The sequence below is a fragment of the Cupressus sempervirens genome, chromosome 1 (genome assembly GCF_028749045.1).
Source record: "Cupressus sempervirens isolate cs-2001-9-10 chromosome 1, ASM2874904v1, whole genome shotgun sequence".
In the NCBI taxonomy this organism is placed as follows: Eukaryota; Viridiplantae; Streptophyta; class Pinopsida; order Cupressales; family Cupressaceae; genus Cupressus; species Cupressus sempervirens.
In genome coordinates, this window is record NC_143118.1 from 762,316,913 (window position 1) to 762,443,517 (window position 126,605).

General features: G+C 36.0%; 1 protein-coding gene across 1 annotated transcript; it reads left to right on the plus strand.

Moving 5' to 3' along the window:
* Positions 1–16,969: 16,969 nt before the first annotated feature.
* LOC149580130 (COP9 signalosome complex subunit 6a-like) lies at positions 16,970–91,099 on the plus strand. The gene is made up of 9 exons (XM_089789647.1): positions 16,970–17,469; positions 58,558–58,646; positions 88,597–88,690; positions 88,926–88,987; positions 89,087–89,165; positions 89,262–89,354; positions 89,499–89,599; positions 90,353–90,408; positions 90,500–91,099. Exons 1-9 carry the CDS (start codon positions 17,226–17,228, stop codon positions 90,582–90,584), a joined length of 903 nt encoding a protein of 300 aa, XP_089645773.1. The 5' UTR covers positions 16,970–17,225; the 3' UTR covers positions 90,585–91,099.
* Positions 91,100–126,605: the final 35,506 nt, after the last annotated feature.

The window sequence follows — 126,605 nt, forward strand, 5'->3', positions numbered from 1 at the left end:
TGGCATTTAATTTATGTATGGGTATTTAATTTGTGTTGTGGCCGACTTGTGGCTCAACATATAATTAATGTGAGGGATTTAATTTATTTGTAATGCACTGAGCTGACTTGTGGCTTAGTTGGGTATAAATAAAGGGTTTTGTGGAGTCTATAGCATCGTAGGAATAACTCATTCATTCAGAGGATTGAAGGGGATTGTGTAGATGTGAATTTTTAAGAGCTAGGGCTGCGACTTGAGAACTGGAGGATTTGCTTGGTGGACCTGAGGTACAAGTGTGGATTTTCTTGGTGTTCTTATCTAGTTGTGGATCTGGACTAGCTGGAATTGAGTTTGTAAGTGGATCTCATTAGATCTTGCAGAATTGATATTGTAATTTCTGTTTGTATTTGGCCCTAACCCAAAAGATCTTACAATTGGGCATATTGCATGCAATCAATTATATCTATGAATAAAGAGTTGTGATTTGGTATTAGATTTTGCATTATTGTTGTTTTGTTGTTGTATTTTCATTTTGTGGTTGTTTGTTAGGGCTGTGGACATCTCCTACCTTGTACTGCATCATACCTCTTCAAAGGTAAACAACTATGTATAATAGGTAGATCTATGTGGGAAAATATTATCATGGAATTGCATAGTGGTAGAATAACGAGACACTTTGGCAAGGACAATACAATAAACTTAGTTGAAGATAATAATTATTAGCCTAGGATAAAGTGTGACATCACCAAATATGTGGCAAGGTGCAGAGTTTATCAAGTGGCTAAAGGACATTCACAAAATACAGGACTATACATGCCTTTACCAATACCCACTAAACCATGGATTGATTTAAGCATGGAATTTGAATTAGGTCTTCCACATACTCAATGAGGTAATGATTCTATTTTTGTAGTTTTAAATCAATTTTCAAAGATAGTTCATTTTATTACATGTAAAAAGACCAATGATGCAACTAGGATAGTAGAAGTATTCTTCTCAAAAGTTGTTTGTTTACATGGTCTTCCAAAGACCAATACATCTAGTAGAGACACTAAGTTCTTGAGTTATTTTTGGAGGACTATATGGAGGAAATTGAGAACCAAGTTATAGTTTAGTTGTGTTTATCATCTTCAAACAAATGGGCAAATAGAGGTCATCAATCAGAGCTTGTGAAACTTGTTACTCTACATTGTTGGTGAGAAGCCCAAAAAATGGGACTTGGCATTGCCCTAGGCAGAATTCACATACAATAGTTCTATTAACAGATCAATAGGAAATTCTTCTTTTCAAATTATCTATGGTAGGAAGCCTCAAGGTGTTCTAGATCTTGTGTTACTTCCATTGGTGACAATTTTAGTGATGACAAAGTAGCTTTTGTTTAACATCTTCATTAGCTCCAACAAGATGCAAGACAAAAATTACAAGACACTAATGCGAGCTACAAGATCATTGTAGATGCTAATCGGAGACAACAAATATTTGTTGAAGGTGATTTGGTGATGGTTTACTTGAGGCGTGAATAGTTCTCTAGAGGCACATACCACAAATCAAGGTATTAAAATATTAGGCCTTGCAAAATTATTAAAGAGCTCAATAATAATACTTATAAGGTTAGCCTACCAAAAAATCTTGACATCTCTCCTGTATTTAATGTTTCTAATTTCTATGCATTCCATGGAGATGTTCCAGAGACAAAGGATGAACATGACGTGGATTGGCAACACCACCTTCCCAATAAGAAGGAAAAGATTGCCAAAATTCTTGACAAACAGACTACATCCACAAGACATAACAAGCATAATAGATACTCGATACAATGGGATGGGTTACATGAAACACAGAGTACATGGTTATTTGATTGAGCAGTGATGCAGTTACATCCAACAAAGTTACAACAATTCACATCTAGTCACTTGCAAGAGTTGTATTTCTTTTAGGAAGGGGAGAATGATGCATCAACTTCTAGGAGTCATAATTTTTGACTTGAACTTGGGTTTTCTCTCAAATTCTTATAGTGGTTGCGTTAGGAGGAGTTTGGCGATTTTAACAATTGAGGATTACTCGATTGTGTCCAAAAAAAATTAAAAAATTCAAGTCCTAGAAAATCCATTTAGACCCCTAAAACTCTGTTTTTGTATTATTTGTGCCTTTTTTAGAATTTGTGTTTTGTAATAACTTTGAATGGGTATTTCCAAATTCGAATATTAGTTGGCAGGTCTAGTTTTCATAGTTCAAGGATAGTCTAGTTTTATTTTTAGCTTTCTAGGAGTAATTTTGAAAGTTACCAAAAAATGAAAAATTTCAAGATTTGTAAAAATTTGCCAAAAAAACTAATTTTTTTCTTTTTTTCAAATTGAGGGTGTTTTTGTTTATTTAAGAAGTTGTAGAAGGATGTAGAAGGAGGATGGTGAATGAAAAAATATGGAGTTTTGAAAATTACGTATTGCATCTGTATTTCTCTCTTTTATGTTTTATTTCTACCAAATGAAATGTTGTGAGTGAATACTTGGTACTACATAAGTGTATTGGTGCTTATAAAGTATAAAGCCTATTTTGAGAACCAACAAGATCCATTAGCTATAAATAAAAATACAAAGCACAGTAACACAAAGATAAAAATACAAATTGAAATTTAATTATAAATTATTACAATATGATGCAATGATATTATTCATAAAGTCTTCTAATGATCAATATCTAAGTTAGGGAGTGCAAAAATATAATGTAAAGATAATGAAGCAAAAAATATATTTGTATTTGTTTCTTTGTTCTCCTTTGCAAATTAGAGAGAATATACACAATGCATGATGTTGATACACAAATCTTCTGTGTATCAAGTTCCATGTGGGAATTTGGATATTTTAAGATTTATTGAGTAAATCTCAAAGAGACAAACATCATCAAATATAGTTAATATGATTGCATACATAAATATACATTGATTGGATGTTAAGGAATCTTTCAATAAAAATATAATTGTTTTGACATAACCCATAACAAATCTGAGATAAATAAGCACTTAAAATCCACGTGCAAGAGAATAGACAACATACCCTCAAAAATGTGACAAAAGATATACCCTGGGAAACCCTTGTTGAGAAAAAAAACCTAGCCTCCAAAAACATTCATCACCATGTATTATTCATCAAAATACCATTGCAATACAACCATGTGGAAGCCTTCAAATTCATGCCACAACCAAGCAATCCATGTGAACAAGCATGAATCCATACATCCCATGCCATGCTTCCAACCTTCACAAATGCTCACTTGTCTAACCTATCAAACTTTGTCCCGCTCAACTCTTGCCTTTTTGCCCTTTTCCTTTTTTTTGCCTTCTTGCCTTTTTTTCTTTCTCATACAACAACTACTCTTGTGGTTGCTTATATAATAGCAAGTCCCAGAAAACCATTAAGTGGTATTACATAAATCATGTGCTAAAACAATGTGCTACCTAACTCATTGACCCCACATTTAATATTGGACATTTAATTCTTTTTTCCAATAATAAATAATTACATCAAGTATTATCACAATGTTATAATACAACTCATCAAGAATACTCCATTGGAATCTCTACATATTGCACGTCCATCTAGGTGCTCCTAGGTGTAACATTACATGATAAAATAATATAAAAATATTATACAATATGTGCAACAACCATTATCTCAACAATCTCCCACTTGTTGTATACATTGCATGGGGTCAATCTATAGCCACATAAATGAACAAGGAAGCAATCTCTCCTAGCATATCCACCATCATTGATCAAAGTACACCATGTGCTCCATCTTGGTACTCACAACAAAATCAAAGTATCCAACATCTCAAATATGAATGATCCCACCTTCTATTATGCCATTGCCTCTGGACATACATAGAAGCCATCCAAAGAGAAAGACACCCAACTTGTCACATAAGAATTATAAGATCTTATACCAACTAAAATGCCAAGCACAAAACTTGATCCAAAGGTAATTTCATATATCTATAGTTCTCAAAATCCTTAGCTGAAATATCACCCACAACAAGTGCTAAACCCATTCAACTATCCATACCTCAAAGGTATACCAAGTGAATCTCACATCAATAATATATTCAATCTATAGCCTACAATCACAAGCCTCAAGAGCAATACCTACCACATAAATACCAAGAAGCTTCTACTGCAAAATATAATGTCAAATTTGTGAGCAATCCACCCACAACATCTCAAAGAAGTGAATCCATGTAGTGTCGAGGACATTCACAACACATAAACCAATAACCTGTAAGAACAACTCTCATAGAAAGTCTCCAACACTCTCCCAAGTTCTCCACAACCAACAAAGGAAGGAGATAAATTAATAATCATGCCATCTCTCACACGACATACATGAATGCAAACCAATGGTCACAAGTCTCCAACCAATCCCAAGTCTAATGTGAGTGAAACTGAACATCTAGGAAGATAACCAAGACCAAAGAGAAACCATGCAAATCATAGCTTGTATCATGTCCTTTTACACACACCTCTAGATGTAAACTATGCCAAGTAATATCTCCTCCATAAAACCCCAATAAGAAGCCACAATAACAACCAAACCATACCATATAACTAATCATGGGTGTAAGCCTCTCACAAGAAGATCAAACTCATAAACCATTCATAAACCAAGAAATAAGCATTCCTAATCCAAGGAATATGCCCAATATAAACCATCTCCCAAACACAATTAGCATAACAAAATATGCACGTGGAGATAACCAATGCTAAACCATCTCTGAAAAGAACCCTCCAGAACTAGCTCATGTGTACCATAGCTCAAGATCTATATCTATGAAAGACAACCATAAATATAATGCACCTAAGAGAAGCAATAGGCTATACCTCTCAAGTAGTAAACTGCTTAGCAGACCAAGAGTAGGGAATGAGAATGCTTGTCAAGATATCAAAGTCTCCATTCAAGACTCGTTTAAGAACAATCTCCTCTCAAGTCCATATTAGGTGAATGCCTTAAGACTTCATGTTGAAACCATCAATTATCCCAACAAATAATTCTATAATCACAAGAGAAATCAACATCGCCACCATCTCGAAGTATCGATGAGCACCTATAACCAATCAATCCATGCCAACTCTAAATGCAACATAACAATATCATGAAGTATATAACAAATGATCAATGTACTCAATACCAAGAAACTAAACCAAGATCAATGTCAAAGTTCCAACCATGTCCTCATGAATATAAACATGACAACATGATCTAAACATCTCAACCAAAGAGATAACATGACCCATACGAGCATAACATGTCACAACTCTAAGCATGTATCAAGAGTATACTATGACATAACAATAAAACCATCCTAACACCAAGGATAACATGTTAAATGAAAGCATAAACCATATTTTTACCAAGAACCCCATGAGTCTTCAAGACGTAACCTTCTTTAGACACCATGCAAAGCCATCTCCACACACCATTAAGAACTAAGTGCACCATGTAAATGTCAAATATGCTTATGCAACAACATGATCTAAGATAAACCTCCAATATCTACAAATACTCAATAAATATGTCAATGACAACAACTCCCACTCAACTGTGGTACCAAGTCACCTGTGACACCATAACATCCATCTCCTTTATGGATATCCTTTATGTCTACACAGATAACCAAAGTGTTAGATACCAAGTCAGACCAAGATCTCCAAACCCAAGAAGATACAAACCAAACCATGAACTAATCATGCATTACCACCTCATCACTATCAAAAGCTCCCACTAAATAGTGTATCCAAGCTATCCATGACATTATGATGAGAAAACCATCCTCTAACCATGAGAATCAACCAAGGCATCAAACTATCAAAGAACTCAAAAGTGCACATCTTTGGCTACTTAAAAGAAACCAAATAACCATGATCCTCAACAAATGAGATATATGTCACCATAACCAAATTAAGAATCCAAACCAATGAGCACCAATAGAGTAACTGTATATCTAACCATGTCATTCCAAAATCTATGACACCATGATCACATCCATGAATTGGGTGACTAACTCTAAAAGTTTCCAACCTATCAACATTAAATAGTCAACCATGATCCTCCACCACGACTTTACCTGGTAACAACACCTCACCTCTTCTACATGAAGACATGTCAGTAAATCATGCGACTTAAGGTATATACAACTCAGATCCAAGCCATAAATATGAATACACATCTATAATTAAAGATCAGTGGGCAAAGACAATCCATATCCAAGACATAAATGCAACTTGTAAGTATAGACCACTTACAACACTACACAACTTGTAGACCCACCAATTCATCATACATACTCAACTCAAATAATGATAACCATATAAGCATGAGACCAATATGAAATATAACCTAAGCATACAATGTCATCAAATCTCCAAAATATACAATGCCATAAATTGACAATGTTACCGTATTCAATATATATCATAAACCATTTAGATAAATATACCACCACTGCACCAAATCTGAATCAATGCATAGAGGTCTTCAATAACTTTCCATTGGCTACTTGAAGTCCATAATTCGACTCCATATGCCCAAGTTTTGCCCAAATCTATGCTCAAAATAAATAACATCTAACTTTTGGGCTCTTAAAACCTAACCAAATATTCAAATTACTAAATCAAACCTACACTAAGTTGTAGTGCTTTGGATTAGCTTTCCAACAACTATAAGAAGTCCAAAATTCATTATCCTAAGAGAAAGTTATGGATATTTACCAAGACAATGTTTTTACCACTTTCCACACAATTTATTTTTGGTGACAAAAACTCCAATAGGATTAAATTTGACAGGTGTCACAAGTTGAAACTATAAATCATTTGCATTTTCTATCAACATAGCCAAACTAGGGCATATTATATATATATATCAAAATTTACCTGGATCTAATGGCGAGGTCTGTTTTTTCCTAGGAAGTCATTTCTACAAGCTCCCCTTTAAAATCCTCATTTAAATGAAGCATCCAAAAGATCCTTTTGACCCACAATTTTGCATGCCCAGAATCTGCCAACATCCCATCACAATAGCAAACCTAAAACCCTTAGAATTACAATAAACAATCTATGACACCCATACATCTTACCCTTCCTTTTATTCTTTCATGCATTGCCATGGATTCAATCTAGGGTTACAACATTTAAACCACAGCTCTGATACCACTTGTAAGGAAACTTACAACAAAAATATAACTCTTTCTACATAACCCACAATAGATCTAAAATAAATAAGCACATAAAATCCACATGTAGGAGAATAGATAACATACGCACAAAAATGCGGCACAAGATATACCTTGGGAAACTCTCATCGAGGGGAAAAATCTAGCCTCCAAAAACATCCATCACTGTGTATAATTCAACAAAACACCATTGCAATACAACCATGGAAGCTGTCAAATCCATAGCCACAACCAAACAACCCACATGAATAAGCATGAATCCACACATCCCATGCCATGCTTCCAACCTTCACAAATGTCCCTTGGTTAACCTGTCAAGCCTTATCCTGCTCAACACTTACCTTTTTGCCTTTTTTAGCCTTCTTGCCTTTTTGTCTTTCTCATACAACAACTACCCTTGTGGTTTCTTACACAATAGAAAGTCCCACAAAACCACCAAGTGGTATTACATAAACCATGTGCTACCTAACCCATTGACCCCACATCTAATATTAGACATTTAATTCTTTTCCACAATATTAAATAATTACATCAAATATTATCACAATATTATAATACAACTCATCAAGAATATTCCATGGGAGTCTCTACATGTTGCACGTCCATCTAGGTGCTCTCAGGTGCAACATTACATAATAAAATAAAATAATACAATATACCAATATTATGCAATGCACGCAACACCCATTATCTCAACACATATAAGTATAAATATAAATTAATACACTGAAAAATAATTAATACACTAATAGTTAACCAGTTTAATAAAATGGAACAAGAAGCATTTAATGTTGGCTACATCACCCCCCAAAAGAAAAAGCCATGACAATAGTATAGATAATGACTTGCACTACATAAATTGAATGTTATAGTGTACTTCAAAACAAAATGGTGGTTTGGGGACAACACCCCAATGAGGTCAAGGGATAGCTCCCTGCGAGGGTCTGGGGGGAAATGTCCTAATGGGGTCAAGGGATAGGGCCCTGGGGGGGGGTGTGTGGGGTTGATGAGGGCAATACCTCCAATGGGGTTGAGGGGTAACAACTTAGGTGTGCTCCTTGTTGTAGTATATGGTGGAGTTGAGGGGCAATGCCCCTTGTCACCAAGAACAAATTAGTACTTTCAAAACCACATAAAATCCCATAATGTGGATCACATTCTTTTTTTTTTAGATGTCAAATATAGTACTGATAAAACCTAAAAACTTAATTTCTAAATCTCTTCCTTCCAAATCTTGTACTTGTTAAATGAAGCACTAACTCAAGGAATTGTAGTTGTCGTAGAGAAGGGTGGCATTCATGTAGCTTATATTGAATGATGTTATTGAAACTCAGTGAGCTACTCTAATTATAGACATGACTTTTGCATCTCAAATTAAATGTTTTTAGCACTGCAAGAAAGAAATAAGTAAAAAAAAGGTTTAAAAAACTTATAATTTTTTTATTGCCTAACTCAAGCTTCCCACTAGTTGAGTCAACTGCCATAGATTCGATGATTCAAGCTATGCCTTGTGGATAGGTAAGCCACAATAAGTCATATGCCTAACTTGGCCAAATCTGAGTTAGGGTCATTTTAACACGACATACACAACTCAACTCACGACATGCCTAAAACTAACAATCCCTTGTGAGGTTGGGAACTCTAGTATATACCAAAGGGAATGGATCTCTAAGTATAGTGTCATAGGAGATAATATATCTTCAATATATATATTTTTAAATATGAAAATATCAAACATAATAATTTGTGTTAGTCCTTATAAAACACCACTACAACATTTACAATAAAATATCACATAAATAATATTGTCATTAACTATGTTCTTCAATATGAATTCAACCATAATAGCATGAAAGATGGGAACGGTGAGAGAGAGGGATGGAGCGGGCGGGAACTGCAATTCGAATCACGTTGTTTCGAATCTGGAGAAAGGCGACAGACAGGAGAGCACGTCTGCAGGAGGGCATGCAGCAAGCGCAGGGCAGGAAACGGAGGGGAAAGATGAGGAGGCCTCAAAAGATGGGGACCCACGGGTTATGATGCCCCATCCAGGTGAGAAGATTCCCCCTCCCCCCCATGTGGGCAGTGGGCCGTCTGGGGCATGGGGACGCTGGTCGAATCTATTCGGGATAAAACCATCAGGTAAATCGTCTTTCCCAAAAGTCATTGACAAATCTAATAAGGAGAAAGGTATTTTTGCTCTGGAAATCCCTAGGGAAATTATTGACCACAATATCCTAAGCATGGCGAACACTCTGGTAGGAAAATTTGTAGGGCCAAGACCTAATATTGATGTAGTGAGGACATTTACCAGGAGAAAATGGGACCTTAAAGGGCATGTAGAAGTGACTGCTATGGCCAAAGGCTTCATGTCTTTCGAGTTCTCTTGCTCAGAAGATTTTTCCTGTATACTATGTGCTGGGAACTGGTCTTTGGGAAGATCCAACCTAATATTGCAAAAATGGACATCCAACTTGGATTTGAACAATGATTTCCAATCTCAGGTTCCAATTTGGTTAAGACTTCCGGAACTTCCTTTGGAATATTGGCATGAGGATGTCTTTGATGGCATAGCCAGGACCTTTGGAGAGCTCCTCTCCATTGACCCTGTCACAGCAGCTAAGAAAAGATTGAACTACGCAAGAATCTGTGTAGGAGTCATCGAAGGCCAGGACATGCCTCAAGTTTTAGAACTACAATCTCGTCTGGGAAACAGATCTCAAAAGATTGACTATGAAAGTGTGCCTTTTGCTTGTTTCCATTGTAAGAAGGCTGGCCACAAGGCTGGATCATGCCCACTTTTCAAAGGGAAGAGTACGGTGGGAAAGGCTCATCCACAAGGGGGGATAAAAGATTCTCTAGATCCCAAAAAAGAATGGAGGAAAAAAGCATCGCAAGTCAAGGCAAATGGAGAGGCAGAAGGAAAAACAAATACTGCTCCTAATGCGCCCCAAGAGGAATCAGGGCCTCCTCGGGCGACTGGAAACATAGGAGGGGGAGAAGAGAAAGGAGTGAAAGACGATTCAACACCTCTCCCCAATGCGAAGGAATCTGAGAAGAAACCTGAGGAGACAGGTGAAAATATGACTCTTCCCCCTCTGGATTCTCAGGAGGATGACTTGAAACTATCCTTTGTCCCGAACTCCATGGAAGAACTAAAGGAGGGGGAACCCATGTCCCAGGACCCTAACCCGGTGTGTTGTCCCCCCGCTTCAACAGTAAACAGAATCATAGAGAGGCTGTCTGCATCGACAATGGAAGATTTGGCGAGAATTGATGCTTGGCTGGACAAAGGACTAGAGGGAGAAGAGAATCCCTGGACATAAGTCAGGAGTAGAAAGAAGAAGAATAGCAGGGACCCTTCTCCGGTATCTCCCCCTTCTACTAGAAGCATGGCCAAGGTTGATCTCGGCCACAAATCTAACCTAGTGGGAAGGAAAAACAAGAATGAAATCAGGAAAGAGGAAGCCAGAAGAAACATTAAGGATGGTACGCAGCGCACCATCCAGGAAGCATGTTCAGTAGTTAAATCATGAAGATCTTATCTTGGAATATTCGTGGACTCAATGGAATCCACAAGCAAGAAGTTATTAGAAATATGATAAGGGACCAAAGGCCTTATGTGTTTCTAATCCAGGAAACTAAAATGAAGAAGGAAAGGATGGAAAATATTAAGTTCAACAATAGCATGAAGGGCATAGCCTCTAACTCTGAAGGAGCGTCTGGAGGACTGCTGTTACTTTTCAATGATAAGTATTTCAATATAGTAGCTGAGTATGATGAAGATAACATTCTTTTCTGCAGAGTTCAACATTTGCACACCAATGATTCCTGGTTTTTAGTGAATATTTACGCCCCCAATAATAAGAGAGATAGAAAAAACTTCTGGACCAAAGTTGGTAATATGGTGCAAGATTGTGACATTAAGAAAGGTATAATCATGGGAGACTTTAACACACCGCTAGAAGATAAAGAGAAAAAGGGAGGTATGCCCCCGGATTGGGAAAGTAAACAGGATCTTTCTAACTTCATAAATAATCTGGCCCTTATGGACGTAGAGCTTAAGGGCGGATCCTTTACCTGGTCAAACAAGAGAAAAGGCCATGATTGCATTCAGGTTAGGCTGGATAGAGCTCTTATATCTTCGGACTGGCTTCAATCCTTCAGCTGCAGACTATCTCTGCTTCCCAGAATTGGTTCGGACCACTCTTCCATTTCTCTTTTAGTTTCCCCTCTGGTACACAGGAGATACCATCCTTTCAGGTTTGAGAAAATGTGGACCTCTCACCCTGACCTCCTGGATAATATCAAGAAATGGTGGGGGATAGAGGTGGAGGGCTCAGCCATGTTCAGAGTCACCAGAAAACTTAGCAATGTGAAGAGGATGATTAAAATTTGGAACAAGTCTGATTTTGGTCATATCTTCCATGAAAAGAAAGAGTTATTTGATAATCTAACTATTATCCAAGATTGCATTCAGAAGGAAGGTTACACTGAGACCAACAGGGTTTCGGAGCTCAAGACCCTGTTTGAAATTCATAACATTATCAATAAGAAAGAAAAATTTTGGAGGCAAAGATCGAGGATCACCTGGCTAAAGGAAGGAGATCGGAACACTAAGTTTTTTCATCTAACCACCCTCAAGCACCGTGCTAGTAACAGGATCTATGGTCTCAGAAAGGGGCAGGAGCTGTTAACTGAAGAATCTGCCATCTCAAAAGAAGCTGTTTCCTTTTTCTCTAGCCTTCTCTCTGTGGACCCAATGCTTTCCAATTTGGACCAGGAGGATTTGTTACACTGTATTCCTCAGCTCATTCAACCTATCCATAATAAATAGCTTTGTGCTATTCCTAATGCTTCGGAAGTTAGAGAGGCTCTCTTTTCTCTGCCTGCTGACAAGGCTCCAGGCCTGGACGGTTTTCCCACTTTTTTCTTCCAAGGGTTCTGGCCGGTGATCATGGGAGAGGTTGTTCAGGCTGTCCAGGAATTCTTTGGAGCCAAATCTATTCTCAAAGAGCTAAACTCGACTTTTGTGGTTCTCATTCCTAAATCCCCTGGGGCGGACTCGTTGGACAACTTTAGACCTATTAGTCTGTGCAACTCACTCTACAAGATCATCTCTAAAGTTCTCACTTTAAGAATGCTCAAGATCTTGCCCATGATAATCTCGCAGCATCAATCGGGTTTTGTTCTAGGGAGACAAATTTTGGATTCTGTCCAGATGGTGCACGAAGTCATCTACTCTCTTGAGGCATCCAAACGGGAAGGTATGTTTCTCAAACTGGATCTTTCTAAAGCTTATGACAGGGTGGACTGGTCTCTCCTTGGGAAGGTCCTCTCGACTTTTGGCTTTGACAGTAAAGTTTGCAAAATTATCTCTCAATTGGTGTCCACCTCCTCCTTGGCTGTTCTGGTTAATGGAGTCCCTTCTAATTTTTTCAAACCTTCCAGAGGCCTCAGACAAGGAGACCCCCTTTCGCCCATTTTGTTCATCATTTTAGCTGAATGCTTAGGAAGGATTATAGACTGTAGAAAGCGTGAGGCTTGTATCAAAGGGATCCTTCCCTCCTCTAAATGCGTTCCCTTCACTCATCAGCAATTTGTTGACGATACTATCTTGGGGGGGGGAAGCTTCTGTCAAAGAGGCCAGAGCCCTGAAGAAGATTCTTGATACTTACTCCAGTGGGACCGGTCAGTTGATTAATTGGAACAAAAGCTCGCTCTTTTTCATCAACACCTCTGAGTTTAGACAAAGAAAAATCGCCAGGATTCTGGGTTGTGGGGTAGGCTCTTTCCCCTCTACCTATCTTGGTCTCCCTTTGGGATCCTCACCCCCGGAGTCTTTTTGGAATGGTATTTTGGACAAATTCAACAGGAACATGGCTGGTTGGAAAGGGGTCTCTCTTAGTCAAGCGGGGAAATGCCTCTTAGTCAAATCTTCTCTTCAAAATCTGCCAATCTACGCCCTAAGCCTCTTTGGAATTCCGGGAAAAATAGCTGAAAGAATGGAGAAAATCCAGAGAGACTTCCTTTGGAATGGTAATGAAGGGAAGAAAAGATACTCTCTTGTTGCTTGGGAGAAGGTTTGCCTCCCTAAGAGGTACGGAGGTCTGGGCATTAGAAAGATCACCCACCTCAATAAGGCTCTCCTAGCTAAACAAATATGGCGGATCTTCAGTAGCACCGGTGAATGGAGGGACACCCTGGTAAACAAGTACCTTAGAAGACCCACTCTTCTTTTCACCCTTTTTAATGAAGATATCCCAAAAGGATCGAACATTTGGAATGGGATCATGAAAGCCAGGGACCTGGCTAAGGCCAGGATATCATGGAAATTGGGAAATGGGAAGGACATCCAGTTCTGGTCGGATAGATGGCTTTCCCAAGATCCACTTATCAATAACCCTATTTTTGAGAGATGGATGCAAGCTTGTACTGATCAAATTGGGTCCAAAGTTTGTGATTATTGGAATGGCCAGGAATGGAGTGACCTATCCCTCATCTCTGAGGACTTGACTCCTATAATGCTTATGCTCAATTCCATGATTCCTATCAATTTGGGGGATGAGCTGGTCTGGAGGGATAATCCCAATGGAAGATACTCTGTTGCCTCAGGCTATAATTCCCTTTGGAGCTTAAAAGAGAAGGCCCCTTGGGCGGAGGCTTGGATTCCGGGTCTCACTCCAAAGATCAACATTTTTTACTGGCTGGCTCTTCAGAACAAAATCCTTACTCATGACAATCTCATGAAGCGAGGACATGTTATGCCCAGTAGATGTCCCTTGTGTAAGAATCAGGCTGAGACCGGAAATCACATTTTCATCTTATGTGACTATGCCAGGGAGGTGTGGAATGTCATCACACATGATAATGAAACCCTCTGGTGCAAACCGGATAATCTCATGGATTTTTTCCATCAGTGGAAAGGTCTTTGTAAGATTGCTGGTCGGCAGGATCACTCGGACTGGATTTTACCCCATTTTTGCTGGGGAATTTGGAAGGAAAGGAATAATAGAATATTTAGAGACAGAGAGGAGCCGGCTATAATCCTTGGCAGGAAGGTCTCGAAGAATATAAAGGAAAATCTCCAAGTGCTGAAGGAGGAAGAAGAAGAAGAAGGGGACATAAAGATAGCTAAAGAAAAAGACAGGAACCTCAAAAGGCAGGATGCTAGCTGGCTTCTCCCCCCAGATGGTTGGTCAAAAGCCAACTTTGATGGGGCTTCTAAGGGTAACCCAGGCCCTTCAGGTTGCGGTGGAATCATAAGAAATAGCTATGGGGAGGGAATAGCTGCCTTTGCTTCCCCGCTGGGAATCCAGACTATTCATCTGGCTGAAGCAAGAGCTGCGAGCAAGGTGGTCAAGTTGGCTTTTGAAGCCGGGATTACTAAACTCTGGCTTGAGGGGGACTCCAAAAACATTATTAATACCATTAATGGTATTTCCCCTCCCTCGTGGACGATTGCGAACATAATTGCTGAGACTTGCGCCACTCTCACAAAGTTCGATAAGGTCCACGTCACTCATGTTTACAGAGAGGCAAACCCAGTCGCTGATTGGTTTGCTAATAAAGGGGTTAACGCCACCAATAATCTGACCTGGCATGCCGGAAAAGATTTTTCGGCGGAGGCAAAGTTGCTTATCGACCAAGATAAAATCTTGGGAAGGACGGCTCAAATCCAATGCAATTATGGATAAAATGGAAAAAATCAAGAGCAAGACAGGTGCAGAAAGCCAAGGCGACCGGAACATCTGGGAGACTCTGATGGAGAGGAGAGTAAAAAATATTGAGAACTACAATCACAACCTGGCAAGTCAAATGATCTCCCTCCTCGCTTCGATCAACGACAACATCCTCTCTCTCTTGGAAAATCTCAAAGACAGGAACCAGATGGAGGAAGATGATAAACAGAACAGAGACAAAGATAGGCTGGATGTGGATAAAGCCAAGGACAGCACTATGGAGCAGGATTTGACGAACGCCCAGGATCATAAGGCAGAAGAGCAACAAGAGTGCGCTGAAGCTACCCAGACCATGCTCGAGATGGAGAAGTAGTCTGCTAGGTTGGGTCTCTGTCCTTTGGTTTTTGTTTCTCCTGGCTTTGGCTTTTTGTCTGGTCTCTGTTTTTCTGGTTGGTTCTCTGGCCTTTTTAGTGGGCAGTTGTTTCGGGCTGGGCCTTTGGGCTTATTTTCAGCCGTAAGGCTTATGTTTTGGCTGGGCATTTTTCGCTTATTTTCAGCCTTTCTTGTTGTTAAACTTATGGGTTTCAGGACCCCTTAAAACCTGTTTACCTTATCAAAAACTATGTTCTTCAATACATCACAAATGTAAGACATTAGTTGATATAATCATTTGCCAATATCATTTGGTGATACACAAATTTTCGAATGTGATAATGGTTTGGGTATAATAAGTCTTGCAATTGATGCTAGTGTTAGGAACCCTATAGACAGATATTATCTGTCGAGATAAAATGAGTTATGCTCATTGGGGAGAGATGGCCGAGTGGTTGATGGCTCTGGTCTTGAAAACTGGTATAGTTAAAAACTATTGAGGGTTCGAATCCCTCTTTCTTCTTTTGTTGATAAAAAATATAGTTTTTCTTTTAATGAAGAATTCACAAAATTTTGTAAATGAGCACACTAGGGTGGCCCCTAACCACCAAAACTACAATTGCTAGAATGGGGAGAGTCTCACACCTCCAAAACTACAACACCAAGAACTCATTTCCAATTGGAATTTTAAATGCAATACTGAAATAGATGTCTGATTGATAATGAACACAATGTCCAACTACCCTTTATAAAGGGCTCCAAGAAATGTTTAGAAAATTACAATAAACTAGGTCAATGTTATTTTATTATTTCATAACTTTATTTCTCTATAATTAATTAATGTAGTCCTATATTATTTAAAATTTAGGGCAACTTAATCAACTAACTTTAGTCACATCCAAATATTCAGGGACATGACAATGACAAACAGTACAATAGTATTTGTCCATATTAAGTGTAAACTCTCAACCAAACAGAGTTTTTAATGCGAAAGATAAACACAAAATATGACACATTAAAAGAAAATTTTAAGAAGTTTACATAGATCAAATCCAAACATCAAAATCAAATCTACCCATGGATAGATTTAGTTAAGAGATGTTTGACCAATTACATAGTTACAAAAATTACCTACAATAACATAAATTTTTTTCAAAGCAAAAGTATTTGTTGAAAACACAATTAAATTTCTTACATATTAACGAATCATTTGGAAAAATCTATTATCCAAAATTTCAACTAATTATAATTGTCCTAACTTAATAATAACCAATCTAACATATTTGTTGCTCCCAACACATTAATTCAAGGAAGAATCTAAATATCTTTTATTCTTTTTATTCTTAGAATTTTTTATATCAAATCAACATTAACTGCACAAGACCTAGACTAAAACCTCTTCTATTAAGCGTCAAGAATTGACAACTATCTATTATACTAAAATTACTTAGACTACAACAACATATGAAAATACAAATATTAAACTAAAATTTAGCTAAGAATTACAAGAAATCTATTATACACCATTATAATCTCATTCCTTAACATACCAAGCACAACAAAACTTAATTTTCCATTAATTTTATTAAAACTATTTATAATTATTAATTTATTCCCAAATTTGTATAAAAGAGATTTCCAATAGAAAACTGCGAATGATGGAATATTTTCTTTTTTTCACCCTATTTAATCCATAAAGCATACTTTTGTGAAATGATTTCCCTACGATTCTGAACTTCCTATCGTCACTTCCACAAACTCGCAACTACCGCAACGGAAGGAACTCCCAGAAGATCTTTTGTATACCAGTTTTTCTCTTTCCGTGCTGCGTATTCAAAATTCTTGAATCCTTATAATCCTTCAATTGTTCACTTAATCCCTTTTAGGCCGCAGTTCAATCCTCTCCGACCTCGTCTTTACTGCTTTTTTGAACTCTGCATATTTGAAACATTCGGGCTATTGGATAAAAACATGTCTTCAAGCAGCGGGCTGACCTTCAAGCTGCATCCGCTAGTTATAGTGAACATCTCAGACCACCACACGAGGATGAAGGCGCAGAGCGCAGCGCAGGGCGGGAGTGTGTCCAGGGTGTTCGGTTGCGTCATCGGCGTCCAGAGGGGTCGTACGGTCGAAATATTTAACAGCTTCGAGCTCATGTACGAAGCCAGGACGCACTCTCTCAACAGGGACTTCCTCAACAAGAAAACCGAGCAATGTATGTGCCCATTTCTCTTTGCTTTTTGCGTATAAACGTTATTGCAATTTGCTTCCGAAATCTATTAGTTAGGTTTATTTCTAATTCTCTTTGCTTTTCATGTAAAACTGATTTTGCAATTGCTTTTCTTGTGTATAATAGTGATCATTATTTTTTATTTATTTTTAAATTTAATTATATGGCATCTGAAAGCTGGCTGGCACCCGTTTATTTTTTCTCTTGAAGTCCACTGGTGTATGAGAAATTAGACCCTTGCCAAACCCTAGCGTTTCAGGCATATAAACCTGTTTTCTTTTTTGTTAAATTGATAAAGTCCATTCGTGGGTAGGTGTCGGCTTAGTAGATACGATGCCATTACCAAGGGGTACCTCTTCTCCGAAATTCACTCATTTAAGCAACGCCTAGCAAGTTCAATGCACCTTAGGCCCTGCTTTAACACTAGGGTACGTGTGCTGATTGCGTGTCCCATACGCTGTTGTGGTCGTGGACGTTATTAAAATCTTTCGTTTCATTGCATACTTGTAGGGTTTTTTCACCGGTGAAACATTTTTTCTTACTCCTGAGTTTTTTTGGAGACCTAAACTTCGATGTTTTAATCACACGGGCTCATCATATTTTATGTGACCAATGCATTGTTTCATTATAACTAAATATTTGGACTTTGGAAACCGTAAGTGTCTGCGGCGTATCAAAATTGGAAGATTTAAAAAAATTCTTTCTAAACAAATTTAGTAAATTCCCCTCGTGAATGCCAAATATCAACACTCAAAACATCTTCCGATTTAAACTAGGCCTCTGCAATTAGTTTTTGTTATCACTTGACCTCATTCCATTTTTTGGGATTATGCAAACCGATTTAATAGATTTCAAACCCCACTAATTGCTTCAAAATAGTAAGTTTTTTTTAAAAATATATAAATATTGGTAAATTCTCTTATGGTAGATATACTATTATTTCCCTGATTTTAACATTTAAGCATATCTCGATGGCATTTAATAGCAGGGATTTGCAAAGAAAATCCAAATGCCTTAACTCATGAGCCAATCTTGTTGAAAAATAATAGAACATCATCAATTTGGACCATAGTTTCACGTGATATTTATTTTTTCTTTTTACGGCAGGTCCTAGTAGAAATGTTTAACAGCTCTGAGTTAAATTACAAATTAATCATTCTTTCAGCTGCAAATTTCCCAACAAAAATAATGAAGAATTATATAGAAAAATCCTTCTTTCTTTCATTTTAGAACTTGTATTTCTCTGATTCTCTCAAGCAAGAATCAACTGAAATATTCATGAAATTGCAGAGAAACTCTAGCTTTACACTATGTTACTGTTTCTGGTATGGATCCTGGTTTGTGCTTCTTGATCTGAAAAAAAACTCAGGCTAGAATCATCTGTACAGAAAAACTATACAGTACATATTTATATGCTCTTTAATACGTGAGTTAAGTTTAGAATACCACGTAGTATTTTTTTAACATAATCAGCGAAACCACCATAGAATCTTGTGTCATTTAAAAAACTTAATAAAATTAAATATTTATTGTTCAAACTTTAACATCAAGTTGAATATTAGAAATTAATATGAAGACCAGCAATCAATTTCCAGCTTCATAAGAATTTTCTAAATCATTGACACTAGCATCATTACTGACATTAGATGATATAGGAACCTTTGAAGGACCACAAGCAGTGCCACTGCCATTTGCACTAAAAATATGCACACATTTGGACCCAAGTGTAACATGTTGGAAAGTGGAATCATCTAAGTCAAGTTTGCTCTGGTCCTTATTCCACACCATTGTGGGGTTATGGGGCAGTGCCCCTAGCAGGTATGAGGGCAGCCTGCTTGGTGTTTTCTCTCTTTCATTATTTTTGAAGAGGCAAAGTAAAAGGCATAATTATTTTTCCAAAAGGGGAAAAAAGAGTTAGAATCATGGATGGATTGACCCCATGCTTGCCTGGGTTCGCCTAGATGATATAAGTAGCCAAATCGGGTACGAGTCTGTGGGGGTACGGCAGGATTTTTTTTAGGGGGTTGGGTGCATTTTGGGTAATTTATAATATATAAACTAATATGTGTGTGCAACTAAAAAACAAAGTTTAAAATGCCACATACCAATACATGTATATGGCAGGTTGTTATTGTTATGGTAAATTGATGTTGTTGTAGTTGTATTAAATAGAGGAGATGAAAACTCCTTGTATAGATTTACAAAGACGATGTTTCTAAAAGAAACAATTGTGAACTGAAGTTGAACTTAGAAACTACCTAATAAATTCAAGGCTAACTAAGATGACCATTAAAGAAGTATTATAATATTCTAATACCCTCCCTTAATGGTCATTGTCTAAATGCCGTTTTTTGGTCACAAATTTTTCAAAACATTTTGTTGCTGCTAAGACCCTCGCTGGATCTGCAAAATGTTAATAACAAAGAAGCCAAAATCCATTAAAAAACAAACAAAGAAGGGTGTCCCCTTCTTCATAATGCTTTGCAACAAGAGACAAGGACTTGCCACTGACTGTGCTACTCAGATAAGTTTGCCATTAACCCTCCTAGAATCAGCAAAACATTTGACAAAAAAAAAATTCACAAAATATCCAACTTGATGTTGGATAATGGAATTGCTCTTCCCTGTAGACAGACACAACCATCAAGAACGACTAGCATGATTTTGAGCAAAAATCTGTAAACCCTCCAAGCTTTGTAGGTGAGCATGATGCTCTAAAACAAACTGCAAAAAGCGACAATTTTTGAGGAGAAAAATCGACAAAAACTCAATACAATATTTGAAGCGAAAAATATCAAAACCCAGCATGATTCTTGAGGTGAAAAATCAACCAAAACCAATTAGAACCTGAGACACGGATAATAGAATAAAAAATTCGTATTTAGGTAAAATGGTAAAACCCAACAGATAATTTTGAGAAAAAAGTTATAAACCCACAAAGGAATCCCACAAAACTTTGCAAATTATAGAATCAAAATTTTTTTCGAGGGAAAAATTATGAAAACGCATCATTTTTTTAAAGGGAGGCAAAACACTAGACTTTGCATGGTAAACCAACACATAAAAGCAACCCTAAAAAATCAGAGTTTTGCTGCAGCCAAGAAATGGCGGGATCAAAACCCTTGACCAGGCTTGCAATTTCCAGCAAAAATCCTTGAAGATGAACCACAAAAGTTTCTTTAAATACCTCTAATGATTTTTATTGCTAAAAATTGAAAAGTAGATTTCTAGAAAAAATTCCAGATAGGAAGAGACTCAAATTTTCCTTGAAAAATCTGCCAACTTTTATGAAATCCCATTGACTTGCTCTGATACCATGTTATGGTAAGTCGATGTTGTTGTAGTTGTATTAATCAGAGAAGATGACAGCTCTTTGTATAGATTTACAAAAATGATGTTTCTAAAAGAAACAATTGTGAACTAAAGATGAAAATTGAATCTACTTATAAACTAAAGACTGACTAAGATGGCCATTAAAGAAACATTATAGTTATATCTCAAATTTCAGATTTTGAAAGATAACATACTAATATAAATTCAGTTTTAGATATCAAAAAGATTGAATTAGAGTCTCATGATATATGGTCATTGTTTAACATAGAAATAATACTAGGAATCAATTCACTAATCAGAACCATATGGGTCATCGATATCATCAATATCAACATTGTGATCAACATTGACTCTAGATGATTGAACCCCATTGTTACTTGCACTAAAAGCATGCTGGCTACTTTACTCCTTAGTTGTTACAGATTGTGCAGCAATAGAACGATCCAATTCACTATGCTTTGGATCTACACCCCACAACTTTGTTGCCTTCCTTGTAACCATCATTTTTGTGAGTAAGAAGGTGCAAGTTGGAATGCACGTAGACTAAATCCTCAGCTTTGCTTGATATCAACTGACTGCGCTTTAGTGAATGGATGAAGGAGTATGTGCTCCAATTCATTCAGCTGAAGAAGAACTAGCAACCTATTGAAGCAAAGACAGATGTCATTAGAGTCTTTAAAATTTTGTTAAATCAAATGACAAATAGTAAATTTTAAATGACAACCAGATTTAGAGAGGGGATAAAAGTTCATAAACTTGTGATAAAATTGATTGTGAGAAGTTGGAGGCATGGTGATTTTTGGCCATTCAAATACCAGCTAGAGTGAGCATCCTTCCTATACTTGTCACAAAGAGCAGCAGGACTATGACCTATGGATGTTGCAAAATCAGGAAATTCACTTGTAACTGATTCTACCATTTCATTATCAAGGAAGAGTTTTGTAACAACTCTCATAAATCCTTCACCTACTTCTGCATCATAATATGGTGGATGGTGTCCCCTTTGTTGGCATTGCAAAAACCTCTTCACTATAATATTTGGGGCTCAATGAGAAGGCAAGAAGATGGAGTGAAGTGGTCATTTTTTTCCATTGCTTAACACAAATTGATTGCACCTCTTTGAAGAATGTTTCTCTAGGTTCGTTGCTCTTTTGCATTTATGATGAATCTCCTATTCTCAATTATGGTGTCTAGTCTATTATAAACCTCCCCCAAGCATGGGTTATCCATGTCAGTAAAGTAAATCATACCTAAGACGGGCTTTGTGAATCTAAGAAGGTATTTCGCACGATTGCACCAAGTGTCATCCAAAATCCTTTGGTTGACATTTGTTGCTCTTTGAGTACCGGACTGCTTCCATATATTCCATGCTTGGCTGATGAACATGCTAGAAAGTGCCTTTCAAACACTAGCAAGTCATCTCAAGACAATTGTATTTGATGCAAATATCATCTCAACAACCTATTTGATTATAGAAAAATAAGTAATTAAAAATAAAGAAGAATATTTATATATATAATATTGTTGAAATAAATTGCTGAAGTAAAATATAAAATTGGATTGTTTGAAATTCACCATCAATAGCTCTAATTGTGAGAATAATCTAAAAATAGCTCGCGAGAGGTGGTGTTTTGTTATGAACATTTGGATCTCTTGAGCTTCATCATCCACCTCCTCTTTAACCAAAGCTATATTAGTACCCAACTTTTGTAGCTTGAGGTTGAGTGAATGTACGTCACAAGGTGTTTGAAAGATATGTGAGAATTGTGTCTCAACTACCATACCAACTGTTCTATGGTTCTTTGCATTGTGTCTTACAACTTGGACAACATTTTGAGGACCTATTTTAGCAATAAATTGTGCATCCTTCACCCGACCCTCACAATTGACAATTTTTAGAAACATTGCCCCTTTAAAGCACATTGTAATCACATTAATTAAGGGTCTATTTTTTGCATCTTTCCACCCATCAAAAGTAATAGACATACCCGTTTCTTTCCATGGGGCCTTAATGGCAGCTAACAAAGTTTCTGTATGTTTGACCTCCTTTGTCAGTAAAGTGGTACATATCTTCTCATAACTTGGGCTTGTGTACCCCTTCTTGTAGCTTCGTTTATTCTACAACTTTATTTATTTTACATACCATGTCTTGCCAGTAGGGTGATCGAAAAACATTGAATGATAAACCGTTTGCATAGAGGCACCTAGCAATTGCTCGGACAACAATATCTCTAGCATCATTACTAAATGCTCTCTCTAATGGTCCTTTTGCTCTCTTCGGAATACTAGCTCATCTTCATTTCTCCTCATATATTGATGGCTTTCTATTACAATGTCAGGAGCAGCACTATGAGATGATGAAGCATGTGGCCTTCGTGTGCTCTTTCCTTTATTTAGTGGATGCTCCAGTCTACTTCGGTCCCTTGCATCTGCTTCCTCTTGCTCCTTAATATATGCTGCTACTTGAGAAGCTGTATAGGTGCATTTTTTTCCCAGGACCAAATTTGATCCCCTTTCGAGGAAAAACCCACAAATGCTCTGTTACTCGGCTGTAGGAACTAGTATACTGTGTGTTGCACCCGAGGCATATCCAAATACATATTCCCACGTGGAATATGCTCTAATATTTGTTCATTGCTCCATAATGGTGATGTTGGGGTGCTAGTGAATCAAGAAGTGTCGGATGAATTAGAGCCAATTGCCATGATAAATTTCAATTTGTTTAACACCCTGCATTTTATACATTAATGAATTAAGATTAAGTAATTATTAGTCATATTTAATAAATTTATTGATATTAAATATTATATATGCATTTTATAACAAGGTTGGAAGATTTACGGTAGAGAAACAAATTAGATTAGTGATTTAGCCTCAACTAGTGTAATTTATCAATTTAAAATAATATATTAATATTTATTATTTGAAATTTATAATAAAATTAAAAGATATAAATAAACTAATAATTTATTATCAATACATATATCAGTATTACAAATACTATTACCAGTACAAATTTACAAAGATTGAAAATAGATTTTTATAAACAAAACAAATCATATTATTATAATTTATTATAGTTAATATTAAAATTTAGGGTTTAGTCATTTTATAAATATTATTATCCCTAAATTATACATTTACTGTTTCTGAAAAATATTATAAATAAACAAAAGAAACTTCAACTATAAAATGCCTCTTATTATTTTCCTGCGGCCTCTACAGTCCTGCTATGCTGTCACCAGACTCCTCTACTATGCTGTCACAAGGCATTATGGAAGGTGTATGTTTTGGTTTGGTTGAAGAAAAAATCGTATGCTCTAGTTGCCTCAAACTCCTCTGCTGGCATTAAAGAAAAACTCCGTTGGTCTGCTTGTGTTGGTTTACTGTCCGTTGTCTAGCATGTGCTTGCATTGGTCAAGGCAAAAATCCCAGCCCACACAAACAAAAATCCTGTTGTTTGTCAGCTGCCATGGTTTTTGTAGTGCCAATAGACAAAGCCCAGCATGCATCAAAGATCCTTATGCTAACTTTTAGGTTTTTTTTTTCTGCTTTTCCAAGTCAAACCAGTCAAGAGTCAACATGGAATCACCTTGGAACTGCCACATTACCGGTCAAATCATTTGGAATCGTTTGTGTTTGCATGGATATGATTCATATGTGGAGTCGACGGCAAGAAGGGGGCGATTTGGCTACTTAGCCTGGATCCTGCCCAAGTTCACCCCATGTGAACCCAACCACTCTTTACTGCAACCTGTCTGTATCCCCAGGTGGATTGGACTGGATCATGGACCTGGTTTGAACCAAACCCACATCCAGCTGGTCTGCAGGTAGGTCCTGTAACATGGGCTAAACATGAGCAAAAAGAGCTCGGTATTATAAGTCCTCTGGATACTGCAAACAAGAAGAAGCAGCCCTACCAAAATAAAGGATTTCCCAATCAATGGCATGATGGCATAGGATCTCTGTCAGTCTCATCCTTCACTGTTTCCTGGATCCAAGTAGGCTCCAGAAAAGTCTGCTGAGTGACTGGAGTGACATTCGTCAGGGACAAGAAGGGCTTTGTGAACTGGATGGAGATGTATATTGGCTCCTTATTATCATCACCCAAAGATTACCAATATAAAGTGCCAAATCCTCTCAGAAACAGACCATATCATCCCGCTGTTTGGAATTGAATGGGAGAAGTTTTGAGCCTGTCCATCTCAATCACTCATTGGCAACTGCCCACACAATTCTGCTCCTCCATCTCCTTCTCAGAGCTTTCAAAAATAAGAAAATTTTCGCAATGGGTGAAACAAACTAGTAATTCAGTCTTTCAGCACAGTATCCTGCATACAAACAGCAACATTTTTACAGAATTCTCAGCAATTAATCCTGTAGTTCTCAGTACACAAGTATAACAAAGATCTTAACCCTCTAAAACTTTCTTCACCATTTCTGTTGTTTTTGCATCATAAGGCAGAATGTTCATTGCAGTCTTCTATTAGAAGTTTCATCAGTATTGGTTGAATCTCTTGTTGCTTCCATTCCTGCGTTAAAACAATGCCTACTAACAGAGAAGGAAAAGTGAAACCCGGGATTCCAATAGCTATCCTGTGGCACAAAATTTGAAAGGGAGTTTGCAGTAAAGTGCACAGTGCATAAGCTAATCCTAAACCAGGGATAAAGCTTTGTGCTACTTACATATGGGATAAAATGATGAAGAAATAGGCAGTGGCAAAAATGTAACTATTAACAATTCACCATTGGCAACTTAATCAAAAGATCTTTTTTTGATCAGTAACAGTGTGAATATATTAAAATAAAAGGAGTTTTACATATTTACCATGAGCTCATAAAAGACTTAATCAGATACATTTGCACCATCTATACCCTGCTTTCTCTAGAGGAGCTTAGAGCTCTAACATGTACCTAGCGCCCCTTGTTTCTAATTATAAACATACAAGTCTCGATGTTTCCTTAGGAAGCGATCGTAAAGAACAAAACATTCTATTCTAGCTAAAAGAAAGCTAAATAAAGCTAAAATAGATAACTACAAACTAACTAATATTAGAAACATTCTAATATTTACAATAGATTACAAATAGATAACCATTAACTAATAGTAGAAGCTTCTCTATTATCGTAATACCCTCCCTTAATGTTTAATCTATCCACAACACCAAGCTCTCCTCTGAATTTAACAACCTTATCAGGACCAAGAGACTTGGTAAGAATGTCTACAATCCTCTTCCCGAGCAAGCTGAGAGAGATAATGCACATTTAAGTTCCCATACCGCTGATTCCAAAGTGTGCTAACGAAAGACCGCCGAGCAGCCATAGCTAAGTCCCAAGATTCCCCATAATCAGTAAGTCAGAAAAGACCATGATCCTCAAGACCCATTGCAACAATAGACTGAGTTGCTCTATCAACGATGATACACTAATGTGAACTGAATGTGACATCCAACTGGGGAGAATGTCGCAGCAATTGACTGACTGAGAGTAGATTTAGTTCCATCCCTGGAACGTATTACACATTGAGGAAAATGAGATTCCTCCAAGCAGACTGAACCTAAATGTTGCCTTTGCTGACAATGGTGTACTCTTTCTTCGCCACCAAAATTAACATAATCTGAATGAGGCTGGTGGTCACTGAACAACCTTTGCGGTGGGTGAAATGACGAGAGGCACCTGAATCAATGTACTAGGCAAACAATTGCACATGATCTGCAGGTCTTTTAGCCATGAAGGCGTAAAAGGTAGATTCCGTTTGCTTAGTGTGCTCAACACTGTTCGCTTTGGGCTGCGGAGCTGATTGCTTAGATTGGGCAGCTAAGTGTTTCTGACTTTCAACCTTCATGTGACTAAACTTGTGGCAATAGTTGCATTGAATGTTCTTCCGGGAGCATTATGAATTTGGCGTAGAGGATTTCTACTGAAAAGACTGTTGAGACTTGCTTTTATCCTTTTGAAAGGATTTAGCGGCTTGCATTGAGGAGGTGGAGTTGGAACTGCTACCGAATTGTTGTTTTCATCGATCTTACTGAAGCAAAAGTGTGCGGAGATTTGTGATCTTTAGATCAACACAAAAGACGTGATGTTGAGAGTTTCAATAAAATGCTTGTAGGACTTGGGTAAACTCTAGAGAGTGCTGACCACAATGTCCTCTTCTTCCATCTTGTGACCAATGGTAAGCAACTGATCATGGATTTTCTGAATCCTATTCAAGTGAGCTTGGAGTGATGTTTGCTCATCCATGATAATAGAAAATAGTGTGTTCTTTAAGAAGAAAGCTTTGCTTTTGTCAGAAGTCTCATGATTTTTTTTGAGATGTGCCCATATCTCCATAGCTGTCTTGGTGGAAGGAAATTGAGAGTGCTGATCATTAGTTACAGAGGATTTGAGAAGCATCACCGCCTCTTGATTATTCGGATCCCATGTATCCTGATCAATTCCAGGGGCAATTGGACGTTGTGTAACACCCAGAACAATCTGATAAGTATTCCGATATTCAAAATTTGCTATTATCCGTTGCTTCCAAATGCCAAAATCAAAGTAACGTGAATCGGAATCGTATCGGAATCGGCACGGCCGAATCGAATCGTGAATCGGGGATGAATCGTCGGTGAATCGGCAAATTTGAAAAAACCCTTTAAATGTAAAGATTTTAACAATTTAAGACTTATTTCATGCACCCTTTATTGAATATAACTTAAAAACACTATAACATCATCAAATAGAATCTAACATACATAAACATGAAACATAAAATCCATCACATACGTAACTATGTTATCATTATGTACTAAAATGTAAATTGTATGCTAGCTGAAGTAAATAAAAATCAAATGATCATAATGATTCAAATCATAGAATCAGTAAGATGAAATCATGAAGATCTATAAGACATCAAATCATAAATGTATGTATAAATCTAAGATGAAGATCCATCAAATTTTGAAACATATGTCTATCAGTGATTCAATATCACTATCAATATCTATACAGTGTAAACAAAATATAAAAACAAGGCTCCAGCTCAAGCCTCTTCATCCTCATCATCATCCTCTAGCTCTGCTGCAGCCTCAACCTCAAAAACAAAGTGAAAAAAACAAGTGTTTTTTTAAAAAATTTCACCTTCCCTTTTTACATGCCGCAGGCGATTCATAGCCGATTTTTTAAGGCGATTTTGGCGATTTTTACATGAATCGCCTGAATCGGTGATTCAAGCGATTCATGGCCCAGAAATCGGCGATATCGATTCACGATTCAAAAAAAATCGCGTAGAATGAATCAGGTCGTGGAATCGCCGATTCAGGTGATTCTCGTTACTATGGCCAAAATTTCGACCATTGAATTTTGAATTGCTCTCCACCAAAATATTAGTGAGAGATGCCATGGCACATTTTTTCAATGAAAAAGCATGAAAATCTATTAAGGCATGTACTTCGAGGCAAACAGTGGAAGACTTAGAAAAATTGAAGGGGTATCCAAAAGAGAGCTCAAAAAACCTAAGAAGAAATATTTTTTTGGTTTTTGGATCCATTGGCTCAAAAATCTAGGCGCTCAAAAAAATCTGATGACAACAACCCAGATGAGCTCTCAAAAACCTACCCAAGAATCTGTGATCAGTAAAAAATTTCTAGCCCAAAAATTAGGGCTTCAAATAGAAACATTTTGGACTGAAAAAAACATTGAACTCAATGGCAAATCTGCAGCAAAAAGCACAGTTTTTGGGCTTGAATCTGTTACTGAGGGTTTTACAAAACCTTTGGCATCACTCCTAGCCCTAGATGTGCAGAAAAAATGGATGAAAATGCTCAAAAAATAGTCTCGTTATTTTCAAGAACCGCTAGAAAAAGCAACATGAATATTTCAGAAAAATAGTTTCAAAAATAAGGTCTGATAATTTCAGAAAAGAAATTATGATTTTCGATTTTTTATAAAGAAGTGGCTCTAATACCATATTATGAAGTATTTGGTAAAATACTTGCTTGGTATTAACAGAGACCAAGAGGTCAATATATACAAAAGAATAAAATGATGAATCCTTAGTAAACAATCGTAAAGAATAGAATGATTCAATTCTAGCTAAAAGAAAGCTAAAGAAGGCTAACAGATAACTACAGACTAACTAATATTAGAAACATTATAATATTTATAGTAAATTACAAATAGATAACCATTGACTAATAACAAAAGCTTATCTGTTATTGTAATATCATTTACATAATAGAGTTTCAAAATGCGCTCTGCATCTTTTTGCATGTTTGCCAGCCACAATGATCTCGTCCAAGTTTTAGCTGCATTACTATTATCGTCGACTTGTTCCTTCCATTCATCCATCTGCTTCAGACATGCCAATCCAACTTGGCTCTTCTGCAAAACCTGCACAAAATACTTTCATCTCCTTCATCCCATCACCATTGGTATTGTGGCAGACACAAGGGGTCCACGTTGGCTTCCAGCGCTTTGTTTCTTCGAAAGGCCCTTACAAATTTTACCATTTTTTTTTTAGGAAGTCTCAAAATTCGCTGAAAACCCTGACCATCCATTCTAAAGATTACAGCGGCACTTCCTGTCATCCCTTTTTCGTCTTCTCCTAGGAACTGGAACAATCAAAACCCTTTCCGCGTGCATTATGGCCACTTCCTATTACATTATTGCTTGCTTAAGCCTCTCCCAAGCTCTGGAAATTTCTGCCCTGGAAGCTGCCTTATCTACCTTACCCCACCAAAGCACAGAGGGCACTAAACCAAATATTCGTGCCTCCTCTTTATCTTCAAAGCACTCTGAAATGTCTGAGCCTATTTTAGGTATAGCCTATTTCAAAATAGTGTCTAGCCCTAGCAGCATATCATCTTTAAGCAAACATTTTACAACCTTCTTCACCATTATAGTAGCTTCACCAATCTCCAGACCCCATGTAATAAACATCGAATTTACATCTAAATTCACCTGCTATTTTCTTTTTCTTTCCTGAAATTGCTTGCCTATAATCTCAAGAGCTGCATCAACAACAGCCCTATCCTTGATTTTTGACAATCCTGTCATTCTTTCCTTACAGACTGGGCCTCTGAGGCCTCTTAGCTGTTTATTGGTGTCCACGGAAATTGTGGCCTCCATTTGAGAATGAAAGTCCTCCATCTTTACTTCATTCTCTTTTTTGAAGGATAAATCCCATTTTGATAAACCATCAGTTTCCATATTACCCGGTCTTGGCACATGACTAATTTTGAATTCCCTGAAGCAATTGAGCTCCTCCATTAGAGCATTGACTTTCCCTTGTAGATTCCAGGCTTGGGCTTCACCTTTCTGCATGTCCCACACAATTATTTGGGAATCATTTTCTATGTGAATTATCTGTGCATTTAAGTCTCTGCCTAACTTGGGAGCCAGTAATGCAGTTTTTGCTTCTGCTATATTATTTGTTCCATTTTTGAGTTTTTGTGCAGTAATGGCATTTGTGTTTCCAAGCCATACTCTCGCATGACCGCTACACTAAATGGACCTGTATTGCTTTTGGCAGCCTCATCAAAATTAAGATTTATCCATCCATAATCAGGCAGCCTCCATTTAACCAAATTCCTATTTCCATCTTGTGGACCCTTTTAGATTGGCTTATTCCCAAACTTAATTTCAATACATTGCCATACCGGCAGAATTACTTTATCCATTATGATATAGGAAATACTCGGGATGAAGTACCCAGTAGCAGCACTCATCACTTCTTTAATTGAAAGGATTAATTCTATTTTTAATCCTTTCCAGGGATTCCTCTTTATCTCGAGTGATCCTTCAGTTCTCTCCTTCCACATCTCCTATATCATAATTGAGAGGCTAATGTGCCTAACTTTAGATAAAACTTTCCTTCCTTGCTTGATAGGCCAGCTAACAAAAACCTCCTTCAATTTATTCTGCAATGACCCTACCCATTCTAGCTTGGACCTCACCATCTCCCAGTGCTCATTGGAAAAACTCCATTGTAGTAAAAATTGATCCATATCCTCCATTGACTCTCTAGATAACACACATTTAGTAGGTCCTATAAAACTGTATTTCTTTCTCCTCTCCCCTGTTAGAATTCTTCGTTGAATCACTACCCATGCAAAGGAGCCAGCTCAGTAGACATTCTTTTCCCTATCATAATCCTATTGGCTAGTCTATGAGATTGATATCATTAGCCATCAATTGATAACCCAACTTCACTGGATATTGCGCACTTTTGGCCGTGCACTTTTGGCCTCAAAGTCTTTGCTTTGAAAAATATTTTGCATTAGGGCAAGTTGCTGATCTGATAACCCCATGTTTTCCAAGCTTCTCCATTGCCATTGCTGGCCAAAAACTGTTAGCTTTAACTCCATGCAGTCACACATTTTATCTCCCCACCTAGTGAACAAATTCTTCAGATCATAATACTCGCTATGTAATGCCCTGCTCGGAAATCCTTGGAACAAGGATTCAATATAAGCCAAGATATATATTTTTTACAAGTATGAATGCACATGACAACATCATACAGGGATCACAAAGATCGCAATGGAAGACTTCACCAACAATCTGGCAACCAGCGAATCTCCAAACGCCACTACAGAATTGACACACACTGTAATGGGCACCCCTGGATGTCCCAAAAAACTAAACCAATTTGCTGAAAGGAATTTTGTCAAACAGTTTGCATTCAACCTCTTATTTCTCCGTTTAACGTTTTAAACCCCTTATAACTCCGGAAATCAAATGTTTATTTGTTTGTTGTGTTTTGTGCATGGAATTGGTATCATACAACATAAACAAGAAAGGAAATACAATAATATGCAAAGTGGAAATGAACTGCTGCTAATAAAATGTTATTTTCAGAATTCATAAAACCAAATACATGGCAGATTTATCAACTCACTAATTACTTCAGCATTATTGACATAATACTCCAGCCCATGCTTTCGAACTTGCTGCTACAGTGCTTTGTCCTTCAATCAGTCCACTACCTTCGTAATATCATTCCCTCAAAGCGGCATAAGTGTCGGAAAAGTAGTGAAGAAGATATGAGCAAAATACCAAATCTGCCTGTAGCTGGAAATGCAACTAAATTGCTTGATAATGAAGCCAATAACAAAGAATTCCAAAGGCCAAACCCCAAGGGAATGACGTCTAGAATGTTACAAGAGAGGATAGACGTCCTCAAATGCCAAGAACGGAGCTGCAACTCACACACCAATTTCTTCTCATATTCAACCTAGCTAATGAAGCCACAAATGCTTCCTTTTATTGTATTTCCAAGGGTCCGCTCAACTCATATGGGCAATGTGGGATAAAAGATGTGTAGTATATAAAACATATATTAAAATACCCCTTATGTCTCCCTTGGGTACACATCCCCATAAAATAAATATTAAAGTAACACTTTAATACTTTACAATTAAATTAGACGTTACTTTAATAAAACTTCAGGCATTAAAATGTATTAGCAATCGGACTCTGAATAATGCGAGTGATAGCTCATCGGAAAGCTCTCACCGAGGAGTATCAAATCCAATCACCAAAATTGACTTGCACTGTGTCCTGCCGACTTACTAAAAGTAGTAAGTATGCTTGAAACTGAGTAAATCAACTTCGTTTTGGCCCAAACTGGAAATGACTAGGCCAAAACACTCCAGGATCCCATTAAACCCTTCGTTAGCCCTCGGGACCATGTAGAACAAGGCTAACGCACACACACTTGGTCAACTGCTAAAATGGGGACATTACAGTCCGTCCCCCTTGAAATTGCTTGTCCTCAAGCAATCTCAGTCCAGCCTGCTGAATAACGTGCTCACTCTCCCATGTAGAATCTTCCTTCGGCAGGTCTCTCCATCTGACCAAATACTCCTTCACTATCCTGTTTCTAAGCTTCCTCTCTCTGGTGTCCAGAATAGCCTTGGGTACTAACACAAGCTTCCCCTCCTCATCCAAAGGGGGTAAATCTGCAGAAGGCACTACATTCTGACCAATGGCTTTCTTAAGCCTAGACACATGAAACACATTGTGCACTTGATTGCCCTCTGGAAGCTCAAGCTCATAGGCGACTTTGCCCACTTTGCGAATCACCCTGTAGGGACCATAAAATCTAGGTTTCAACTTTTCAGCTCTGCTTGTCTTGAGCGATGACTGTCTATATGGTTGTAGCCTCAAGTAAACCATATCCCCTACCTCAAAGCTACGCTCTATTCGGTGCTGATCAGCATACAATTTCTGTTGATTCTGGGCCTGTTGTATATTCTCTTTGAGCACTTTCAGGATGTCCTGACTATCCTGCAATAAGTTTTTGGCTTTGGGCACTCTACTGTCTCCCAAAACTAAATCCATGAAGCTAGGTGCTTCATAACCATAGAGTGCCATGAAAGGAGTCATCTTGATAGACATATGATAAGTGGTGTTATAACAATACTCTCCCATATGCAACCATCTGATCCAAGCCTTTTGTTGTGCAGTTACATAGTTCCTCAAATATCCTTCCACCCATTTATTCACAATCTTTGTTTGCCCATCTGTTTGTGGATGATAACTAGTGCTAGGTGTAAGATCTGTACCACACAACCTAAACAACTCTTGCCAAAAAACACTCATAAACTTACTATCCCGGTTGCTGACAATGAATCTGGGCAGCCCATGTAACCTGAATATCTTTCTAAAGAAAAGATCTGCCGCCTGTGCTGTTGTGTAAGTGGACGGAATAGCAAAGAAGTGAGCAAACTTCGTCAAGCGGTCCACCACCACATAGATGCAATCTCTTCCCTGCACTCGTGGTAAACCAGTGATGAAGTCCATCGAAATACTTTCCCATTTCCTATCAGGAATGGGCAAGGGCTGTAATAAACCTGCAGGAAATGTGTGCTCTCCCTTATTCTGTTGATAAACCACACACTCCCTGACATACCTCTGAACATCATCCTTGAGCCCTTTCCATGAAAACCGCTCTCGGATCTGCCTGTAGCTCTTGAAGACCCTCGGATGTCCAGCTGTGGGTGCATCATGAAATGCCTTCAGTATCGCCTCTCTCAAATGTGATGACGGAATCAAATAAACCCTGTCCTGAACTCTGATCAATCCATCTATCACCTCATAGTGACCATCCTGTATGGTACTTGAAATCAATCCAGAAGCCCAAGCATCTCCGACATACTTTGCTATAATCCAATCTCTCCAATCTCCTGAAATCTCTGCCAGAGCACATAAGTGAGGTCTCTGAGATAAGGCATCAGCCACCACATTTTTCTTACCTTTGACAAACTCTATGTCAAAGTCATAAGCCTGCAATTTAGTCACCCATTTTTGTTGCTGGTCATTAAGATCACGCTGGCTCATGAAGTATTTAATACTGTTGTGATCAGTCTTGATCACAAAACGTCCACCTACCAAATATGATCAAAATTTGGCCAATGCATGCATTATGGCCAACATCTACCGGTCATAGACAGAATAACTCTTCTCAACTCCTCGGAGCTTCCTACTCTCGAATGCAATGGGATGCTTCTCCTGCATCAATACTGCTCCAATCCCATCACCTGATGCATCAGAATGAAGCTCAAAAGGCTTCGTGAAATCCGGTAGAGCTAGAACTGGACATGAAGACATTATCTGCTTGAAATGCTCAAAACACCTCTGTGCTGCCCCTGTCCACACAAAGGCTCCTTTCCTGGTAAGATTTGTCAAGGGTGTAGCAATCTGTGAGAATCCCTTCACAAACCTCCTATAAAAACCACATAAACCAAAGAATCCCTTAAGCTGTGTAAGGTTTGTGGGAGTAGGCCACTCTACAATAGCTCTAATCTTTTCGGGATCAATCCGAACGCCATCTGCACTAATGATATGCCCAAGGTAAAGGAGCTCAGTCATGCCAAACTCACATTTAGATTCCTTGGCATACAATGACTCTCTCTCCAGAATAGATAACACCTCCTCCAGATGATGTAAGTGCTCCTCCTAGGTCTTACTAAAGACCAAGATGTCATCAAAGAAGATCAAGACAAATCTCCTCAGCTGCTTCCTGAATACCTGGTTCATACAACTTTGAAATGTAGCGGGTGCATTGGTTAGACCAAATGGCATAACCATGAACTCAAAGTGGCCATAGTGACATCGGAAGGCTGTTTTCTTAATGTCCTTTGCTCTCATCCTGATCTGATGGTATCCGGATCGCAAATCAATTTTGGTGAAGAAGCATGCCCCATGCAACTCATCAATCAGCTCATCAATCCTAGGAATGGGATACTTGTTTTTAATTGTTTTCTTATTCAGTGCCCTGTAATCGATGCACATGCGCATCATCCCATCCTTCTTCTTTACCAATACTATTGCTGAAGCAAAGGGGCTCTTACTGGGCCTGATATGCCCCATCTCCAACAAATCCTTAATCGCCTTCTCTATCCCATCCTTGTGTTTCTTAGGATGACGATAGGGAGTAATCATAACTGGTTTGGCTCCCTCCTCGAGGTCAATAACATGTTCCATCCCTCTGTCAGGAGGAACCCCATGAGGAATATCGCTAAATACTTTAGCGTGTCTATCAAGTATCTTCTGGATATCTGGTGGATGACTCTTTTCTTGTGGCTCTGGTGAAGTTGGCATAATGCAACACTCTGCCACCCACTCTATGTCATCATGACGAAAAAGTTCTGCATTCTCCTCAAGAACACTACTCTGCAACCTCCATCTGAAAGACCTCTAAGTACCACAGTTCTGCCCTCATGCTGGAATCTCATCTCCAATTTCGCTAGGTTGAGTGTGAACTCCACTAGTGAAGCCATCCATGTCATGCCGAGGATGACATCATAATCTCCCATGTCCACAACATAGAACTCATCCTTCAACTCGTAGCCATCTCCAAACCTGATGTGAAGATTAGATATCTTCCGAGTGCATAATAATTTATCACCGTTAGCCACCATGACTCTAAACCCATCATGCTCCTCTGTCTGTAACCCTCTCCTGGCTACCAACTGTGCATCTATGAAGTTATGTGTAGCCCCAGTGTCAATAAGAGATATCACTTTTTGCCCCTGGATAGTACCCCTAACCTTAAATGTGATTGCCTTTTGGGCCCCTGTCAAGTGTGCCAACGATCTATCATCCTTAGGAATGCTACTCTCCTCTATAGTGTTACCCTCATCTGAATCGGAGTGCTGATCCTCCCCCTCTGACTCTGAATCTTCTGCTGAAAAATACTCCATTTGATTTGCCTTAGCTTTGAGAGAACATTTATGAGATAAGTCCCAAGGCTCTCTACAATGGAAGCACAACTTCTTCTTTCGAAGTTCATTCAAGGTTTCATTGTCTAGTCCTTTTGATCCTTCTTTGGGTTTGCTATACTCTTTCTGAAACGGTTTTTTGTCTTTGTCCTTGCGGTAGGAAGAATCTGTTGAATGGTTTTTTCCTTTATATACGAAAGGGGCTAAATCTCGTGCCTTTTTAGTTGCTTCAGCTAAGGTGAGTGGATCATGTCCCTTCACCCAACCTCGTAATGGATCAACAAGACCATCACAAAATAACACCACCAATCTCCTAGGAGAGATATCAGTAACAAGTACAGACAAGCGCTGAAACTCGGCAATGTAAGCATCCACATAACCTGACTGTTTTAATTGTGCTAGTTCCTTGAAATGTAACTCAGGATCCCTGGTGTCAAATCTCTCAATCAATGTTTCAGTGAATTCCTTATAGGATGTAATCTGATTATGCCCCAAAGTCACCATGCCATGATGCCACCATTCATGTGCAACGCCATCCAAGTGCATAGCCGCATACTTGATAGCCTCCTCAGGCATAGGATTTAGCTGCAAGTATGTATCTACCTTCTGCACCCAAGCTCGTGCATTCATCTTCCCTGAAGCATCATAATAAGGTAAGGAAAGTTTTCCAACTTTCTTTCTCAGCTCAAAGTTTTGATTACTCCCTCCTGCTCTAGGCATGTGTCTCATCCTCAAGTCCATATAATCTCTGAGGGAAATATCCGCCTGAAACTCCGGTCCACTAGCCTCCCAGTTCCTCCTGAACTGATCCTGTAACTCGGTAATCTGCGGTTCGTTTACTGGTTGAACCGGATCTCTGGGTGGGAAGGTGGGTAGAAAAGGTCTGGAGCTCGCAGTTCGCGCTGGGCGTGCAACGTGTCTAAAGTTATCAGCCTCATTCCCATTGTTGCCGTGTCCATTATTACCATTAATGTTATTCTCAGGACCATTGTTGTTGCCTTGGCCTCCATGTTTATTGTTTCCCCCATTGTTATTGTTTTTGTTGTTGGCATCACTTGGATTAATATTGACACCCATCTGTCTAGCCATGAGCTGCAACATCATGTCCATTCACCTATTTTGCTCCTGGTGCATACGCTGCCCCTGCTCTAATGTATCCAGTAATTGTCTGAACATTACGTCCCCCTAATTTGGACCGGCATTCTCGCCTTCGCCTAATCCTGTATTCCTGTCATCTCGATCACCCATATTGTTGTCCTGATCAAAGAATATCTCCTCTGTGTCTGTATGGCTGGATTCAATGTCCCTCTGCACGGATGTACTAGACTGTTTGCTTTGCAAGTCTGAAATCCTATTTTGTCTTGCTCTGGTATCGCAGAAATTATAAGGCCCCTGTCGCATGCTCAAACATAAATGCTTAGCCTGTGTTTTTTTATTTCTGATTTTAGTGTTTTGACATTTCGTCAAACACTTTTCCCTCTATCCGGCTGTTCCAAATTCCTTATAAGACCTTCATAGGATGGCAAGACTTATAGCTTTGATACCACTGTAATGGGCACCCCTGGATGTCCCAAAAAACTAAACCAATTTGTTGAAAGGAATTTTGTCAAATAGTTTGCATTCAACCTCTTATTTCTCCGTTCAATGTTTTAAACCCCTTATAACTCCGGAAATCAAACGTTTATTTGTTTGTTGTGTTTTGTGCATGGAATTGGTATCATACAACATAAACAAGAAAGAAACTACAATAATATGCAAAGTGGAAATGAACTGTTGCTAATAAAATGTTATTTTTAGAATTCATAAAACCAAATACATGGCAGATTTATCAACTCACTAATTACTTCAGCAGTATTGACATAATACTCCAACCCATGCTTTCGAACTTGCTGCTACAGTGCTTTGTCCTTCAATCAGTCCACTACTTTCGTAATATCATTCCCTCAAAGCGGCATAAGCGTCAGAAAAGTAGTGAAGAAGATATGAGCAAAATACCAAATCTGCCTGTAGCTGGAAATGCAACTAAATTGCTTGATAATGAAGCCAATAACAAAGAATTCCAAAGGCCAAACCCCAATGGAATGACGTCTAGAATGTTACAAGAGAGGATAGACGTCCTCAAATGCCAAGAATAGAGCTGCAACTCACACACCAATTTCTTCTCATATTCAACCTGGCTAATGAAGCCACAAATGCTTCTTTTTATTCAATTTCCAAGGGTCTGCTCAACTCATATGGGCAATGTGGGATAAAAGATATGTAGTATATAAAACATATATTAAAATACCCCTTATGTCTCCCTTGGGTACACATCCCCATAAAATAAATATTGAAGTAACACTTTAATATTTTACAATTAAATTAGATGTTACTTTAATAACACTTCAGGCATTAAAATGTATTAGCAATCGGACTCCGAATAATGCAAGTGATAGCTCATCGGAAAGCTCTCACCGAGGAGTATCAAATCCAATCACCAAAATTGACCTGCACTGTGTCCTGCCGACTTACTAAAAATAGTAAGTATACCTGAAACTGAGTAAATCAATTTTGTTTTGGCCCAAACTGGAAATGACTAGGCCAAAACACTCCAGGATCCCATTAAACCCTTCGTTAGCCTTCGGGACCATGTAGAACAAGGCTAACGCACACACACTTGGTCAATTGCTAAAATGGGGACATTACACACACAAACTCAAGAATGAAAACCAAAGACGACATCAGATTACAAAATCTACGATCTGTCCAATCACAAGCAATCCTAAAGGGTACTCAAAAGTCCAAGTTGCATTCTCCAAAGAATAGCGGAGAGCTCCCTTGTTTTTCGCGCAAGAGAATAACAACTGACAGTCTTGTGAGAGGAAGTACCTCTTTGTGCGAGAAAGTACACAGAGCCATGAGAGGAAACACCATCTTGCGCGAGGACATGATTGGCCCAATAGCTAAAACACTCAAACTGGTGTGTGGTTACGTTGGGGACATCACATGGGTTGTGAGAGAAGCCCCTCCATCGCCTTACCCTACATACCCATGCTCATCACATGATGAGTGCTTGTAGGCATGCATATTCCCAACCCAACCCCACATGAACATAAGTCCACCAAAATACAACAGGAAGTTGGGCCTCGCAAGTCACTCGACAAATGCACATGCACAGGCTCGTGTGTGGCGCACCACCATTGCGAAGATCAAACACAAGGGCTAGATGATAACACAACCATAAATAATACTCAACTGAATAACAACTCGGGAGGATGGATGCGACACACATCTTAATAAACTACAAAACCATACATCATGAACTTACTCAACTGGCCTCAATCCTAGAGTATGGGTTCTACACGAATCCTAATGATGCAACAAGACCAAACATCATGAACTCACTCAACCGGCCTCAATCTGGGAGTATGGATTCTACACGAATCCTTCTGTCTACGAAACAATAACAAGGGTCCAAGAGAAACCATAACACCAGGAATAAAATCACTCAACCGAACACAAAGTCGAGAGTACGGATGTGGCACACATCCCAATGCAAACATAAAAGTGCAACAATGGTCTGACTGACATCCAAACGGATGATCCAAGTCCACGACCAAACTCATGCCAAGAAAATAGGGCAACACACAAAATGAGGTAAAACTCCTAAAATTGGAAACATCAAAATTAAAACCTATTTGGTCTTTGGACACAAAAACCCCGAAAATTCAATAAAATTTTGGTTTGGACACCATATACAAAAATAGCTAGCATAACGGCGCGAAACCCCAAATCTCCATCTCGAAAACAAGGAAAATGTTCATACTTGACCAACTGGGCAGAACCAGCAAACAAAAATGGAGGGAAATACTAGTTCTCAGCCTCCTAACAAACGACTAACAAAAACAGAAGCTGAAACGAAGCAGAAACAATAAAATGGAAGAGCCTTACCTCACAACCAAAAAGGCAAAACAAGAATCTGAACCATAAAATAAAAATCTTGTAGAAGTAGCCGAAAATCGTGGCAATCCAAGGTCTCCCCGAGATGGATCCAACGAGACCAATCTCGCAACGATCCCACCCTTGTAGCTCCCAAAACGAACAAAACAGTAAATCCTTATGAAGAGGATTTTGGGTTTTACTCTCAAACTTTTTAATTCCAATGTGAGAAGTGAGGAATTATTATTTTTTCAATACTTATTCACTTTTCGAGTGAATAATCGATTAGGGCAATAACTAGCCAATCTAGTTAAACTCCGAATCAACCCAAACGAAAACAGGCTATTCGTAAATTAGGAATTCATCTATGGCAAAGTTGCCAAAAATTAAATTCAATAAAATGAAAAGTGCGAAAACCCAAAAACATAAAAATTTCTTTAACAACTTTCGTGACAATGTGAAACTCTAAATGCACAAAGACGCTCATTGGTATAATCACATAATACAATTGAGTTTAGATTTAATAATCACCGAAAGGTTTAATTAAACAATTGAAATAAGGATAGGTTGACCATACAAAGACGACATTGGTAAAATAATGAATAACTGAATCACTAACTCCATGTGCCATTGGCAGGGATATAAATCCTGCACACTAAACAACACAATCAAGTGCAATTGCATAAAAGAATATAGCCGAAACAATAAATGCATTAAATAACCAATTTTAACCATTTATTCAATAATACCAAAATAATCTATTTACATCACTCATGTTCGCATATAGCATAATTAAGCAAAAATGAAGTAAATAACCATAGCATTAAATCCATCACATAACGTAAATAGAAATATGTTCAAATGCTGGATAACTAGATATGATCATGAAGCATACTATCATCTCAAAATGGCATCATTATGCAATTATGATCAAGTAAACAACATAGTAGTCTAACATCTATGATATTGAAATCATAGTATAACATCTGACCCTCAGTTCATCTCAAATGTAAAACTTAACATGAGTAACAAGTATCTCTCGGATCAAAATATAACAAGGTAAATATCTGCAACACATAACCAAAGAATCCAACATGGACAATCCATTTCTAATTATTTAAGCATTCAATAATGGTTGATTACACAACATGAAAGGGCACTTAAAACACATAAGCGAACACAATCATAAGCATGACTAACCACTACTACAAAAACCTAGTCCAATGTACCAAGGTAATAGTACACAGTGCAAACTCTGCACACATCTCAGGATAATCACGGAACAACAACATGATACCACATGATCTTGGTAACCACTGACACAAACCTCAGTGAACCATCTAACACATCATAATCTCATAAATCAGCCATAAGCATAATCAAAGCAATTGATACAGTAACATAAATCCAATCATCTCAATGGTGTAGATCACTCATGGTCACAATCATGATCCCTTCTCAAGGAGAGATTAACAAGGTTGCATCCAAAGGGATGACTTACATAAGTCAAATGGGAGAGGCACTACACGCTATTTTCTTTGAGAGCAAGGAATTCATTCATTGAGTCAATCCCAAAGGATGCTAACCGATCATTAATAACATTAGCCTCCCAAACTGTAGCTTCACCCATTAGATAGGTGTCATCCACAAACTACAGATAGGAGAAAGAATCAATTCCATACACCATCTTAACGCCTTTCTAGTGTGCATTGGTTCTCATTTTAGTTATAAGTCTACCAAGCACTTCAGCCAAAATAATAAAGAAAAAGGAAGAAATTATGTTACCTTGCTTGATGCTAGTAGTTGTCTGAAAAATCCTCGAGGACTTCCATTCACTAGAATCGACAGCCTAGGAGTCTTAATATATCCCTCAATCCTTTAAACCCAATCAGCTCAAAACCAAGTTTCTCCAATAGCTTTAATAAAAAATCCATGTTATCATTATCATATTCTTTTTTAATATCTAGCTTAATCATCATTCTATCATCTTTTCTAGAGGAAAGATAGCGCCGATCCCTTAGCACTTGAATGGCAGAAACACTTGTAAGGAGCTCTGTGTCCAAGAGTTTGTGTTCCTCGTTCAGTTGAATACAAAGTATATTTCATAGAAAAAGGTTTACTTTATACTTCATTTGGTAAGATATCCACCACCTGATTCCTTCCCTGTACCAATAGGAAAACACAATCTTTTTGAGGAGCTAGCCAGCTTCTAATCATCCAAAACACTACTGAGCTTCCAATCTGTCCCGAGAATAATGACCTTGGAGTTGCCCTCAACTTTGAGTAATGTAATGTCCCCTCTTTAGTAGTTAAATTAATTTCTTATAAAGTCATTAAATAAATTAAAAATTAAAAGGTGACTTTATATTTAATTAATTTAATTAATTATTGTATTACAATGGAGAAGCTTCTAGAGTGTGTTTAATTTTCTAGAAGCACAGTTAATTATTGTATTGCAAGGGAGGAGTTTCTAGAGAGTGCATTAATTATTGGAAGGGGGAAGCTTCTAGTACTTGCAATTAATTAATATTTGATTTCCTTCTAGAAGGGTGTAGGAAAAGTATAAATAGAGGTGGGACAGTCATTATTGAGTATCGGATGATTGTGAATTGCATTTGATAAAAGCTTGGAGGTGTGAGTTAGAGATTTGGTCTTGGCATTAGAGGACGTTCATTCTCTCTTGTAACATTCTAGATGTCATTCCCTTGGGGTTTGACCTTTGGAATACATTACTATGTATTTGATTTTATCATTTTGAGAACTAATATTATTTCAGCAGTGGTTCAATCTTCATGTTAAATTCCTTCTTGTTCGTGTTATGTGGTTTTAAATCTATGCAAAGACATTAAACTCTATTTCAGCAGTTGGTTCAGTTTTTGGGCATTTCCAGGGTGCCTATTACAAGTAATCTACAATTCTTAGAGGGCACCAATTTTTTACCTTAAAGGAAAGCCAAGGTTTACTCCTCATTCTCAGAGTTAGATGAAGATGGAATGATCCAACTTTCAAAATAGATCCGTGGACATCTGTAATCACTACATCAGCTACACTGCACTAGGGTTGCCTTTCGTGACTCCATCAACATTTAACTTGACAAAACCAACTTTTGGCGATCTCCAAGAAATGTTTTCTTTTTCCTTGTTCTTGAATAGACTAGTAACAGCACATAAATGCATTTGGATTGCTTGATTAGTTCTATACATTTATTTTAATAAGCATGCAAGCAGTGATGGGAAGAAACTCTGGCTTTCTAAACTTTTGTATTTTTGTAATAGCTACTTTCGATAAATTTTTGTAAACCTTGGTAAACAATGAACAGTGTGCTCTAGAAAATGGCGAATTCATTTTGCAGGACGAACTTTAGCTTACTTGATATGATTTCTTTAATCACATTTAAACCAGAACTTACAGCTATAGCAGCAAAAAAATTTTGAGGAAAAAATTGGCAAACAAAAGGTATAAGATATTTTGAAAAAATCGAGAGTAAATTAGATTTAAAAAACCATAGAAAATGAGAGAAAAAGAGGCAGACTATTTAAGATAAAAATTAAAATTAAGATTATTTCAATTGCATGGAGATATAGAGAGCACAAATCAAATTGAGTGTAAACCATGAATTGGAGAAAATTGATTTTTGATAGGTAAATATTCTGTTAATATTTTAAGAGGACAGTCACCAAATAGTTGTCTAAATCTGAGATCAAATATTACCCTAGTCCGAATTAGCTGAGATCGACATTTATCAGACTTTTCAAGTGGGTAGTCACTAAATAGTTGTTTAAGTCAGATGAAATCGGGGAATTCTGTGAAGCAACTGAGATCAAAATTTACAGACAGTGATCTAGCTACTGATTTGATTAGAAGTAGAGGTCACTTTGAAGTGATCCAAGACTTTAATTGCGATTGGGCAAGGAGTTTTGTAGGGTAGTTCAATATTTTAGAATGCTTATTGAATCACATTCCACAACTGCAATGCTTTATATTCCAAAGTAGCAGTTGGAAAGTTTTTTATATGGAGTAGAATTCAACAGAAGGCATTTGTTTAGTTGAAGGAAAAGATTAGCGAGTCATTGGTTCTGGCAATACCTAGCTCACTAACAGCTATTTTAGGTAGAGAGAAGTGTTAGTAATAAAATTAATAAATATATTATTCGTGTGTGCATCTGTGTTTATGTGCGTCCATTTGTATGCATGCATTAAAAATTAAATATAAACTTCCAAATTTTTATATTGTCTTCAATTATAATTTACTTCATAACAATTCATATATTAATAGTTAATAACAATATATTAATAGTTAATAACAATTTAAATTTTAAAACTACTTCATGATTTTAATTGTAAAGTATGGTGGTTCAATCCTTCCCCATCAAAGTACCATGCATGGTAGTGCATAATAGTTATAATTTTAATCAGGGTAGCTGTAATAATATACTTGTTTGTATCATAATCCAGGGGGTGGGGCCTCCAAAGAGTTTGAGTCATTTCAAATCTGAAGTTTAGAGCAGATTCATCATTAGAGCAGATTCATCATTTGCTTCTACACTATAGCTCAAATGCCCCTAGCAATTTAAGATGATCGAGTCCCTTTCAAAGTCCATTAATGGCCACAATTGCTCTACTCTCATCCAAGTTATCCCTCTTGGAATCCCTTGTGCGACTGAAAGTTCTTTATGGGTCCGTGGTTTGGAGTCCATCTCTCCTTGGTTTTGATTGGGCATCGATTGAGTGGGTTTAGATATTTCTTTTCGGTGCATCATTAGATTTCACAGGTTCACTCCTCATAGTATCATTCTGGCTAAGTTCGACGCTCATCCTTTTAGTCTCGCGACCATTTTTGATGTGATTTGGTTCCTCCATCGTCTACATGGTTTTGTGGATTTGGTTGGTGATTGTGATCGGTACTCCTACTTGGCTTACTGTTGTTCGATTATTACTGTGAGTTTTGATTTTGCTAGGATCGATTGGGATAGATATTGACCACCTCCTCCCTTACTAGTTCCTGTTGAATGCCCCTACTGGTCTTCTCCCCTCACGCAGGAGTTAAATGAGCATGTTAGACTTGACATTTATAGAGAGTACATTGCCACTACCGGAATTAACCCACCTGTTAGTTTATGTCAGAGGATGTCCTTTTATGCGGAGCACTTTTTCGAGATCTCTGATGGGATTATTGTTCGTCCTAGCTACCTTTCTCGGTAGTGGTCTCACGCTCTGTGTATCTCCCTAGGGTCTTTTAGAGTTGGTTCTCACCGTCTTCGAGCTCAGACCGACCATCATATTGACAATGGAGAGCGGATCTATAAGTTGTGCTTTGGATGAGACTGAGACACAGACTCACCTTCTTTTCCGTTGCCCTATCTACTATAAGATTAGAGGGAGATTTTTCTGTCTATTTCGGGAGTGTTTCTCTCTTTTTGATTTTTTCAATTACTATGATTAGTGGTGTCTTGCACCTTATCTTCAGGAGGCCACTATGCTTTGTGATAGAACTCTACAGTCACTACTTCCTCCCTAGCATACTTCTACTCAGCTCATTATTGCCTTTTTCACACCATTATCTCCTTTGCATGGTGTGAAAAGGTTTTCTAGCTCTACTAGCGCCTCCGGTGATTCTAGATCTGCTAGATTTGTCAGATCCCTTACTGGCAATTTGTAGCAGCGACACTCCTCTACGAGTTCTGAGAGATAGCGCAAAGCTTCTACCCATTGATAGGCATATCCTTCTGTGGCTGATTTCGTTCTGCCTAGAAAGGACTCTTAGTCTTTTGTCTTGGCCTCTCTCTATTTCTTTTCTTCTTCTTGTTTTGTTGTATGCTTTTGTTTTCAGACACTATTGGGTGCTCCTGCTGTTGCCATCCTCATTGTTGTAACACCATAGTCCCATAGACCTTTTGGTGGTCTTTTGTTGGACATTAATATCATTATCTTATCTTATCTTATCTACACTATAGCTCAAATAACCCTAGCAATTTAAGATGATTGAGTCCCTTTCAAAGTCCATTGATGACCACAATTACTCTACTTGCTTATTTTAGTTTAGGGTTTTCCAGAGATTGGTGAGAAAATTGAGGGACTAAATAACCAAATTTTTTACACCAATTCTACGCTGAATCAGCCATATATCCAAGTTTTTTGGTAATTTTGTAAATTATATATGAGCTTCTTGCTCATATATAACATTCTTGTAAATTATATATGAGCATCTTGCTCATTCATTAATTCATTGAATGTTTTACCAAATCATTTGTCTAATATGGTCCACAATGTTTTCACAAATGAAGATTTTTTCAAGGGAAAAATCAGCTGGCTCCCCTATTCATAATTAATTGAGTATAATCACAATTTTTTGCAAACTATTGCTTCTTTGCTTGTGGGTACTTTGCACGTTAGGGTAGTTCTCACCGAATAAGTTGGGTACTTCGCACAATAGGGTAGTTCTCACACAATTTTATCCCACTCCATATTTAGTTAGTGATACTTTACTTTTAGCTTAACATTGTGTGCTAACAGAAGTAATGTCGTTTTTTTCAAATTAATTAGTTCACTTCTAGCTCTTAGAGGCTTCCAATCTTCCATGGTCATCAAATTGGAAGATTTATTTTTGCCCCCATAAAAGAGCTTGTGATTGTCCTTGCAAGTTAGCGATGTTAACAATTTTGCAATTTACACAATATTAGAATGTTGATATTTTGCATTGTGCTATGTGATCACACCTTTTATTTGGGGCTACGATTTTATTTAAGAAGACCAATGCATTACCTGAGATTTATATAATAGTGCTGAGGTGATGCTGATTCAAAAACACTCTCAACCACGAAATTCATGTTAGAAAGAATTTAAAATGTATTAAACTAATTCTATATCTTTACTTGTTTTGATTTTGATCTATTATAGTTATTTGTTTTGAATAGTTTAGTAGTAGTTCCACATGGATTTCTATGAGATGTTACAAGCTTATAGATAAAATAGTGATGGTTTTATACGGGGCTCCCCACTCTTGATAATAGGCTTCATACATAGATTTTACTATCAGTTAAGAATTATACAAATGCAAAATTCTACTTAAAGAGAAGTGGCAATTGACACTTTAAAAGTCAATACCATAACTTGTAATGCCTTGCTAAGGAACCCGAAAGGTTAAGTCTAAATGTTACTAAGCTTGGTGAATACTTTTTTTTTTTGAAATAACTTTTTGTTCATAAGATCACTTTGATCATAGATGTAAGAGTCCTAACGGGTTCCCTTAGACAATATGAACTAGTTTCCTTTCTAACATCATAAGCCAAAAAGGATGTGCATGATAAGTATAGAACTGTTTGTAAACATATTATAACATAAGAACCTAGTTGATTACCAATTTATGAGTAGATAGGTACCATTCTTTTTGTTTTAAGATTGTGGGATGTTATCTTATAGTTTTACCTATGCATGAATTTGTAAAGTTGTAAAATCAAGGAGTACTAGAAGTAACCTTATCTCCCAACCTAGTCCAAGCATACTTATACTATCTTCATATCCCTAGTAATACTTGTTAAGGTAAGAGAGGTATTACATCCTCCACCCCTAAACTTTGACTTGCTCCTGGTGTTAAGGTTGTAGCTTTTGTCGGATTGATTTTATCATGAAATACCTTGTTGATAATAAATCATCTTTAAGATAAATATCTTATATATATATATATATATATATATATATATATATATATATATATATATATATATATGTAATAAAATATATTATACATTATATATTATTATATAATAATATAACAATATATTACATATTTGATTAATATATTAATATTACATACATGCTTAAAGATGAGTTATACATATAGTTATTTATTAACTAATGATGATTAACTATAGAGACATGTCTCTTCATGTCTCCTCTCATATTTAGGAGTCTTCAAATCTGCATTTGGAAGACATCAATCACATTGACAATGTTAGTACATTGCAGAAAAGATCTAAGTTATTCAACATGGTATCATAGCCAAATTGCAAATGTAAGAAACATTGCTCGATTGTTACTATCTGAATTAAAGCTAGTATATGCTATGCAAATAACTCAAAGATTATTTTAGTAATACCATACCAAGCCACCATGGAGTTCATATCCCTATATTGGTGTAGAGTGATATACGCTAATATTATTATTGAAATGTAAGCAAATATTTCACAATGGATCCCAAGATACATAGTCGGAAGGAAGAAATGTTTCAAATCTGGCTTCTTGTTTTCCTTTTAATGGATTGTATCTATAAGTATGCGATGAGAATTTGTAATAGTTGATGTGTTGACCATGGCCATCCTCAATAATAAATTGACTGACATCATGAACTCTATTATTGATGGATATCAACATATGGTGCTAATGATGTTTAATGGGCGATCATCTACAGGGGAAAAGAAATGAAGAACTATGAGGCAATAAATAGTTATATGTGTTTGAGTATGAATACAAATCATATAGTGGTATTCGTATCCATCACTCCGTAGTCTTCATTGCCATTCATTATTTATTCAATCCAATTTAGCATCAAGCACAAATACATTATGTCGAAAGAGATATTGACATTCATATCGGAGGCCTCTATTCTTAGGACTTCTGCATATGAAAAAATCACATACGTATAATAATAGTCGGGTATTTGCACATACCATCCATATAATTCACATGGGAATTTATTGATAATGAAACAAAGACCACGACATGAAATGGGGAAATGAAAGGACATGAAACCCATACACATTAAAGTGATCAATCAATGTACAAGGAACACGTGCCACCAAGTAGTTCAACAAGAGTTGACTTTGTGTTAGTGAATAAGATTGAAAGGAATTCAACAAGGCCCACGTTAGAGAGGGTAAAGGTAATTGGGTATGACATTTGCAGGTATGCTATATTAGTTGTGGATTGTATTATGAATTGCTCTTAGGTATATAATGTTAATTAGGATGTTACTAATTAATTAAATATTTGTTCTTGTAAATATAATATGGTAATTAAAAAGGAAATAATTCGTTTAATATATATATATATATATATATATATATATATTGAGAATTTGAATATATGTATATATGTTTAAAACATATATTTAAATTAGATGTTTTTATTTTAACGCTCTTATATAATCATGCAAACTAATTATTATCCTTGAGTATTATTGTAGCCTCTCTCTCTTATTTATTTATTTATTTTTGATTACGTACTATAAGAGCTATTTGCTTTGATTTTTTGTTTCTCCAAGAATGTTATTACAGGAAGAGGGAGATTGAGATTGAGATTTAGAGGGAGCTTGACATTACATTAAAGGCAACCTTGAAAGCGAGGGACTAGGCTCAATCACATTGATCCTAAGGGAGTAAACCATGTCGAGATGGAATCTCCAGTGATCAATGATTTGTAGCAATCAAGAGGACCGTGATTTATGAATTTACCTCGTGACTATGTAATCTTAATGGGCCCGCCTTTGATATATGATGACGATCTTATATGATGCATAATAATATGATTAATCAAAAGATCTAACAAATACCTTTGCATAAACAAAGGAAATTTGAGTTGTTGTGAGACGTTAATGAAGCTTTTAAGAATTCATTTGAATTTTGAACCATCTACAAGCCTTTCTTTGATGAATGAAACTTGACGTATAAGTTGTAAATTCATTCATGTGGCACAGTCATACTCAATCTAGATATTGGTGAATTGTGGATGAGTTTGCTTCTATTGTTAAGCTCATTGAATGTTTGGATCCTTAATGGATGAAAAGAGCAAGTTGGAACTTAGAAAGAAATTGCCATATTTGATGTGATGTTAAAGTGTTCAACGATATAAGAGTGGGAATTTTACATTGTGGGGGTATAATAACCAATGCTTTATTCCCCCTTGAACCATCCTTAGAAAAGGAGATGTTCCATGACTCTCATGGGCAAATAAGTATTAGTATCTTTTACATTTATCTATTCATTTATTTGTAATTCTATACATACTATAAGGGTTATTTGCCTTGATCTTTTCCTTTATGTTTTTGGAGATGTTCTTACAGGAAAAGAAAGTTGATACATTACAAATGCTACCAAATATTGTGTAGACTCAATCTAATGATAGTAGTTCCAATTTCCAAAGACCCTGATGATTAAGATGGATAAAGTGAGGCTCTTGAAGAAAACATCTTTGATGATTAAGATTATGAGATTCTTCTACATTAGGAGGGAGTATGACACTTCTTCGAAGGCAACACAGGAGCTTAGAAGATTGATACTCAGAGGGAGTCTAGAAATACATGTGTGTGACTGCATGATTTTGATGGGCCTACTATTATGTATATCACTAAGAAGTATATCATGAGGAAGTAATGACTTACCACCAAAATGTCAGAAGATTGATATCAGATTTAGAGGGAGTTCAAAAGGCATCCTTGAGTGAAGAGAGTTTCTATTAGAGTAACTAGAGGACCCGACTTCTCAGGCTCATTGTTCAGAGGGAGAATTTTGAGGTGCAATCCTTTGTTAATGATATCTTCTCTATGAGGAGAAGTTCTAAGTGGAATTCCTTGTAATGCATTCTTTTGTGAGAGAATGAGGTGAAAGCCTTTGTACCACCCTTTGATTGGGCTCATGGTGGTCACTATTGCGCATATGATATGTAATGAAAGTGATGATCTTTCATTGACATATATAAAACAAAAGGTAACCATTATAAGATGACGATATCTTAAATGGTAGACCTGTTATCATGGTTCTTTGGGCCGGATTTTGCTGGACATCGTGATAACGAACAGTTAGAAGGTTACCATTATAAACTGGCGATCTTACAAATGGTAGACCTATTATCATGGTTTTTTGGGCCGGATCTTGCAAGATACCATAGTTGCTACTATAGACCACACTTAAGATGGTGTTTTTTTTAAAGTAATGGAAATTATTTCAATTGTGTGTTATGAAAGGTGAGAAATTTAGTCTCATAGTGAATTGAATATCATACTAAGATGATATCTCTTCTTATTCTTGAGAGCATAATGTGTTCTATAAATCCTTCCTAGCTAAGAGGGATTCTTGATGGTAAATGATCTTTAAGATAAATATCTTATATGTATAATATATATTATATATGTAATATAATAAATATTATATATATTATACATTATATATTATTATATAATGGTATAATAATATATTACATATATGATTAATATATTAATATTACATATATGCTTAAAGATCAGTTATACACATAGTTATTTTTTAACTAATGATGATTAACTATAGAGACATGTCTCTTCCTCTCATATTTAAGAGTCTCCAAATCTGCATTTGGAAGACATCAATCACACTGGCAATGTTAGTACATTTGTAGAAAAGATCTAAGTTATTCAACACCTAGAAGTCATCATAATCCTGTAATTAAATTTCATGGTTACTTACCTTAAGTAAACTGTATGATCATAATTAAATGCAATCCTTTGTTAGGAGGCAAATTTTCTTATAAGGAGTTCTCAAATGCATGCTCATAACCATGTTTATTTCCATGAAGTAATTGTCTAATTTACGTAATTAGATTCTAAGGGTTTTACCTCCTTTATGAGACCTAATGTAGAATCCTATCTTCTTAGTTATATCTGAAATTCTAGTTCATGCATTAACACATTTTATCTAGAGACCTTTATTTTTCCTAATCTCTATCATTTAGGAAATATATGAAAACAACATTCATATGTAGATGTTTATAATTGATTCGTATGATAAATCACCTTAATCTTATATACCTATGCTACTTTATTTATGATTTTTGTAAATGAATTTCAAGACTGTAATTTTCTCAAAAGTAAATGTGTCAACTCTTAATTGTAGTTATGCTTTTATACTATGAAGTCATGTACTGCTGCAAACAATCCTATTGAGAACAAATTTTATCTAGTTAAAGGTACTTATTACCATTCAAGGAGGTAATTACAAATAGTTTCAAATAGATGTTGTTTACGTATATCTTCTGGATTTTAATTAGTTAAGAATTTCTTTCTTTTAGCTTTCCATTCATTAAATATCATAAATCCCTTGGTGGAATATCATCCCGCTAGTCTATTTTCATGGTTAATTGTCTAATAGTTTTCTAGAACCTAAATATTACCTCTACTAGAGTTTAATTGTTGTCCCAAGTTTCTAATATTCTACAGAATTTTAACCTTCTCCTCAACATGCGATGTTACCAAAATCTTTATTTTTTTTTCACAATTATTTGTTAATTTAATGGAATGCTAAATCAGATTTAGTGAAAAGAGATTGAGATTAGAACTTTTAAGACAAACACTTCCTACATTCATGTCCACCATGTTTGTCATCTGCAGCAAATTTCCTGGTTTCAATTATTTCAAAGCAGCTTATTTCAGTCATCAATTACGAGACCTGTTGATTTCATTATTGAAAACCTCAGGCTCAGCAATAACTTAGCAAAATCAAATATTAAAAAGTAAAATGCATAGTCTTAAAAAAGTTCTTTCAAAATAAACATAGTACTTTTTTTTGGAACATTTTACTGATTTCCTTTATATACAACAAACATTTAGAGTTCAATACACATCGTAGACCAAAAAATTAGTCCAATATATATGAATTTCAAGTTTCAATATCAATAAAAATTATATATCTGCATGTGACCAGCTGTTGCTTATATGCATTTGAATGGTGCAAGATCTGAACATTATTGTACTGTAATGGTACAGATATATCCAAACAAACAGGTTCATGATCTAAGCTAGTAAGGTTTTGCAGTCACATGGGATGGCTTCTCAATTGTGATTGAATGGAAAGTGATGCATTGAGAATTCGAGGGTACCCCTACTGGTGGTAATCTGGACCCTTGCAAATAACCACACAGCGGAAACACAACAAAAGATACACAATCTGATACCAAATGCAACTCTTTATTCATAAAATAATTGTTTACATGCAATATGCCCGACTGTAAGGCCTTCCGTGTTACGGTCAAATAATACAATAGCAATTACAACATCAGTTCTGCAAGATCCCTCAAGATCCAATCCCAACACTAGGTATTCCAGATCCACACTGGTAGAAACCTCCAAGGAAGATCTAAACTTGTGCTCGCAAGCCCACCAAGCAATCTCCTTGTTTCCCAAGCCTTAGCTACTAGCCCTTCTCAAAATTCGCTCTTCTGCCACATCCTCTTCTCCAAGTTGGATGAATCTCTCACTCCTCCGCATGAATGCCTAAGGATTTCACAAGAGCCCCCTATGTATACCCAACTAAGCCACAATTTGGCCTAGTAATTACAAATTAAAATAAATCCTTACATTAAATATATGCATAAGCCACAAGTCAGTTGCAACACATATTAAATACATACAACCCAAATTAAATGCCAAAAGGTTGGCTTACAGACAACTCGGGCAACACAGAAACCAAGACACGACTTAGTGTTAGAAACCACCACCGGGCATCAATAAATCCATCAAGCATAACCGAGCCCCTTCATTGATCCAGCCAACTCAAGTAACACTACTATCGAATTCCTAGTGTAAACCGAGCCACAATATACGCCGAGTGCCCCAAGCATCGTTGATTGCCTTCATTAATCAAGTCACTTGGTTAACACAATAACCACAAACTACCTAGTAATGATCGAGTACCATCTCTTCACTGACCGAGTCCTCCAACTCCAAAGCCAAACCACACGATCCTGTAGTATTGCAAGCCAACCAAGGATGCTCCTATATCAGACACCCCAGGTTCGAAAAGATGTTCTTAATATCTGGAAGAACATCTTTTGGGATTCAACTCATAAATCCCAAATTGGTTCTTTACATACATATCCTCCAAGTCCTCAACTTGTACATACTTTCCCTTGATATTCTTTTGCTTCTTCACATCCATTCTCGATGTTCCATAGGTTTGCTTTCCACACTGATCTCTAACCCTCTTAGAATCCTTCAGCTCAACTTGGCTGCCAATACACAGGCTTCTCCTATTGAGTTCTTCTTTCTGCAAAGGAATCAGGGAATGCTTCCTGCCACCTTTCACAATTGAAAACACATTCTTGACACAATCATGCACAACCCTACAATCATATTGCCAAGGTCTACCAAGCAACAAATGACAACTGTTCATGTCCAACACTTGATCCTTATACTGCGCAATCTGGAAATCAACAAGGCACTGCCCCTCACTTCCAAAGCATGCTCACCCTGCAACCAACCAATCCTATAGGGATGTCTCACTCTCCTCAAACCAAGTTTCTGAACCATCTCCTTAGCAACAAGGTTGTCGGTACTACCACCATCCACAATCACATTGCAAACTTTACCACCAGATTTACAACAAGTCCTGAACAAATTACTCCTCTAACAAGATTCCATTGTCCTTTGACCGATCAGTACTCACTGAGCTAGTAAATTCTCTCCTTGCTTAAGTTCACTAGTAGGGTTTTCAGCCTCATTCACAACATCAACTCTTCTGTCACCACCCAAAGGACAATTATAAGTTCTATGTCCTTCACGACATCTAAAACAAGTACCTTTAAATTCACCTCTACCTGCTTTCCTCTTTTGATCAACAGGTTTTGGTTCATCTTCTGCACTCGGTTTAGCCTTTGTTGAGTAGTCCTGCTTTTCCTTTCCTTTGGAATTACCTTGACCTTTCCTCTTCAACTTATCTTTTGCCTTCAGGGCATACAGACAGGCATCCTCAACCGAATCAATCTTCAACATACCAACCTCATCTTGGATATTGAATCTCAAACCATTAATGTATTGAGCTACCTTCTTCTTTGACAATTTTCTATGCCCAAACCGAATAATCCACTTGTAGAACTCCTTGGTATAATCTTTCACAGTCATATCCTTTTGTTTCAAATGCTGCAACCTCTTGATCAACTCAAGTTCATAATCAACTGGAATGAACTTAACCTTCAACTTAGTTACCTTCAACCTCCATCTAGTGCTCTTCATTTCACCTTCCTCCTCTCTGTCTCTTTGCAGTTCTTTCCACCAAAGAGCAACATCCTTTCAACTTAGTTTGTGCCAACCTTACTCTGAGCAGATCTCCAATATCTTCTAACTCAAAGTAGTCTTCCAATTCACCAATCCAATCAATTAGGTCTTCAGAATTCAAAGTACCTAAAAAATTAGAAACATCCATCTTATGCTTCAACTTTAATTGAGATCTAGGCCTAACAAACTGACCAGCCCTATTTCCCATAGGTCTCTCCACACGATTAGTTCTGTCCTCACGACTTGATCTAGCAGCTTCAAAGTCTCTAGCAACTCCCGCATACCCATCTTAAGTACCCACGTGCCGTTGTATGCCACCTATAGCACTAATGATCTCATCGATCGTATCACTCTTCATCAATGCCATCTTCTTTGAAAGCCTCACTTCCACAGCATCATAAAGATCATCAATCACCCTAGGCTCCAATCTTCTGGAGGCATCTTCCAAGATTCTTGCAAGCCCAAAGTAATAAATCCACAAATCCAGAAGATCAATCAGCTCCACAAGATCAACCTTTTCTTGTAGCCTTGACCCAAGTCCTAGTGCAAACTGCCTCAACTTTGATTCTCGGTCTAAACACTCAGGAACAATTCTGCTCTGGTACCATCTGATGCAGTGAGAATACCAGGGTGCCCTTACTGGAGATAATCTGGATTTCTGCAAATAACCACACAACGAAAACGTAACACAAGATATACAATCAAATACCAAATGCAACTCTTTATTTATAAAATAACTGTTTACATGCAATATGCCTGGCTGTAAGGCCTTTCAGATTACGACCAAATACAATAGCAATTACAATATCAGTTCTGCAAGATCCCTCAAGATTAAATCCCTACACTAGTTAGTCCAGATCTACACTGGTAGAACCTTCAAGAAAGATCTAAACTTGTGCTCACAAGCCCACCAAACAATCTCGTTGTTTCCCGAGCCACAACTACTAACCCTTCTCAAATTCGCTCTTCTGCCACATCCTCTTTCTAAGCTGGATGAATCTCTTAGTCCTCCGCATGAATGCCTAAAGACTCCACAAGGCCCCCCTACTTATACCTAACTAAGCCACAAGTCGGCCTAGCAATTACAAATTAAAGTAAACCCTTACATTAAATATATGCATAAGCCACAAGTCGGCTGCAACACATATTTAATACATACAACCCAAATTAAATGCCAAAAAGTCGGCTCATAGACAACTCGGGCAACATAGAAACCAAGACACGACTGAGTGTTAGAAACCACCATCGAGCATTAGCAAATCCATCAAGCATAACCAAGGTCCTTTATTGACTGAGCCAACTCAAGCAACACTACTACCGAGTTCCTAGTGTAAATCGAGCCACAACATACTCCGAGTGCCCCAAGCATCCCCGAATGCCTTCATTAACTGAGTCACTCAATTAACACAACAACCACAAACTACCCAGCAATGACCAAGTACCATCTCTTCATTGATCGAGTCCTCCAACTCCAAAGCCAAACCACACCATCCTGCAGGATTGCAAGCCAACCAAGGATGCTTATTCAGAAAGACAAGTTAAAAACCAGTAACATTTGCTGCAAACTTTATCCGCACATATTTTCTCAGCAGCCAATGGCTGTCATAGGCATCTGAATGGACATTTACAGTGGCAGCTAACATGCAAGTACAAAGGATTTACAGTCTCCGATTTCTCTGCTCTAGTAGCAATTAAACTTTTGGTAATATGCTAGTACAGGGTATTTACAGTCTCCACTTTCTCTGCTCTGGTAGCATTTTGAAACTGTCTCAAAAACATACTTTTACCACCGGTGAGTTAAACCCTATGTTACTTGGGGACGCGTTTCCAGCCCTAAGCCTTGAGTTTTGGAAATTGTTCCCGTTTCGGGGACTCTGGGACGACCGGAAACATTTCCAAGTCATCCCCACCCAAGCAAGAAAATTAGAAATCCGTCCCTGAAACTTCAGAAATGGTCAACGCGTTTCCAAAGGGTGTTGACCGTCACAAGACTCTGTAGCCGTTTCCCATGCGTCCTGGGTACTGCTTGAAGTTTCGGATTTTAAAATAAAATTCAACTTAAAAAAAACATTAATAAACGGTGATTTTCTGCCCATTTGCTGGCCCCACATTAAAATAATAAAATATGTTAATATAACCCATGTTGAAAGATTTTTTTTCGGAAGCCGTTACAAACTTAGCATCCAACTATGATTGAAAATTAAAACTTCAACTTTTGTTCAACAAACTAGACTTGAAAATTATTGTAAATCAGACTTCTATTTGATATTCATATTGCAGACCTGGAAATGATTGCTGTTGGGTTGAGGAATACTCAGATTGTTTTCACCTTTGATAATGCTCTAATAGCAGCACTAATTGCTCAGAAATAAATTGTTGTAGCTGATTACTGCCCAAACAAGATGGTTGCTACCCGTCTAGGAAGATTTGGCACAACAAATTCGGTTTTCCTCCAAAACCCACAAGAAAGGGCTCTAAAGTCTAATCTATGGCAGATTGATTCTTTCATTTGATGCCATCCTATGTTCCTATTCTTAAACGATGATTTGGTTTGATGCTATGTTCTATGCTGATTTGATGAATGAAATTGATAATTTTAGACTATGTTGCTTTGATGAATGTGACAATGTTCTGTAATTCTGAAATTCATGAAAATATATATATATATATATATATATATATATATATAGCTAACCCCTACTGTCCCCTATTTCAGCCAAAGAAAACCATCTCGGAAACCTGTTTCCTTGTCCTCCCGTCCCAGAAACTTGGGGTAACATAGGTTACACCCTACTAAGTCACTGAGTTTTTTAAGTTGTACTTTTATGTTAAAGTCTTGTGATTTTTCAAAAACTACCTGTGGCATGTTTTTTTTTTACTTTAGCACTGATTAGTTTGTGATTGCTGGAGTCTGAGGAATAATTGCTGAGCTCTGCAGATATGGTTAATTATGTAGGAGAGCAGAATAGACTTAGCCCCTAGTACCATTTGTCCTTGAGCACCAACTTAAGTTGAAGAAGTGGGTGATGAACGCAAGATCTGGACGGTCTGAATATATCATTGATTACGATTAAATTCCCAATATTGGAGTCAAACTTAGCTGCCATGAATAGTCAAAGAAATAGACTTTGGACCATGTCAGCTAGCTATTTGCTGCCAAAGCAGAAAAACCCTGCCTTCCACTATTATTTCAGTAGTTGGACAGATCTGAATAACATGATTAATGAGTGCGAAGCATATAAAAATGGCTTTAATGAAAACTGGTATTCATTCTGAAGAAGTATTTTCTATGTTTAACAGAAACATTTGGGATTCGTTAATCTATATTATAGGAAAGTAAGGAAAGTTGTAAAAACAAAAATATCCTTGAATTTTATTTGCTGCTCTATGCATTTCATTATATAATCACGGATGCAACTTTTACCCACTTGTGATATATAGGAGGCCCCAAAAATGTAATATATTAAGGTATTACTATTTACAATTTACTGTTTCAAGGAGATTTTTTTGGGAATTCTGCTTTTGTAATAATGAGCTTCTTTCATAACTGCCATTTTGTTAGCCTGTCGTGTTTTAATTGGGATCTGAATTGTGCAGATAAAAAGGTTTTTCCGAAGTATGATATTCTTGGTTGGTATTCGACTGGGAGTGATGCTCAAGAATCAGACATGCAAATTCACAGATCGGTAAGTAGGGCTATGTTTACTTGGATGGACAACTTTAGATAAATATCGTTCCTGGTTCTGATTAGAACCGGTTCAGTTAAAAACCTTAGTCAGAAAATGCAGATAGATTAATGTATGACAAGATCATATTGTTCTTTAGCATTTCTCATCCTACGTGCTGATTATAATTTGCATGTCAGTCTTTTATCCTTGGCAGTCAGTGGTTGTGACTCTTGTGAGGCTTTCAAAAGCATATTTATGATACACAGATTGGTTGTACTGAAAAATGCTGGATGCAAAATTATATAGAAATAATGCAATAATGAATGAAACTCTAGTAAATTCCATGAATGGCCAAAATAAAGTAAGGGGCAGTAACTAAGGGGAGTTCTTTCTAAGCTTCAATCTTGTAAATATAGGGGGAATCCACAACTATAGGATGTTGAGAAATTTAGACAGCATATATGATAAATGTTGGTGGTCATAGTACGAGTTTAAAGTATGCAAATGATGTTTCCCTAGGTGTAATTGGGTCTTTTGAATGCTATAAACCTCCTTCAGTGAGTATCTGGTATATTAATGATGATGAAAAAAGATAAGAGGGGCATATAAAGTGTAACTGTCACAAATCACATTTATGTGACATAATAGAAACAAAAAATTTCTTTGGAACCTATTTAAAACTTAAAACACTTATTCCCTGAACCTTTTGGTTATGCATAAACATTGTTAATTTTAATGGTAGGTATAATTTATTCATAGTTAATTGGTTAAAATCATAGTTGTAAATCTCGGTCTCAGCAATTTCTCGGTCTACTTAAAAAAAATCAAAATCTCAAAATTGCCAAAGACTCGATGGAAAATCAACAATAAATGAGCACTTTTATAAACACTTTTATCAAACATTTGAATATATATATATATATATATATATATATATATATATATATATATTCTTAAAATAATTTTAAAAAGACACACATACTGTAATAATCTTGGCTAATTTTAATAACAGAATTCTGAAATTGCAACTGGGTAATTTTGTCAAACAGTTATCATTCAACCACCTTATTCTTCACTACAAACTTCCTGTATAACCTAGATCACTGTTTATTAACTCACACACCAGGAGAGGCTGAATCTAAGTGTAGGCGCACTAAAAGTACCACAATTTTTAAAACTTTTAAGTCACCCCCCATGATAAATTTCCACTAATGTATTCCTTGATTCTAAGAAAGTTTGTATGAAGGATTGAATTGTTTCCGAGTGCAGATATGCAGATGTGGAAGCAAAATGGTGAAAATCCGCCAAAGTTTTAAAGAAACGGATAATTCATTTTCCACTACAATTTTGAAGTCAAAGTTCATTTTTCTGCCATGAAGAAGCACTTTTGAATTTTCCATAATGTTGTAGTCAAATCAGGATTTTCCACCAAAGCAAAAATGCACAGTGGAAAACTCATTTTCCGCTGCGCCTTTCGCAGTCATTTTCAAATTTTCCATTGGAGAAGCAAATGTTTCATTTTCCACCAAAGGGAAAAGTGTAGTGGAAAACTAATTTTCTGCTACGCTTTTCATAGTCATTTTTAGATTTTCCATTGGAGAAGCAAATGTTTCATTTTCCACCAAAAGGAAAAATGCATAGCGGAAAATTCATTTTCCATTGCGCCTTTCGCAGTCGAAGTTCAGTTTTCCACATGAGGAGAGAAGTCAAATCTCAATCCACAATGAAGATATATGGGGTCTAGTATCAAGATCACTCCAAAAAAGTAATTTGTGAATCATTCTACATCAAAATTGTGCCCACCACATGGAAATGGAAAATTGAGATTGGGTGCGCTTTTCGCATTCAAAAATGGAATTTCCACCAAGTATCAAATCCACAATAGAGAGATGGAAAAGAGCTCTTAATTGATTTATAATGATTTATTGCTTGAAGATTTGGACATCAACATGACATTAAATATGAAGTGGAAAATTCATTTTCTGCTATGCCTTTCGTAGTCAGTTTGGAGTTTTCCACAAAGGGAGAAGACAAAAGTCAAATTTCTACAAAGGATGAATTAGAGTGTTCCATAACCAGTGAACTGATAGCAAAGAAGAAGTATTGCTTGTTAATTATTTTCAAAGTGTAGCTGTTACTAGAATGTGTGAATTTCACGTACAACAGAGAAGTGGAAAACTGAGAACTTGGTACGCTTTTCAACCTTCATTTGGGATTTTCCGCCACAAGCATTCTAGAGAATCACTCCCAAAATTCAGCAAGGAATAAACATGGTAAGCATGGAAGATAACATATTGGCAAATTGAAGACCTCTGGGTTACATAACATGTGAAAGAAAAATGGTTGGAAACTTTATTTTATCAATTCTGATTTTGTAATAGTCATATAGACCAGTATTCAGTAGCTCATATCTTTTGACTAAGTGATTATTTTTCCGATCACTTCGGTCAAAACGAAGATAACTAGGTTTGGAAAAACATATCCAAAGATGAGCTTGATCCAACGACGGAATCAAAAGATATGACCCCCGCAACCAGACCCAAATTTATAGGCAGAATTATTTTTCAGTCCGACCAGCAAAGGAACATTTTGATTTGAATTTAATATATTTTGATATCACTTGTCCAAACATGATTCAAATATGTTAATGTATATCCTTATAAATCATAGTTTATAAGTATGTCAATTTTCAAAAAGAAAAATATGGGAAATCAAAGAGACAAGAGTCAGTTACAGAACTGAAAAGTCACCAAAAGAAACCAATCGGAATGTGAAGAGAATCTCCAAGAAGGAACAGTTATAGAACTGAAAGGTCACCGTTGGAGAACCGAATGGTTATGAAGAAGTCTATTTATTGTAAATCTTTGCTGATATGCGGGGTTCTTTTCTGCAAGAGACAGAGAGCTGGAGTTGGGGGAAGGAACTTAGTTTAGTTTTTTGCATTTTCATTATGCATGTTAAGGGTTCGAGTTTTTGTAATAGATTTAGCATAAGCTATGAGCAAATAAAATTTGAGCATTCTTATTTGTGATGTTCAAGGCAACATGGGTTTTATTTTGAATTGGAGCATTTAGTTATTTTTCCTTTGATTATAATCAATCCGAGTATTGTTATTTTTAGTTTTGGGTATCACCTTGCATCTTGTGTTGAATAATGAATGGGTTGTAGATCAGAGTATTTGCAGACCTTCCTATTACAAGAATTGGGATTATTTATCATTCTCTTTCATTTCATTTTTCACTGCATTTGCATACATAGCATTCACATTGCATTACCAATGTCGATGGGTCATAGGAAGTGTGAATTCCTGGGGTTGGCTAAGTGTAGAACTGAATTCTCTGCCTGAGTTAGTTCTGTCTAGGGCTGGCTTGGTTTTCCTCTTTTGTTCTCAAGTTAAGAACGTACCCAATTAGTTTAGGAACAAACAAATTCATTGAATATCATTGATAAGGGAGTTGTACCTTTCAATTCAGAGGAAATCTATCAATCTCATGATAGATTATCCAATTGTTGGTATCAAATTGTTTCTCATAGGTTCGAGCATTTAAGAGTTACATTGGAAAGAACAATCTGTTTACCAACACTAAGCAAATACAGTTTCACATTCCATTGAATTAGTTCATACTGAATTGACAGTCAAGTTTAATAACAAACCCATAACCAACAAATCATTGAATCTCAGTTATATTCTGAATGTAACAATAATATTATAGACTGAAAGTTTACAACATATAGTGAGATAAAAATGATAAGACCTGAGTTGGTGTGAATGCCCTTTATGAACGTGTTCTGAAAAGGAGCCTATTGCTTTGTTGGTTCTGGTATCATAACCTAGTGGCTGACCATTATTTCAGAGTGCCCCGTGTATGTTGACGGACGTGCGGATTATATTGGTGAAGCGTCTTGTTGTATGGTGGTCCAGATTGTTATTCAGTGCCTCCTTTCCGCGTGTTACTTTTGTTTGGTTATATGGATTTGATGTCACAAAGGGCTCCTAGCTCCACTCATGAGAGCACTGGTATCCCAGTGAGTCGAGCACTAGACCAGTAGTTGAGATGTCCACTTAAGCTTTGTTCGGTTGATGATTTCCTCAAGTTGCAAGTAGTGTATTTTGACTACCAAGTAGTATTACAGACAACGCTAAGGATAACCCAGTGTGGAGGTTATACCAAAAGACTTGCATTTGTCTTCGGGTGTTTCAACGTCTGATTACTAATAGCCACACTCCTTGCAATCGATATTCAATTGAACTTAATAAAAAGTATGTGCCACACTCACCTGAGCTTATTTGAATGTAATATTGATGACCCTCCACGTAATATGTGCTCCCAATAATCTTCCAAGGGATCAAATGTAAACTTCAAAACAAGAGAGCTGAGACTACGTCCAACTCCCCTACTCTCAAGGGTTTTTGTCCTCGAGTTAACTCAGTCACGTTTAAGGAACCAATGTTCTGGATATTGAGTTTCTTGTGTGTGGAGATCCCAATGCATGCTCCTTATTATATAACCTCAAAGTGAGGGAAAATAATGACATAAGGGATGTGGGATAAAACAACAATTTCAACTTCTAGTCACTTAACTCAACTTATAAAGAAAATGTCTTAATAACATAAAATAACTTTATTTCACACACTTAATAATTCAAGTGCATTAGATAAAAACTTTGATGTGACTGGTAGGCATCTTGATAGTTAGTGCCGTTAATCTATCCAGATTTGGAGATAGATTAACTTGGTGCCAAAACACTAATGCCGAGAAGGGGACATGATAATCCTCCCTTCCTGGGATTTGCTTGCCCTCAAGCAATCTCAATGTTGGGTGCTGCAGAATAGACTCACCTTCCCAGGTTGCGTCCTCATATGGCAAGTCTTTCCAACGAACTATATATTCCCTAATAGTCATGTTAAGCAACTTCCTTTCCTTGGTTTCAATCACCTCCTCCGGCACCAAAATAAGTTTACCCACCTCATCAAGGGGGGGGGGGCAAACTCTTTGAAGGCACAATTTGCTGGCCCACAACCTTCTTGAGACATGAAACATGAAAAACGTTGTGGATTCAGCTATCACTTGACAAATCCAACTCATAAGCAACCTCTCCTACCCTCTTGGTGATGCAGTAAGGTCTGTAAAATCTGGGCTTAAGTTTCTCTGATCCACTTTTTTTCAAGGAGCTCTGTCTATACGGTTGTAGGCAAAGAAAAACTGTCACCCAACTCAAAAATCCGCTTAGTACGATGCTGATCAGCATATAACTTTTGCTGGTTTTGTGCTTATTGAATATTATCCCTGAGAGCTCTGAGAATGTCCTGTTGATCCGAAATCCAATCTTTGGCCAATGGTGCCTTGCTGTCCTGTAAGACTAAATCAATAAAAGAGAGAGACTCGTAACCATAAAGGGCACAAAAAGGAGTCATCTGAATAGACATATGATAAGTGGAGTTATAGCAATGCTCCCCCAAGTACAACCACTTAACCCAAGCTCTTTGTTGTCCTGCAATGTAATTTCTAAAGTACCCTTCCACCCATTTATTCACTATTTCGGTCCGACCATCTATTTGCGGGTGGTAGCTAGTGTTGGGAGTCAACTCTATACCTGTCAATCTGAAAATCTCCTGTTAGAAGGTGCTGAGGAACCTGCTGTCCTTGTCACTCACAATAGTCCTGGGTAACCCATAGAGACGGAAAACCTCTTGAAAGAACAACTCAGCCACCTGAGAGGCTAACCAATCCGCGACAATCGCGAAGAAGTGCGCGAACTTAGTCAGTCTGTCTACCATTACAAAAATGCACTCTCTGCCCTGCACCATAGGCACAACCCTATGACAAAATCCATGGAAATACTCTCCCACCTCTGAGTTGGAATAGGGAGAGGCTGAAGTAACCTTGCAAGAAAACCTTGTTCAGACTTGTTTTGTTGACAAGTCTGGCACTCTCTAACATGCTGCAATACATCGTTCTTTAGCCCCTTCCAAGAGAATCTCTCCCTAATTTGCCTGTAGGTTTTGAAAAAACTTGGGTGCCTTGTTGATGGTGCATCGTGTATGGTGTGCATAATATCCCCCTTTAGTTTAGATTCGGGTACTAGGTAAATTCTATTTTTGTAATATATAACATCATTCATTACCTTGTACCGCTCTTCCTGAAGTATACCATCCATAATCTAACATGTGTGAGCATTTTTAGAAAATTCCACTAATAGCTGGGACCTCCAATATGCTAAAATCTCAGAAATGGTGTAAGCATTGGGGGTCTTTGGGAAAGAGCATCAGCAACTATGTTATTTTTTCCCTTGACATACTCAATGTCAAAATCGTAAGCCTGGATCTTGCTGACCCATTTCTGCTGTCTTTCATTCAATTCCTTCTGTTCCAGGAAGTAGCGCAAGCTGTTATGATTGGTCCTCACTGTAAATTTACTTCCCACCAGGTACTGCATGAATTTGGCTAAGGCATGCATTATGGCTAACATCTCCTTATAATAAGTAGAATAGAATAAATCACTACCCCTAAGTTTTTTGCTCTCGAAAGCTATGGGATGACAATCCGGCATCAATACTACCCCTATTCCACTTCCCGAAGCATCACACTCCAAAACAAAGGGTCTAGAAAAATCAGGAAGTGCTAGCATTGGACATGTACTCATCACCTGTTTTAGTTTATCAAAGGCTGCCTCTGAATCCTCTGTCCACCAAAATGCCCCTTTCCGTGTCAGATCGGTAAGGAGTGCGGCTACCTAGGAAAAACCTTTGGTGAATCGTCGGCAATAGGAACAAAGACCAAGGAAACCACGCAATTTAGATACATCTCTTATTGGCGACCAATCCAGGATTGCCTGTATCTTTTCCTGATGCACCTTAACCCCTTCGACACCAATCGCATGACCCAAGTAGAGAATCTTGGTTAGTCCAAATTTGCACTTAGACCCTTTTGCGAATAAAAAATGTTCCTCCATGAGACTAAGGATCTCATCCAAGTGCTGGAAATGTTCTTCCGAAGTCCTGCTAAAGATTAATATATCATCAAAGAAAACCAACACACTTTTCCTTAGTTGTTTTTTGAAAATATGATTCATGCATGATTGGAAAGTGGCTGGTGCATTAGTGAGCCCAAATGGCATCACCAAGAACTCGTAGTGGCATCTAAGAGCTGTCTTATGTACACCTCCTCTCGGAATCGTATCTAGTGGTATCCTGATCGAAGATCTATCTTCAATAAATAAATAGCCCCATGAACCTCATCCAGTAACTCATCAATGCGGGGAATCAAATACTTGTTTTTGATGGTCCTCTTGTTCAGGGTGCGGTAATCTATGCACATCCGAAGGGTGCCGTCTGTCTTCTTAACCAACACTACTGAAGAGGCAAAGGGGCTAGAGCTGGGTTTGATATGTCCTATATCTAAAATTTTCTTGATCGTCTTCTCTATTTCCTCCTTGTAGTGCCTGGGGTGACGATAAGGAGTGGTAATGACGGGTTCGACACCCTTCTCTAGCCCTCTATCTGGTGGAATTCTAGGAGGCATATCCTCAAAGACCCTCCTGTGCTTGTCTAGGACCGATTGAATGTCACAATGGTACTGTTGTCCTGTATCCTATGTCTCCTTGGAAGAGATGAAGCATTGTGTCACCCATTCTATATCATCATGCCTCAAAATGGCTTCCATCCTGTGAGCTGTTATCAATTTGGGCCCACTATCTGGTATGGCCTTTAGGACTACTAATCGATCACCTTGTGAGAATTCCAATTGCATGGTCTCGTGATCAAAATTGTACCTGCAGAGAGTCCTCGACCACTGTCTACCCAGTATGGCATCCAACCCATCCAAATCAACAACATAGAAATCAGTCTCTAAAAGATAATCGTCAAATTGTATGTGAAGGTTGGCTACTTTCTTTGTGCATCTCAAAATCTCACCGCCAGCGACCTTCACCTCAAACTAGGGTATGTCAACTATCTGCAAACCTCTCCTAGATACCATCGGTGTGCAAATGAAATTATGGGATGCTTCTGTATCCAACAGACATACAATGCGCTATCCCCTAACCACACCCTTTACTCCGAAAGGATGACATGCTGGATCACTAGAAAGAGTGGCTATAACAGAGGCTATTCCGTAGTGACCTTTTTGTTCTTAAGGGGTTGCTCCTCGACTTCTTCCTCCTCACTGTCCTCAACATCATCACCTTCCTGTTGTTCTCCCTCATCCTCGGAAAGAACCTCAACATAGTGAATCTTGCCTTTACCAAGGCACTTGTGATCGGGGGTCCAAGGTTCCTTGCAGGTGAAGCACAATTTCTTCCTCCTGAGTTCATTACAAGTCTCAAAATCCAATTTGGGCAGATTTGGTTTTTGCTGGCTTTTGTTTCCTTGACTCGATGTAGACCCTCTATAGGGTTTCTTCGGAGGTTGTAATAGCGATGAAGGTATCAAGCTTGTTAATCCAAGCTCTAGCTAATGTTTGACCGATGCGATTGAAGGTGGGGAGAGTTAAATTGTTCATAGCATGTTTTAGGTCCTTGTAAGGTGTCCTTGGTCTCCGATCCTGCTATTGTCTATCAGTCTCTCTTTTCTGATTTAAATGCTGGACAAAGGTCAGAATTGGATCCGGAAACAAATCCCACTCTTCAAAAATGGCCATAACATTGTCCGGTAATAAATTTGGAGCTACTGGTGGTAGTGCTTCTTCTTCTACATTAAAAACTGACATTAAGGGTCTATCAGTGTTATGTGTGGGAGCTCTAGTTGCAAGAGGAGATCCAGCTATACTATTGCCTCCACTATGGTGGCTTGGAACTCTTCTATGGGCTGGGACCAACTGTTGCATAGTACTTGCTAATTGCTGAAGAGCATTAGCAATGTTGTTCTGTCCATCTTTGATAGCCTGCAATGTTTCCCGAACTTCCTTCCCTGTCCTGTTCAACTTCATTATGTGCCATTTGAACGTTGTTTTCTAGTTCAGCGTGTGCCAAATAATCAACCTATTGAGTAATATTATTCTGTTCACCTGTTCCAAATGTTATTTCCTCATCCACTGTAAAAAGTATCTTCAATCTTGATATGATCTGAAGAATCTACTTGTTCCGGTTGTAGGTGATTGAATTTATGTTGTCTTTTACTCATTCTTGGCTATCATTTTGGATAAAATTTGGTCTGCAAAATATTTGTTATGTCTCGCAAGATGGCAAGTCTCGTGGCTTTGATACCACTGTAATAATCTTGGCTAATTTTAATAACAGAATTTTGAAACTGCAACTGGGTAATTTTATCAAACAGTTATCATTCAACCACCTTATTCTTCACTACAAACTTCCCGTATAACCTAGATCACTGTTTATTAACTCGCACACTAGGAGAGGCTGAATCTAAGCAAATATAGTTCCACATTCCATTGAAATAGTTCATACTGAATTGACAGTCAAGTTTAATAACAAACCCGTAACCAACAAATCATTGAATCTCAGTTATATTCTGAATGTAACAATAATATTATAGACTTAAAGTTTACAACATGCAGAGAGATAAAAATGATAGACCCGTGTTGGTGTGAATGCCCTTGATGAATGTGTTCTGAAAAGAAGCCTATTGCTTTGTTGGTTTTGGTATCATAACCCACTGGCCGACCATTATTTCAGATTGCCCCTATATGTTGACGGATGTGTGGATTATATTGGTGAAGCGTCTTGTTGTATGGTGGTCCGGACTGTTATTCAGTGCCTCCTTTCCGCGTGTTACTCCTGTCTGGTTATATGGATTTGATGCCACGAAGGGCTCCTAGCTCCACTCAAAAGAGCACTGGTATCCTACTGAATCGAGCACCCGACCAATAGCTGAGACATCCACTTAAGCTCTGTTCGGCTGATGATTTCCTCAAGCCGCAGGTACTGTATTTCGGCTACCAAGTAGTATTACTGACAACGCTAAGGATAACCCATTGCAGAGGTTATACCAACAAACTTGCATTTGTCTTTGGGTGTTTCAACGTCTGATTACTAACAGCCACACTCCCTATAATCGATATTCAACTGAACTTAATAAAAAGTATGTGCTGCACTCACCTGAGCTTATTTGAATGTAATATCAATGACCCTCCACGTAATCTATGCTCCCAATAATCTTTCAAGGGATCGAACATAAACTTCAAAACAAGAGAGTTGAGACTACGTCCAACTCCCCCACTCTTAAGGGTTTTCGTCCTCAAGTTAACTCAGTCACATTTAAGCAACCAATGTTCTGGATATTGAGTTCATAAATTCTTGTGTGTGGAGATCCCAATGCAAGCTCCTTATTACATAACCTCGAAGTGAGGGAAAACAATGACATAAGGGATGTGGGATAAAACAATAATTTCGTCCTGTAGTCACTTAACTCACCTTATAAAGAAAATGTCTTTATAACATAAAATAACTTTATTCCACACACTTAATAATTGAAGTGCATTAGATAAAAAATCAGATGTGGCTGGTAGGCATCTTGATAACTAGTGCCGTTAATCTATCTGGATTTGGAGATAGATTAACTTGGTGCGAAAACACTAGTGCAGAGAAGGGGACATGACACATACACCAAATTTGTAGAACATATATTGATTTGAGATATCCACCATTTATTAATCAAAGTTTTGACATAAATACACAACAACTTGTCAATTAGAACTTAGCATACTAACATAGAATCATTTACCAAAAAACAAGTGCAACATCTAAATAAACATTAGTTTCAGTACCTATTAGAACTAGAAGTAGAAATCATAAATTGTGCCTACGAGTAAAGGTCAAAAGAGATCACTGCTGTTGGGTGTGTGCTGTTGAAGTAGTTGCAACATCTTCAATAGGTCCTTGAATAAGCACTTGAACAGTTATCTGAATAAGTGCCTCTACAAAACTCTTTGATGGATGACTACTCTCACATTCCTCCTCCTCATGTGCTGCCACTTCTGCATCCCAATCATCTATGTCTATCTCAAACTCAGCTAGCCGCTCATTAGTCAACACAGGATTTCAATGCACATCCACATCTTCACCATTAGGAAGAGCAATCCAAGCTATTGCATATGGATCAATGTCATCAAGTCAAGTGCTTTATATGAAGCCTTCCCTTGCACCCTCTTTTCGTGCAATCGAAGATTTTACTGCACATAAACCAAGTCATTCAAGTGCTTTTTAAGTTAACCTATTACGTTTTTTTGCGTGTATGTTCTCAAAAGTACTCCAATTTTGCTTGCAACTGGAAGCACTACAGGGCCACGATAAATGTTTGAATGACATGCTTTTGAAGATTAGGTGTTGAGGCACCATAATCTTCCCATCACAAATCTGCAAGGATAAAAAAACCATTTATAATGTGGTCAAGACTCCAATAAACTTAATGAGTGAAAAAAATGGTATAATAAAACAAAACACATGTGCTTTTTTAACTGGCAGCAGGGTGTATATCCTATGTTTGCAATCAAGAGAAGAAATTGATGACCCCTCTTCCCTCTTGTAGCTCTGTAGCTCATTAGGTACGAGGTCTCGAAGGTCTAAATTAGTAACCGATCTTTAAATACATGTGTTAAGGCCATCTTGAACCTTTGCATCTACTCGAAAAGTGTCGGAGACATAGAACTTGAGGTTCAAATAGTAGGAAGTTGTGTGAATATGCTAGTGGAGTTGTCCATTCCTTCTACAATTGATTATGTTCCATATGGGTCTATTTTTTGTCTCATTTGGCCTATACATGTGCTGAATGGCCTCTTTGGTCCTATCCATGGCCTCATATAGATACCCTGTGGGTTTTTAATTCCTATCCACAATTTGTAGAATCTTCACTAATGATGTTGACACCAGAACATCAATTTTTTTACAAAAATCAGCAAATTGCAATATTTGAAAATTAAATAATAAATCATCAATCAAGGCTTGAAAACTCCTGTTGATGATCTCCATTAGCTTGCCAAATCTAGCATCAAACACAACCTTCACAACCTTTTGTGCTTTAGGGTTCTTGGCATAAGGACTCTTTAACCATTTCATACTCACAAACATATGCTTCAAGTTGTTTAATGTTCCAATATGCTTTGCAACTTGAGAAAACTAGTAGCAAAGCATGTGACCCTTGCTCACACAAGGTCTATACCGCCCTAACAAGACTCAAGACACGTGTGATTGTAAATGTACTTTGCAATATTCCTTCCATCTTGAACCACCTTCTCCACCCAACTCAGTGTCCCTTTTCCCTCAAAGAACAAGTCAAAACAATGGGCAACACAAGGACTCCAAGATAAGGTGGGGTACCTCTCCATTAGAAGTCTATCAACTCTCACATATGCAACTGCATTGTTAGTCATATTCTAGATTACATTAGCTAGTCCCACCCAACATGTTGCTCAAAGTTTTTGCATTCTTTACTTGATCAGAGGCATTAATTGATTTCAAAAATACTATTTGTCCCTTTGTAGCGATTACAAATTTAATGAGCGTCTTATTCCTCCCATTTGTCCACCCATTGAAAATAATAGTGCAATTTCTTTGTTCCTAAACTTTTCCTTTCTCTTCCACAAATTGATTAATGGTTTTTACCTCATTGTCTAACAACGACCACTCACCTCATTATGAGTTGGGGGCTTAAACCCCTTAGTAGACACAGAAATAGAAGTTTCCAATTGATCCCAATATGAACTACATAAAACATTTAAGGGAATCATTGCAAGACCAAAATCTTGCAAGTGCACCCTTGTCTTCTTATGCATCTCTTTGTTTCGTGCAGTGCCTTTCAAACCAGGTTGAGCATTAGGAATGTTACGTGGAACATAGAAGTCTGAAATATGGCTGTTCACATTGTTGGAGGACGATCCTCGTATTTGTGCCCCAATAGACGAAGTAACCACTGGACCTGTTTGTGACCCTGTAGAACAAAAATCTCCTATTTTGGCAGTCATGACATTTTTTGTCCTCTTTTTTGCTATCTTCCTTTGCTCATATGTATTAAGGCTTTTATAGCTTCCTTGGTAGCCTCTTCAAGAGATCCATCACATGTGTGATATCATGGCTTTCTATCCTTTTGATGTGATATTTTAGTCGAGTTATGCCCTGGCTCATCAACTTAGGACAATGGTTACATTTTACATCTCTTTTGCTCTCGGTGTTTTTAAGTTTCCAAAACTCATCCTTGCCTCTACAACCAACCATTTTCTACAAAATCCAATTCAATCACCTGTAAGTATTACGATGTAATAGGTAAATATTTGCTTGATATTATCAGAGACCGAGATGTCAACATATACAAAAGAATAAAATGACATTTCCTTAGGAAACAATCATAAAGAATAGAAACGTTCTATTCTAGCTAAAAGAAAGCTAACAAATAACTAATATTAGAAACATTCTAATATTTACAATAGATTACAAATAGATAACCATTAACTAATAATAGAAGCTTATCTATTAGTGTAATACCCTCCCTTTATGATTACTCTATCCACAACACCAAGGACAAGCTCTCCTTGAGCAAGCCGAGAGAGATAATGCTCATTTAAGTGCCCATACCGCTAATGCCAAAGTGTGCTAACAGAAGACCATTGAGCAGTCATAACTAAGTCTCGAGAATCACCAAAATTAATAAGTCGGAAAAGACCATGATCCTCAAGACCCACTACAACAATACATTGAGTCGCCCTGTCAATGATGGTAGACTAATGTGAAAGAAAGTGATATCCAACTGTGGAGAATGTCGCAACAACTAATTGAATGAGAGTAGATTTAGTTCCATCCTTGGAACGTAGTACACATCAAGGAAAATGAGACTTCGTCTAATAGATTGAATTTGAATGTTGCCTTTGCCAACAATGGTGTACTCTTCTCCGCCACAAAAAATAACAAAATCTAAATAAGGCTGGTAGTTAGTTAACTAGTCATTGCGGTGGATGAAGTGATGAGAGACACTTGAATCAATGTACGAGGCTGACGACTTCACATGATCTAGAGTTCTTTTAGCCATGAAGGCATAAATGGTAGATTCCATCTGCTCAGTGTGCTCGGCACTGTTCGCTTTGGGCTGTGAACATTATTGCTTAGATTGGGCAGCTAAGCATTTCTGACATTCAACCTTCATCTGACCAAACTTGTTGCAATAGTTGCATCGAATGTTCTTCCGAGAGCCTTTTGAATTTGGAGTAGTGGATTTTTGTTGAGAACACTACCGAGACTTGCCTATATCCTTTTGAAAGGATTTAGCAACGAAAGCTTTCTTTGAGGAGGTAGAGCTGTAATTGCTACATAATTGTTGTTTTCACCAATCTTGCTGAAAGCAAGAGTGCAGAGATATGTGAGTTTTAGATCACCACTTGAAGAAGTGATGTTGAGAGTCTCGATAAAATCCTCATAGGACTTGGGTAATCTCCTGAGAGTGATGACCACAATGTCCTCTTTGTCCATCTTGTGACTAATGGCAAGCAACTGATCAAGGATTTCCCATATCCTATTCAGATAAGCCTGGAGCGATGTTCGTTCATCCATGATAATAGAAAACAGTGTTTGTCAAGAAGATAACTCTGATTTTGTCATAAGTCTCATGAAGATTTGTGAGATGTGCTCATATCTCGACTACTATCTTGCCAAATGGAATCAGAGAGAGTTGATGATCAACTATGAATAATTTGAGAAGCATTACTGACTCCCGATTATTCAGATTTCATGTAGCCTGATTAGTACTAGGGGCAGTCGAACGTTGTGTAACTCCCAAAACAATCTGATAAGTAGTCTAATAGTCAAGATATTGCTATTATCAGTTGCTTCCAAGTGCCATAATTTTGACCATTGAATTTTGAATTGCTCTCAAGAAAAAATTAGTCAGAGATGCCATAACACGTTTTTCAATGAAAAAGTGTGAAAATCTCTGATGGCATGTACTTCGAGGCAAAAAATGGAAGACCCATAAAAATTGAAGGGGCACTCAGAAGAGAGCTTTAAAAACTTAGGAAGAATATGTTGTCGGTTTTTGAATCCACTGGCTCAAAAATTGAGGCACACAAATCGAGGCACCCAAAAGAACAAACGTCAACCCAGTTGAGATCTCGTAAAACCTACTTTTTTTGATCCGGTACATAAAGTTAGGGTTTTGAACAAAAACAGGCCTGCCGCAAATAAAACTTTAAAAAATGGCTAAAATGTGTAGAAAAAACAGATGGCAGTTGCAGAAAAATGGCCGTAAGAGCAGATATCACAGAAAATAATTTCAAAAAATATTGCTCTGATAATTTGAAACAAGAAAATTATAATATTTTTTGAAAAAATTCAAAGAATTGGCTTTGATACCATATTACGATGTAATTGATAAATATTTGCTTGATATTAACAGAGACCGAGAGGTCAACATATACAAAAGAATAAAACGATGTTTCCTTAGGATTGTAAAGAATATGAACAATCTATTCTAGCAAAAACAAACCTAAAGAAAGCTCATTGATAACTACAGACTAACAAATTTTAGAAACATTCTAATATTTATAATAGATTACAAATAGACAACCATTAACTAATAATAGAAACTTATCTATTATTGTAATAGTAAGTCTGCAAGAGAAAGGATAAATATTTGGATATTACATAAGTTAGACTAAATTTAGAAACTTAGATATCTAGATAAATATATACTTTTAATAACACAATATCAAATTCTTAAATAATACCATAGTCGAGATTTTGTAATATCAGACTTCAGTAATCATTGATCACCATAATGTAAAATATATGCATTTAAAAATTAATATGGTCCAAAGATTATGGTGTTATTAGAAAATTCAAATTGACTGTAAGATATAAATAAAATATCTATTCAACATCAATTAATATTTCATGTGTTATTTTGGGATTCAAATATATATACAAACCCTTTTGTGGGGGAGTCCTTTTTGGTGGAGTAAAATAAAGGATGATGCCTGACCAGTGCCATGGACGACAGTTTCTCAAGCATGAAGGCAAAATTGCAGTGTTTCTTCCCAGTGCCAATGGTCCTTCAACAGTCATACACCTCAGTTTGCAAACTGGTCCCAAAATCATCATCAGTCGGGATCTCAGACAGACTAGATGCTCAACAACGGTCAAGACTGTGTGCTCAGCCTCCCAACAGAGCCTGGATCAAGGGTTTTGGTTTCAACCTGAAAGAAATCATTGGGGTTCAAAATATTGGATAAATTTCAACAAGAAACCCATTTAGAGTTTATAAAGGCAGTGTTTCTGTTATGAAACAATAGTTGTTCTTAGAAACATTCTAATATCAAAAGAATAAAAACAATACTAGAAATATTCTAATATTTACAAGATTTACCACATTGACCATTAAAGTAATAATAACCAAGATATCGGAGATATTAAGCTATAATATAAAATGAGAAATAGTTTGTTGTTACTATATTAGCATTTGTACAACCATTCATTAAATATAAATATAATCATAAAATACATAAAATAAATAATGTTAACCACAAATCAGTACATTTAATTTAGATACTATAAAACATGATCAGAACACTTTTGAAAAAAAATCCCTTATCGACATTGAAAACAAATCTTAAAATAAGTATGTAAATCTTTTTCCCTCATTGCTGCAACCTTCTTAATCTTTGTGTCAACCAATAAGTACTTGTAGACCCATAAAAATAACACTCTGTTGAAGATTAAATGCAAAGCATAGTGTCAGCTATGGGAAATTAGCTGAAGCAGCTAGTTTGGTTTAGTGAAAGGATGAGAGGTAAGGCTACTTGTTTCTTATTTTGTTTTGCTACCGTTGTTTTAGCCTTTTTGGTTTTAGCAATGTTTACTTTAGATCATGGTCTGTTTTGCCATTTTTGTTAGGGAAGCATAAGGGGGTGGACCCACATGTGGACATCTCTATCCAGAGGCAAACATTGTGGTTGACAATTTTTTTTTTTTTTTTACACAATATCTTGCTGCATTAGGAGAGGGTTGCACTTCTCATAGGCTATTCATGTCTACATGACAAATTTAGTCAGGGAATGATTGAAATGTTCAGCGAACATTTTGTTTTGAAAATTTCTTTCCCGTGATATTTTATTACATTTTAATTGCCATTTGCTTTTGATGGCCCCATTTTCCCTACTGGTCCTTGTCAAGGTACCTCTCATCTTGAGTACAAGGTTGTCTAACATCCCAGGTCCCAAGTGTTGCCAACTTTCTCACAACAATGATAGAATGAAGTGGATAAAACTAAAGGTAGGAAATAAATGAAAGACATAATAATGATAATAATAATAATAATTAATATAAATAAAAAATATGACGGACTTGACCCAAACAAACCCATTTCTAGACCCTCAACTCGATTCAATAACTCAAATACCTTTACACACTACACAAAAATGGAAAGTGCATATTTCATTAGTAGTTCCTCAATCAGGAGCCAAATAACAATATTGAAGTCTTTCACATCTTGCTTGAGTTTGAGTCTTGACTATGACCTTTGACTACATTTGAGCATATGCTAAAAAGCCAATATGATATATCATTCATTTATATTTTGATTCCTAAGTAATCAATTATGAGTACCGTTTTCTTCACACACTAAACAAAATGGAAAATTATAAGCTCACAACTCATGGAAGGGCAATATGATGATTTTTAATGTGGTTTGTAATGGCCCTTTTCTAAAATAGAATTTAATAAAACCAATATGAAAATAATTAAACAATATAAAATGTCATTTAATTAAATTACAAGTTAATCAAATTCAATGAAAAGTCAAGAGAGTTCATTTGAAACAAGGTAGGAAGAAAGAGGGGAGCATAGAAGTTAAAGAAGGATTAATAGAAGAAAGGTTGGGAAGAAAATAAGGAAGTGACTCTTCCAAAGGGCAATAATGATGAAAGGTTGTAACTCTTTCAAAGGGTTCTGATGCTTTGAAAGTGCAGTAATTATGAAGGGTTGTGAATCTTTTAAAGGGATACAACTTTGAAGTGTGACCCTTTGGAAAGGCGGTAAGTGTGAAAGGTTGTGACCATTACAGAAGGCAGACATGATGAAGAGGTGTTACTTTCCTCCATATTGGAAGATATAAAGGGAAGAAGGTTTTAATGGAGGACATCCAAAGGAGATCAATTTCGGGAATAATATATTAATCTCTAAGGCAACAGTATAAAGTGGTGATGTATTTAAATATAAACTAAATATCATGGGTTAGCCGACCTGATTTGAAGAGGAGTGTCTGGTGTTGGTTCCCAAAACTGCAGATTGGAAATTCAAGAGCCTGCCACTTCTCCGATAGGACTTCTCAATCAGTTTTGGCCAACGAACGGAAATCACTTAGATTCCCTTGCACTTCAGGCTCCGCTACACCCAGGCGGGTAAACCTTCATCTTGAACGCTGACTACCCAATTCAAGGGTTTTCTATAGCGAATTTTAAACTTTACGAGTTCCTCGGCTGGCAAGGTCCTTGAACTCGATCAGAAATGAAACTGAAACTGGATGCTAAATACTTGATGATTGAATGTTTTGTATAAATTTTGTAAATAATGGAATTGATGCTTGTAGGAGGAATATATTGATTTTCTAACTTCAACAAAAAGACCAATGCCTTTGCTCATCCGGGCGATGGAGTCAACTTCAGAGAATTTTTACATACAACTTCATAATGTTCAATGCATTTGTACTACCAATAATTTTGATAATCTAGATGCGACAGACCAATTATGATGCAATCTTAAATTAGTCCAGATTGAAATTTAACTCCACCGAGACAAACTGGACACAGTTGTGGAAACAATTAAATATTTCACAACACCTGTGATGATCAAATTTAAAATGCTTAATCGACCATGTCCACTTATCTGATAACAAAATCATATGTAGAATTTTAAAATATATTTATGAAGGACAATTCGCCTGCAGTTTTAAATCTCCACGCCATTAAAGGTAAACAAAAGACATTTTATTTTATTATTAAAATAAAATAATTTTATAATAATAAAATAATGGAACTTTATTATAAAATCATACTGAACCCTTATCCCTCCTCACAATAAAATGTAAATATAAAATGCTTCCTCTCAATATCTAAATGAATGTTCGTATATATCTCCCTAATGTCTCATTCTCTAACCTTATTTATATCTTTTTACAATAGAGACGTGACTTTTAAATGAATATTCTCACCCCAACATGACCGCAGCCTTGAACAAGATTTTTTAAAGACTTTAATTATTTTATTATTTTAAAACATATTGTGCCTTTCATGTATTAATTATTCCTGTAGGCTTTCAATGCAAATATTCAGCGTCCAAAACTCCCGGTAGCATTTTGTAACATAATCGTATGACATGTATTATTCATAACAACAAGGCGTTTGAAGGGAACTCAATGTATACGTATATTTCCATCTGCTTGTCGTTATTTCCCAACATTGTGTATCCATCTACTATCGTAGGTTCTGCTTCTGTCCGCCTTTTCTTTGGCAACAATCGAATTACCTTGTGCACTGAGAAAGGGTTTTACTATCATATCTAACTCACCATAACACTGTCCTCTGCACGTTGATTCTCATAGCATTGCATCATGATTCCCAATATATTAAAAATTTCTTTTTGTCATTTTGAATGACTTGGGAGTCCTTATTTGATCTTCATTGTTGTCCACACCCTGAGACACACATTGTATGGTGCCGGCAATTAATTTGCATTTATTTGCTGACGGCTGCTTATTTGTTATACTTAAGGCTTGATTGCTCGAAAACTGGCAGAGCTCCCTTTTTTGTATGATTTTATATTCATCAGAGATCACTGGCAAAATTTCTCTACCCAACGTATGCACTGTTATTTGTCTTTTCCTCTATCAAGCTTCATGTATACAATTTTGGGGTATTGAATAGTCATACTTGGAGCAAAGCCCTGCATTATATGGAACAGGTTTCGTTGAATTTGATTCACATTACTGCTGACCTGTGCTTTTATACTCCACGGTGTTTAATGATAGTTGCCAAGTCCTGTTTGCGTGATGGTCTCTGAGAAGACTCAACAATGATGTGTGATAGACGGCAATGGCCTTCATATGCTGGATACGATGCCCATCTTCTCAAACATGTTGTGTAAATATCCATTTAGCTATTCTCTTATTGTCACAAACTTCTGGAGAACTGCAATAATCTATACTTTCCTTTGGTAAAGAGTTTGAAAGTGCCATTTTGCAATCCTTTTCCAATTGTTTTACTGTTCCTTTTCATAATCTGAATCATGCTCTTAAACATTCTGCAATACATCAGCCCGCGTCGCATGTAGCTTCAGAAACTCCAAAGATCTTTCCCAACGATTGTAATGCAAGCATCGACAGTCTCCATGAAAGGCTTTGCTTTATCACTAAATATGGACGGTGGGTGAAATTTTAAGATTTTATACAACGCTTTGTGGTACGGTAAGGAAATCATTGAATATGGCTGACATACAAAGGAAGAGAGTTTCCCCACATGATCAGTTTATTTTTTCACTGAAGGTTTATTATTTATTTATTTTTTAATTTTTTAAGGGCAAGGGAATTATGTCAACATAATTGGAGCCTTAAAATTTTGGGCTCCATCATCTGGAAAGGCTTGTGAGAAAATCATAAGAATATGAGCAGAGACCTAAAAAGGGAATTGCAGCACACCTATAAGCAATTCCAGAGCAATCAAAAAGTTTAGATTTATAGCAGATTCAAGGCTGCTCAGGCAATGTCTGGAGGGACTTACTTCAAGAATACCATTGATTATCCAACATAAGAAAATATATAGTGGAAACTATTGAACTAGCAGAAGTAGAAACAAATGACCAGCAGAAACAATTTCAGAGCAATCAAAAAGGTTAGATATATAGCAGATTCAAGGCTGATCAGGCAATGTCTGGAGGGACTTACTTCAAGAATACCATCGATTATCCAACATAAGAAAATATATAGTGGAGATAATTAAACTAGCAGAAGCAGAAACAAATGACCAGCAGAAACAATAAAGTCTACGGCAGAAGCAATTATGATCAATCAGGCTAGCAGATACACATCAATAAACTGCAGAGGGAAATGCATATAATTAAGAAAGCAGCAGGGACAATTGGAGTACAGTTAGAAGACTTATTCATAATCCCTTAATTGTGTGGCTTTGAGAAGTGCATGTGTGTGTGTGTGTATATATATATATATGGAAGGAGTGCAAGCAAGGGATATGACTAGATTCTCACTAGGCATGCTTCTTATATAATAATTTCTGATTACATAGGTCTAGATGTTCATGCATTTATCAAATTGGAATTCTGTAACCGTCGGTCATGTGGAAGGAAGACAATGGTTAAGGACCATCGGTTAAGGACCACATGAGGCCACCTCATAATGATGGTTAAGGACCATGTGAGACCAAGAAGGATAAGGTTCGCCTCGAGACCTAGGGTTGAGGGTCAAGGGCACTCTATTTTAGCTCCCCTACTATCCCCACATATCCCCACATGGATCAGTTATTGAAATGAATAATGGGATCTTCAATCATAAACAGAGGGGCTGACATAATGTAGGGGAATGGTGTTAATCTCTAATTGAGTATGACACCCCATGATGGTTAAGGACCATCAAGGATCACATGTGGCCGTAGAGGATGAGGTCTTGCTGTCGGGCCTACAGTAGAGGATTCTTGGGGCATTTTATCTCGTCTCTCAAGGCCAACCTCATTATGGCTGAGCTCTCATTGAATCATTGAGATTCATTATGTAGATCAATATGTATATTTGACCTAACCATAGAATTGGATGCATTTCATTAGTATTATCTATGCTATTGTCTAACTAGATTGTAGCTTTCCAATCCAGGCTTATCTTAAAATATTTATTGAGTAGGAATCATAGTTCCTATGTTTGCAATGACCTAGCGAGTCTCGAGCAAGGTGACCCATGATGAGTTTGAGGGGCCTAAACTCAAACTCAGCCAAGTCTTGGGCGAGACTCAACAAGTTTGAGCGAGTTTTTATGCCCATACTTAGTGAATTTTTTAATTTATTTTTTGTTTTCCTGGTTAAGTCTCAATTTATAATGTCTTTTGGGTTTATGATTCCAAAATGTACATAAAATGTAACTTCTAGTCTTTGCCTTCAAGTTAGTTTCATTCTCTTCAGTTTAGTAGGGCATAGATACAAAATATAACATCTAAGTGCATGTAATGTTCCGTTGTCTGATTCACCTCCAAGAGTAGGATTGCACATATATGAGCCTGGTGATTGCCAAATTCTACTTCCAGACAATGCTTGCACTAAGTCCCAAAGACCATACGGTGCAACATGGGTAGGTCGTACGGTGCACAACAGATGGGAGATGAAGGGCCATACTATATCCAGGAGATCGTACAGTATGTTGGTTTATCAACCATACTTGATGTAGATGACCATACAGTGATGGTCTTGAAGGCTGTACTGTCATTACGAGGTGTCCATACGGTAATGAATTGGGTCGTACGGTGATAGTGGAGGGGCTGTACGGTGAAGGATTGGAGCAGAAAAGATGCTAGAGATAGATCAAATACCCTCTTGCCAATACACAAAACAATATTTAGATATTAATGGACTGCCAACACAAATATATTCCAGCAATAATGTGATTTGTAAACAGTAATGATGCTCCAGTGAGGGTTGTATCCCCACTGATACTGAAATAGCCAAGTAGGGAAGATCTTTCACTTTCGAGATGGCGAACAATATTGAACTCCAATAGGAATTCGCAATACAAGAGAATAATTAAAATCGCATACCAACTACTACCTACATGCCGTGCTTAAATACCCTACGGAGGAACTTCCCGAGGCTTTACAAATATAGCTGACAGCCAAACCTACGGAAACAATAAAAATAAAAGTGGGTCCGAGATATACTAAATCTATTGGCCCATGAATAAAGTTTTGATTAATAAAAAATTTAATAATAGGAAGTGCAAGTCGCATTTCAATTTGTTTTTTTTTTTTATATATTGTCAAGATGTTTGAGAGTGGTATAAGATTTCTAGGAGTTAAAATGCATATTCTAGGTTTTAGAAGATTTTATAACTTTTCAGACTTAGTCAAATTTCAGTAATTAGCAGGCTCCTATCAGCATTCTCTCACTCTCTATCTGACTTTTTTTTATCTACCTTGGACTCTAGAGTCTAGACCTATCTCTCTTCCTATCAGTCTTCCTCTCTCTACCTTTCTTTATCTCACTCTCTCCTATCTTCTCCAAGGTCTGGACCTATCTCTCTATCGCTCCCTCTCCCACCCTCAAACCTCCGCAAGGCTTGCTATCCTGAACTTTGTTTTGGTGCTACTCTGAACCTTCCTCAAACTATAAGCCTAAGCAAGTAAAAGGTTAGTGATATATTATGATCATAAAATTCTACATAATTCATATCCCTTGCCTACCTTGAACTTTGTTTTGGTGCTCCTCCAAACCTTTGCAAAACTATAAGTAAGCAAGTAAAAGGTTAGGGATATATTATGATCATAAAACTCTACATAATTCATATCCCTTGTTGCAAATCTTAGCATATTTGTAGTTAAAATTTTTTTATGGCTGCTATATCATTCAGGACCTATGTTAGATGCCCTCATAGGATGGATTCTTACTCCTGAGCGGCTGAGCCATAGACTAGTAGTTTTTGTTTTGTTTTTATGGTTTACTTAATAAAGGGCAATGAAACAAGTTTTAAATCCTTTAAAATAAAAATCTCTGAATCTCTTTTTATTTTTTACTTGCTGAATCTTGCTGAGTTTTTTTGACAACGCCCAAGTCCCAAGGCCATGTAGAGTCCAAGCCTAGGAACTTTGGTATGAATTACATCTCTAACTAGATTTTGCTCTTGTTTCGTTTTGGATGTATGAATCTAGGGCAAAAGTATAAGGTGGTCTAAGAAAGGGACATTACACGGTTCTTGAAATGAGAGTATTTAAAAAAAAAATTCTGTAGCTTATAATCCATTACTTGTAAATGACAACATTATATTTACTTGCAAAATATCTCAACATTTTATTTATTATAATCATAGTGCTAGATTAACAAAGGCAAAGGAGTTATTTTTAAGTCATTCATGCAACTTGATGAAGCTCTAATTTTAGGGGCTCCATTTTAAACATATTAGAGTCAACCTATAAGAATAACCTCATGCCACATAGGAATGAAGATGAAGTTTGACAAATTGAAAATCCAGTAAAAAGTACAGTTTTCAGAGCATCTTTGAATGCATCAAGCATCTATTAAAATGATGAGATTCATGGTAAAGACATTGAGAAAGTCAGGAGTTTGAGCCTGCAAGTAGCTGAGACTGGTGAAGGAAAACTGAAGCTAATCTCTCCACTAAACATTCTGTATAGGATTGTAATCTGTCTCAACTCTTAGATTGGGAAAGCACAGATGGAAGATAGTGACTGAATCCATATTTCATTGCAAGAGTACATCAACCATATCCAGCAGCAGTTTTAGAAGGTACAATACTTGAAGTTTGATTTTAGTTGTATTGTTGTCACATCAAATAGATTACATCTGAGTCTATTGAGCCAGGAGTGTTAAGTAACATGTGAAGATTACAAATACAGTTCTAGTAAGCAAAATATAGTAATAATGAGCATCACAGCAGGCCTCTTCCACCTACCAAACTAACTGGTGATTATTTTATTAGTCTGAAATTACTCAGGCAGCATCAAACAAGGAAAACAGAGAGAACAAGTAGTATAGGCGAGTATTGATTACATATGTACAGAAACGTATGAAGACATTGTGAAGTATATATGATGTACATGAAATGATAAACCAAAATATAAATTGAACAGTACATCATCATAGCACAATCAACGGCAGCTACAGAAACATGAGAAGGGAAATTATCGATGCATATTTTAATTGCAAACTTAGAAAAGAAATTATATGTCATAATATGTGCAAAGGGTCGGGAGCTGCTTGTACACATCCAGTCAAGCAATAGCGAATGGAAGAAACAATATAATTCTAATGTGTTTGAAACATCAACAAAGAAGAAGCAATTGACAGGTCACAGAACAGAAGCCGCTATGTATAAAGTATCATCAAAAATCAAATAATCGTCAGTTGGAACTTGAGGATGCCAAGAAATAGTTGACTAGAAGTATTAGGATGATCTTAACACGGTAAACCATATGCCTTTGGTGATGATGTAATTGAAGGCTTGTTCCTGCAAAGCATAATCTTCTTGTTTCTATTAGCGCACTGTTCTGAAAGGAAGGCTCTGGATAGATGCAAACTTTCATCCACCATGGAGGCTCAAAAGAAATTCAGTACAAATATTGATAATACAGGGAGAGACAAATACGATTCATAGAAGCCCACTGAATATCAATAGCATGAGGACGGACACGTAAGAAAAACATGTCTTATATAGACCAAATTGTGGCATATCAAATGCAGCGGTTTAGAAGAATACATAATCGGTAGGTGCATGCCTGGAAATGCCATCATGATTTGGAGTTTTTTGAATGCGTATGTCTACAGGGATCATAGACAAAAATTATTACACACATAGGCTCTTAACCATTTTAAGGCGGATGGTGGAAAGTGTTAGTAGAATTGAGTGAATAAGGAGAGATGGGATTAATGGCAATCCGTGATTAGTAACAAGAATAGTTTTGAAGAAAAAAGAATTGAATGAACAAATGCTATGAAGCAAAGGTTATTATCTTCTGAAGACTGCTTAATGTTTCTATTTGTGATTTTGTCAATAGTTTGCATACGACAAATTGAAACCGATGGCATGTTAAGTCTTAACTACATTAAACAAACATGCTCGGTGATGATTAATTAGTTTAAGTCCAAGAAAAGTTATGTCTATTAGACATGACCATATGACTCATCGATGAAGTATAAATAGAAGATGGTTTTCAAAAAAACACATCAGATATAAAAAAACATTTCACATTCATATATTTATTTGTCTGGAGGAATAAGGAGCAGAACATGACTTTGTAATATACTCTAATATTATATTTCAATGATTTACAAAAGCCTGATGCTATTTGATTATTTAAATGGCATGGAGGATTAAATTGTAGTTGATTGGTCCCTTACAATCATTTAAAAAAAAATTTGTAAACAATTGATGTCAGAGAAGTGGGTCATCTATGGCATTTTAAATTCGATCATTATAGATATAGTGAAATATTAAATTGTTTCTATGTCTATATCCAATTTGTCTCCCTACCTTAGGAGTTAAAGTGCAATCTAGACTAGTTTAAAATAGTGTTTATATACTTCATCCATTGCATCTTAATTATTAAATTGTTTATAGTTCAAGTGCATAGAACTTTATAAAGTTGTATGTGATAATCTTCATTGTAGTTGAATTGCCCGGATGAGCAAAGGCACTAGTATTTTTATTATTCAAGACAAAAAATGTATATCTTCCTTCTTACAAGCATCAAATCCATTATTTGACAAATATTATAGAAAACATTCATTCTGTTCAAACATTCAGCATTCAACTTTATCTTGATCGAGTTCAAGGACTTTGCCAACCGGAGAACTTGCAAAGTTTAAATTTGCTATAGAAAAGCTTCGGACCAAGCAATCAGCGTTTGAGGTGAAGGTCTACCGGCTTGGGTGAAGCAGAGCCTAAAGTGCAGGAGAATCAAGGTGATTCTCCTTCATTGGCCAGAACTGATTGTGGAATCCTATTGGAGAATTGGCAAGCTCTTGGATTTCCAATTTGTGTTTTTGGGAACCAACACAACTAATAGACTTTGTTCTGAAAATGCATCCTTCGATATTCTTGCATAATATTATTTTCCATCAAAATCCAGCTCAGCACATCAAAAGTCTAAACTGACTTGTTATGAATTACCTGTCAATGCTAACTCAGAATGAAATATGTTTATACATAGCGTTCATCCAAGTGCTTAATTGTCATTCTGTCACAGCCCTTAAAATTGAAAGATATACTTGTGGCAGTTTGATTTGCGTGAATTCTCATCACCACCACAGGTGATTAAGTAAAATCTCCGGAAGCACATTTCAAAACAAGCAAAATGTTATGAACCTACAACAAACACACACAAATGAACACAAACTGGAATCAAAACTTTTTGAGCAAGCGGATTTGCATACATTTGATATTTTTGAGCATGCGGACTTGCATACTGCTAACTCAGAATGAAATATGTTTATACATAGCGTTCATCCAAGTGGTTAATTGTCAGTCTGTCACAGCGCTTAGAATTGAAAGATATAATTGTGGCAGTTTGATTTGCGTGAATTCTCATCACCACCACAAGTGATTAAGTACAATCTCCGGAAGCACATTTCAAAACAAGCAAAATGTTATGAACCTACAACAAACATACACAAATGAGCACAAACTGAAAACACAACATTTTGAGCAAGCGGACTTGCATACATTTGATATTTTTGAGAATGCGGACTTGCATATTTCCCCAGATGCTCTTGCATCAATGAATAATCATTTATGGACATGTTTTAGTATTTTTTTCCTTTATTATAGATATTTGCTGAAACTTGAACTGTACTTGTACCCTAGTGATATATGTTGTATTTTATTTGAAGAAATAACTTTAATAAATTAATATTAAGTAGGTTTCCAAAATATGGGAATATATGCAATAAATCACAAAATTGTTTGTAATAGGAGAAGTTCCATTGATATTATTGACAAAATGTTTTTTTTAAAAAATATTAAGATTGTTTACAAACCAGGTGCTCCTTAAGAGCAACAATTACAACTTATTCAAGCTCCTTACGAGCAATCACACTAGAAACAACAATTGGAAGACCAAAAGTCACAACTTAGATTCAACTATTTACAACGAGACAAATACAACCAATAGAAGACCAAGAGTCACAACTTAGAATTCCACAAAGATGTCCCTCTTGGGATTTGAACCGAAGTGTCCACAGTGAGAACTCATTGCTTCAACCAACCAAGCTAAACCCCTTGGACACAATAGTTTTTGGGAAAATGCAAGTCCTTTTATAAGTTGCTTTTGAAACAGATTTGTTGCATTTGTTATGCCCAAAACTTGGGCAGAACACACCAACAGTTTGCTTTTTAAAGGGTAAAAAGGGTTAACAATATACATATGTTCTTCTAAGTTGTAACTATGTTGACTAACATAAAGAATGGTCAAGGATTACTTAATGAACACCTAAGTTGAGCATTCTTGCGGTTTAAGGGTTCATATAGTTTACTATTGTTGGTTATCAAATCAGTATAAGAAGGGGATCCTAACAAGGGTTATGTAATAGGGTTGATACAACCATCAACTTATAAGAGAATTATTCCTACTGATCCCATAATGATCTTATCTTGATAAGTTCGAAGCCTACACCCTTACTCCATTTTAGTTCCATGCATGGCACTAAACAAAGATTATTGCATTCAAAGTCCCTTTTTTTCTTTTAAGTGGGATAATCATACTTATTAATAACCATATTTAGTAATTATTTAATATCTGAACACTAACATGTTTACTCTAAAGTTCACCTAAAGTTTATCTATGGTTTGCATGACGATGGGACCACATTTAAGTCTTTCTAAACTAGTGGGTTTACTTAAGTACCCTTATAGGTCTACATTAGGCAACTCTTGCCAACCCTAATATAACATTCTAAATTTAATCATGATTCAACTATCATCATCAAAATAAACATCTGAATACATATATCCAATCATCAAAGCATATAATCTAGGTCCTAGTCACATCACTAGTAAAATCAGCATAATGTAAATCATTACATAGCATCTAAGTTGTCGGTTCAGATTTTGGTTCAGATGCGGGTTTGACATTTGGTTTTGAAATTCGCTCAAATTTTTTTTGGGCTGGGTTCAGGTTCATTGGTACAAGAATATTTAAATAATAAATATTTTTATGTATATGTAAAAATATGCTGCAACAAATAAGTTCATACACCACTATGCTAATATAAAGCAATTTAGCAAAATAGACTACCACATATATTAACAATTTTGTTCTAATGGCATGAGAAAATGTCAAAATACACCACCATATAAATGTTTCGGTTCAAAAACTTTAAAACACCAATGTCAACAATACTAATCAGTAATCAGTCATAGACTCATATGTGATCAAATATCAATGTATTGCAAAAAGTCATCAAATAATATCCAGACCAAGCCAATAAATGGGGACGAGCTCCTTCCAATGGGAACTAGACCAAGCCAACAGGAAACATACGCATCCAGACTGCCGCTGCCAAAAATCCCAAACTGTTGCTGCCAAATGCGGGTTGCAATATGGAAAAATCCCAAACGGCATCGTTTTAGGTTTAATATGTAAATTGCTACCTAAAACTAAGTTGACAAGTCAATAAGATGACATGACCTCAAAATTTTCCCAAATTCATTTCACATTCCTCCTGGGCTCTGCTGATGGCAGCCAAATTCGCTCAAAATTCCTCCGAATTCGACCAGGGTTCAAAACTATGAATTTACAGGGAATTCTGATGGTAAGAGCTGAGTTTATAACAATTTTGAACCGACTTCGAATTTGAGCAAATCAAATGTCGAATTTCCTGGTCAGGGTGGGACCGCGCAGCATTCTCCTTTTCACTTTTTTACATAACAAGTTTGTGATAGAGATTGTGTTAGCATTCATAATTTGAGCTGGTGACCAGCCACTTTGGTGCCAGAGATAAACCAAGTGGGGGAGAATATTGAAAATATTAAGCTAAATTGAATTTGATGCAGAGATGACCTTGTTATTTATATTTTAAGGAAAACTAATATATTGCACTGTTTATATGTTTTCAAAGTAATGGCATTTACTTTTGCCGTAGGCATTGTCTGGTAGGTACTACTTTATTGTTGTATATTTCTAGGGTACTCTAATCGATTCTGTTGATATTTTATATATTGAGCATGAAGCATTCACATATGATGTTTCCCGTATTTATCTTTTTGTGCCATTCAACTAATAGCTAACTATGATGCTGGTTTTATATTGCAAACAGCTTATGGATCTGAATGAGAGCCCAGTTTATGTACTTCTGAATCCTGCTATCAACCATGCACAAAAGGACTTGCCAATCACAATATATGAGAGTGGTATATGGAATCTTTTCTTGGATAGAAATTTTTGTCAAATAATGTATATGCATAATTTCAACATTTTATTGGCTGAGATTCAATCGAGTACATCCTTTGTTTTATACTTTATTGCATGCATTTTTAAGTCTCAAATGTTTTTAATTTTTTCTTCTCAACTGCATTAATACTCAAGCAAAGAGTACCATCCTGACCATGATTCAATTCTCTCAACGTGAATATTGTCTTGTTACAGAGTTGCATGTTATTGATGGAGTTCCATCATTGATTTTTGTGAAATCAAGCTACACAATAGAGGTGTGGTGCAGTGTTAAATTGTCTATCACTATATTGTGAACACTTACAGGGTACCACAATCTTTTTTGTTGTATCTCATAACTAGAATTCTTTGTATAGACTGTGGAGGCAGAACGCATTTCTGTGGATCATGTTGCACATCTGAAACCCTCAGATGGAGGTTCAGCTGCTACTCAGTGTGAGTCTCACTACACAAGTTTAATGAGTGTTGCCTGATTTGAAACTGAAATAGATGAAAAAGTTTCAGGAATTTATCGTAGTGTTCTTCTTGCAGTGGCTGCACATCTTACAGGCATTCATAGTGCTATCAAAATGCTGAACAGTCGCATTCGAGTTCTGTATCACTTCCTTTCAGCTATGCAAAAAGGTGTTTTTTCAGTTATATTCAAATTTATGATCTTAATATTCAAATTCAAGGCATAACTGTCGTAATGCTTTAAATTTGCTTGTTTTGGTGACAACTTTCCTTTTTTAATGTAGATGTTATTCTTCATTTCCTTTTTATATGCAGGCGAAATACCATATGAAAATTCATTACTGCGACAAGTTTCAAGTCTTCTCAGGAGGTTGCCTGCTATAGAGTCCCCAAAGTTTCAGGATGATTTTCTGATGGTATGTGAATTGACATATTTAATGTTTAGTTTATACTTGGATAAAATGCCAAACTTGATCTTTCATTCAAGTTGCCAGTCTAATACATGAAGTTGCATCATTTGGAATTATGTTTTAGAAAAATGTCTGTACCTCTAGGTCCTAGTAATGGGTTTGTGTAGGAGTTTTACTATGATTGAATGCGTTATAATGCATCAAGCATAAGGACTGCTGCATTCTTAGTGACAAGTTTTACAATCTGGGTGTAATGGAAGATCATGCTATGATAAGCCATTTCATTTCATACAACACCAGCCAAAGAACTGGATTATATGAAAAAATTATTATGGCAGAGACGGGATTATATGACGTAAATGGTTGAATTGATGTAAAAGACAATACAACTCACTTTCCATTCATCGGACAAATAGCCTCTAAAATAATGTGTCCTAAGCATAAATCACCAATCTACTTGCTTTTATAAATATACCGTAATGGCTTAGAAACAATACTCAAAGTCAGGACCCAACTGTACTTCTGAGATTACACGTGGGGAATTGTTGACTATATTTCTCAAGAGGTGTTGTACATTGAATACTCCTTCACAGTTGCTCTTGTTTCAAAACCTGTTTTGAAATAGTTTTTTGATTCTATTATTTTCTTTTTGAAATTTTTAACAAGGCAGTGTGGAAGGAGATTTTTGCTCTATATTTGACCACCATATGGATGGCCCGTGACATAGCAGTAATGTTTTAACGTTCTTCTGTGAAACAGGAGTATAATGATACACTTTTAATGACTTACTTAGCTATGATCACAAACTGCTCCAGGTATGTCAAACTGCAACTGCAAAAAATTGATTGTTTGTAATTTTCTTTATAAGCTGTCAAAAACTATAATATTTTTTGACTTTTGATGCAGTACCATGAATGATTTGATTGACAAGTTCAATACGGCTTATGACAAACAAAGCAGAAGAGGAGGCAGATCAAGTTTCCTTAATTAGTTGATATGAATGTGTGATCTCCGTATTGGAATGTGGCTGGTAGCTCATTCTTGGGCTGACAAATGCCATCCTGCATATTGTATGCAGAATGCTTTTAGAGGAAATTTACGATAACCTCTGTGGTTTGTTCGTCATCCGATGTTGCAATTTTGCATCAAGCTTACCCATGTAGATGATTATAATAATTTTTAATTCAGCTACATGATATCTGAGGTGCACTACATTAGGGATCCATTATTTATCCTTTAATAAAGGTCACTGCAAGCACCGTAAGTTCTGGCAAAATGCCACGGATGAAATTGTGGGAAATATGAATTTGGGATGATGGAGATTGTGGCTCTTGATGAAGAGTAATTTTTGTAATTGATTATAAAATCAAATTCAGGCCATGCCTTGTGTATTTTGTTGAGACACGAATCAAGTCTGCCATTGTTTATGGTAAGTAGCTGTTGATATTGCAACACCTATATGGAATCCAGGAATAGCTTGTATATAATATTCCTACAAGTTTTGCATATGATATTGCGATGACGTGTCTCTAGAATTTCTATTTTTATTTATAAGCAGAACTTTTTTTGCGTACCTTAGTTCTGTATAATGTGCACATGTGATGCTGCTACCCTATGAAAGTTTCTAGAAATGGGTTCTAATTTTGAATGTTATAGAACATGATGCCATATTATATCATCTTTATGTATTTTATTTTTACGCGAGTAAATGGTATGGCCTTTTTACATGTGCTTCCTTTTGGGCAGTAAATGATCAATTTTTAGTATAAACAGTATATAAATTTTTTGTTGAGATTGTTGGAGTGGGTCAGTAGCCATTTCAAGCCACTGGTCCTTTGATCTTGGTGGTATCCAACTCAAATACTGCCTCGTGAAATCTTTCAAACTGAAAACTGTTTAAAAGATTTGAAATCTATATTGCTTTGCCGATGAGTTGTGGGATGAGCCCATGATGCGATGAAGAGGTTCTTTAGACTCCAAACCTACCTCTATCATGAACTGCTCTCTGTTTGCTTGCTAATGTTTATTGCTAGGTACATATTGATGGTTTCCTAGGCAGTTTTAGGCAGTTTTGTGGGCTATAGTCGCTAATCTTCATGCTGTTGATGGCTACATACTCTTCTCATCGCTACCATATGCTTTGAATTTTGATGGCAGTGATTATAAGAGCGGATGATTATTAGTCTTTGCGCATCGTTGCACTTTTCCCAATTTTGACGACATGCATACCAATAAGGGTAACAAAGGGCATATTCTTGCTTTGCCATGGTATTCGAGTTGATAACCCTGGATTATCTTTCATCATTTTGGCAGTGAAGATATTTTGAACAAGTTATTTTAGCACTCAAGAGAGGATAACAATTTCATTCAATATTTTTCTGGGATATTTTTAAGAATGATGTGCCATGCTTTTGAAATTACGAAGGAGCTCAAATGAATGAGTTAGTTTTTATTTTTGACATTCTCTAATGAAATATGGGAAGAACATGTTGGTTCGCTAGTATGTTTTGTAGTATGTTTTTAGATCTCATAGCAGATTTTTACCATCAAGCTTTTTGGATTACGATTAAGATCATCCGTACACAACGTAATCCAAAATTTACTGTAAATCTGTATGGTCGAAAGATTACACCTCTTCAATGTTTATTCTTTTTATTATTAAAAGATGGTTAGTTATTCATTCAAAAATGAAGTCTTTTTATTATTATTTAAAGATGGTTAGTTATTCATTAAAAAATGAATTATATAAATAGGATAAATTTGTATATTTGGGTTGGGCTAGGGGAAAAGACCCTTAGTTGTCCAGGCTAACTTTGTGCATCTAGAATTCCTAAACTGAATTTAGGTGAGTAGCTTGGTAGTATTTGTACATTTGCAATCCTTATCAAATGAAGAGCTAACAGGGTCTACACTTCAATTACGAAGCTACACAAGTTACATAAATCTTAGATAGTCTTGCCTTTTTATAATTAATTTTGAGTGCCTCATGAAACAACTTGAGTAGTTTAGCCCTTACAAAGAAGATTGCCTCACATAGTGGTACAATGCCACTTACGACTTCCAACTTCACAACTTCCTAAGTGATGAAGAATGTGCTCATTTGCAGTCTTCCTTGGTCAAACTTTGATGGTCCTTTGCTCTTTTGTTGTGAAATTAGAAATTTTGGGTACCAAATCTTGAAGGAAAGTTCCCCAAGAGTCACCAATTATGTATATTACTATGTAGATTGTTCTACCTTTTACATGTCGATATTTTCTAATATAGGTTAAAGTGACCTTTCTTTCCAATCCTCCATCTGTTGGAGGGATATGCAAGGAGTTTCTCTAGCAATAAACTTTGTCATGCATACACATGTTTGAGCATTTTTTTTGGTTTGAAGCACTAGAGGGAATGAAATGATTCCAATTATTGGTTTTTATTCCACTTGGACATGTGTCAAGATAGAGCAAGGACGCTTGGTGATAGTGCGCCAGCGGAAGGATTCCTGACTGATAGATCAACATAATATTTTTTAACCTCCTATATAATTATGGGATATGATACTCAGAGTCTAATATTGACTATTTTCATGTTAATTGTAATTTGATTGTGTCCATTTAAACCTTTTTAGTTTTGATTCATATTAAATACACTAGTAATTTATGTCAATTTGAGTATTTATTATCTTGTAAGACTCTAGCATCTTTATATTATAATTACTTACTAGTATTCATAACTACTTTTAACTAAAAGACTAGTTGAAGTGTGGGAGTGTTACATATATGTAAGGTTATCATAAATAGATGAATAGGTCTTTGTGAATGCTTTATTGTTTCTTAGATTTTATAGGTACATCCATGAAATGATATGAATGTTTAGATTTGTGTGTTGTCTTTATGATATCATTTCAACAATGAAGGGATTGTGGTATACTATGTTGGATGTTGGGATTTTCGGAAAGGAGATTGCATTATATGTTTTTTTGTGGTATCAATCATATGGTGCATACTTGAAAATAGATTCATGGATCTTTGTATATAATCAGTATTGTATCACATTTCTGATGTTATGATTTGTGTGAGTTACAATGAGTTGACCAATTTTTGGTTATTTGCCTTCTATAGTTATTCTGGTGATGACAATTTTGCATTATTTGGATCAATGCGCATTGATTATGCAGTATTTGTTGCCAACCTAGCAGTATTATTAGGGCTTTGATATGTGTTTTCTATTGGAGTAGTTCATGATTTTGGGATGTGCAAGATATTTTTGTCTTATGACAAATATTTCCTAGTGATGTTCATGATGAACAATGTAGAGTTATTCATCGACTTGAAGACATTAATATTGTTGTTGTTATTATGGTAGTGAATGATGATTTTTTTAATGGTTCTTAATGGTTTCGTATTGTTTTTGTTTGATGTTCTTGGCCGACTTGAATGGTTAGCATGCTGATTTGGATTTATAGATCACATGATGATCTAAGCATGTTGGAGATTATTTGCTTAGGTACTATCTATGTTCTAATTTACATATCTTGAATAACATTAGTTATTGTATCAAATTATTGTGGTTATGGTCTTGATTTAGGCTAACATTATTTTATCTTGATGTTTTGTATTAAAGGATGAAATCATTTTGTATATGCAAGTGATGAATATATAAGATGCAAATGTGTGTTGAGAGAAGAGGTACAAGTGGAATCTATTAAGACAAAGAGTTGATGTACTATTAGGGGTTCGCCTCCCCACCCCCCCCCACCCCCACTTTAAGCATCTTTGAGTTGTGATCTCTAGGCAATTAGCTTGAATACATGTGCATTCTTACTTTACATTTATCAGAGTTTATTTACCAATACATTATCTAGTGGTTTCGATCCCCATTGCGGTTTTTCTCCTATTAGGGTTTTTATGTAAAAAAATATGGTGGTGTGTAATGGTCACGTTTCTTTATTTTTCTTTAATTTTTATGTTCCTAATTAAGATGTTTTTTTGGTGAATGGATTTATAGATCAAATTTTATTGCATGACTATTTGAGATTCCTTGTTAATATTCTTAAGGTAAATATAACTAAGAGGGAGGTCAACTTGTAATCTATTAGATTAAAAAAAAACTCTACCACTTATAAAATAAAGCTCACCCATTAAACCATTTATCACATGCATGCAATGTAAATTTGTAAAACTAGCAATGAAACATCCACACAAGTAACACAATAACACCAATATTTTTCACGTGGAAACCCTTGGTCATAGATACAAACCATAGTGGGAATTAGTACCCACAAGTATTTTGCACTCTTTTGAAATGCACTTGATCAAGAGTGTCCCTATTAGGAGCAAACCTTGTTAGGAGTCACTTGATTACAAAATTTGCCTCTAGCCCAATTAGGAGCCATCCTCTTAGGAGTAACCTTGGAGGATTTCTCACTCAAACTAATGAGGGGGATTACACTTCAAACTTATCAGGATCCTTCTCCTTAAGTGACCCAGTTAAGGGAGTTATACTTAAGAACCCATTAGGATTCAATAAGGTAATGGATATGGAAATAATACTTCTCCATTTCTTGTACAAGTTGAATTTAACATACTTTCTACATCAAATTATAGGATTACATTTGTTAGCTAAATCGTAAACACCCTTTATGGTCATCACACTTGTGTTTACAACATCCTTGCAAATAAATAGACATCAATTTTCATAGTGGTCGTTGCCTTAACCTAAATGTTTTACACTTGAATTTCACTTTAGGCCACCCAAAAAATATTAATAAACCTAATCTATTCTTTACTAGATCTCCACAAACAACAATTTTAATCACACATCGATTCAACAAAAATTGTATGGCCTTACACACTCTTTCCAATGAACATGCATGACTTGGAGAAATTCAATCATAATGATTAATGTATGGCCAATGCATTAAAAGCATTCCACATCATTACGACATCATAACTTAACCTTGCATCTCTAAAGATCTACAAGAGTAAGCCCAGATTTAACTACTGGATCAAACATAAATTGTTCTTTCATTTTTTCCTAAAAGAACTTTAGCCGATCCAAAACATATCTTCCAATAAACTAACTCATACATAACTATAGCCATGATAACACACCTAAGTATAGATGATAAATCTTGAATTACAACATCTAAAACTTCACAAATTTAATAGACCAATTAAATCATTCATTGTTCATCATAAACTATAATACCCAAGAAAACTGTTACACTTTGATCAACTATAGCTTTATCCTGTGTGTAATACATAAAATTACACTAACATGATCTAGAGACATTTATGAGTCTTCCATACCAATTATGCATGCTAATTCAACACAAATCAAATGTACACTTGATTTGTGTCCTACACAATCAAGATCAATGCTAGAAGAATACTCAGCAATAAATAGTTAATAGCCAACATATAAGTTAACACAATAATTGATCTAATGACCATCAACCATTAAATACAAAATCTCTACAATATAATGTACATCAGGTATGCTAAAAATCTCCCTCTTTGGCATTGATGGGAACACAAAGATCAACACAAAGACTCAAACTTGGCAACATCATTATTAGATTTCTCCCCTTGAGTTGATGCATCCTCTTATCTGTAGTTTTGCTTCTTGTTCTTCTCCCCTCTTTAGGATTTCTTCTTCTGACAATCTTTGTATACTTCTCCCCATTTGACAACAATTCTAAAGGTCCCACTAAATACGAGTCACCTCTTCATGAATTTGCAACAACTTCCTAACCAACTACTCCCCCTAAGTAGTCCCTATAGCATCAACCCGATGTAAGATTATGCAATTAATCCTCTAGATTGATGTAATAATAACATCTTGCTTCTACTCAAGTATGGGAATTACCCCTAGCCTACCTCGTAGATTCTCAAAAGCCTCTTTAGATAATGTCTATGTGAAGATATCTACAACTTGTTCCTTTGAAGACAGAGTCCATCTTCACCTCATTGATTGCATTTTCTCTCTTAGAAAATGATACTCTATTGCAATGTCTTAGTCTTACGGTGTTGTACTTGGTTCTTTGAAATATTTATTTAACCGATGTTAACACAATAGATAGTCACTATTATGTGATCTTCTCTTTTATCCCTTCTGAGATTTGTTTTGTCCATATTGCTTGTGAGCAATTACTTGAGGCTGCAACATACTCTTCTTTATTTGTAGACTCTGAGATATAATTCTACTTTTTACTTAACCATGACACAAGTTTGTCACTTGGAAAAAATGTTCCACCACTTGTACTATTTTGTCCTTGATGTTTTATGCTCAATCTGTATCAATAAACACTTTGAAAGTAAAATCATTATTATGAGTATACCAAAGACCATAATTAGTCATTCCTTGTAAATATTTGAATATCCTTATCATTTTCAGCATGTGTGTCTCCTTGGGATTTTACTAAAATCTTGCAACTATCCTGACTACATGAGCAATATCTAGCCTGCTATGAAAAATTATAATATAACTTGCCAATCATAAACCTATAAAGTGTCTCATTCACTAACTTTGTATTATCTTCCTTAGATAACTTACATTTGGTTACCATTGGAGCTCTAACTTGGTTGGAATCATCCATCCTAAAGGTCTTCAACACTTGCTTCACATACTTACATTGACAAATGAAGATACCATTCTTGAGTTACATTACTTGTAGGCTAATGAAAAACTAGCTCACCAATTGTGGACACCTCAAAGAATTTAAACTTCTTGTAGGATGCATAGGGTAGTAGCATCCTAAGAACTTCAACTCTAGCTACTAATTCAAAAGTTTCAACATAATCCGATCCTTTGTCTTGTGCACATTCTTGCAAATAAGTCTTTCTTTATTTCCAATTACTGCACCATCTCCATTCAACATGTTTCTGAACACCCACTTTGTGCCTATCACACTATTATTTGCTAGTCTTGGAGCTAAATTCCAAGTATCATTTTTTCTCAATTATATCTAGTTCTTTTTCCATAGCCTTGCCCCAATTCATTCTTTAATGCTTCATTGATTGTTCTAGGTTCAAATTGTAAGATAAAACAATTTCTCTTTCTGACTGTTCTTTTGACTTGTAAACGTGAATCCTTATCTCTAATTATTGATTATAAGGAATAATTTAGCTTCACATACCTTGGTATTATTGATTCAACCCCTTAGGCTTCTTCTACTGATTGAACTGCATTTTCTTTTGCATTATTTTGTTTAACACTTGTTTTCTCATTTGGTTGTACATAAACAAATTCATGATCATTTTCTTATTCATGTTTACTAGAATCATTTTGAATAGTAGATCTAATTAGAAATTCATCTTCCTTCACATTAGCACTTTCAAATTTTGTTTGTCCCTTTTTAGAACACTTGTATGCTTTTCTTTTGGAAGAATATCATAGTAAAAGTCCTTCATCACTTTTAGGATCAAACTTTATATTAAATTCATCTCATTTAATATAACATTTACTTCCAAATACTTTGAAAGAATTCACATTAGGAGTATGACCATACCATAACTCATAAGGACTCTTACCAATTCCTTCATTCTCTTGTACCTAGTTCCTACTATAGATTGCAATACTCATTCCTTCTCTCCACTACATCTTTGCAACATCACCTTGAATCAAAATAGTCTTGGAAGCATCAACAATTATTCTATTTCTTCTTTCAGAAATCCCATTGTGCTAAGGATTCCTCGCAATAGACATTTTCCTCTCGATTCCATTCTTGTCATAGTAATTAACAAACTCCCAAGAAGTATACTCTCCACCTTTTTTAGATCTCAAATATTTTAGATTTTTACTAGTTTCCTTCTCAACTAAAGCTTTTAACACTTTGAATTTTTTAAATTCTTCTAATTTATCTCTTAAGAAAGTTACCCACATTATTCTAGAGAAATTATCTACAAATAATATTAAATATGTATCACTATGATGACTCCTAGTTTTCATAGGACCACACAAGTCAGTATGCGTTAAGTCTAAGATATTCTTAGATGAATAATATTTTCTAGTAAAGGTAGTATCCCAATTGACATTATTTGCACATAACATTGTCAAGTTTGACTAATGGAGGCAATTGTATAATTGCATTAGTCTTACTTATCTTGACCGAGCTATCAAAGTTTACATGGAAAATTTTCGTATACTATAACCAACTATCCTCAACTTTAGCAAGCAATCAACTGTTAACAATAACACTCAAGTGGAACAAGTTACCTTCATTTTGTCTCTCAATAGATATCAATTTTTCCTAAGGTTCTTAGAATCTTGTACATACCTCCCTTGAACTCTAGATGATAACCTTTATCTTTAAGTTGACTAATACTAAGTAGATTATGCTTTAAATCTTCAAGAAGATACACATCAACAATATTAGTTTTATTATTCAAGGAAATGGATCCTTTACCTTTGGGAAAACATCAAGCATCGTTACCAAATCTAATTACACACTATCAAACTCTTCAATCTTGATGAAATTGCTTCTATCACCAATCATGTAATGCAAACATCCATGGTCAATGACCCAACCACTACTATGATCTATATGTGAGACAAGAGAGCCTTCTCACCTTCATCTCCTATAGTATCTTCCTTGATAACAACAAACACAACTTCATCATTTCCTTTGGAGTTAGCATATATCACTCTTTCATCAATAGGAACATAACATTATTTCTTTCCTTTTCCTTTGTATTTCCTTGCCTTATCCATTTCATCAATGCAAGGACATTTAACAACAATGTGGACAATCTTTTTACATGAAAAACACTTTGCAGGTAACCCACCTTTGTCTCTATACCTCTATGCAACTTCCTTGAAAGTAAAGCTTCCAACTCATCTTGTTTTCTTTTTTCATCAAGAAATGTATTTATCTCTTTTACTTCTTTGCCTTTACTTCATATTTCCAATGATAAGGAGGCTTTAAAAGTTTCTTCAACTTTGGGAATACTATTATAATAATTGTTCATCTCAAATGTATTAAGCTTACTAATCAATTCATTAATTTGAACTCTATTAAATATTCTTAGCTCAAAATTTTTGAAACTCAAATGAAATAAATAGTAAAAAAGATTCTCAACATTTGCTTACCACTTCTTCATTACTCAAGGTTCCATTGACACTGATTGTAAAAAAACTTCTTTTTACCTATAACCACATTAAGAAATATTTTTACCTTCTACCATTTTCATGCCATCATATTTTCCTTGTTATCCTTTCAACCTTGACAATTTGGACATGAAAATCTCCACCATAGATGGACTTAACATTTTCCCATATTTCATATTTAGTACTAAGACCACGAATATCAACAAAAAAATCAACATCTGATCAACAACTTACAATGACATTGAGAGCTAGCATGCTTTATATTTCCAACTTCAATTGATTTAGTGTTAAGTATACCATTAGGTATGGTATATTGGTGCTCAACATGTGTCCGATATTATGGCACCTTTGATGTAGATCTCCATCCTATTACACCATATGGAAACAATTTACTTGGAAAACTTTGGACCTTTTTTATTCCCCATCCTAATGTTTACCTCTTGTTGTTAGGATTTTTCACCAAGAGGACCCATGCTTTGATACCAATTGTTAATGAAGGATTTGAGCAATACAAATCCACAAAACCTGAAGAACACCTATGTGCAAGAACCCTCCACAGAGAAGAAAAGACAAAGAAGAGGCAAGGGTTTTTCTTTGAGAATATAGAAAATTATATTATCAGACTAAAAGAATGAATGAAATTTATAATTGATCAATCCTTATAGAAGGAGATCGTAAAACCTAAAATGGTAACCCTAAGAGGTAAATAAATTTTAATAATTAATATTTAATTATTAAATGGAAATGCAAGTGCATAAAGGGAAATCTTAAGAAGGGAGTAAGGTAATTTAATAAATGAAATTAAATTAATGCTTTACCCTAACACAGTTAATATATTTAAGGTCCAAGATTATGGAGAGGAGGGGGGGGGGGAGAGGGGGGAGGGTTGAATCAATAATCTATCAAATTCAAAAACTTCAATCACTTATCAAACGAAGTTCACCCAAATCAGGTCTTAACCATTAACCCATTTATCACATGCATACAATGTAAACATGTGAATGAAACATAAAGTAAAACGTCCACCTAGTTAAGAGCTTAGTCTAGTTGGAAGGTTACAATAATACCCTATTAGGAGCATAACCTATTAGGAGTTACTTGGTTAAGGGACTTTCCTCTAGAATTTTTACCCTATTAGGAGCATACCCTATTAGGAGTTACTTGGTTAAGGGACTTTCCTCTAGAATTTTTACCCTATTAGGAGTAACCTTACTATAGTATTTCGAACTCAAACTAATGAGCCACCTAGTTAAGTGGATTACTCTTCATACTTATAAGTATCTCGCTCACCTTATTAGGAGTGATTCGATTAAGGGATTTATATGTGAGAATTTGTTAGGATTCAACAAGGTAAGTGATACAAAAATACTACTTCTCTATTGCTTGTATATACACAATTCATTTTGTACCAAATCACAAGAAAACATCCATTGACTGGATCACACACACCCTTCAAGATCATCACACTTGCATCAACAACATCCTTGTATATAAATAAGCATCTCAATCTTCATAGCAGTCATTACCTTACCCTAAATATGTTACACCTGGATTTTACCTTATGCTTACAAAAACATATTAAGAAACACTAATTTATTCTTTACAAGATATGCACGATCAACAATTTTAATTGCACATCAATTCAACAAAGAACATCTAGCTATATGAACTTTTTCCAATGAACACACCCGACATTGAGAAAATTGATCACAATAACCAATGTATGATAACCACATCAAAACTTAATAGTGTCAAATAACCACTTAACTTTACTTGAGGGCCATTACCATCACAGAGAAATAAACAAAAAAACTAGATATTCATAATATATTGTTAGTGTTGTTTCCATTTAATTACTCCTAATTCCAAGGATGTTCGATATGTACATGTCATTTCTATTATTTGACCATAAGTAGATTTTTACTCTCCTCTTTCATGGCCTTGCAAATCCTTCTAGTGCAACTTTGAGGATAATGTTCAATATGTACAACACACACACACACACACACACACACACACACACACACACACACACACACACACACACATACATATACATACACACACACAAGCATATATAAAACAAAGTTTTAAAAATAATTAATAATAAGATTATGTTAATTGTATAATTTTTTTTGTAGAAACCTACAATAACTTCCTCTTTATATTGCTATGCATCGCCCCCCACCCCCCGCCCCCGCCTGACATTGTGGTTCATAGCCACATGCTCTAATCCTCTGAGCTACAAGCCCCAACTCCACCAGATAAAAAATATTATTGCATTTAGCAGTGTGGAATGGGAAAAAAGAATGTCAGGGTTTTATTGATTAAAAAATAAAAAGGAAATAATTAAGCCTTTTATTATTCTGGCATTGAGCTATTTTTCCATAAGGCTTCCCTTGCAATATCGTCACCGCAGTAAAGTTTAACCACTTATTAGAGACTGAAATCTACGAAGGACTCTTTTTCCAAAAGAGGTTTTTTGTTATCAACTGAGTTGTTTTTTCTTTTCATATTTTTTTTCTTGAATAAATTCTCTTTTGTGCAGGTCATCGGGTCTGCATTTAAACTCCAAAAATTGTATTGGATGGGAGATTAGGACTATTTTTTAGTATATAGATTGAATAATTCCATTGATATGAATGTTATATATCGAATTAACCTCCAACTATGCCTTTGAACCCATCTCATATTAGCACAGTGGTTGAAAGAGTACCAATTTTGCTTGGACTTCAAGCAATTTAGCTTTAACCATTCTAAAGATTTTCTCATATTGGTTGGGATTGGTCAAAAATTTCTCAATCAATTACAAAATGCTATAGTTCTTCCATATTGATTTTTTTCCCTTTTAGAAGTAATTTGTTGAGATCATGCACTTTTCTATCTACAAAATGCAGTTGGTTGGATCTAGCTAGATTATTCAAATATATAACTTGCACACACTCCCTTTCTGAAATAGGTTAGTACACCAAGCACCACACTAAGATTTAGTATATTTGTTTCTAAAATATTGGTATTTAACCTAAAACCCTTAGTAGAGGATTAAAAAATTAGGGAAATGAAAGAATTGGTTACGTTTTTCATACGCTCTCCCCTCATAGATAAGGATACCTTTACAAAGTTTTTAAAGCGGGTCTATTTTATCATTTATAGCTACCAATATACAATGTGGTAATTGGTCCTATTTGTTTTATATCTTACAAGGTAAAGTAATAAATTACTTTACAAAAGTAGGTATTTTACGAAGAAAGACACGTCCGCTTATTTGGTTCTATTACTCATTTGATCTTATAATCTATCTTTGTAATAGATTAAAAAAATACTTAATATACTTTTGATATGATAATCAACAACTTCCCCTCTTTCTTAGTACCTTTGGTGGGCTTGTTTTTCCAGCAATTACAATGCTTTTTCTTTACTTTTATATTCAAAATGATGAAATATTATGAATATGATCAATCAATATAGGTATGTGATATTTGATTTATTATTATTATAGATCTATTCATATATGATAAATACTTCCCCCTCCCCCCCCCTTCTTCCATATCTAGATACATATTTTATTGCATCTCCCATTATTTGTGTGGTTTTGACTTTATGTATTCTTTGATGTGGATGAATGAGATATTTGGTGATGGCTTTCTTGGGCTCTAGCTATGTCTTGTTTCTCCTATGTGATTAGCTCAATTGATTATGATACAATTACTATTTTTATGCTATGCTTTATTATTGACATTGTGAGATGCACCTTGTATAGTTGATTCTAGCATCCATTTTGAGATGTTGGAACTTTGGTTTTGATTGGTTAATGCATTGTTTGGCTTTCAATGTGACTTGATGGTGTTAATGAGGTTTGTGGCAATGACTATTTAATTTTGATCATTTTATGATGATACTTCGTGCGTACCTTTGAGATGTGATCTAGTGATTGCACTGTGTGACGTGTTTGATCACCACACTTCATTTTATTTATTGTATCACTGTTGATTTATATGTTAGAATATGTTGTTATTAATGTTTTAATTATAAATGCATGACGATATTTTGGTATAATACATTATTATGATGACTATCATGGATATTTGGTTTATTTTAATTCGAGATTAGAGATTATGTTATCTGGATGATTTTACTAGACTTTGTAATTTATATTGTACATTATATGTTGTTGGATATCCCAATTATTTACTTTCCTTGATGGTGTTACATTGTTGCAAAATACTTTATTTAAATCCTTTTAAATTAAATGCAATGTTAATTTATGATATAATGTGTATTTCCTTACTGCATAATTACTATGCATTTTTACCTTTGTGTCAACATGAAGTGAGACAAAGTCATAGTCACTTGTGATATCTACACGTTGTATTGATGTGCTTTACTATTGTTATCATAGATTTCATGTGCTTTGGCTATTACATTATGAAGATCTACACTTTATGTTTTCTTATTCACGTGAATATGTAACAGAGACATTCTATCGCATGTGCAAGATTTGAGTGCATCTATATCCTCAACAATGGTACAAGAGATAGTAAGTTTGGCCTTGCATACTGAGCCAATGCCATCTCTATATGAATGACATATGCATATTATTATATTATTACCCTTGATACTTGTGGTAAATCTGGATTGATATTACATATTGTGTTAGACTTATGAGTGTGTTTGTGCATACAAATAGTCGCATGAGGTTTCATATTAAAATATTATTTTTAATGTATTGTGGAGATTTTTAATAATTATTTTAATTATTGAATTACTTTTTGTAGTTGGATTCAAGCTAAATGGATTTGACTTTATTTAATTGTGAAAATGGCTAATTTAATTATTTAAATAATATATTGTATAAGTCACTTGTGAAAAAGTGCTTATAATGCCAAAAAGTGAGATTTTACACTCATTTCTCATATTGTGTTTGTGAGAAAAGAGATTTTTGCTCAAGCCCTATTGTATGCATTTTAGATATTTTCTTGTTGTAGCTAATCTGGTTATTGGGTTTTAGTGTGGAGTGGCTTGTTATATTCATGCCAAAATTGCTCCACTTGACTTAAGGTTTCATCTAAATTCTCATTTATTTCACCCATTTCTGGGTTTTAATCATTTGTACGAAGTAGGTCTTTCTACATTTTTTATTTTCTTTTTCTTAACAAATGAAGTAAATCTCTATTAATTTTTAGGCTAATAACTAGTGTTCCGTTACAATTTCTTGCTTTCCTTCAACTGTTTAGGCTAGTGGGAATATTTTGTGTTTTGTCTATGCGAGTTTTGTAGTTTTAGCATTGTTATGCTACCAAATTCTTGTGAGGTTCCCAGATCCAAAATTTTATTTGAGAATTATATTTCTAGGTGGATTTAGATTAATGGGTTTTAATTTCTTTAATGTTTGATTTTATATTTTTTGTCGATGTCTTATTTTTTATGTCATCAAGAACCTGCTAGCTATCATGTTTGGCATGATCTAAGTAATGAAATTAACATTCTCTACTACAAGGAGTATGATAATAGAATTAGAATAGTCATAATATATTTTGGCTATATTTGTATCTTGATTTGAAAGTGTCATTTCATCATTAAAATGTTGAGTTTTACCCTGTAATGATTTTTGCCAAAATTTGAGTATTTTGTTTCTTTTGGGAAATTTTAGCCTTTCTTATTTCTAATGAGATGATTAGTGGATTCTATGAGAATTCATGCTATTTGAAAAGTGGCTAAATTTGGGCTTATTCTTGGTTTTACTTGATTTCTCTCCTTGAGTGTTTTGGGAGTTGAGATATGTAGTGCCTCTCCCATTTGACTTTTGTAAGTCGTCCTGATGGATGCACCCTTGCTGATCTTTTTTTGTGATGGATCATGATTGTGACCCTGAGTGGTCTACACCGTTGAGGTGTTTGGATTTATATTTCTTTATCAGTTGCGTTGATTATGCTTTTGACTGATCTTTGAGATTATGATGTGATTCTTGGTTCACTGAGGTTTGTGCCAGTGGTTACCAGGATCGATGTGGTATCATGAGGTTGTTCCGTGATTACCTTGAGATGTGTGCAGAGATTGCACTATGTTCTTTTACCATGCTACACTGGACTAGGTTCCTGTAGCAGTGGTTAGTCATGTTTATGACTGTGTTTGCTTATGTGTTTTAAATGCCCTTTTAATGCAAAGTAATCAATCATTATTAAATGTGTAAGTAATTAGAATGGATTGTCCATGTTGATTTATTTGGTTATTTGTTGCAGGCATTTACCTTGTTATATTTCTGATTAGAGAGATATTTGTTACTCATGTGATGTTTACATTGGAGAGGACCCGAGGGTCAAATGTTACTCTTTGATTCTAGTATCATAGATTTTAGACTACTATGCTGTTCAGTTAATCATATTGCATGATGATGCCATTTTGAGATGACAGTGTGTTTTACGATGTTATCTGGTTATCTGGTATTTGGACATACCTCTGATTTTATTATGTGATGGATTTAATGCTATGGTTATTTACTTCATTCCTGCGTTGCTATGCCTTTTGCGAACGTGAGTGATGTAAATAGATTATTTTAATATAATTAAATAAATGGTTAAATTAGGTGATTTAATGCATTTATTGCTTCGGCTATGGTATTATATGCAATTGCACTTGATCGTGTTGTTTAGTGTGCAGGATTTATATCCCTGGCAGTGGCACATGGAGTTAGTGATTCAGCCGTTCATATTTTACCAATGTCGCCTTTGTATGGTCGACGCATCCTTAATTAAATGTTTAATTTAAACCTTTCGGTGATTATTAAATCCAAAATCATTTGCATTATGTGATTAGACCAGTAAGCGTGTTTGTGCATTTAGAGGTTCGCATTGTCGCGAAAGTTGTTTAAGGTGATTTATGTGTTTTTGGGTTTTCGGACTTTTTAATTGATTTATTTTAATTTCTGGTAGCTTTGCCATAGATGAATTCCTATTTATAAGAATAGCCTGTTTTCGTTTGGGTCGATTCGAGGTTTAACTAGATTGGCTGATTAAATGCCCTAATCGATTATTCACCCGAAAAGTGAATAAATATCCAAAGAGGAATTTAATTCCTCACTTCTCACTTTTGAATTGGAAAGTTGGAGAGTAAAACCCAAAATCCTCTTCATGAGGATTTACTGTTTTGTTCATTGTGGGAGCTACGGGCGTGGGATCGTCGCGAGGTTGAGCTCGTTGGATCCAGCTCGGGGAAACCTTGGATTGCCGCGATTTTCAGCTACTTCTGCGGGATATTTATTTTATGGTTCAGATTCCCGTTTTTCCCTTTTGGTTGTGAGGTAGGGCTTTCCCGTTTTATTGTTTCTGCTCCGTTTCAGCTTCTGTTTTTGGTAGCCGTTTGTTTGGAGGCTGAGAACTAGTGTTCCCCTCTGTTTCTGTATGTTAGTTCTACCCGGTTGGGCGGGTATGAACATTTCCCTATTTTTTGGGATGAGGGTTTGGGATTTTGCACCGTTATGCTGGCCGTTTTTGCATACGGTGTCCAATTTTAGTTATTTTTGGATTTTTGGAGTTTTTGAACCCAAAGGCCAAATGGGTTTTAATTTTGAAGTTTTTCAAATTTTTGGGGTTTTTACCTCGTTTTGCGTGCTGCCATGTTTTCTCGGGTTTTCTTAGCACAATGTGGGTCATGGACCTTGATGATCCGTTTGGATATCAGTCAGACCACTTTTGCACTGTTATGTTGCATTGGGATGCGTGTTGCATCTGTACTCCCGACGTTGTGTTCGGTTGAGTGATTTTATACCTGGTGTTATGGTTTCCTTTAGACCTTTGCTTTTGTTTCGTGAATGCTAGGATTCGTGTAGAATCCATACTCTCGGATTGAGGCCGATTGAGTGAGTTCATGATGTTTGGTCTTGTTACATCATTGAGATTCGTGTAGAATCCATACTCTCGGATTGAGGCTGATTGGGTGAGTTCATGATGTTTGGTCTTGTTACATCATTGCGATTCGTGTAGAATCCATACTCTCGGATTGAGGCCGGTTGAGTGATTTTATGATGTATGGTTTTGTTGGCTTTGGGATTCATGTAGAATCCGTCCTTCCTGTGTTGCTTTCGATTGGGTGTTTTCTTTGCATTGTGTTCTCATTCCTGTCCTTGTGTTATGATCTTCATGATGGTGGTGCACCACACACGAGTACGTACGCGTACATTTGTTGGGTGACTTGTGAGGCCCGATCTTCCGTGGATTTGCCGGAAGTTATGATCATTGGGGTTGGGATGGGAGTATGCATGCCCACGGGCACTTGTCGTAGGATGAGCATGGGTAGGGTAGGGTAGCATATGGAGGGGGCTTCTATCCTGTAACCTGGTGACTACTTCCCGGTTGGTAGAGGAAGTTTTATATAAGTGATAACTAAATAAAATGTGTGATTGGTAATAAAACTTAAGATAATAAAATGGTACTTTTGTGTATTGGCCTTCCGTTGAGGGAGTTGAGCTACACAGTGTATTGGCCTTCCGTTGAGGGAGTTGAGCTACACAGATCCGAGCTTGGGCTTGTCGATGCCAAGCGACTCTCCATGATGTCAGCCCCTACTTAGTAGCCTTTTGAGTGTCTGACCAGGACCTTTACTCCTTGCATTGTCTTAGGTTCTTGGTTCAGCCATCATACTGTCTGGCGTGAGTGTTAGCCTTGGATGTTGTGATTTTGTGTGTTTGTGGTTGGATCATTATCTCCATCAGCACGGCGGGTGTGGACCTATGGGTGCCACGTGGTTGGGAGGCGTAGCTTCCTTCACCACTGCTAGGGACTGGTGTACAGAGACAATCTTTGTCCTAGTGCGACCGTTGCTGAATGTTTTCACTTGGTACTTCGGGTTCCGGAGTATGCTTTCTTGTGATTTATGCTTTCATTGGAATGCTTGGATATCATGTTTAGATGATGTTAGTTTATTTGACGCATTCCCTTATTATGATGTTTAGCATATGATTAGATGCTGTGAATTATTGTATTAAGCATATCTATTGCTTATTGATGTTTAGCATATGATTAGATGCTGTGAATTATTGTATTAAGCATATCTGTTGCTTATTGATGTTTAGCATATGATTAGATGCTGTGAATTATTGTATTAAGCATATCTGTTTCTTATTGTTGTTTAGCATGTGATAGGTGATGTTATCTACTATAGGATTATCTTATGCTTTACTACTAGCATGTTAGATTTCCTTATGCTTATATTGTTGCATGTTTTTAGTAGTGACGTCCCTATTACGACAGTACCGAAAATTTGGTTGGTGGCTTGGGATGTTACGCGCGGGGGATGGCTAGGACCCACGATGGTCTTATGATGCTATTGATGGTTGGGAGGAACCGCGTACTTAGTTTGGTTGTTTTGTTCCTAAGATGTATTTCTGTACATTGCGATGTTGCTTTTGTTCTCTGCGATGTTTATTTCAGTGTGCTCTTTGCTGCTATAGTTAGATGGATAGATGTTCTCCTTTCTATGTTGTTCTTGCTCTCGAGTGTTCATTCCTCGAGCCTTTGTGGATCCGGTACTCCCTGGTGTGGAGGTTCTTTTGTCAGTTTTTCCCCGTTTTTGAGTTTTGGAAGTGTTTTTGCTTTCTATGGGCGACATTTGTTTAGCATTGTGCGACACTGATAAAGTATCGCACGCCCATAGAAAGAATGTCGTACGATACTGTAAAGTGTCGCACGCATTACTAGAGAAGTGTCGTACGACACTGGAAGAGTGTCGCACGGCTTTATGAGAAATGTCGCGCGATACTTTTCTAGTATTGCACACCTTCTTGAGAAGTGTCACACTCAGTAAGGGAGAAGTGTCGCCCTCCCTTAGTAAAAAGTGTCACACGATTTTTGTGAAAAACCTGCGCGTGTCATCAGCGGGCACTTTTCTTCGTGATCTGATCTTTTTGAGAGTGGTTTTGGATACCCTTTTGGGCGTTCTTCGAGCCTATGTTGTTGCATTTTGAATTCAGGAGGTTTCTCTTGGAATTCAATTTTTGGGTTTCTGTTGTTGTCCTTCGAGGTTTAAAATATATCATTTAAGTATAAGTTGACGTATATTTAATTCCTTATACGTATATTTAATTCCTTATATTTAATTCCTTATACTTAAGATATATTTTAATATATGCGACAAATCGTTTGAGGTAGGTTTCAGACCTCTCAGAGATAAGTTATGGATTCTAGGAAATTTCAGGGCTTCAGAAATCCAGACTTAGCCAATTTTCAGGGCTTCAGGATTTCAGGCTTAGCCAAATTTTGGGATTCTGCATTTTACCCCAGCTTGGTGTTTTTTTGATGAGTTGTCATTTCTTGTGCCCTCATCTTGTTGTTGTCATTGTTGTCTTTGTTTGTGTGTGTCAGTTTGGTAGTGGCGTTCGGAGATTCGTTGGTTGCCGGGATTGTGTTGAAGTCTTCCGTTGCGATCGTTGTGATCCCTGTATGATGTTGCCATGTGCATTCATACTTGTTAAAAAAAAAAAATCTTGGCTTGATTTGAATCCTTGTTTCCAAGGATCTCCGGGCGGGGCATTACAAGATATCCTCTTCATCATTGATGTCTTACTAGTGATCTGTCCTTATGTTGGCATACCACATGGTTGAGATTGAATTGGCATGTGATACAAGGATGTCAAGTGTTGAGACCACATCTAGGTATGTATTTGAGCTACGCTTCTATGGTGAGCTCTAAGTGACCTATGATCTTGGTGTTGAGAGTGATAGAGCTTACCATGTTTTGTGGTTCATGACTTTGGGTGTCTCTTATGGTTTTACCTTATTCCATTTCTTATAGTGTATACTTCGTTATTGGAATAAGATGAGATTTTTTTCAATGTTGAGTAGTGGAGTGGAGTGGCTCTTCAAGATGAGATGGGGCATAAAGGGTTCCTCGGGTATCCCTTGATAGAGTTCCTAATAACTGATAATGTAACAATTGAATGGGATCAAAATACAATAACAAGAGTTAATGCAACCACTTTTTTACCATTTAAGGACATTGATATGTTATGTCATTTTCTTGTCATTGTTTGAGGATATTGATATAGTATAGTACCTTTCCATCCATGGGTGTTGCTATGGTACATATAGTCTTGTTGTGTACATATGTTTATATGGGTTAATAGAGATTCCTTATTGAGAGAAGGATTTCTCAAAGATGCACAAGCCACCATGTGTTATGCGATGACAATCCACTCTTAAGTCTCCACACCAAACATTTGTAAACATTAAGTAGTGACACTGGTGTATTATGTGTGTGCTCCATATGTTGACTATTCTTCATGATTTATTGTATCCTACATCTATGTGAATTGCATCAAATTACCATACTTCTTACAAGATTATGCATTTTATTGGCATGCATGTTAGACACTCCTTGCTTGCATACATTCATTGGGTCTATTGTTGGATTACTATATCTATGGGCATGGTTGGGTGGGCTTTAGGTTTCAACGTCGTAGGGTGGCAATGCATATTACCACTTCTAGGCAATAATGTATTGGAATGTACTTCCTCTAGTTACATGACTTGGAGCTACATAGCTCTCTCTACCTTGATATATCATTGTATTGTTCCCATTCATGCATTTGATGCTCTTGATTATCCTAGTTCATTTATGTCCTTTATTTATGCATTATTGATGTAGTTGAGTATTTACAACCTTGATATTTGTGTATATGTTACTCCCAATGTGAGCTAGTTGCTTCTTAGATGTACATTGGGGATTTCCATAGAACTTGTTACAATTTTCATTAATTTTGGGCCAAGATTCACCAATCTATATATGCGTTTGCTCGTTTATGTTTGCACTAATTGGTGCCTTCGCCTCATTGGATTGAGACTTCTTGTCTTAGAAGGATTTTATTTATAGATCAGTGTTTGTGTAGATTGGTTTCTCCACCTATAGTTTGATGTATACACTCTCACTAGTTTGCTAATTTATATTTTTGGGAAGTTTACCAGATGCCAATTGGCATCTTTATTGATTACCATCTATGCTTCCTCAATCAATCTTTATTTGCATGTAAGGTCTCCAACCAAAGTTTAATTGCATTTAATTAAGGCATATGGGGGTTTTGTGGATATTTTGGGATTGGATTCTTAAGGGTCCTTAACTTTTTTATGGACGTTATTGATGCTCATATTGGTTGCATGCTTAACTATTTCTCTCTGATCATGGTTAGATAGTAATCATAGTAAGAATATTTTTTGATCTTAAAATGAACATTTGTATTATGAGATTGATATATTTGTGTCTCCCTCTTGTTATCCATGAGTATTTTTTGGCTTAACCTCTTGTGGTTTATGGATGATGTCCCAATCCTTGAAGGGAAATATCAAGAACACATGTTCTTTATTTCAAGTATGTGTTGAATGCTTGGAGAACTTTGGAAGTTCTTTGTAAGGACTTTTCTTGTCCATGCAAACATGTGATATTGATAATATTACCTTGTGTTATGGTTATTACTTTTGTGATGCATTCATTTACATGTTGCTTATGTTTGTAACTTGGATTTAAAAGAAATGTTTAGTGCATATTTTATCTTTGTATTCTAAGGGTTTCCAAGAGGGGCATTACACATCTTGCTCTCTCTATCTATCTATACCTCTCCATCACACCCTTATGATACCTTTAAATCTCTACATCTCTATATTTTGTGATGGTATGATTGATTTCTTTTGCATTGAAATAAAAAGTTTAGTATGGTAATTGTAGTGCATAGGTTGTATGGTACACATTTAGAGTCCAAGAATTGAATTTATCAAGATTAGAAATAAAAATATTTTAATCTTCAAATAAAAGAAAATGAGACACTATAGAACAAGCAAAAAGAGAGAATAAATATAAAGCATATGAAAAAAAAAAAACACAATTTTATATATATATATATATATATATAATGTAACTCATAACAGAGGGTTGTTTATTAGCACCAAGAACAAGTATAAAATGTATGTGATTAGGTATCACTTAAGCAGGTGATTTGATAATGCATGAAATAAATTCATGGAAGGAAGAAAGTTGTTGTTAAGTATTTAAATGGAACTGTTCCAATTTACATGACTATAGAGGTGTGGGAGTAGTATGTGTGTAGGAAAACATATTTCAAATAGATATGAGCAATATTTTGCACTACGAGAAGTGAGAGAGGCAACCCGAATAACAAGAAAACTCTCCAATTAGCTTATTTAATTTCAACAATGTAAATACTACTGCTAGAGTCGATGGACCATCAGTTTTTAATCAACCACATTGACAAGGATGACAAGACAACCTTTCACAAAATAATAGTGGATTTTGAAGTGAATGTTGCATGGATATACATGGATTGTAAAATGATGTAAAGGAGATGGAAGATGGACATAAATTATACTTATTGAATGATAATAAGAAAAACTAGTTAGAAGGTTCAACTTCACACTTGCTACTTGCATTTGTTTGGAGGTTTTTAAAACCTTTTCAAAAAATCCATTTTGTGAATACCTTGCAATCATGGTATTCCATATGATTTCATCTCTTCTGAGGCATTTTCTCAAATAGTTGATGGGATTGTCAATACTTCTACATTCTACATACATACCCACTAGGGAAGTTGCAATTACAAACAATTTTAGAAATTCATATATATAAAGTATTGAAAACAAGATTTATTAAAATAGTATTGAGAGATAAAAACTATTGAGTTACATGTTCAATTAATCAAATTGTATATATTTTTTCAGTCAAAATTAATATGTTATTTACTTATACTAAAAAATTCAATATGTCAAAATAATTAGTACAAAATAATAAATTATTTTTTATTAAAAAAAATAAATTCAAATAAATTAACATTATACGACTACTTTTATTGCATTTAAATCATGCATGATTATAAAATGAATCTATCTCAAAGCTAAGCTACACTTGTTATAAAATTTGTAATATTTTTTTTAGGGTTAGGAGAGCTCCAACATATTGGTAAGTTTTATAGATATAATATAATTTAATATATAATTTATATATTATCGAACATGCAATATAATATAATATCCAATATAACATTATATATTTGTTTTGAATGATGTTTAATATAAATATTTAAATAAATATTTTGTAATATAATATAAATATAAATATAATATTACATATAATCAATATAAGATGTAAAAAGTAATGTATTATAGTTTAAAAGGGCACATTTATAGGTTAAAGGTAGATGTAACATGAAAGGTTTCATGTAAAGGAATTATTCATTGTCCATTGACACTTATTTTAATTTTTTATTAATGTAGATAATGTGTATCCTAAATAGATTAAAAAATATTCAGGATACTTAAAGAGTCTTCAATGGTCATATATACATGGCAATATTACATTCTAGAGAGAGAGGAGTAAAAATACAATTAAAGGTTATATTTGATTATGTCATCAATTGATCACATATACTACAAAAATGTATACAAAACATAGACCAAATTTTTCCTTAACTCATCACCTAAACTTGTTCGGTGCACCCATTACACCCTAAGATGTGATTGCTAATATCAAGAACATCTTATTATCATTTGGTCAACTAAAGGCCTAAAATGCAATGGAGGTGCAAGTGTCCTATTTCCCCACTCTAGATGACAAATATAAGTTATTGATTGAAGTAGAGAAATAAACACTGGCCTTTCAAGTTTTCCCAACACATAATTTTTTACCATAATCAACAATAAGGAAAGTATCATTAGATGTGAAGATAATAACTTAAGAAATATTTATTTGAGTAAAGATGATGATTAGCTCAATAATAATCATTAGCTATAGGTAGTAGTGATCAAGGAAAAATATTGACAATGGTAAAAGAGGATTGATGAGAATGATTAAGCATTGCTATTAGAGGATATTGATAGTCATTGATACTCACAATTAGCGATAAATAGACAACTTGTTATGTATCATTTGATAATATCAATTAGATGAATGAGGAAGAAATTAACAATAGAAAATAAATATGGACACAGACAATGTTAATGGATTAATTAATCAATATCAAATTAAACTTCTAATAGATGCAACCATTTGAGGCTTAAGATATTTAATGAAGTTTAAAATGTTTCCAACAAACATGAAAGTGGTATATTATAATATTCTGGGTATTAATTCAAGCAAGCAAGAAATTAGATAATGGAAGTTACGTTTCATGAAAATAATAAGAATCAAACAACAAATTAAAATATAAAAATAAATAGATTTATGGCAAATAAAAGGCATGCATACAGAAAATTAATATATCATAGAGATGGCTAATAGATTGTGTACATGGGAGATGGTTAATAGAGTATGCACACACACTCACACATACACACGTGTGTGTGTGTGTGTGTGTGTGTGTGTGTGTGTGTGTGTGTGTGTGTGTGTGTGTGTGTGAGAGAGAGAGAGAGAGAGAGAGAGAGAGAGAGAGAGAGAGAGAGAGAGAGAGAGAGAGAGAGAGAGAGAGAGAGAGAGAGAGAGAGAGAGAGAGAGTAAATGTTCCTAAAGGGAAATGTAGAGTAAATTTGGTCACATGAGAGGTAGGTTACAAGATGGTTAGGAGCCTTGAGGGAGCCTACTTGTAGATTGTTTCATGTGCCCTTGTCATAATAAATCTACCATTCTTCTTAAGGTAAGGGATTATGAGAAAAGCATAGAATTTAGACTTAAACATGTATTACAAATTAGTGATTATTCTTTATAATTTGATTTAAATACATAACTTTGTATGTTGATCATTGACATTTTCTTAGAAGAGAACATTACAAGTTGCCATTTCCAAGTACAATTCAAACGCTGATTGAGATTTTTAGAACAAATTAAGATTAGTTCTAGTTGGAGATGTTACACATATAAACAAGTCAAATCCATAAAAATATAGATATCATGAATATATGGAAGTATGTGCATGCATACATGCCATAAATATATACATAAGATAAATATATCAAAATGTATAGATACTTTTTGGTGAACAATGTGGAGAATATGAATGAATGTATGAAAGTTTTTAATAACATCTACAAAAAATTGCAATAGAACTAAACACAAAAGTCTAAAACTAAAATAGACTTACACCATCATTTTTTCGTTTATATTGAATCCTCTACTATATAATAACTAGACAACATATACATAAACATATAAATAAAAATAATAATAAAACAATTTAATTGTAAAATGTGATATCTACAAAGACAACATGGAAAAGTTTGGAGAAATCTTAATTGCTAATTGTATTCTTTATTCAACTAAGAATATATCACAAAACTAAGGATTGACATCATCTACTACTGTGTTTAACTATGCTTTACCATACCAATTTATCAATACATAACATTTCATAAAAATAAGTTCCTCATAACAAATGCACAATTTCTGTATTACTACTTAATACAAATACAGAGTGTAAAGAAAGCATTCTCTTACGTGCGTTGAAGTAAAATGCTAAAAAACTATTTTAACATGCGAGTTTCAAAATAATATAGCTAGCAGTTGCATGCTTTTGTGCTTGCAATGATAAGCCGATAAGTGCTCGATAATAAAATTATTTTTAAAATATAATCTTATGTGAATAAATTAAATTATTAATAATTTTCAATTTAAATAACATAATATGTGCTATCGCTTGCTGGTAGAGTGCAGGTGTGTCAGAAAATCTTGTCATCTTATACTATATACTACTCCTCTATGTAGATGTTCAGTAAATACCAAGTGTTTGAGATTCAGAAAGCCATTAGGAGATTCTTATGGTCTGATGGAAAAGGTCACAGGAAGAAACATGCTATTAAATGGAGTTGGTGTCATGTTCCCAAGAACTCTGGTGGCTTAGGCCTAAAAGATCTTAGGATCCAAGGAATTTCCCTTGCTGCTAAGTGGATCTTTTAAGCTCTTGATGGTCACAAACCTTGGAAGATTCTTCTTAGAAACAACATTCAGTTTGGTTATCCTAAGAAGGCCAAACATTGAAAAAATCTTCCTTTTGCTGATTTGGTTGCTAGGTACTTCCCTATCTCTGTCAAAGGTTCCCTAGTTTTCAAGTCTATTTGGAAAGCCTGGGAGCTTGTGAGGGGTTTTATTAATAATTCCAACTTTGCTAGCAATGACTCTATTCATGGTGAGTGTTCTATATGGTGGAACCTGCAACATAATGGTAAGCCTCTAGCCATGACTCAAGGTTGTTCAACAAAATTTTGGAACAACCTTGGTATCAAGAGCTTTATTGACATTTTGGAGAATGATAACCTTGCTAGTTGGCAGGATATTAGAATCAAGTTTGATCTTCCTGTCTCCCATAAACGTACATATAATATGGTTGCCAATGCCTGCCGCATTCGTAATCTTCCTTGTAGGTGTGATGTGGACTCTCATAGGTTTCTGAATTTATGTTGGGATGATGGATCTCTCCTACATAAAATTAAAGCTAAACATATATATAAGGTGCTCAATAAAGACAATTCTGTTATTTCTCACCTTAATACCACTTGGTATATGAACTTGAACTCTCTTGAATGGCAAAAAATTCTTGACAGATTTTGGAAATTGGATATTCCCCCCAAAATTTTACATTTTAAATAACAGCTTCTTCTTGATAGACTTCTTGTTAAAAATCATGTTGGTAATACTGAATTTCGTACTATTTTGTAGGGTTCCTAAAAATTTAAGGCGTATATTTTTTACTTGTCAATTTGCTAGGATTATATGGAAGTTTTTTGAAATCTCTATAACTGATCATGTTCCTATTTTAGATACCATTCTTAGCAACATATCTGGTCTTAAAAAGGATGCTATTTTTTTGTAGAACATTCTCTCCTCTCATATTCTTTGGTTTATTTGGAAATGTAGAAATGAGGACAAATTTCAAGATGTTGGTAGATCTCCTACTTTGTTTCATTTGAAACTCATACGTTTTAAGATTGTCTCATAGATTTGTTGCATTATGAAGCTCGAGATGGACAAGCTGAAAATATTCCTCCATGATGGGCTCGCTACAATGTTCATTTATGAGATGAAGCATGGGCTAGAATTGGCTAGCATTATTGATAACCAGACTGCTTTTGAAAAAGCTCTTAAGGAGCTGCTCAAGGAAATACGTGAGAACAGAGGCCCCTTTTCTGATAGACTTGACTTCCTTACTCAACTTCTCAAGAGGAAGAACGTCATGTGGATGGAAGGAGAGCTAGGATGGATAGCTTGGTTCGATGATCATGATGATGTTTTGGAATAGCTTATTTGTCTCCTCTTTTTGTAATCTCGTTAGAACTGCTACTTAATGTGTTAGTTGGATGATTTTGGCTTATAGTTGGACTTTGAACTTGGTGGTTGAGGCTTGCCTTCCCCCCCTCTTTTGATACTATACCTTTTTTATTCTCTCAATTATTTAATTAAAAATAAATAAATTACTAAATCTTTAAAATAGATTAATAAATATTATTTATTTAAATTCAATTAATCAAATATGGAAAAAAATATTTAAAAAAAACTCCATCATAAAATCTATTATGAAAAATTAATAAAAGAAATAAAAATTAATAATATGAAAAAATAAGATGTATTCTATCGATTAAATAAATTTTAGAAATTGAAAAATAATATTTAAAGAAAAAAACTTATCTAATATAAATAATTATTTAAAAATTAAAACCTAAATCAATTTAAAAAAATTAAAGTTAGATAAATAGATATCACAACGTGAGTCAATGTGAGACCACAAGTAATTATTTTTTAAATAAATGAGAAAAGAAAAACAATAGTTAAAAGTGGAGATTTAAAATATAATCATGCGAATAAATTAGATTATTAATAATTTTTAATACTAAAATCTTTTAAATAGATTAATAAATATTATTTATTTAAATTCAATTTATCAAATATGAAAAAACTAATCATTTAAAAAAATCCCATCAAAAAATCTCTTATGAAAAATTAATACGAAAAATACAAAATAAAATAAAATGAAAAAATAACATCTCTAACAAATATATATTCTATTGACTAAATAAATTATAGAATCTAAGATTTGAACAATACCTAGATAGGGAATCTACTCTGCTTGCGAAAATGACAAAAGCGAGGAAACCAACCAGTTATCCAGGCCTGAATTGAGGGCACAGGAACAGAAGGAGACATCCTGGGAATTCATGCACTATTGAAGTTACTAGGTAGGGATGCTCTCCAGCGAACCAAAGCAAAACTCATAACATAAAATATGGATAGACGGATGCTAGGTTTGATGTCCCCACAACCAACAGATTTGCAGCACTAGATAAATCAACAGACGAATCTATTAGCCTTCATCAGGTAGGAGGGCATCAAGGATTAAGGATCAATGTGGAAGCCCCCTTTGGTTACACTGACCATTTTGAAATTTGTCCCTAGTTGCCTATCTTCACTGTAGAATAGCTTGATAACCAAATCCAAGTTTTCAACTTGACTAGGTATGTGTATCCAAATACTTTTAAAACTGAGCCCCTTTTGGGGAGCACTCCATTATCATTCACTATCCCAAATGTCGAATCTGATATTAAACCAACCTCCCCTTCATCCTACATTCCTCCCCATCGACGACAAATCAACATCTCCCAGTCACCTAACCCTAAAAACTCCCCTGGATCGTCGTGACTAAATTTCCATGATAAACCGGTTCATATCACCATTGATGATGTTGAAGATACCTAGTTCTACTACTTGAAGAAAGGGGTCTTTGCTATTTGAAGAAAGATGAGTTCATTGCTATTTCTGAATGTTTTTATAAAGGTCATTGTGTCAAATTTGTAGAGTGGTTCCCTAATTTCCATATTGATAGGGTTGATTGTATGATCCTGTTATGGTTTTCCATGATGTCTCTTCCTCCGAAGCTATGTGATGTTGACATTATTTATGAAATAGGCTCTGCTATAGGAGAAGTTATTGCTATTGATGCTTCGTTTTTCAGCTATAATGGTGTTAAAATTCTCATTAATCTTAATATTAATCACCCCTCTGAGTTCCAAAAGGAAGTAATTACTAGGAAAGCTTCATATGCTATAAACTTTCAAGCTTACAAAGGAAAGATCATTGACATCTTGAGATCTGATAAAACACATAACATTAGACCTAAGGTCCTTCCCCTAATCTCAGACTTCAGGAGCAAATTTCCAGGGTTGAGCTCTAAGTTACTCAGAAGGAACAAAGAGTTAGGAAAACAGAGTTATCATCCAGAAAACCGGATTGGTCAATATTCTCAGAAAGGACAGAGGGATTCTATAAAAAGCATGATTTCAGATAGGACAGAAGGCCCTTTACCAACCTCAACATTGACCTTAATAGAGGGAACAAGAGTAAGGAAGGCTAGTGTCTCCTCCAAAAATGAAAAGGAATTCAGGGGAATAGGAATTTGTGACAATAAACACAAGACTAATAATAATGGATATGATGGTATAAAGACACAGCTTCCAAATGCCAGAAGAAACTGTGCCAAAGAAACGGAAGAGCTAACTCTTAGACATAACAAGGAACATAGCAAGGACTAAGAGAAAAGAAAATCTTTAGATAATGTTCTTCCAGAAGTGGTTAATAAGGACTATAGAACAAACAAGGAGAATTTCGGAGACCAAGTGTTTCCCCCCTCAAAATTAGATTTTGTGAACCATATAGAGCAAGAATTCCAGAAAGATACAATAAGGAAGGAGAAGAAAGATATAGCAACGCCCAAAACTGCTCGGCAAGTTACAAAGGAGAAATTGACCAAAGCCATAAAATATTATGCAAATCAGGTGAGGCCCGCAGAAGCAACGAGGATGCTAGAATTGGATTTGACAGATATATAAATCAGTCTAAGAATTTGAATTTAGTAGAAGCACAAAACAATCTTCTTTTTGCAACATCAGAAATAGGATTGGAAAACATCTCTTACAAAGCAGAAGAGCAATTCTCAGGGCAGATGCATATACAGAAGGTGGCTGAATTAGAGTTTTCGACACCTAGTACTAAAGGCCTCAAAGGAACATCCAAGTTTTGGCAGACACCGGCTGGTCATTCCTCTTCTCCCTTCACTCCAGAGATTGATCAGTTAGCTACAAGGGAGAGACATAGGACTATAGAGGAATCCATTCTCATAGTTGTACAATTTTTTTTAAATCAAGATCTAGACCTCCCCTCTGAGGAAGAGGATATAGTTACGAATGACAAAGAATTAGAACAACTCTCAGAGGATCTCATTAGAGTGTTCAGTGATGATACTATTGAAAATAGTACGAACTCCCAAAAAAGGAAATTAATACAAAGGATTATCAAGATAGGAGGAAAAGATTATATGGCAGAAGATCTCAGGAGGGATATACTCCAAATAGAAGTAGAGGACAATTCTTGGAAACAGTCTGGAAATCAAGGTAAGGATTCAGGAGTAGCCCAAGAACTGAACAACTTAGACTTGGAACAGAATTATGATAACAGACAGAGGGAAGAAGTTCTGGGGGAAGTACTGGAAAAGGTTTTCAGGGAATTGGAAATAGAAGAGTTCCTTGATAGAAGGAATTCCACAGTTACATCACCACAGAGTCAGAACAAGTGTCTACAGGAGCTTGGGATAGAGACTAATCAGGATGGTATCAGCTCACCCAGATATGGAAAAGTTAAAGGAAAAAGAGGTAGAAATCTTTAAAGGAACTAAGAGAAGCTAAGGGCTTAAGCAGAGAACAAAAAAATATTGATTACCTATTCTATACAAGGAAGGGGAAGGACCTTCCCAAGGCGTCATGAAGATCACTTCCTGGAACGCTAGGGGACTAAATTCTCCTAGCAAGAAAAGGACACTTAAACAATATTTAAATTTTTTTAACTCAAACATAATCCTATTACAAGAAACTAAACTAAGTTTGGTTGATGGTTCAAAATTAGCCAGGTCATTAGGAATATGGCAAGCCATCTTCCTAAAAGCTAGAGGAGCGTCTGGGGGATTAGGAATATTATGGAATCCAAAAAAAGTAGATGTGTTTAGTATAGAACATAAATATAATTGGATGAGTGTTAATGTGAAAATTTTGAAGTTAGCGTTAAAATTTGTTTTAGTTAATATTTATGGTCCAGTGAGTCAAACTAGAAAAAAGGCAGTTTGGGACGAAGTAAGTTATTCGATCCTAAAGATGAAAGAGAGTCAAGTTGTTATTGGTGGGGATTTTAACACCATTACCGGTTTAGATGAGAAGAAAGGGGGAATACAACATCTCTCCAGATCATCCTTAGAATTTAAAGCTTGGATCGAGGAACAGGGTTTGATTGGTATCCCTTTTAAGAATGGCACCTTCACATGGAATAATAGAAGACAAGGTCCTGATTTTATAGCTGAGAAAATTGATAGATTTTTCATTTTAGGAGATCAATTAGTTGGAAACTTAAACGTGCAATCCATAATTCTTCCATTTGCAGGATTTGATCTTTTCCCGGTCTGTTTGGAAGTCTCAAGACCTTCGAAACCTATCAAAAATCCTTTTAAGTGTGAAAAAATGTGGTTTCAGGATCCAAAATTCTTAGAGAATATTAGGACATGGTGGTCACAATCTGATTTTGTAGGTTCTAAAATGTTTATATTCATTTCCAAACTTAAAATGTTAAAAGAAAAAATGTTAAGATGGAATAGACTACACTTCAACAACATTTTCAAAGAAAAAATAAAGATTGAAGAAAATTTGAAAACCCTTAATGAGGACATTATCTAACAAGGTATGAATGTCGAAAGTTATCATCTAGAAAAAGAACTTCTCACGAAACAAGAATCCATCTACTTCAAAGAAGAAATTTTCTGGAGGCAAAAATCTCGAGAAAAATGGTTGGATGAAGGGGACAGGAACACAAAATTCTTTCATAGGTCAATTATTTATAATAGAGCTCAGAATAAAATTACCAGCCTTATCAATTATAAGGGTGAATGTACAGACAATCCTATGGAAATAGCATATATTTTAGTTGAACATTTTCAAAAACTACTAAATAACTATGAAGGTTCTAACAAAAAGGCTCAATTGATGATGCTTAGTTATATACCTAAACCGATCACTGCTGAAGACAATAACTCTCTGAATAAACTTATCGCGTTGGAAGAGGTATGTTTGGTTGTTTTTAGTATGAATCCCGATAAATCTCCAGGTCCTAATGGATTTCAGGCCTTCTTCTTCCAAAAATGCTAGGACATTGTAGGAGAAGATTTATGGAAAGCTATCGAAGGATCAAGAAAGGGAGGTGCTTTGTTAGCTGAGATCAATTACACCTTTTTGACTTTGATCCCTAAAAAGGAAGAACCAGAACATTCGGGGGACTTTCGCCCTATTGCATTATGTAATACAATTTATAAAATCTATTCCAAAATTTTAGCTAAGAGACTCAAAGGACTTTTACCTGAAGTGATCACTGAAGAGCAAACAGGTTTTGTCCCAGGAAGATCTATATTGGATGGTATTTTAACAATCCAAGAAACTATTCACACAACCTCCAAAGATAAAGTCCCCTATATGTTTATGAAAATTGATATTCAAAAGGCTTATGATATGGTGGATTGGAGATTCCTGTGCAAGGTCCTAAAAGCATTTGGCTTTTCCAAACAATGGATCAACCTAATTTTCAAATTTATCTCAACGCCCAAAATTTCAATCCTAATTAATGGTACACTTGAAAGATTTTTTAGTATATTGAGAGACATTAGACAAGGAGATCCGTTATCCCCATCCCTCTTTATTATCATGGCAGAGGCATTTGGTAGAGCGGTCTCTAAAGCTTATCGACAAAAGGAAATCTCTGGTATCTCAGTGACTAAGAATCTCCCCAACATCATGCACCAATAATATGCAGATGATACGATCTTGCTTGGCAAGAGCTCAATACAAGAAGCTTTGGGATTTAAGAATATCATTGAGTCATACATGGATGCCTTTGGGCAAAAAGTCAATAAAGATAAATCAGAGATTTTCTTCATACATACAAAGCAAAGTATAGAAGACTAGATCTGTGAAATTATGGAGTATAGGAAAGTGAAATTCCCGTGTAAATATTTGGGTATCTCCTTGGAAAAGGGCCTGAGATCTAAAAAGATATGGATAGATACACTAGGGAAGATGGATGGACGAATAGGTTGTTGGAAAGATAAATGGTTGTCAAAGGCTGGGAAAATTACGAAGATTAGAGCAGTCTTATCAGCTATCCCTATTTTCCCTTTGGCCTGTCCCCCACTATCTAAATGTATATCTTCAAAATTTGAATCCAAACTCAGAAACTTCTTATGGAATGACAGAAATGATAAAAAGAAGCAAGCGCTCATCAAGTGGGTTGAGTTATGCAAACCAAACGAGTTAGGAGGTTTAGGAATCAAGAAACCCCAATGGCAGAATGAAACTTTGGGGGCCAAACTTATTTGACAGTTATATACGGAACACAATCATAAATGGGCTAAGATCTTCTATAATAAATATCTTGATCCGTCTGGTCCTTTATCAATTTTCAGGTTGGATAAACTTCCCAAAGGTTTCGAAAGTTGGAATTTCATGGTCAATTGCAGAGGGTTGATCAGGAAATTCTTAACATGGGATGTAGGGTGAGGGGATAGAGCATTGTTCTGGGAAGACTCTTAGGATGGGCTCCCCCCAATCTCATCAACCCCATGTCATGATAGACTCAAAAGGATCTTAATATCAGCATGGGGTGATAAAGTAATAGATTACAAAGTTAAAGATGGCTTTGATGGAATCCAAAAATGGAGATGGTGTCAAGTGGAAGGTTTAGGTTTGGATCTTGAATTAGTGAAGGCTTTCGAGAAGATTATTTCAGAAAGATGTATCAAACCGTTAGAGAGATCAGATTCCCTGATTTGGGCAAGATCTAAAGATGGTTGATACAATGTGAAGCAAGGATACAAGGTATTGGTGAATGCTCAAAGTTGGAAGAAAGTGGAGATGCCACTCAAACTATGTTGTGATATTGCATGCTTGCCTAAAGCTGGTTTTAGTTTATGGTTATCCATACAAAATAGAGTTTTGACAGTAGACAGACTATCTAGATTCGGATTCATAGGCCCCTCTTGGTGTACTCTATGTAAAAATAGCAATGAAGACGTGAAACATTTATTCTACAATTGTACATTTGCACAATCTTGTTGGGAGTGGCTCAAATCTAGGTAGTCATAGTCATCTCCTTCATCGAAGTCTTTCCAAGATTTTATTCTTTCATGGCCTACTCACTTGGAGTATGGGATTTACTCTAAACTGTGGAATATCAATCCCTCAATCATTGTGTGGGAATTATGGAAGGAAAGAAATAGACGGGTTTTTCAAGACAAGGCTTTAAGTATTGAAAGATTTTTGTTAAAATTAGAAGGTGCAGTTGTGGAGGTTTTAAACTCACATCTTCAAAAATCCATTAAAGAAGAAGGTTCCTTTTCTTGTTGGGACGGGTTAATGAAAAAGAATTGGGCAAATATAATTAACCCTCCCTGCATTTATAAAAAAAAGAATAAAGAGGCTCGGGCTAATTGCAAATGGAAGCCCTCGCTAAGTGGTTGGTACAAATTAAATTTTGATGGTGCGACAAGGGGCAATCCCAAAGTAGCGGCATTGGATGCATAATAAATGACGATTGCGGCAAATGGATAAGCAAATTAGCATCCCCCCTACCTCCCTCCACCAACAATTTGGCAGAATTGGAAGCTGTAGATAAAGGATTATAGTTATGCATCTCTTTAGGAGTTTCCACAGTCATCATTGAAGGAGATTCACAGATAATTCTGAATGCCTTAAGGAAACAAGAAACACCGAATTGGACTTTGAATGCCAAACTTAAGGATGTGCTGATTCATCTGGATAAATTGGAAGAGTACCAAAATTGTCATATTTTCCAAGAAGGCAATAGGATAGCGGATAGTTTAGCTAATATGGGAGCATATGGTAAATCTTTAATAGTATTTAACAAGCATTAAGGTGCATGGATTTGTAAACATTTAAATTGCTTATAGAAATCATAGCTTGACTAACAAGAAGAAATAGTCATATTTAAGATATAAACACATGCCATATTTAAGATATAAATACATGTGAGGTAGCCTCCTAGAGGTTAATCAATAATTGATTTGGAAACTCATTTTTTATTAGTTTAAGAATTGAGCATAATAGTTGTTTGACCCGATCCTATGTTTTTTCCTTTGTGGTTAAGGAGCCAGTTTTAAAAATATGAAATGCCTTTTGGGTTGCTTAGATCATATCGGTTTATTAATTAAGTTTTTTCATATATCCCGTGACTCATTTCAGTATGTAAGGATTTTCAGTACAGAGTCATCACTTGGAATGATGTTTTAATTAATATCCAGAAGGTTCATGATTAAAAGGCAATTATGGAGAATACTTGTTGAGATCGTGACAGAGTAGTTAGTTGTCCTCAACTTACAATTTATTTCAAACCTTTTTATGATCGTATGTGGGTTTCCAGCTTTGTAACAGTCACAATTTCTACACTTTCAATGGAGTTGAATGTACATGTCTACCATATCTTAGAGAACCGAACTATGGCATTCTTAGGGAGAGTTACTCCAAAAAGGTGGAGTAGAGTGCTTAAACCTGCCGATGATCTTACCAGATATGCAGTCACCCGAGCTATTGGAGAAGGGGCATTTGACTACAGCGCAACCTAGAGAACTAACAACAACATTATAGGGTCTTTCATAGGGGTTGCGATGAGGGCTGGGGTGGACAGAAAGATGCTAGTTAAATTATGTCTGGATATTTTCAGCCTAGTGTGGAGAAAAGGACTAGAGAGGGTGATTTTGAGCATAGACGATAAACAAAGAATTCCCCCTCCCTGAGAGGTACGTGGGACTTTCTCCTGGGTCAGATGACCTAGTTACTACACCTCAACGATAGACCTTGGTTATCAGAGAAAGCTTAGCATTCTACAAAGAATGGCCTCGCACGGAGGC

Coding starts and splice junctions, on each gene's coding strand:
- LOC149580130 (XM_089789647.1), top strand. CDS start 17,226: ATGTCTTCAAGCAGCGGGCTGACCTTCAAGCTGCATCCGCTAGTTATA. Junction 58,647..88,596: donor ACATGCAAATTCACAGATCG/GTAAGTAGGGCT, acceptor TATTGCAAACAG/CTTATGGATCTGAATGAGAG. Junction 89,166..89,261: donor AGGTTCAGCTGCTACTCAGT/GTGAGTCTCACT, acceptor TTCTTCTTGCAG/TGGCTGCACATCTTACAGGC.